Source organism: Adiantum capillus-veneris, chromosome 17, assembly GCF_014529385.1.
Source record: "Adiantum capillus-veneris isolate H3 chromosome 17, ASM1452938v2, whole genome shotgun sequence".
In the NCBI taxonomy this organism is placed as follows: Eukaryota; Viridiplantae; Streptophyta; class Polypodiopsida; order Polypodiales; family Pteridaceae; genus Adiantum; species Adiantum capillus-veneris.
In genome coordinates, this window is record NC_140947.1 from 29,767,850 (window position 1) to 29,912,028 (window position 144,179).

Here is a 144,179-nt window from a genome sequence, read left to right on the forward strand (position 1 = left end):
TGGTCGTCGCTATGCGCGTCGCTATACGCATCGCTAATAGCGACTGGTTTCACAGCGACGCGTATAGCGACGCTCATAGCGACGGGCAGCGTCGATATATGCGTCGATAACACCTTCTTTTGTTGTAGTGCTTGCAACATCCTCAACATCGCCTACATCCTCAGAACCAGGACGTACATCAATGCCCTGCACAATGTTCCAGACACCCTTTGACACAAGAACATGTTGCATCATATAATCCCACATAGGGTAGTTGTCCCCATCCAACCTGTCCTCAACAACAAACATCTTGAACACATCTGTGTTGTTGTTGTCAGCCATGGTAAATGCTGCAGCTGATGTGAAAACTGCCCGAAAATAGGAGAAACGGAGCGGGAACAACATGTGCTATATAGCACAAACCGTAGAAGACTATAAGGCACCTGCTATGCACAAAACGGCACTGACAGAAATTCTGCACAAAATGACGAAATAGCCTGTGCAGTACTGCCTGTAGTGGAAACGGAGGCCGAAATGAGCCCAAATCAAAAATGTGAGCAGACTGAAATACGCTCACCAAAGCTCACTGAAATCGGAGAAAGTGAGCAGGCGTGAACTGGAGCAGCTGGCGACTAAGCTTGGGAGGACGCAACCTGCTCTGATACCAATTGTTGGAATTAGGGTGGCAGAGAAACGCACACAGCTTGGAGAAGACGAAGGAAGCTCAAGGCACACAATAGAGAGTGTGTTACTTAGTGTGCAATGGAAAGATGGATAGCCCTAGAGTGATGGGCGTATATACAATGCACGGGGGAAAAAACCTCCTAAAGAGGGGAAAAAATGCCCCGGCGGTCCTAGTGTGTTCACACACATCACTACCACATGTATATGGTAACATTCCTTGACAAAACTCATTGGTGCAATGAAGATGGAAGCTTCATGCACCAATTTATGTTTGAAAATCACACCTAGTGTCCCTAGCCTCAATCCCAAGACCTCACACACCTTCAAAAATGGTGAGAGCTAGCAAGGAATGAGGATAGATTGAGAGGAAGAAGAGATATCTTACAAGAAAGAAGTATTATCCTCACATAATCACTCTAATAGAATAGCTTAGCTTAGTAATTAGCATGGTAGAGGAGATGAACATGCCATTGAAGCTTGGCTCTTGGTTGGATTTGCATTCCATAGCCAAGAGTTGTTTGGAGAAGGAGATGGGGTTCTTCTTGCATACATGAGTTGTGTGTGTGTGTGTGTGTGTGTGTGTGTGTGTGTGTGTGTGTGTGTGTGTGTGTGTGTGTGTGTGTGTGTGTGTGTGTGTGTGTGTGTGTGTGTGTGTGTGTGTGTCTGTGTGTCTGTGTGTGTGTGTAGCATTGTGTTAGAGTAAAACGAAGCCCCCTTCTCTCATCTTGGTCGACCCCTCTTGCTAAATGCTCATGTTTGCCTCTCACTGGCTCCTGTAAAGCTTAGCCAATCACAAATTAGAAACATAGTTGATAGCCTTTTGACAAGTGTCCCCCTTTCCCCTTTTGGGAGAGCTTTAGGTATTAAAATAATTCATCTAAACTGTCACTCGACCTTTTTGTCTTCTGGCCAATAGGAATCAGGCAACCATTGGGTTACTGGATGCTCATTGGAGCCCTTGGTAGACTGTCCTAATCTTCTAGGGAGCTTAATTTCAATTGGTTCTTTTATCAAGAATTTTTAAATTCATTCAACTAAATTTACTCTAGCCTAAATCTCATTGGTCCACCTCTATGGCCATCCAATAGGATTTGAGGGGAGGTTGGGGGCAACTGGCCTAGGAGCTTGACATGTGTCCAGTATTCCCTTTGTGTAAAGGGGGAGACTTAGAATGTGTGTGTGTGTGTGTGTGTGTGTGTGTGTGTGTGTGTGTGTGTGTGTGTGTTTCTCTCTCATCCCTTATGATATGGGCTCGCCCCCTCCTTCCTAGGGATGTGGGAAGACTTTTTATTCTTCCCATGACCATCCAAATTTTCCCTTGCTTTGTCGCATTGGATAAAAGATTTAATTTTTAGAACCTTAGCCTATGGAAGTCTTCATTAGGAATAGGATGCGGTGTAGGAGGGCTTCTTTATTTGCGATGAGCTTATGGAGGTTATTAACATTTTGACGAATAGGTGTATGCCATGTGTGCAAGAATGGTGGGTGTGTAAGAGATGTGTAAGAGTGGTCAAAGGATACAACTTTTCCCTCCCAAAAGGAGGTGGACAATTTCATCATTTTCGGCCTTTCATAAGTCCCATTTATGATCTCTGATTTGAGTGGAGATCATAGATCTGCAATCTACGCGCCGAGCTCTTTCCATAGATATGCTTTATGATATGGTTTTACCCACTAGATTTTAAATTCCATTTTGGGGGGAAAGTTTGAACTGAAATAAACTAGCCCTTTTGCCTGTTTGAATTCAAAAGCTATCCTTTGATTACTTTCTTAATACTAAAGGTTTGACTTCCTTAAACTGCCAAATAAAGAGGCCCTCCTAGACCCCATTCTCTTCCTAATGTCATGGAGCTGAACCTTAGGCCTTTTTAAACCCCATTGAAGCACATTGCTCTTTTGCAAGCTCTCCTATTGGTGTTCGGGAGACGTCGTCTCCACAAACATGATCCTAGGCATGCATACTTATTAAAATTTGTGCACAATAAATAAAAAGAGAGTCTTATAAGACAAAAACGTTTTTCATTCATACATTTTTACATTTGCTTACTCTAGGGTATCATTGTAAGCATTTGAAAAGGTCTAGGTTATCCTTTAATTGTATGCCTTGCATCCATCTAGCATCTTCAAAAGGATAATTTTTAAACTTGATAAGATATCATTGGATAGTCTTACCGCCTCGTAATACCTTGTCTTTGTGTCGGAGAATGGACTCGAGCTGTAGCACCTCTTCTTGGTCCTCGATCTCCAGCAGGTCTTCAATAATTGCTTTTTGAGGTGGATCTCCTTTGTAAGGCTTTAGTAGGCTCACGTGAAAAGCATTGTGTATGAGCCAGTGTGGCTGGACAACTTGAGTTGATAGGCCATGTCATTGATTGGTCTAAGAATCTGGAAGGGACCATAGTACCTTTTTGCTATCTTAGCATAGTACTTTTGGTATCCTGTAGGATTCTTGCCCGTTGTGTGCCGTAATCAAACCTTGGGAAACTTAAGCAAGACCCAATCATTTTGTTTAAAGGCTATGGATCTTCTATGCTTATCAGCGGCAGCCTTTTGCCTTTGTTGAGAGATGGATATAGCATCCTTAATCTTCTGGAAAGGTTCTTGCAGGTCTCGGCTATGTTCATCTCCAGCAAAGATCTTCCCATGCACCTTGAGTAGAAAGGAACCTTTTTATCTTCCCTCTATCACCTCAAAAGGTGCTTTTCCCGTGGAAGTATGTACATTGTTATTGTAAGCATCCTCTACTAAGGGTAAGTACTTCTCCCATTGGGACTTTTGATCTACTTTTGTGACATAAGCTTAGATCAAGAATGTTTAGGTTAGCTATTTCACTTTGGCCATCCGTTTGGGGATGATAGGCCGAAGAGAAGTTTAGCCTTGTACCTAAATTCTCAAATAGTCCCTTCCAAACAAAACTAGTCATTCTAGGATCTCTATCTACCGACACTATGGACATTGGCAAGCCGTGGTACTTGAAGATTTGTGATATAAAGAGGGTTGCCATTTGATGGGCTTTGATAGTCTTTTTGACAGGTATGAAATGTGCTTGTTTGCTAAACCTATCTACTATCATCCATATTCCTGTATTCCCATGGATAGACTTGGGTAATCAAAAGATAAAATCCATGGATATGCTCTCCCACGGTGAATTAGAGAAAGGCAAAGGTTGAAGCAATCCAGTTTGTGTCCCTCTATCAAACTTTGTCTTTTGGCATACCACACATTTTGAAACATACTCTCGTATGTTTGCTTTCATGGCAGGCCAATAGAAATATGTTTCTATCCCTTTTAGGGTAGACTGAATCCCTCTATGCCTCGCATAAGGAGGAGATGAGATTCATACATTACTTTCTTACGTAGTGAGTTAGTAGCGCATAGTCTACTACCATAAAGAAGATAACCATCTTGTAGGGTAAATGGTCTTCTTTCTTCCATAGTGCAAGGGCTGAAATCACATCTCTAAAATTGGGATCAATAGCGTACTCATCTATCATAGAAGATAGATCGTTGTGAATTGCTATGGAGACCGTATTCACTCTCGGTCGTCTTGAGTGTGCATTGGCTACTTGATTATGCTTGCTAGCAACGTGAGCAATATGAAAATGAAATTTCAAAAGAAAATTTTTCCACCTCATTTGTTTGTCGGAGAGCTTGGTCTGTGTCATGAAGTACTTAAGGCTTTGGTGATCCATCCGCAGAATGAAAGGAGTCCCCAATAAATAGTGCTTTGACAAGTCTAGAGCATGTAGAATTGCTAAGAGTTAGTTCTCATATATGCCTAGAGCTTGCTCAACAGGGTCGAGCCTTCAACTTTCATAGGCTATGGCATGCTCTTCTTAGAGAAAAACAACTCCAAGGAAATCACCACAAGTGTCGCATTGGACCTCAAATGGCTTTGCGAGATCTAGCAATGTAAGCACAGGTTGAGAGATAAGCTTCTCTTTAAGCTTTTTGAAAGCATTGTTCTCCTTGGTGGACCATGTATACCTAACATTTTTCTTTGTTAGGACATGTAATGGTCCCGCGATTTGTGAGAACTTTTGTATGAAGCATCTATCGTATGCACATACCTATAAAGCTTCTTAGTTCATGTAGATTCCTTGGATTATGCCATCCTTTTATTACCTCTAGTTTTGATGGATCCATTTGGATGCCATCTTGAGAGATAATGTGACCTAAATACCGAATCTCTTGTAAGAAAAATTCACTTTTCTTTCGATTAATATAAAGTTTATTCTCTCAAGCAGTTAAATGTGGCTAGTGCATTGGTCAAGCCAAAAGGCATACAATGTACTCGTAAAGACCAAACATAGTGCGAAATACGGTCTTTACAATGTCTTGATCAACTATCCTTATTTGATGGTAGCCACTTTTTAGGTCAAACCTACTGAAGTAGGTCGACCCTTGTAGCTTATCGAATAGGTCTTCTACCCGTGAAACGGGAAACCTATTCTTGATAGTGATCCTATTCAGTGCTCTATAGTCGACACATATACGATATGTGTCGTCTCTCTTTTGCACTAATAACGTGGGTGAACAAAATGGAGATGAGCTAGGCCTAACCATGCTTTTCTCAACTAACTCATGCACTTGCCACATAATCTCTTCTTGTTCAGCTTGGGAAACTCTATAAGGAGGTTTATTAGGCGGTGAACTTCCTAGAAGAAGTTCAATTGCATGGTCGGCATTGCTTCGTTTGGAAGGTAGTTCACAAGGAAATATATCATCAATAAAAACATCTTGGAACCCCTTGAGTAAATTGGATAACTTTTATTCTTTTTTATTATTTATATTTTCTTTTGCTAAATCATTAGGCTCATTTTGAGAATCTTTAACAAAACCATGTACACGGAAATAGATCTCTTTATTGACTTATCGAAAGCTTGCTTATGTTATGGTACTACCCAACTCCTTAGCATCTATGTACATATATTTTTCCCTGAACCTAAAGTAGATTTTCCTTTCAGGGAATTTAACATTGGCAGCAATGTGATCAAACCATGGTGCCCCTAGGATTACATCCTCATGCTTGAGAGGAGATATAAAGAAATCCTCCTTGTCCACATAGCTTTGGACATGAAGCCTCAATTTCCCAATTATGGGAGTGACTAAGGCTTCTTGCCCCTTGAAAGCACCATCAGCAGGTAGGACATCTCCCATCTCATAGGCATGGATGCCTAGCTTGGTAGCCAACTCTACGGATATGAAATTGTGAGTACTCTTTGGGAGACTCTTGGACATTGTCCTTCCCCTTAGGCTCGTTACGATCCTTGTTTTCTATGGGCTTAAGATTTTGCTTAGCCACTTGTTGGAAATTGATTTGTGAAGCCACCATATTATGATGTATGACCGCAAAGATGGTGCATGGAAAAATCATTGTTTTTGCTCTCCAAAATCCATCTTTTTGAAGATAGTGGCTTTGAGATGTAAATCCCAAAACTTGTCTACATATTTGTGAATAGATTCGTAGGGAGAGAGCTTCAAGCTTCGCCATTCGGTGAGTACTTTGTCTTTGGCATCGGTAGGAAAAATTTTCTTCATGATGGAAGCTCTTAAAGCTTTCCACGTTTGTGGAGCTTCACCGTTTGCTCATAGGCTAGACCATGATTGCCTAGCGGACTTTTGAAAATGCATAGCTTTCCTCCCTATTTGAACTTTTTGAGCTTGGACGACCTCTTCCATGCGGCATGGGATTTCTATGACCTCTTCTTTTAGGTGGTTCAAGAGATGCACCATCACTTTCTTCAGAAGAGGAAGAGTATGAGGAGGATGGAGAAGAGGGTGACCTCTTTCTCGCCTTTTTCTTCCCTTGTTCCTCCTTGTCTGCACCATCACTTTCTTCAGAAGAGGAAGAGGGTGAAGAAGATGGAGAACAAGGTGAACTCTTTCTCGTCTTTTTCTTCTCTTGTTTTCTCTCATCCCTCTTTGAATTATGGTGTAGAGAAGTATGTGATGGTCTTCTCCGTTTAGGGGGTGTTGGAAAGAATTTTGCTCGCCATCTTCATGGACCCATCTCCGTCGAGATGGCACAAGACTCACTTCTTTCTCATTCTTTCGGTGGGGGTTCTACCATTGAAACTTGGGTTCTCCTTTGGGAAGGATATGCATCATCGAGTAGTAGATTTTTGAGCCCTTCATATGGATCCTCTTCTTCTTTCCTTATAGGAGAGAGTCCTCTTTTGGAAGTCTCACTACGAGGCTTCCTAGGTACTCTCTCTTCTTGGTGGGGAGTTTGGAGAATACCATGGGTGCACAATTACTATAGCACTTCACCTTGAGGGATGGGTTGCCCAAGGCTTGTTGTAGCTTAGAAACAAGATAGTTTACAAGCATAGGGGCATCATTAGTTTCTCTTTCATGAGCAAAATCAAAGATATCAACATTCATTTCGATCTCTTTTCGTTTGTCATCCATACTAGCAAATTTTAGGTGTAAACTTTTACTTGTACTTTGGTACTTCAAGCCCTAGTTGATACTCCTCTTTACCTTCAAAGATAATCACTCAAGCATCTATACATGTGGCTCAAATATTATTAATTGCAAGGAATAGAAGAGAGGATTCAACAGAGCGAAGAGAGCACCGGTTCCTGTCAAGATTCTAATAGCTCAATAATGGTTAAGCCATAAGCAAGCCCCGTAGGACTCCATTATTAAGACCATAGCTCTCGACGGTGTCCCCGTTAACTGCATCAAGCAGGCGTGCTTGAAGGATGAAAAATCCCTATTCTACTTACTCTTTTTCGATTACTAACACCAACCATTTGTAGCAAGCTTGAGGACCTCTCTTCTTGAGCAAGAAAAGAGAAACCAATAGCTTTAATACCAATGTAACATTTAATGCACTAATAACTTGTGTGTAGCGGAATTGAAAACATAGTGAGCATTTTATTAAGAACAAGTTCCTAATGAGCATAGAGAGAGTACTTAATTGAGAAAGTAACATAGCAGTTTACACCTAGCTAATTTGGCATTGACAATACTTGAAAAGAGAGAGAAATAGAACAATTGACAATAGTTGAGGTCTGGATTTCCATGGAGCCGGTCCCCCCTCCATAAAGGCTTTGTATTATAGCTTCTCCCATCAAAAGAGACTTTTGTACAATACAATTCTTGTGTTCCTTGAGAAAACTCATCAGTGCAATGAAGATGGAAGCTTCATGCATCAAATTATGTTTAAAAATCACACCTAGTGTCCCTAGCCTCAATCCCAAGACCTCACACACCTTCAAAAATGGTGAGAGCTAGCAGGGAACGAGGATAGGTTGAGAGGAAGAAGAGATATCTTACGAGAAAGAAGTATTATCCTCACAAAATCACTCTAATAGAATAGCTTAGCTTAGTAATTAGCATAGTAGAGGAGATGAACATGCCATTGAAGCTTGGCTCTTGGTTGGATTTGCATTCCATAGCCAAGAGTTGTTGGTGTAGGTCTCTTCTTCTCAATGCTTGGAGAAGGAGATGGGGTTCTTCTTACACACATGAGTTGTGTGTGTGTGTGTGTGTGTGTGTGTGTGTGTGTGTGTGTGTGTGTGTGTCCCCCTTCTCTCATCTGGGTTGACCCCTCTTGCTAAATGCTCATGGTGGTCTCCAATTGGCTCCTGTAAAGTTTAGCCAATCATAAATTAGAAGCATAGTGGATAGCCTTTTGACAAGTGTCCCCCTTTTCCCTTTTGTGAAAGCTTTAGGTATTAAAATAATTCATATAAACTCTCATTGGACCTTTTTGTCTTCTAGCCAATAGCAATCAGGCAAGCCATTGGGCTGCTAGATGCTCATTGGACCCCTTGGTAGACTGTCCATTAATCTTCTAGGGAGCTTAATTTCTATTGGTTCTTTTATCAAGCATTTTTAAATTAATTAGACTAAATTTACTCTAGCCTTGTACTCATTGGTCCACCTCTATGGCCATCCAATAGGATTTGAGGGGAGGTTGGGGGCAACTAGCCTAGGAGCTTGACATGTGTCTAGTATTCCCTTTGTGTAAAGGGGGATCCTTGGAGTGTGTGTGTGTGTGTGTGTGTGTGTGTGTGTGTGTGTGTGTGTGTGTGTGTGTTTTCTCTCTCATCCGCTACAATATGGGCTCTCGTCCTCCTTCCTAGGGGTGTAGAAAGACTTTTTAGTCTTCCCATGACCATCCAATTTCTCCTTGCTTTGGCCATAATTTTTGGAACCTTAGCCTATGGAAGTCTTCATGGAGTTGATCCTTAGGTCTTTTTAAGCCACATTGAAGCACATTGCTCTTTTGCAGGCTGTCCCCCTTTGGATCCCTATTTTCCCTCCTTTGGATTCCTGACAGAGACTAGTCTGCCAGCCTTACCAATATTCTAGCTTTTACTCCCCTGGTACTTCCCCATATTAAATGATCAATTTAACATGAGAAAATCATTTGGGACTATTAGATATTAGTTTTTATGACACAGAATATAGGTTGAAGCTTGTTGACACTATGTATGATGCAGGACATGATGTAGTAGCCATGTAGTAAGCGTTGTATAAAGTCTGACCCCATTCCAATGTCATTTGGATGACTGCTCATTTTGAATTCTTTGCACGCTCTCTTTGCCTTCACACACAATCTCACAACGCTCTCTCTATCTCCCTCTATCTTGAGCTTGTGCTATCTTCTCTCTCTCTCTCTCCCCTTCTGAGCTTCAAATGCTCGGTGAAGCTCACATTTTTCAAAACTTTCGCTTGGTAACGTTATTTCTTCAAAACTACTGACTTTCCAGGGTGGCCTTCTTCGTAGCATAGAAAATTAATGCTACTTGCTTCTCCACTGGAATTAACTAGATGTGCTACTTGCAGGTTATAAGATCCAACAATGCAATTTTTTGTTTCCTAGTTGCTTTAATTCATCGGTTTGCGATGCTAAGGTTCTTTCCACTTCCCTCATACCTACAGATCTCTATAAACTTTGATTTCCCAAATCTACAAACCTCAGTTTGGTCCAAAACTTGTACATGTGCGTTGGGAGGGGGTCGAAACTCTCATACCATTTGTGAGGCAGCATGCGTAGTGCTAGTACACATGCGGGGAAGCAAGAGAGCATAGCTTTGGGTGGAGCACAATGAGTATAATACACTATCTCCCTATTATATTAACCAAAAAAGTATAAGGTTAGGGTGAGTGATGGGTTAGTAGTAGGCGTCTGGCTAGTTGAGTTGTACCACCACACACGTGGTAGATCTCCATATGATATATATTGACTCAAGTAAAGTAATCAAAGGGAACTTTCCACGGTATAATGTCTTGAAAAGAGGAAACCACAAAGTATGTGCAATCCACATATCAAAATATCTACAAAATTGGAAGAGATCTTTGTTAGCGGGCCTAGGCTAACAAAGACAAGAAGAGCACAACAATAGTGAGAAGCAATCACCTTTTACCCTGTTCAAAGGAAAAAACCTCAATCAAGTATTGCTAACAAAGACAAAAGAGCACAATAATAATCAAAAGAAACCACTTTTTACTATGTTCAAAGAACAAAACGTCAATCAAATATTTCTTTAAATGATGCACTAAATAGCTATCAAAAAGAAAACATCAAGTATCAAATATCATATACTAACATTCAAAGGGCAAACCTCACTATCAAATTACCACTAAATTAATTGTCAAAGGGAAATCTCAAGTATAGAATATGACATTCATCAGCCAGAGGACAAATCCAAAGTAAAGAATAAAACCTTTCAACTTTTAGAAGTTTGATATGCTTTAAAGATACTAGAATAAGAGCAAAAAATGTCTCTAACATCCACTTAGTACTTTCAAGGCCATGATTCTTAAACAAATATCTACGATGCAACATACCATTACATACCAAAGTGTCTTGATGGTCTATGATTGTCTCAAGTACAAGGATTACAAAATCTTCAGCTAAAAATGATGGATCATCAATAATAGGGTGATGGTAGAGAATCTTTGAAAGGGCGAAGAAGACTTATGTAAAATATGTGATGAATTTTTCAATAATCAAGGAGAGATAATAAAAAATAATTAGTATTACTACAACTAGTCCCTCTTTGAATTACGTGGGTTGACTCTTTTTATTTGTTTGTTTCATGTATGAATGTTGTGCATTTTGAATTTCTTGTTTTGCTTCCTCCAAGATTTGGACGTCGAGTAATTTCATCAATATGTGGTACTTCATAAGAAATGTGAGACAGAAGAGGAGGCATTGAGTACCCACATATAAATTTAAAAGGTGTTTTTTTGGAGGATGAATGAGAATTGTTGTTGTATGTAAATTGAAGCAAGTGAATGTATGTGTTCCAAGTTCTTGGCCTCTCGCGATTGCATGCTCTTAAAAGATCTAGAATGGTGATATTGGTTGCTTCTGTTTGTCCATTGGATTCTAGATAAAATGCAAAAGTGAAGTCTATTTGAATGCCCAAATTTATGAAAGTGTCACCAAAAAATCATTGCAAATTATCTATCTTGATTAGATATGATAGATTGACGCATTCCATGTTGCACAACCAAAATACGTTTAAGAAACAATAGAGCCGCTTGCTTAGATCAGAGGGTCTTCTTACAAGGTAGAAAGTAATCCTATTTCGTAAATCTATATGCGATGGTCCAAATCATATCACTATGTGCACATAGTGAATGTCAATCGAATGATAAAATCCATAGAATTGTGTTGCCAAAAGAGAGTCAAGAATAGGTTAAGGCATCAACAAACCATACCATGATGACGTCGGATTCGTTGACAAACAAAACATTATGCAACATATGTAACAATACTCTTTTAAAGGTAAGACCAATAAAATTAAGATTTTACTATGTGAATAGTTGTGACAACATAGCACTTTTCAAGAAAAAGTTGACAAAATACAATGATTATGCATAATCGATTTTCAAATAACAAAAGTATGGTTATAAAAGTAAGCATAAATATGAGCAAAGTCAGAGTGGTTAGCATAAGTATGAACCATTTTTGAAAAGGTTTCAACAAACACAATAGAAATGTTATTAATTGATAGCAGGTGACTTAGTGCATTTACAACCTTATTTTCATGCCCTGGTTGATATTAAATGAGTGGATGAAAACTTTGAATAAATGATACCTACTGTAAACGACAACCAGAGATAGTTGATTGTGATTAGCTTAATCAAAAATTCAAATCCCACCAAGTAATGGTTCCACAATTTCAAAGCATTAATAATAACTAGCAATTCCTTGTCATAAAATCTATAACTGATTTCATTGGGTTTCAACTTTCTACTTTCAATGATTATCTTGCATTAATACAACATCAACACCACACACATTAGCATCAATCATAACCAAAAAGAAGAGTCTTTTGATCATCTTTGTTGATCAGCTTAATCAAAAATTCAAATCCCATCAACTAATGGTTCCACAATTTCAAAGCATTAATAATAACTAGCAATTCCTTGTCATAAAATCTATAACTGATTTCATTGGGTTTCAGCTTTCTACTTTCAATGATTATCTTGCATTAATACAACATCAACACCACACACGTTAGCATCAATCATAACCAAAAAGAAGAGTCTTTTGATATTAAGAATTTGTAAGATAGAGGCATATGTGCGTGCATATGAGATTTCAAAAGATTTTTCATGTTCATCATTTCAAGAGAAAGATGTTACCATATATGTGGTAGTGATGTGTGTGAACACACTTGGGATCAACGGGGTATCTTTCTCCTCACTAAGAGATTTTTTTCTTCATTGTATATATACCCGTCATTCTAGGGCTAACTTATCTTTCTATTGTGCACTCAGCAATACACTCTCTATTTTGTGCCATGAGCTTCTTCATCTTCTCTAAGATGTGTGTGTTTCTCTGCAACATTTGGTATCAAAGCAGATTGCCTCTTGCAAGGCATAGTCGCCACCATTTCCAGCACCCGCCTGCTCACCTTCTCCGATTTGGTGAGCTTTGGTGAGCGTCAATAGATTGATAAATACTTTTGGCAAGCTCAAAGAGCTTAATTTTCTCGAAATCTTGATTCGGGCTCACTTTCGCCTCCATTTCCACTACAAGCAGTACTAGGTAGGCAATTTTGTCAGTGCTATTTTTTGCAAAACAAAACTCTTACAATCGTCTTTGGGTTGTGCTATATAGCACATGTTGGTCCTACTTAGGTTTTCCTCTTTTCGAACTGTTTTCACATAAAGTACAGTCATCCCCATGGCTGACAACCAACACACATGTTTTCAAGATGTTTACTCCTGAGGATAAATTGGATGGGGACAACTACCCAATGTGGGCTTATATGATAACACATGTTATTGTGTCAAAGGGCATTTGAAATGTTGTGCAGGGCATTGATGTGTGTCTGCCTTCTATGGATACAGGCTCTAGCAAGGATGTTGCAGCTTCTGGTGGCAAGTCTCTTGCTGCTAAAGTTGTTTTTCCTACGGTTGAGCGATCTCGTTGGGATGTTAAAGATGCGAAGCTCATGCATTGATTGCATTTTCTGTGAAGCGCACTATTACTCCTCACATTTGCTCAACTAAATCAACAAAATAGACTTGGGAATTATGGCTGGTCTTTATGCAAGTCGCAATGAGGCTAAAATTGCATTACTGCGTAAACAGTTGAAGTCAAAGATTATGCATCCAGAAGATGACATGGACACTTTCCTTATCGATATCAAGGATATCAATCAGAAACTCGTTTCTGTAGGCAAAGTCATTTTTGATAGTAGTTCACTTGTGCAAACTGTCCTTCAGGCATTATCAGATTCTTGCCAGACTTTTGCTAATACTTGGAGACTTATGACCCAAGGAAACCCTCAAGCTATCAAGTTTGATGCATTATGCACATTGTCGTTGCAAGAGTCATTTTGAAGAAAGAACGAGGCTAAATAGCATGCAGTTGAACAGGCTTTTGTTGCTGCTCAAAGAAAAGGTGGTAACAATAATGTAGCCACTTCTCATGGTTCTGCGGTGAGTAGAAAATCACATGTTCTTAAAGCTGTTTCTGGGAGCACCTTGTTTGGAAATCTGGTGAAAAAGGAAAAAAGAAGATATATTGCCATTATGATCACTTGACAAAGCAATGTCCTAAATTGAAGTCAAAGGAGGCCAAGAAGAAAGAGGATGGTTCCACTACAAGTGTAGCTATTGTAGAATCTTCTATGAAAATGTGATATTGATGTAGATACAGAGTGTGGATTCCCACCCCCCAACTACTTTCATGATCTTTGTCCAAAGAGATGAAGATGCCATACCTCAAACTCCTAGAAATAGTATAGAAGCCCCTATTCTTTCATCTCAAACTCAGAGCTTGACTTGTGGTGAGTTTAATCAATGCATTCTTTCGTACTTCCTATGAGGATTATGCCATCTACATGTGACAGACATATCAATTTCATTTTTATTCACCACATTAAAATCTGCATCATAAGCACTCTCTTTGACAACACATCTTCTCGTTCATCTGCTATTGTGCTCAAGTTTGATTAAAGATATTTCAAGCAAAGTTCAGAATCGTTTCAAAATTCTTTTAAAAGATGGTTTGAATTTCAAAGCAACCAAGAAAATGAATGAAGTCTATTATAAGCTTGAACTTCCTAGCCTAGATAATTTCACATGTAAGCTTATCAAAGGCTTACATGGGATCGGTACTTGGTTGTTGCGTAGCCTATTCAGAAGAACCTCCAAAAGTAAAAACAAAAAGCTAACCGTTGAGCAAGAATATATTTTGTGTTATAAGGTCCATGCTACAAGAATTGGCTGTGACACAAATTTACTCTTGAATTTCAAACACTTACCCCATTCCCAATGCAAAAAAGTTTTAAGTAATGTAAAATCTTTAACAAATGAATAAATTTTTCTTTGTAACCGTCCGGTGAGGACCAAAGTCAAAAAGATACTTAACAATATGATCTTCAATAAGGTCTAAGGTCTCACCCATAATGGTACTCAACCTTAGTGTGCTTCTTGCATGCATGAAAGACAAGGTTTTTTACTACACCCATTCGACTTTGGTTGTTACAAGTGCCATCAAATTCTCTTGAGTTAAAGGACGTCACAAGCTACCAGACAAGCAGCTTTATACATCGTCTTTCTTCAAGAAAGAACCACAAAACTAAGCAAGAGACATAGCCAAACTTTACAAGTTTGAATTACCATTGCAGACCCAAGTTGAGTCATGATACCAACACAAAGTAATAATCCTTTGCCATAGCAAATGCCTTAGTCTAAATCAACTTTGATTAGCTTTAGCTAGAGAGCCTATTGAGTTTTCTGTAGAACTTTCTCAATGAACCGATTGCAAAAGAAATATCACGTCTAATATTTCTTGAACATTCAACAGCTTCTACACTTCTTCATGTTGACTATGGATAAAGAATTTTTAAAAGAACTTCAACAATCATCTCTCTAGGAATGCTATTAGGTTTACAATCCATTATCCCAAATGCATTCGCAATCTTTTGTTTGGTCCCTTAAAAGCAGACAGTTGGCATTTGTGTGTTAACGATGCTTGCCTTACTTGCAGACTAGCATGCTTGAGCATGCTTCTTGTCTGTCCCGCGGGGTACATGAAAGAGGAGGCTCGCAGGTTGGGTGAGTTTGATCAACGGAGTGTGTGCACGCAGGTGGAGTGCAGAGAGGCAAAAAGAGGTAGCGCTAGTTGCAGAGAAGAGGCTACGTAAGTCTTGGAAGTCCAACAACTCAAGTGATGAGGTTTTCAGGACTCTTCTATTAAAATGTGCCATTTGGCCACTTGGACAATGTGAAACCTTTAAAAATAGTTCGAGTGACCCAGAGGCCGATAGATAAAGTATAATGCTTATACATGCCTAAAATGGTGGGCTAAAAAAATACAAAAAATATATATGTGAAGCTCTTGAGCAAAGCTACGCACTAAAAACGGCCTGGAGGAGATTAAGAGTGACCTCTGGGCATTTATCCCCAACAACCTGCGACTTAAAGGCCCAGAGAGTCGCCTTTAAGCTATGTAACTCCCACCATCTATAGACAATGCTCATGTTGTGCCTTGACAATTTTTTGGTAAGAGCATTTGCAGGGTTTTCATGCGTGCTGATTTTGATCAATGAGACCAAACCATCATCAAGAATGATAAAATGGTACCGCACATCAATGTGTTTGGTACGCGCATACAACATGGCATTTTTAGCCAAACAGACTGCACTCTGGCTATCACATCCAAAGACATGTGTGTCATCATGCAATCCAAGCTCACTAACCAGGCAAGCTAACCATATGGCTTCCTTGGAAGCCTCAGTGATTGACTAAAAAATATTCAGCCTCAATAATAGACAGTGCAACTATCCTCTTGAGTCTAAAGCACCATGAAATAGCACCACATGCCAACGTATAAATGTAAAACTAATTCACTTGCGGGTATCAACATCACCTGCCATGCCAGAATCACAATATCCCTATAGTTTTCATGGACTCTTTTCATAACACAAGCACTTGCTTTTGGTCCCTTTCAAGTACCTCATTATTGACATAACAACATCCCAATGTGCTCCGTCAGGATTAGACATAAACATGCTCACTACTCCCAACTAAATACGCAATGCCAAGTCTAGTGGCAACCAAGCGTACATGAGAGAGACGCAAGCTAAAGTATAAGGTACTCCCCTCATAGCATTGGTTGCAGTAGTTTAAAAAGATTTTAATTTAAAAGCAATAAACCCAAAAGCACTGCTAAAAATCAGCCAGTGAATTCAGCCAGTGCACAAAGCAATCTCCGTAATTTACGGAGATCCGTACGCTGCCATGTCAGCGTGTTTTGCATCGCTTTTTTGGGATTTCCATACCAAACTGTCACGTGTCACTGTCCGGGCAGTGTGTGTCCCGAGGTCTGCTGCCATGTCACCCATTTGTGACATAGCCCCCTCTTGAAAGCATTGTAATCGCCCTCGATTACGCATGCAAAACACACAGAGGCCATAAATTGTCTTAGCAAACACCGATTGTTAGTACTGACGCACTAGGCACAACACATCTAGCACATGTACCAATCGACAGTCACATCACAGGACATTACAAGACATCACTTGACATCACAGAACATCACATGACAAATCACATTCAAAATCATTCCAAATCTCAGATCATGATTAATCAACAACGTACATAGCAATCGCATTTAGATCCAGTCGGGACTCACAAATGCCCGATTAACTAACCCATATTGCAATCATGTCTATAGAGATTCATAAGACCGAAATGTTGCATTCATTTCTTCTATCAATTCCTGCACTCAAACAAGTCAAGTACAAATCAATCAGTATCATATTCATTTTTGGGAATTCCAGTTCATAAAGTCATACAGCAGAATATTGTCAGCTCAACAGAACCCCTGAAACTCAAAGGGACATCAGTGACTCTATATCAAATCAAAAATTCGGGGCAATCTGTCGGCAAAGGAGCGGAGTGACTCCCCTCTTGTGCAAACCCGCTGCACTAGCTTCGCACATGCTGAAATCGAGGTTCTATCGGAGTAGACTATGCTAAACCAAGTGCTTCAAGGTAAAGTTTCACAAATCTGAGGAGTATGTGCTAGGTCCTCCTCATCCATCCACTTCGCATCCAATGTAGAATAGTTTTTTGAATTTAACCAAGAACCCCTAATCACTTTACCTTTAATCTTTCTATCTTTATCTCTTCTGGAATGAGTATCTCCTCGCTTTCCTCCCCTTCGGGTTGCTCATCTGGCTCCCCATCATCCACCACATCGCCTTTAAAAGGCTTCAAGAGACTCACATGAAAAGCATTGTGAATTCTCCAAGTATCAAGCAGCTTCAGTCTAAAGGAGACATCATTTATCTTTTCTTTTATCTAGAAAGGTCCATAGTATCTCATGCTAAGCTTTGGAAAGAGCCGCTCCTTTCCCTTTTTCTTTCTCACACGTGTCTTCTCAAATCCTAAGAGCACCCAATCATCTTCCATTAATTTCAAATCGTGACGGTGTCGATTTGTTGCCTTCTTGTGTCTCTCGGACCTTGGCAAAAGCAATGTCAAAGTCCCTCGTGTACTGGTCGGCTTCAAAAATCTTATCTTTCGTGCTTAGGAAGGGTGGAACCTTCCTAGCACCTTCAATAATCTCAAATGGCGCCTTCCCCCTCGAAGAGTGGATCGTGTTATAGTAGGCGAATTCCACCAAGGGCAAAAACTTTTCCCATTGAGTCTTCCGATCAGAAATGTAAGACTTCAATAAATCCAATACAACGGAATTTGCAATCTCAAATTGCCCATCTGTTTGCGGGTGGAGAGATGACGAGAACTGCAACCGAGTGCCAATGTTCTCCCAAATAGCCTTCCAAAACAAACTCGTGAATGGGGAATCTCTGTCAGAGACTATTGTCTTAGGCATGCCATGTAATCTGAATACCTGGGCAATGAACAGTCTCGCTAAATGATCCGACTTGATTGTTTTCTTCACTGGAATGAAATGAGCTTGCTTGCTAAATCTATCAATAACAGTTAAGATACCATCGCGTCCACTCTGTGTCTTCGGGAGATCAAAAATGAAATCCATAGCAATATTTTCCCAAGGGCGGGTGGGAATGGGTAAATGCTATAACAATCCCTATGCTTTATGCCTGTCAAACTTGACCTTCTGGCATACCAAGCAACTGCGTACCAAAATTGTCCACATCCTTCTTGAGTCTCGTCCAAAAGAAGTATCGCTGCACACCTTTCAAGGTGGTGTCAATGCCGCGGTGACCCATAAACGATGGACAGTGAAATTCGGTTAGAACCTTTTTCCACGACGAATGTGTAACGCACAACATCGTTTTCTTCATTAAGTAGCCATCGCGTATAGAATATCCCGCTACTCCCTCCCCATTGTCTATTCGACTAAATACATCTGAGAAAAATCTGGATATGTGGCGTACTGATCGACCATGTCCTCAAAGCTTCTATGATGAATCGCGAAAATCGCCAAGACTAACGGCTTCCGGGACAAAGCACCTGCCATCAAGTTCTTTCGTCCCTGCACATGGACAATCTGGAAGTGAAACTGTGACAAAATGTTAGCCCATCGCATCTGCTTTTCCGATAGCTACTTATGTGACGAGAAGTAGCGTAAACTCTGATGATCAGTGAAGACCGTAAAATCAGCTCCAAGTAGGTAATGTCACCACTGAATAAGAGCATGGATAACCGCCAAAAGCTCTTTCTCATAAATCTGTGTTGTCAATAACGGCCTTGAAAACAATCCGCTCTCATAGGCAATGGCATGGCCTTCTTGCATTAAGAGTGCACCCAGACTACAATCACAATCATCACAATATACTTTGAATGACTTTTGCAAATCCGGCAAAGTCAAAACTGGTCCTATAGTCAATTTCTCTTTCAAAGTCTGAAAGGCAGTCACCTCTGTGGGTCCCCACGAGAAAGGGACTCCTTTCTGTGTCAAGATATGCAAAGGGGAAGCAACCTATGCAAACTTTCTGATGAACCTCTAGTAGTAAGAACATAAGCCCGAGAAGTTTCTAACTTCATGGACATTCTTCAAATCGGGCCAATCACATATAGTCTCAATCTTGGCCGGGTCCATCTGTACTCCTGCTGTTGAGACGATGTGTCCCAACATTAGGAAGAGGATGGGGTGTAGGAGAGTCTCTTTATTTGCCATGAGCTTATGGAGGTGATTAACATTTTGACAAATAGGTGTACACCATGTGTTCAAGAATGGTGGGTGTGTAAGAGATATGTAAGAGTGGTCAAAGGATGCACTTCCCCCCCCCCCCCCAAAAAGGAGGTGGATAATTTTATGATTTTCGGTCTTCCATAACTCACACATATGATCTCCAATTTGAGTGGAGATCATAGATTTGCAATCTATGCGTCAAGCTCTTTCCACAGATATGCTACATGATATGGTTTTACTCGCTAGATTTAAAATTCTTTTAGGGGGGGAAACTTTGAATTCAAATAAACTAGCCGTTTTGCATGTTTGAATTCAAAAGTTGTCCTTTGATTACTTTCTTAACACTAAAGGTTTGACTTCCTTAAATTGCCAAATAAAGAGGCCCTCCTAAACCCATTCTCTTCCTAATGAAAAGTGTATCTCCGGTAAGAAAAATTCACTCTTCTTGGCATTGATCACCAACTTGTGATCTCGCAATGCCTGAAAGACATGTAGCAAATGTCGTCTATGTTCTGCCTCATCCTCGGAGAAGACTATAATGTCATCAAAGAAAGTCCCAACAAAAGCTCTGTACTCTCTAAAAATCATGTCCATCATTCGGTTAAAAGCCACTGGAGCATTGGTAAGGCCAAAAGGCATCACCAAAAATTTATATAAACGAAGCTCGTCCGAAAAGCTATCTACAGACATCTCCAAGCGTAATTCGGATCTGATGATATCCGCTCTTCAAATCGATCCTGTTGAAACAAGAGGATCCCTGCAGTTGGTCAAGAATATCACCGATTCTCAAAATCAAAACTCTGTTCTGGATGGTGATTTTATTGAGAGCTCTATAATATTCTCCAAGATCCATCTTTCTTCAAAATCAACAACACCGGAGAGCAGTAAGGTGAAGTACTCGGCTCGATAAGACCCTTTTCCAAGAGGTATTTCATTATTCATAATCTCTTCATTCTAAGCTCGGCTCACATTGTAACAAACTTGGACACTCCAAGTCAAAATTCTACTGCGACACGGCATACATTCACTTCAAATAATTCACAATTCACACTTGATTCAACACGGCCCCAAAGACTGGCGCCCCTTTCGATATTTCTTTTTGTATTAATCTGTGTTCAAAGAACAAGAGAGTGGGTAGGTGTTCACTCTTAGACTCTGCATCCAAATGCTCTGAGAAGTGAGGCCTAGCCCACTTATTTATTGGTACAAGGGATGCTCAAAAGCAGAGCCCCAAAAGCAGTAGTTTAAAAAGATTTTAATTTAAAAGCAATAAACCCAAAAGCACTGCTAAAAAACAGCCAACGAATTCAACCAGCACAAAAAGCAGCCTTCGTAATTTGCAAAGATCCGCACGCTGCCATGTCAGCCTGTCAGCTCGTTTTGCGCCGCTTTTTCCAAGATTTTCGTACCAGCCTGCCAGGTGTCACTAACCAGGCAGTGTGTCTCGGGGTCTGCTGCCACATCACCCATTTGTGACATCAAATCTTTGGATCAGTCTCCTCACCCTGCTAGATCTCCACACCCAATTATCTAACATAGGTTCTAGATCAAGAGGGACGACAACATCATCATTTATGGGCTATTATACATCAATTTTAGCTCTATTTCCAACATGTCCTCTTGGCTACAAATCGCCCTCAAGTGCATGCAATGGCTATCCAACATCTTCTCGCTCAATAACCACTGGCTAATTGAGAGTTTCAGACCTTTGTGGTTCATCATGAGGCTCAATTTCAAAACTAACATGTGGTTGTACATGTTGAAATTTTACCTTTTTAGAGCCCACATCAAACACAACATTGTTTTGAGCAACTTTAACATCTCAGTTGCGTATAACCCTTTGAAGTTGAGGTAGCCATACTCTGTAGCCCATTTCTCCTTCATCTCCATACCCCATAAAGATTCATTTCATGAACTTAACATCAAGCTTAGTCCTCAACTCAAGCCTTACATGCACAAATGTCTTGTAACCGAAACTGTGCAAGTGGTCATATGAAGCGGGTTTGTCAAACCAAACCTCTTTAGGATGTCAGCTTTCACCGTAGTATTAGGTGAACGATTGCAAATATGAACTGCAATTTTAAGTGCCTCTCCCCAAAACCTTGAGGGAGATTAACGGTGGACAATATGTATCGAGCCCTCTCACACATCCTGTCATATCTCTTAGCCACGCCATTAGATGAGGGACTATAAGAGGTTGTTAGCTCCCTCTTGATACTAATCTCTTGGCAAAATTTCACAAATTTAGCAGATGTGAACTCACCCCATTCTCTGTACTCAAGCATTTCAACTTCCTACCTATTTGGATAGTCAAAGATGTATCTAAATCTTTCAAAGAAGTAAACGTATCATTTTTATTCTTGAGCAAATAAAGCCAAATTTTCCTAGAGAAATCATCAACAAAGGAAAGAAAATACACAACATCACCCATACTCTTTACATGCATGCTACACACATCAAAATGTACAAGATCAAGATGATCAAACTTGCGAGAGACACCAAACTTAATAAGAATTTCTCACTTGCTTTCCATATTGCCATTCATTACCAAAATCAAGCTTTAAGCCCTTAGTATCAACACAAGAGGAAGAATATTAAATCCTTTCTGGCCCATATGGCCTAATCTTTTGTGCCAAAGCTCCAGTGACACTCAATCTCTGTTATAGCAACAAACTTGCATGGCAGGCTTTGCAATGCAAGAAGTGAAGTATCCCCTTCTTTGTGCCCTTAACAATTTGCATAGCACCTTTTGTGAGCTTCCATGTGCCACCACTGAAAATGATGCTATAATCGTGCATATCAAGCTGTCTAACAGAGCGCAGGATCCAAGTGCAAATGGTTCACCGCCATCTTGTTTTCATAAGTGGCCTTGAGCTTTTCCCACACACCATAGGCAATGTCAATACCCTTAAGGTCTACCAAAATTTCATCCGCAATAGTCATTTTTACATACGTCATATCCTTTTTGTTAAATTAAGCCACGTCTCATCTATCATAGCTGCAGACTTTACATCTTTCAGTGCACCATCGAAATCTTTTAAGAAGAGAATGTTATACATTCTCCCTTTCCACAAATCGAATACAGTGCCTTAGAATCTCTTGATTTCGAAGAGATTCTTCATGTCCAAAGTGGAGGATACAAAAAAATCAAAAAACTGAATTTCTATGAAAAAATTCAAAAATTAGTAATTTGCTGAAATTTCACTGATTATTGCAAAATTTCTACAAAACAAGTGCCACAAAGATAATACAACACTTCTAGAAGCTCCCCTTTGAATTTCTTAATATTCTCAAAAATATTCAAGAATTTATTAGTTTCTGAAATTTCTTGCAAAAAGTTAAAGCACGCTAAATTTTCAATTTTCTCACCCAAAAATTTGAGGATTTTCACAATTTCAAGGCACAAACCACAAATTGATACATAGAGGAACGATGTGCATCTAAACGCCAAGTTTTCACTCTTGAAATTGGTCTGTAAATGTCAAAATTTGTCCAAAATGGACAAAAAGCACCCACTATTCACAAATTTCCTTGCCGAAGAGACTTCCCGTGATGAAAAGTTCCTAAAAAGAGAAAGCTTCTCAAGATTGTAGGGCTGAAATACTTAGTTGTTCATAACAAACTCCTCGCAACGACTTTGCACGAGGCTCTAATACAAGTTGAAAGAGGAAGTTCACGAACCCAGATTGTGTGAGTTTAAGTAGCATAGTGTGCGGGCAGGTGGAGTGCAGAGGCAAAAAGAGATAGCGCTAGTTGCAGAGAGAGAAGAGGTTATGTAAGTTTTAGAAGTTCAAAAACTCAAGTGATGAGGTTTTTGAGACTCTTTCATTAAAATGTGTCATTTGACCACTTGGACAATATAAAATCTTCAAAATAGTTAAGTGGCCCAAAGGCCAATAAATAAAATATAATACCTGTACGTGCCAAAAATGGTGGGCTAAAAATATACAAAAAATATATATGTGAAGCTCTCGAGCAGAACTATGCACTGAAACGGTCCAAAGGAGATCGAGAGTGACCTCTTACCCCCAAGAGTACACACACAAACACTGCAAAGAATATTACAACTTGAAAAAAGGTTGATTGCCATTGAGAAAGCTAGTAGCAACACTCGTGTGTTGCTACACACTGGTGTGTGGAGCACAAATAGAAGAGGGGAAGCAAGCGACATCGAGAACACAGTGAGAAGAGAAGTGCAAGTTCTACAACAAAGAGGGGCAATCCCCTGCAGGTAGCAAAGTCGAGAGGCAGCCTATATAATTTGTGCGCATCCATGTCGAAGAAGAAAGTCCAATTGGCCAACAACTTGCCACAATGCACGTAATCAATGTAGACGAGGAGCTCGCTGTATTAGTAGGTAATGAACTCCACTTGCACACTCTTCTCAATAGTACTGGAAGCGTAACTAGGAGGCCTCTTTCCTTTCAAACACAAGCCATGAAACATGGTAAAACGAAGGCCATAAGTCGACGATGCAAAAGCGTAGAGCAATCAAGACAATACGAGAGAGAGAGAGAGAGAGAGAGAGAGAGAGAGAGTTGAACCGACCAACAAGGCAATGAATTGCTGATTATACAATGGGGACAATGTGGTGCTTATATACTAGCCTAGGGACACTTAAGTACCCCCCTTAATAAATTGCCTTACCTAAGACTCTGAAAAATAAGAAAGATAAATGCCTAATGCCAAAATAAATATTGGGATCACATTGGGCTATTCACTTGAGATGCTATAATAAAATTAACACCCTCTCTGCAACTCATGGTCCGACATATGTAGGAAAACCAAGTCAATGAAGAAGCTACCCTGTAGTTATCACAAAGTGATGATGTGGCATACCCAACTAGAAAGAACTAGGCCAAGGGAACAAGAGGAACTGAAACCAAAAGAAGTGGCCGAGAGGCCTAAGGGGTAAGGCTTTTAAAAAGCTAACCCTCTGACAACTTAAAGAACTAACATAGCACTAACCGAGAGGCTTGAACCCTAAAATACAAAAGCTTGACGTTTGGATGCAGATTGCGTTAACATACTAACATGGTAGGCTATACGAATTTCCATGATTTGCATTGGCTGTTTTTGGCAGCTTTTGGTGTCAGATTGTGGGTGTAGATGCTTTTGGATTTAAGTGCTTTTAGAATTGAAGCTTTTGGGGCTTTGCTTTTGCACATCCCTTGTTTTTCCTGTCTTCAAAGAGTCCCGTCAGTTTGTCATCCTTTAGTTCCAAAGAGGATGAGAAAAAGCAAAAGAAGTGGAGAAAAAGCAAGAAAAGAAGATTTATAAAAAAGTTTAGAAGGCAAAGGGAGCCATCTAGCAGTTCAGAGGAGGAGACTCCGCCCTTTGTTGTCAGTTTACACATTAAACAAACGAACAAGAAGACCAAGGAGTTCAAGAATGGAGGTAAAGGGATCAAGTTTGACACGTTTTTAGGCTATCAGGACACCCATCGAGACCTTGAATTCATACAACAGTTTGAATCGCCTTCTCGAGATGTTGTATCTCGAAACGCTCCAAGATCTTAAGGGCAGCATCTTACTTGAAAGGAAATGCACAGACATGGTGGTATACGTTGTTGTTACGCATAGAAGCACCTAAGAAGTGGGTAGAACTTTCACTTCTGCATAAATAACGAAAGAATATGAAGAAGATGTCATCACCCCTCCTTTTGAAAGTACGCGTGCATCTGTAAGACCGAGCGTTCCATACCACCCAGCCCCACCTCCTCGAGGTGACCTCGGGCACTCCTAGCCTCACGGGCTAGCCATTGGCACTCTGCCAGTGGAGGTTGATAACTACAAATGAGGCCTTGGCCTCCCTTTTATAAAAGTGGCCGGCCACACTGGTCGGGTTCATACTACATCCGCCCGGACACCGGACGCCCATCCCAACGGTGTCTTAGACCGAATCCCCTCTCCTGTAAAGTGGGACATAACAGATTACAATACTTTCAAGAGAGGATATGTCACAATGTGATGACATGGCATACCCAACTGGAAAGAACAAGGCAAAGAGGACAAGAGGAACTTAACCCAGAAAAAGTGACCGAAAGGACTAAGGTGTTAGGATTTAAAAGCCTAACCCCCTGACAACTTGAAGAACTTACAAAGCAATAGCCGAGGGGCCTAAACCCTAAAATACAAACGCTTTACGTCTGAGCTGGTTTTTCGTAAATTGCGTTGACATGCTGATGTGGCAGGCTGAACGGATTTTTGCTTTTTACGCTGGCTGTTTTCGGCAGTTTTTGGGGGCAGATGCTTTTGGATTTAAATGCTTTTAGAACTGGACCTTTCGGGGCTCTGCTTTTGGGCATCCCTTGAAAGCTTATAAGTGCCGAGAGGGCCACTCCTCCGGAGAGTATCTAGACACGGTCTCAAAGAAAGTTGGAACCTCGAATGTTATACCTTTGCAAAGTGATAATAAAGAAATATAGAAAGAGGCGCCAATCTTTGGGGCCAGTGCATCTTGCCTCAGACTTCACCGTCCCGTGTCGACTCTCCTCTCTCTCTCTTCAAGTTCAGTTCACTTATTTGCAGTTTCTATTCATGTGTTGCTATTGATTTCTAGCTTGGAGTGTCCAAACCTATAATAGTAATAGGTCTAGTACCGGATACACCTCAGTAATACAATTTCCAACTTTTTACCTTAGAAGAATGCCATCTTGAGCACTGTTTGCCTCAGTGAAAATTGAGTTGTAAACCATACTACGTCCAAGAATCCACGTTTGTGGATTGTGAACACAGCATGTTCAAACATTCCTAGACAATGAACTTTGAAACACATCCTCTTCATAATCCGGCCAACAACGATGGATTGCCTGCAGCACATCCATATAGTGGTGTTGGTTCCTTGCCGGATGCATGTGCCTTGAACTCCGATCCACAGGTTCAAACACCAATAACTTGATTTCCCAACGCATGGATCTAACTCATTTATAGGGAGCTTTCTCTACCCCCCTCTGGCGCTCACAAGCCTCCCCCTGGCTGAAGCTAGTTGTGGCAACCGCCACCTGACTAGAAATCTTGCATCGTGGCCACTGTGGTCGCGACCACGTGTGCCATGCCGATCGCCTTTGTCAAATCTTTATCACATTTATCTGTATCAGGCTTCCCTTTGCCTTTGTCCTCTTGTGAGTTCCTACTTCTGCCTATGGCTTCGTATTCTCGAGCCAAACAAAGCTCTTCTCGCATTTATAACAACGGCTCTTGGGCCTCGTGGCTACGGGGGCAGTTAACTGAGCACTAGTCTTATTATCCTCATCAAGCGTGCCCCCTTGGACTTTGTTCTTTTGCGAGATTGGAACCTTGCCTTGAGCGTTACAATTCCGAGGCAAATGGGTTGCCAAATCGCTTGAGAACTTAGTAAGTGTCGAGGCTGCAACCGTGTACTAGCCTTGCCGCCCTTGTCAAGCTTGCCTTTGCTTCTGTCCTCATGTGAGCTCTTGCATTTGCCTTTGGCTTCAGACTCCCGAGCCAAACAAAGCATCTTTATCTCCCTTGAGGACTTCAATCGTGCATAGACTCCCGACTGAGTGCTGGTCATCTTTGCCGATGGGTCCAGGTATGTACCTCCTAAGTACTTGGGGTTTCCCTCAAGAGTTCGAATTTCTCAACTGACGACCACCGTTGCCTAGCTGCACCTCCCCCCTTGGTTAGCATTTCAAAATGCTGCCCTAGAGGGTAGCACAAAGAGGCCACAATTTAAAACTTATCGAAATGCAACTCCACGGTATGAAACGATCCCACAGGGGAGCTATTTGCACACTGCGTTTCAGAACGTTGTCAGGCCAATGCCCCCCAAAAATTCCTCCTCTACCTGCGACGTCTCAAAACGCTGTCGAACCACCTGACGCCGTCGGGGAGAGCTATGGATTGTGTATCAAAACGCAATGGCAATGAAGAAAAAACTGACAACAAGAACCTCCACCTCCTAGGGCTTCAAACGCCATAGAAAACGCAGATCTGCCCAACTACTTCAGGAGCTTTTGCCTTTTTGGAACGCCACTGCCCAGAGCCCTCAATGCTTCCTTTGCCTGCGTTTTGGAAAGCCGTTGCCCACAGCTGCTTCTTCGTCATGTGCTAGTTCTCCCCGTTAAGGCTCAAATATCATGTCAAAGTCGACGATGCGCAATCATAGAGCAATGGGGAGAATATAAGAGAGAGAGAGAGAGAGAGAGAGAGAGAGAGAGAGAGAGAGAGAGAGACTGTTGAACCAACCAACTACCCACCTTGGGCAATAAATTTGAGATTATACAATGGGGGCAAGATGGTGCATATATACTAGCCTGGGGGGCCTTAAGTACCCCCCTTAGTAAATTGCCCTACCCAAGACTTGACAAATAAGTAAAATAAATACCTAAAGCCAAAATAAATATTGGGATCACATTGAGCTATTCACTTGAGATGCTACAACTTTAACACATATATCATCAAGTAAGAGCCACCTATAGGTAGCTCCCATGGACATAACTGATGGCCCCTGCAATTAGGATGGCCAGGAGATGACTTACCTAAGAAGAGGAAAGCTTTACTTAAGATCCTGCTGTGACATCACAAGCACAACATATGAGCACTGGTGTCACTACTTGATCTATTCAAGGAGTTGAATCGTCTACAAAGTAACTAGCCTGATTAACTAAGTCTCCTCCTCTAAGCCTGTGATCCCTCATGTCTATTTTGATCAAGCACCTTCTACTGTCGCAAGGGGACGCAAGATGATTTGCCTTGCTGATGGCCGTTCTTTTTACAGTTACTGGCCAGAGCCGGTAACCAACCAAGAGATCAACGATAAAGATTTGATCTTTTTCTACAATCGTCTGCGAAAAGACCCACTCTATTCCTTGATAGATAATATAGTTGTTTCACAGCATATCAAATCAAAATAAGTTCATCGTTTGGAATTCACTCATGCAACTGAGGCCATGTAATGAACTCAATTCAGGAGCTTTTGCAAATTCACTGGAGCGACGTAACTTCAAACTCTTTTCCAATGTATAAGCTGCAAAATGACCAAGGAACACATCTATTATACATGAAAACTCTTTAGATAAACACCCTGATGATATTAGAAATGTCTGAACGTAGAAACTAATAGGAGGCACTGGCACTAACGATAAAATCCAGAGAGAGGAAAAGAGGGACATTGAATTGAGTAAACCACTGATGTGAATTTTACTTAATACATATATATATATATATATATATATATAGATGTTCTATGTACATAACAAACGAAAACTCAGCCCAACAATAAAAGACATTAGGACTTGCTCTGATGAAAATTCACGTAAGCCTTCTGCAAAGTCTCCCAGGATAGTGTTGATTGCTGTGTCTATTACTTTCTTTTACGATTTTGGCTTCAGAATAAGTGAGGCACTGCATCATCAACAAAAAAATACAGGATTGAGTCAATATTTTAATACCAGTTATGAAGCAAAAGTCACAATTTTGTTTGTGTGTCAATGTGTGCATGCATCTGTCAACATTGTAGAAAAGTGTGTGCGCCTCTTTATAGCGTGGGTAGGAGGAGAAACCCCCACGCACGGGCGGGGAAGGAAGGGGGGGGGGGGGGGGATGAAATGATATATACTCGCACCTTTGAAATGCCTAATCACCTATAAGACCAAAAAATTACATCATAAGTTGGTAGCCCATCTCCCAAAGCCTCATCTCCTAAGTATCACCACAAAATCTCGTAGGGACCGCTTATCATGGCATCAATCTCCTCCTATGTGATGAACCTCGCAGCAGCTGCTTCATGTAAGAGGGGTGAAACGAACGCTCGGAGAGGATCTCCCGGCTACAGAGACCGCCTACAAACACACGTCAGACAAACCACCCAACCATAGCCACCATTCGGCAACACCCCCGTGTTGGGGCTAGTGTCCGAGGACGTAGGCGTGCACCTATAAGACCGAGCATCCCATACCATCCAGCCTCACCTCCTCGAGGTGACCTCGCGCAGTCCTAGCTTCACGGGCTAGGAGTGCATCCCATACCACCCGACCTCACCTCCTCGAGGTGACCTCACGCACTCCTAGCCTCACGGGTGAGGCTAACCATTGGCACTATGCCAATGGGGGTCGATAACTACAAATGAGTCCTTGTCCTCCCTTTTATAAAAGTGGCCGGCCACACTGGCCCGGTTCACACTACGTTTGCTCGGACACTGAACGCCCATGTCGACAATGTCTTAGACTAGATCCCCTCTCTTGTAAGCAGGAAAAAACATACTTCCCCCTTAAGAACCATTGATGTCCTCATCAATGAAGGGGGATATTGAGCTTTCAAAGCTCCAACTGACTCCCAAGTAGCAAATCTTTCAGATTTGGTTCTTCAGAAATATACTTAGTTTGCATATCTTGCCATACATTTTCCTCGATAGGCACAACAATGTCAGATTTGCCTAATTTTTCTTCAAGGCGACATACATGAAACACTGGATGTATGCTAACATCCGAAGGAAGAGCCATTTTATAGACAACTTGGCCAATTTTCTTTGTGATCAAGAATGGACGACAATATCTAGTTGAAAGCTTATAATGTTTTCCACTTCGCATGGTCCTGGAATCCTTGGGTATCTTCAGATAGACCCATTGTCCCACCTCCACAGTCCTTGGAGATCTCTTTTGATTAGCATAAGTAGTAACTCGATCACGAGCTGTCCTTATACTATCCTCAGCCAATTCGAGCATTTCTTGCATATCATACAAGAAATTACGAGCTTGACTTTCTCTAAGTCAATATCAATAGGGGATTTAAGCTCAAATCCATACATCAGCATGAAAGGACTGAATTCAATAGCAGAATGCTCGCCACTATTGTAGGCGAACTCCAAAAGGTGCTGCAATTTTCAGCAGGAGAGACCTTAAGAGTGGGTACAATCAGATTCGTATAAGGCCAAAGGATATGCACAAGACTGCGTTTAGAACGACATTTGGCCTTTGAGTTTCTAGTGATGCCGTTTGGGCTAACAAATGCTCCTGCCACGTTCAACAAAATGATGGACCGGATTTTCCGCTCGCATCAACAATTTGTTGGGACATTCTTCAATGACATGATAGTCTATTCGAAGAATGAAGAGGAGCATAGGCGTCACTTGACCATTGTGTTCGAAAGTTGCGCAGTCACAAGCTACTTGTCAATCCTACGAAAAATGAATTCTTCCTGGAAGAGATCCACTTTCATAGTCTCAAAGGATGATGTCAATTGGATCCCGCAAAGGTCAAAGCTATTAAGACATGGCCACGCTTGAAGACTGTGCACGATGTCAGAAGCTTCTTGGGATTGTGTTCCTACCATAGAAGGTTTATCAAGAATTTTGCAGAGATAGCATCACCTCTTCACGCTTTGCAAAAGAAAGTGGTCACTTTCAGATGGACCCAAAAAGAGATTTCAGCTTTTAGTCTCTTAAAGAAAAAGTTGACTTCAGATCCAGTAATTGTTTTACCAGATTTCAGGAAGTCAACTGTGGTCCACTGTGACGTGTGTGGCAATAGCATCGGAGCAGTGCTAATGCAAGACGCACGGGTAGTAGCTTATGAAAGCCGAATTTTGCAAGGGCCAAAGAAGACTATGCAAGTCTATGAGAAAGAGCTCTTGGCCGTGATTCATGCGCTTTCTAGTTAGAAGCACTACCTCTTAGGCGCTGATTTTGTTGTCCAAACAGACCATTAAACCTTGCGATACTTCTTGACACAATCAAAGTTATCCGAAAAGCATATGGGATGGGCAAACATTCTTTCTATGTTCCACTTCCAGATTATGCATGTCGAAGGCAAGAAGAATGTTGTGGCTGATGCGTTATTAAGGAAGCCACAAATTTCAACTGTGTCAATTCCTTATCATCATGAGCTGGATGACATGAAGGAACAGTATGCTACTGATGAAGATTTTTCAAGGATCTTTGAACAGTTGCAAGAGGGGCAACATCATGAGCACTACCTCCTCAGAGATGATTTTATGATGATGCATGGCAGACTTCGTGTCACTAGGCCATTGCGACATAAGGTCATGGAAGAGAGTCATGTCCCACCGTATGCAGGGCATCATGGTATTCATGCGACAGTTAAAGCGGTAGAGACATTCTTCTATTGGCCTACCTTGAGGAGAGATGTGGATGCCTCTGCGCAAGCATATGCATGATTTGCCAAAAGGTCAATTTTGACAGGTAAAAGGCACCAGGGTTGTTACAACCACTACCAATTCCATGGATAAGCCATGGAAAAGCATTGTTATGGATTTTATCTTTGATCTTCCAAGAACCCCAACAAGGAATGATGGTATATGGATCATTATCTGCATGTTCAGCAAGCAGGCCCGTTTTATCCCTGTTAGAAAGAAGATAAAATCTGATCAGATAGCACGTTTATTCATGTATAGTGTGTTCAAGTACCATGGTATGCCAGAATCAATTGTCAGTGATCGTGATCCTCGCATGACAAGTTTGTTTTTTTTTCCCCAAGAAAAAGATCCTTCTATTAGTTACTGAAACTGTCCATAGGGCTGCAACCACCTCTTCAAGAGAGGGCTACAACAACCATGGTGGGAGACTCTCCCAATGAAAAATCCAGCATATGTACAATGGGGCTAAATCAAGAAATGGGGGGAGGGAAAAGCCACACAGGTGGTCGGTAGTGCCATCGAAGAACACCCTTGACCATGGTGTAGAAAGGCCCAAGACACCAGAGTCGAAGGAAAGCCTCTCTACGCTCCCGCATGCGGTCGAAGCTGCCCTGTAGTCCCTCGAGCTGTCCTCTGAGAGTGTGGATCAGCTCTAGCCAAAAATCGCGAACAGTCTCTGCTGGTGGCACAAGGCGAGCCTCAAAGATGCGGAAGCAACGGGCCCGCCAGATGAACTAGAGTGTCAGGCCACTGATGAGCTCCCAACACTCCTCTCTCACTGCACCACTCCTGTGGAGTAAGCTCTGCAACAGGCGGGAGTGTAGGTCGCCCCTCCTGCATCACTATCATCCTGCTGGTGGAAGATAGCCCAAACTGAAGTGTCGGGCCCGTGAGGGTGGACCAAGCCGCTACTCCCCAAGTGTACTGTCGAGCCGTGGAGAGAGTAGGCATCAGCCGAAGAACTCGAAGCCACACCTGCCGGGCCGAAGGACAGTCCCAAAGACAGTGACGCTGACTCTCCACAAGATGGTCACAAGCTACACATGCGGCCGAGAGACCACTATGCACTAGCCAGCTCCCAACTGCTGTAGCTCTGTGTGCGACCAGCCACTAAAACAAGGTGACTCGCCTCAGCTATTTGGAGTCCCACAACCTCTCCCAGAAGGCTGCCAAGAACTCAGCTGTGAGACCCTCCTCCTGCCAATGAGGTGCTGCAGTGGGGCGGGCCTCTCTCTGTGCTGCTAGTATATGACATCCCAATCGAACAGTGTACTGAAAGAACGGGACACCTGGGTGGTCTACAAAAGAGAAAGGATCCCTCCAGAGCCACTCACCAGGATCCCACTGGACTCGTGCCAGTGGACAGCACTCCCAAGCCCACAGCCTCCAGTGTCCAGTCTCAAGAGCTGCTAGGTCAGGATCGATGACACAAGTCCTCCCATAGATGCCCACTACTCGAATCCTCTGAAAACAACACTCTGCCACCTGCGAGGCCTCTACTGCAACTCGTTGTAAGCGTCCCCCACCCTAAAGCTCGAAGAAAAGGGATGGAACAATCTCTGAGCAGGCCCTGATTGAGATGAGAACCTCCAGTCGTGTGAAGGCTCCCATCCACCTGGCTGCTACTGGCTCGAGAGGCGTGAGCCACTCAGTTGGAACTGCCTCCGAGATGTCCTGGCACATGCTCTGCACCCCTCTCATGCCCTATAGAGCTGGAAACTCTGCACCTCCTCTGACAAGCCTGTGAACTCTAATCAGTCACCTAAAGAGCGCGTTGGACCCGCTGCCATGGGACCCCAGGAAACATGAGGCCAACTACCAACCAAGTGGCCTCTCTGAGTGCTAACCATGGGGTTCCAGACAAGGGACTGCCGTAGGCGCTCCTCCGTGCAAGTAGGTTGTCTCTGCTCCAAGCCTCGCCGTAAGAGCTCCCAAGATCGAAGCAAGCTCACAGCGAAGCGATCCTCCAGTCTCCTGCTCAAACCAACTCTGCACATCTCTGTGAAGATCCATCTGGTCGAAGGTCGCCAGGAGCCTCCCGCTTGAGGCACCCTAGCACGAAGCCGCTGTAGCAAGAACTCCTTCCAAGGCTCCTCACCGGGAAGAAGTCCTCTGACTATGAACTTCCCTAGAAGGGCTCTGCTCTGCTGTGTTGGGTCAATGATCCCAAGCCCTCCCTCTAAACAAGGAAGAGTGATGACCTGCCAAGCCACTTTGGCTCGGGCTATCTGAGTGTCACGTCCTGACCAAAGGAAGTTCTTGATCAGCCTCTCTACCTGGCTGATACAAGAACTCGAGAAGATCCAGCAAGAAGTGATGTACCACATAGTCGCTAACAACACCTGGTTGGCCACTACTACTCTGCAAGCCAAAGAAAGTCGTGCTGAGCTCCAATGTAACAACTTCCTCCTTATAGACAGGAGGAGGGGAGCAATCTGCTACTCGGGAGACAAGTCCAAACCAACCTGACAGCCCAAGTACCGCAGTCCCTGGGGGAATCCACCTAAAACCCTCTCCTGGCATCCAATTGGGCATAGGAGCACTACCAACCGAGAAAGCCACTGTCTTTCTCCGGCTTATCAATGCGCCCAATGCACAAAAGAAGGTCTCCAGAGTCTGCTCACACCTGTGAAGGTTGGCCTCCAGGCCATCTAAGTACAAGGTTGAGTTGTCAGCAAACTCAACGTCTAGTAGCTCATCTCCCCGAATAGGGAGTGCTAAGCCCCGTAGACCACCCTGCTGCGACACCAAAAACCTACTCATCGCCTCCGCATAGAACAAAAAGAGGAAGGGGGCAAGAGGACAGCCTTGTCTGACCGAACGTGTGAGCATGAAGCGATCACCTCTACCTCCTGCCAAAAGTACCTAACTGTGAGCCTGTCTGTACAAAGCTGACACCCCTCTGATCCAAGCATCTGAGAAGCCCATCCTACGTAGAGTGCCCTCTAGAAAGTCCCAGTCAACTCTGACGTATGCCTTCTCAAAATCGAGAAGAAGAATCACTAGGTCTTCACCACGGAGCCGTGCTAGGGCAGAAGCCTCCCAAAAGGTAAAGATGTTGTCAAGGATACTGTGTTCCTTGACAAAACCTGTCTGAGTCCCATGTATAAGGCTCTCTAGAAGTGGCTGAATCCTCAAACTCAGAGCCTTGGCAAGAATTTCGTAGGCTGAGTTGAGGATGGTGATAGGGCGCCATTGTCAATCATCCAAGGAGCCACCCTCCTTAGGAATGAGGTAGATCAAGCCCTCACTCATGCTGTCAGGCATCACTCCTGTGTGCAAAATGTACTGAAAAGCACTGCAGAGATCTGGGCCAAGTAGGTCCCAGCACTCCAAGAAAAAACTGGGAGTCGGCTCATCCTCACCTGGACAACTACCACGGGGGAGGACCCTAAGAGCCGTGTGCAGCTCCTCAAGCTGAAGTGGCAACTCAAGCCTCTGACACATCTCCTCAGTCACGAGACAAGGCATTTGTGCCCAAACCTACTCCCTGCATGCATCCTGACGCTCTGACTGGGGCTCTGCAGACAGTAGCTCGCGGTAAAAGTCAGTAGCAACAGCACGCATATCCTCGGGCTCAGAAGCAATTGACCCGTCGGGCCTCCTCAACTGACTGACCTTGGCATGCGAATGCTGAGGTCCCACTGCCTCAAAGAAAGCACCAGTCACTCTGTCGCCCACCTGTGTCCACCAAGATGCCTGTCGGTGGAAAGCAAACTCATGTCGCCTCTCCTTTGCGCAAACAAGCTCCTGTCGAGCCTACTGTAGCTGCTCCTCCAACCAAGGACTGTCTCGATGTTTCTCCTGCATCCTCTGTAACGAAGCAATGCCCCGTCTCAGACGCTGCTCCTCCTCTCTCGCTGCAGCCCGGCGAGCCAAAGACTCCTGGAGAAAGAAACGGCTAATCTGAGCTAGTCCTGAGGCCACTCTGTCAGCAGGAGAATCCTGCCTGTCCAAGCTCTTTGTCTAGAGAGCCTCTACTCGCTCTCTGAGTGCAGAGTCCAACAAGACCCTCTCTCGAATGCGAAGCATCATGCTTTCTCTCCTCTATCTATCTACCACTCTGAGGATCACTGGTGCATGGTCCGAGAAGGAGGTCCCTGCCAGAATGCCAACTATCCCTCCCAAGTCAATGAAATGGTCACTAGTGTAGAAGCAATCTATCCGCGATAGATTCACTCCTCCCACTCTGTGGTCCGAACAAGAAAAGATAAGGCTGTTTGGGGGCCTCACAAAACTAGAGTGCTGCCAAACATCCGAGACCCTCAGTCATACAAAACCTCTCCCAAGCTGCCAGCTCAACTCCATGCACAGTAGCATGGCTACCACCAATCCTGTCACAGAAGGGTCCTCCAACGTGTTGTGAAGTCCCCTCCTATGCACCAATGTTCTGCCTGCGGCAGCGACTCAACTATCTATGACCAAAACTCTGCTCGAGCACTCGCCACATTGGGCGCATAGATGTTCAGGAAGCCCACTAGGCAACCCTGAACCTGCATAGTAATCCACTGAGCCTTGCCTAGCACAATAATCCCTCTGCCCACAATGGCCTGCTGCAAAGAGTCCACAATAGTCATACATACCCCACCCTGGATGCCTCCAGGTCCAAAAGCAACTGACCAAAAAGTATCATATCGTCCACGCAAGATTTGACCACAACGTCTAATGAGGCTCTCACACAGATGGTGCTCCTAAAGGATAGGGAGATCAATCTCTCCTGCCACAAGGCAACGCTGAAGCTCCTGACGCAGTCGGCCCGCTGATGCTAAAATTGGGGCCCACCTAGTCCCTGCACGTTCCATGAGACGATCATCATGCTGCTGCAGCAGCTAGATGGGCTATCTTCGAGGCTGGCTTGGATGGAGAGTAATCCGCATCCGAGCGTCCTCTAGATAGGCGTGACTGCAACGAGTGCCTGGCCCAAGCCCAAGCAAAGCGAGCCGTGCGTAAAGCAACCTCCTCTGTCCAGGAGTCCTCATGAATCTGTATATAGCATGGCAAGCACTGTGTATCGGCAAAGAAGTAAACCACAATGTGTCTACATCGTGCTGTATCTGGAGGTGTCACCGCAAACTTGGCCAATGGCCACAAAGTCTAAAGCATGTCTGTAACTCCTAGTTCTCCCATGTGGTGAGAGAACTCTAGGACCTGTGTGTGCAACCATCCCAACACTGAGTCGAGAGTCCACTCAGTCTGGTCCCTCCTGCAAAGGGGAAAGGAGAAGCCAACTTAGCAAGGAAAGGAGAAGCCAACTGTTGAGTCCAAGCCCTCTGTCCCCCTAGCTGCAAGGAACAGAACATGGACCCTGAAGCAGGCTGCCTCATGGTCTGTTGAGGGTCGCCGAGAAAACGAGTAAAGTCGTAGTCGAAGAAGTCCCATCGGCGCCAGATGTCGATGCTCGTCAGACCACGAGGAATAGTTGCAAGGAGAGACGTCTGTACCTGTAGAGGGGGTCGCAAGAAAAGCTGTCCCTCTCTCGCCAAGCGACTCGTGGCAAAGGCGCTGCCAAGAGATCTCCTAGCAGCTAGAGAAGGCCCTGCCCTCTGGGTCGACTGTGGAACTGGAGCGGGAGGGGAGTAGGAGCAGGGGGGAGCGGTCGAGAAGAGGGGCGGGGGGGAGCGGTAGAGGTAGAGGGGCGGGGGGGAAGAGGCGGCGGGAGCAGGAGGCGGGGGGAGGATGATGAGGAGGGGGGGAACTCCGAGGGGGGAGGGACTGTCGAGGGTGAAGCTGGGGTGGGGGCGGGAGCAGGGATCTCATCCTGCTCAAGAGGACCAAACCAATTCCCCGTGGGAACCCACTACTGCTGAGTAGGTGCCTGAGGACCACTCTGAGTGCCAGGCTGTCGTTGTGGCCCCTGTCATCGTCGACCACGGACCTGCTGCCATCCCTCCTCCGCCGCTGGAGCCCCAGGCTCAGAGAGTGGCTGTGCATGTGTGTGATGTGTCTCTGTCTGTGGCTGCTGGCCAGCCCTTGCAGGCTGGGGCTGAGTCTGTGGTGTAGATCGAGGCTGGGGCTAAGTCTGAGTGCCAAGCTGTCGTTGTGGCCCCTGTCGTCGTCAGCCACGGACCTGCTGCCATCCCTCCTCTGCTGCTGGAGCCCCACGCTCAGAGAGTGGCTCTGCATGTGTGTGATGTGTCTCTGTCTGTGGCTGCTGGCCAGCCCTTGCAAGCTGGGGCTGAGTCCGTGGTGTAGATCGAGGCCTCTTCCGTGGACAGGCCTTCGCAAGATGGCCCATCTATCGACAAATGAAGCACTGGTTCGGGAGGCCTGAATACTCCACACTCTGTCTAAACCACCCCCCACTCACCCGAGGCAAAAGAATGACCTTCGAGAGCGTGTGAGTATCTCTGACCAAAACGCAAACTGAGAGAATGTCAACCGCCTTGGCAACTACTGAGGCTGCCGTGCGAGGTGTCTCCAGGACAGTCCCAATGGCTGAGAGCCTATCCTGGACAAAAGTGGTAAGTACCCCCTCCGCAAACCCGGAAAGCAGACAGAGATGGGATGTCTCTCTGCTCTACTAGAACATCCGAAGTAGGGTCGAGACCATGCCTCCACTGTCGAAAGTGGGCTCGTGCTGCCCGGATGGTCAATGGACTCATGGCGATGACCATGGACGCCATCTCGGAGGTCTCAAGCTCGATTTGATAGTAACCTCGTCCGAGTATCTGTACGTCCAAGATCTTACCCACCTCTACGAGAAGGCGAGTCTGGAGAAGGTCACGCAGCTCTCCTCTGCTAGGTCGGGTGCCAAGAATCTTGCAGATGACAGAAGTCGTCTGCAAACGCTCTACCCCTGCTGCTAGGCTCGCTTGCTTTGTCGGTGAAAGAGCAAGTCGAATGGTGGGCTCAGCAAGGTCGGGCGAGGGGGTTTCTGACGAGTCCCTCTGTGGCGGAGCTGGAGCCTCATCTCTGTCTACTGCTGTGGCGAAGAAGCAGACGGAGAAAGGACTTTGTAGCCGAGCGCGCCGAGCACTGTCCAAAGAACAATGCCCCAGAGCCAATTGCAGGGTGACTTCGGGAAAGAGGAGGGCGGGGGGGGAGGCTCAAGAGGCAGCGGGCGGGGGGGAGGGGGATGGCAGCGCGAGAGGGCAGCAGGCGGGGGTGGGGCGGCGCGAGAGGGGGCAGCGGGCGGGAAAGAAACGCGTAGCAAGGGGGGCGGGCTGGGCTGACACACGCAAGGACAGGCGGGGGCTGGGGGCAGCGTGGAGGGGGCAACGATGGCGCAGCAACCGGGGGGGGGGGGGGGGGGTTGTGTGTGAAGGCAGCAGCGAGCACACGTTTGCTGCTTCGTTTCCTTCATGACAAGTTTGTTTAGGAGAAGATTGTTTGAGAACATGGGCACTACGCTCAAGTTCTTGTCTTCGTTTCATCCACAAATTGATGGACAGTCAAAAGAGGCTAATTCTACTGTCTTGGATCTGCTGAAATGCTATGTGTCAGATAATAAGGGCAAGTGGGAACAATATTTGCCTATGCTTGAGTATGCGTACAATAATACGGTGCACTCGTCGACTGGCAAGGTACCTTTTGAGATTGTTGAAGGCGGCAAAAAAGTTCCTCCCATTTTGCTTACAAAGGACAAGATCTTTGAGGCAAATCGATCTGTTGAGAACATGGATGAAATGTACAAGACAATTAAAGTTGCCTTGGAGAAGACTCAAACAAAGAAAAAAAAGACTGTTGATCGTCACCGTCGTGAATTGTTGTTATCACCTGGTGATTGGGTTCCGTTAAGGTTCAAAAGCGCAAGGTTAAAGAAGATGAAGGGCAAGGAATGGCTGTTTCCTAAGCTCAGCATGCGTTACTATGGATCTTTTCAAGTGCTTGACAAGATCAGCGATGTGGCTTACAAGCTAAAATTGCCTGATGAGGTGAAGATCAACCAGAAGTTGAGGAACTTGATGAGATTCTGGTACCTGAGCAAGTTTTAGCACATAAAGACAGAAAAGTTGAAAGGACATGTTGCAAGACGCTATTTGGTGAAGTTCAAGAATTATCCACCTATGGATGCAAAGTGGATGGAAGAGCATGAACTGTCAGAGTCACCAAATGTATTGCAACTTTACCTTGAAGCCTTTGGGTTACAGCCTACCTATGCCCCAACCCAACATGTGCAAAGGAGGGGTAATGATAGAGCTAGCACATCAAATGTACATATGAATGCAGTGTGATAGATGGAAATGACAAAAGTATGAAGGTCTCATTAAGTCATTTGTATCTATGTGTTACGACCTTTCTTGCGGATACATGCGCGATGATAAAAGAGTGCTAACAACACAAGATCATCAGTTGTCATGTATTTATGGTATGCAATCGAGGATGTTTGCGATTTCAAGAGGGGGGTATGTCACAAGGACGTGGCAATTGTTAACTATGTCACGAGGACATGGCAACTGCTAACTTTAGTTGTTGGTTTCTTTCCATTGATTTTTGTTTAATTTTTGAGACCCTCTTGTTTCAAGTTGCAAATGGTCGAACATTGTATGGCCAATGTGAACGGTAGTTTCACCCGCAGACGGGAAGTTGGTCAGCACTGGAATTTGTATAGTAAGAGAATGTCTAAGCTGAGTTCAAAATCATGTAGGTCCCCCCCGTCGTACTTAGCAAGTTGGTGGATACTAGCAAGTGAACTCAATGAAGGCATAGTACCAAGGTGGGGTCACCGAGGGAAAGTACCCAACAGTTGGGCCACATTGCATTTTTGGATGCGGTCAATGGGGATAGATGGTAAGATGACCAGTGGGAGTCCAACGGAAGCATCCCCTAAAATTTAGGGAACTGCTATTTTGGGCCACGAAATCTGTTCACGTCATTACCTCCGGAATGACAAGGGGAACATTTTAGGACTCTACTGCAAAGTCAACTGGGCAACCAGTCGGGAGATTTTTGAGCGGTAACCCCGAAACAGGAAATTGCTTGTAAACATGCCAAGTGGCACATTTTGATGCACTTTCCTCTTGCAAAAGAAGGTAGCGCTGAATTTTAAGCTGAGGGAGCTCATTTGAGAGATTTTGTCACAGGTTAAGAGCTATTGACTGCAATCTTTCCCACTCATGTACAGTGTGGTGCAAGAAGTCATGTCCTGCACACCTCACACGCTCTCTCTCTTCCCTACTTGCAGTAATGTGATGCTCCACAAGAGGGCTCTTCATTTGACTCATGTACAGCTGTGTGGTTACATGCGTTTTTGATGAGGCAAGAGCCTCTCTGAGCAGGAACAGGAGTAGCTAACTGCTACTTCAAAAGTAGAAACCGGTGAGGGTGATAACCTCACCGTACAGATGCATTTTCAGCGCTGGTTATGCGCTGAATTTTGACTGGTTTTCAGCCGTACGAACGCCAAAACCATTGGGAACAGTGCCCCACTATTAGAGGACAGTTTAGGGACAGTTTAGGGCTGAAAACAGGGCAAAAACCAGTAAATACAGCGTGCTGAATTTACTGTTTTTGGGCAGAAATCAGAGGGTTTATGTCAATGGAAGTGAGTTCTAGCAGGGGAATTGGTTTCGGGCAAGTTTTGGGGCTGTTATACTGCCACAATTTTGCTAGAACAGATGGTATCTAGCTGGATACAGGTAAAGAATTCCCAGGACTCTTCTTGTAACTTACCCTCTTAAAGTATAAAGAAATACCGAAAGGGGCGCCAATTTTGGGGCCTACAGGTTGTCAGCGTCTTTTCGGAGCATTCTAGCTTCCGAGCCGTGTGTGTCCTTTAAGTATTAATTCCCGTCGCAGGTTACCTTTCCAAAGTGTGTGTGTCTAAAGTAAAGAATTTTGGGTGAAAGCCAAAGCCTACCGCCCCACGGGCCGGTTTCACATGACAAATCACATTCAAATTCATTTCAAATCTCAGACCATGATTAATCAACAACATATTTAGTAATCGCATCTAGATCTAGTCGAGACCTCACAAATGCCCGATTAACTAAACCTTATTACAATCATGTCTATAGAGATTTATCAGACTGAAATGCTACCAATTCCTGCACTCAAACAAGTCAAGTGCAAATCAATCAATTTCCTTTTCGGGAATTCCAGTTCATAAAGTCACATAGTAGAATACTGTCAGCCCAGCAGTATCCCTGAAACCCAAAGTGACATCAATGACTCTATATAAAAATCGGGGTAATCTGTTGACAAAGGAGCGGACTCCCCTCTTGTGCAAGCCCGCTGCACTAGATTCCCCATGCTGAGATCGGGGTTCTATCAAAGTAGACTATGCTAAACCGAATGCTTCAAGGTAAAGTTCCAAAATTTGAGGAGTATCTGCTAGGTCCTCCTCCTCCATCCACTTTGCATCCAATGCAGGATAGTTCTTGAATTTAACCAAGAACCGCCTAATCACTTTACCTTTAATCTTCTATCTTTATGTGTCAATATCTGTTCTGGAACGAGTATCTCCTCGCTTTCCTCCACTTCGGATTGCTCACTTGGCTCCCCATCATCGGGCACATCACCTTTAAAAGGCTTCAAGAGACTCACATGAAAAGCATTGTGAATCCTCCAAGTATCGGGCAGCTTCAATCTAAAGGAGACATCATTTATCTTTTCTTTTATCTGGAAAGGTCCATAGTATCTCATGTTAAGCTTAGGAAAAAACCGCTCCTTTCTCTTTTTCTTGCTTAGGCGTGCCTTCTCAAAACGTAAGAGCACCCAATCGTCTTCCTTTAATTTCAAATCGCGACCGTGTCAATCTACTGCCTTCTTGTGTCTTTCCTGAGACTTCGCTAAAGCCTCCCAGACCTTGGCAAAAGCAGTGTCCAAGTCCCTCGTACACTGGTCGGCTTCAAAAATCTTATCTTTTGGGCTAAGGAAGGGTGGAACCTACGTAGCACCTTCAATAATCTCAAATGGCGCCTTCCCCGTCGAAGAGTGGATCGTGTTATTGTAGGCAAATTCCACCAAGGGCAAACAATTTCCCATTGAGTCTTCTGATTAGAAATGTAAGACTTTAATAAATCCAGTACGACTGAATTTGCAATCTGAGATTGCCCATCTGTCTGCGGGTGGAAAGATGATGAGAACTACAACCGTGTCTCAATGTTCTCCCATATAGCCTTCCAAAACAAACTTGTAAATCAGAAATCTCTGTCAGAGACTATTGTCACATGCATGCCATGTAATCTGAAAATCTGTGAAATGAACAGTCTCGCTAAATGATCCGGTTTGACTGTTTTCTTCACTGGAACGAAGTGAGCTTGCTTGCTAAATCTGTTAATGACACTCCAAATGCCATCATACCCACTTTGTGTCTTCGGGAGATCAAAAATGAAATCCATAGCAATACTTTCCCAGGGGCTGGTGGAAATGGGTAAAGGCTATAACAATCCCTATGCTTGACCTTCTGGCATACCAAGCAACTGCGTACAAAGTCGTCCACATCCTTCTTGAGTCTCGGCCAGAAGAAGTAGCGCTCCACACCTTTCAAGGTGGTGTCAATGCCACGGTGACCCGTAAAAAGTGGACAATGGCATTGAGTTAGAACCTTTTTCCTCAACGGCTATGTAACTGTAACAAACTTGGACACTCCAAGTCAAGATTCGACCGCGACACAACAGACATTCGCTTCAAAACAGTTCAGAGTTCACAATTGATTTGACACTCGCCCGGGCGGAGTTCCATGCCTAGAGATGTTGGTCCCAAAGATTGGCGCCCCTTTCGGTATTTCTTTTTGTATTAATTTGTTGCACAAAGTACACTAAGTGGTTGGGACTCACTCTCAGACTCTATGTCCAAATGCTCTGATAAATGAGAGGCCAACAACACTTATAAAGAGATTACAAGGGATGCCAAAAGCAGAGCCTCAAAAGCTGTCCCAAAAGCTTTCAAAATTAAAGCATGGCTCTCTCTCACCAGCTCTCTTAAGTAAGTAAAGCAAAGCTTTAAAAAAAAGTAAAGCTCTCTATCTCTCAAGCATTGCGTGGACAAAAGTAGGCCTGAAAGCTGCCAAAAATTCCGTACGCAAATATGCCAAGCCAGCAGCCCGAAAATTCCGCCGGAAATGGCGGGGATCCGTACGACAGTGCCACGTCAGCATGCAACACAAATTCTGGTGCTGTATTTTAGCCAGACTGCATTCCCCGGGCTTGTCTATGCCAGCATGTTGTACACATAGGCAGCCCGTCACCAGTTTGTGACATACCCCCCTCTTGAAAGCATTGTATCGCCCTCGATTATGCCTACAAAACAGACAGAGGCCATAAACTGTCTTAGCAGACACTGACTGTTAGTAACGACGCACCAGGAACACACATCTAGCACATGTACCAATCGACAGTCACATCACACATCACAGGACATCACTAGACATCACAGGACATCACATGACAAATTACATTCAACATTCATTCGGATCTCAAACCATGACTTATCCGCAATGCAATTAGCAATCGCATCTAGATCCACTCAGGTGTGGGGGAGCAGGAGAGAGAGCCCACTTGCTGTCCTATGCAATGAGAGTGAAGGAGGAGAGGAGATTGGCGCAGAAAGAGCACACGCAGAGAAGAACGTGAGAGAGAGAGAGAGGGCTCGTTGAAATCTGGGAAAAAACCACGCTATTGTACTTTTGGGATTCATATTTGAGTATATGAGTAAGTGACTAGGGGGCCATTCACACTTGGGCCCCCTCACTTATAAGTCTTTTTAACTTATAAGTTATAAGTACAAGGCACTTAGGCCTTTATTCCCTAACAACCTCCCACCTAAAGGCAATGTACCTTAGGAGATCAAAGAATCAGCTAACTATGATACAACAGCTGATCATGCACTTACTCATCCAACACCCATCATCTGACGGCAATATGCAAACCGCTCTGCTGGAAGACTCTTGGTCAAAAGATCTGCAGGATTGTCATCTGTGTGCACCTTGACAAGTGTAATGCTCTTGTCATCAAGCACACTCCTGATAAAATGATACTTCACCTCTATGTGCTTTGTCTTGGCATGAAAAACAGGATTCCTTGCAAGCATAATAGCACTCTGACTATCACAGTGTAGCACAGGAACCGGTGACTTAATGCCAAGCTCTTCTACCAAACGCATGAGCCACAAAGCTTCTTTGCATGCCTCAGTGGCAGCCACATACTCAGCCTCAGTGGTAGACAAAGCAACACATTTTTGCAGTCTAGAAATCCAAGAAACTGCACCTCCTGTGAATGTAAACACATATCCAGAGGTAGACTTCCTGCAATCTGGATGTCCAGCATAATCTGCATCTGTAAAGCCATGCACAGATGTCTCACTCTTCCCAAAACAAATGCACAAGTCTTTAGTGCCTTTCAAGTATCTCAAGATACACTTCACTGCTTCCCAATGCTTTTTGCTAGGATTGCTCATGTACCTGCTTACCACTCCCACCGCAAATGCAATGTCCGGACGTGTAGCAACCATAGCATACATCAAACTGCCAACGGCTGATGCATAAGGAATCTTGGCCATTTCAGCCCGCATATCATCTGTGTTTGGGCAGTCATGTGCAGTCAGTTTTACATATGGAGGCAGCGGAGTACCAAGTGCCTTTCCCCCATCCATATGAAAACGATGTAGCACCTTATTAACATAATCTCGTTGAGATAGATACAGACGCCTGTTGAGTCTATCTCGAGAGATACGCATGCCCAAAATATGATTAGCATGACCAAGATCCTTCATGTCAAAGCGATTCTTTAAGCTTTGCTGTAGTGCATCCAACTCCGTGACATTGTTACCCGCAATAAGCATGTCATCAACATACAAAATCAGCAATAGAAGAGATCCATCACTTGCCGTTTTGATATACAAACAGTGATCAGAATTACTTCTTTTGTATCCTTGAGACCTCATGAATGTATCAAACTTGTGATACCATGCACGGGGAGACTGTTTCAAACCATACAAGCTCTTCAAGAGTCTACATACTTTCTTCTCTTGCCCCTTTGACACAAAACCTTCTGGCTGCATCATATAGATCATCTCAAGCAAATCGCCATGCAAAAACGCTGTTTTGACATCCATTTGCTTTAACTCCATATCTTCAGAAGCAACCAGGCCTAAAACAAGACGTAATGTGGCCAGCTTTACAACAGGAGAAAAAATCTCATCAAAATCAACACCATGCTTTTGCTTGTACCCTTTAGCAACCAAACGTGCTTTGTACTTAGAAGAAGCATCAGATGTGACCTTGGTCTTGTAAACCCATTTACATGGCAGAGCCTTATGCCCTTTAGGCAAATCAACCAAGTCCCATGTATGGTTTTTCTCCAAAGACTGCATTTCCGAAACCATTGCTTTGAACCATTTCTTACTGTCTTCCCGTTGCATAGCCTCTTTATAACAAGACGGCTCACCACAATCAGTAAGCATGACATAGTCCAAAGACGGTTCATATCTATCGGGGAGCCTTGTCACCCGAGTAGACCTACGCACCCAATGATCCATAACAGGTGGATTTTCAGCCTGTAAACCATCAAAAACAGCAGGCTGTTCAGCCGGTTGCATCGCAACAACGGGCGGTCTAGGAGCATCAACCTGTTCCCCTACCTGTGGTGAACTTGTTGGGGCTGATTTTCAGCAGCTAATGGCTGATTTTCAGCACCATTTTCAGCATGTAAAGGCTGCTGAACATTGGGCCTTCTTGGCTGTCCATATGTAACATCTTCACAAAAAACAACCCGGCGCACTTCCTCGACCTTTGTGGGCTGTTTGTGCATGCAATTCTCATTGAAGATGACATCATTGCTGCGTATGATTTTCCGTAATGCGGGATCCCATAATCTATACCCCATTTCACCATCCTCACCATATCCTAGGAAAATGCATTTATGAGACTTTGGTTCTAGTTTGGTGCGCAGTTCACTCCGGATGTGAACATAGGCCTCACAACCAAACACTCTTAAATGTGCATATGAGGGTGGCTTGCCAGACCACACCTCCTCAGGCACCTTTCCACCCAAAGCCTTGCTAGGTGAGCGATTAATCAAGTGAATAGCTGTTTGCACAGCTTCTGCCCAAAAACCATGAGGTAATGTAGCATGTGACAGCATACTCCGAACTTTCTCTTGGATAGTCCGGTTCAATCTCTCTGCAACTCCATTCTGAGAGGGATTAAAAGGATCCGTGAGCTCTCTTTTAATACCTTTAGTAGCACAAAAGTCAATAAATGCTTTTCATACATACTCCCCCCCATTGTCTGAGCGCAAAGACCTAAGCTTCTTGTCAATTTGATTCTCAACAAACGCAAGAAACTTCTTGAAAGTATCCAAAACATCGCTTTTAGCACGTATTGGATACACCCACACCTTACGTGTAGCATCATCGATAAACGAGACAAAATATTTCTTTCCCCCTAAGGACAACTGTGGCATTTCACATACATCGGAATGCACTAAGTCTAACCTGTCAAACTTCAAAGAAAGTGACCTTTTGTGCGGTGTTTGACTGAGCTTACCATAAATACAGTGCTCACAATGAGAAAAATCAGCATACCTCAAACACGGCAAATAACCACAACGAGACAGAGTTTCCATTCCTCTTTTACTCATGTGTCCCAACCGGCCATGCCACAAAGAAACACTTGGCTGCTCGATTACGGCGACAACATGGTCACGCACACTAGATACATGCAAAGGATACAAAGTGTCCGATTTACAACCCTTGGCTATAATCCGGACCCCTTTACAAATTTTCCACTTGTTATCACCAAAAGTGGTGTGATAGCCTGCATCATCTAGCTGCCCTGTACTAATCAAACTCTTCTTGAGTTGTGGCACATGGCGCACTTTGTGCAAAACAAAAGTCATACCATCAGCAAAGGAAAACTGGACACTGCCAATACCTGCAATGTCACATGCATAGTTATCTCCCAAATAAACAGTGCCCTGCACCTCACCTGAGTACTGTGTAAACCAATCCCTATGAGGTGTTACATGAAAGGAGGCACCTGAATCAAGAATCCAAGTATGCATGTCCACATCAGAACCCATAGCAAGGGTATGTGCATCCACAGAAGAGGCATTGAGTACATCAGTGCTACTGTCACTGTCACAACTACTAGCAACATTGATTTCCTCAATCAACACAGTACTCTTCTTGGCATTTCCCTTGTCCTTTGCATCAGTTTCAGCACCCTTGTTCTTCTCTTTCTTCCACTCATAGCATTCCCGTTTATGATGCCCTTTCTTTCCACAATGATGACACACAACATCTTTCCTACGAGATTTGCTGCGTGCCCTGTCCTTACTGTCAGATTTCTCCCTCTGTTGAGACCTGCCCCTCAAGTGCAATGCATTAGAAGACCCACCTGTGGTGTTCTTCCTGTTCATCTCTTCCATCAAGAGAGAACTCTCTACATCTGCATACTTAAGTGACGCACTTGAGTTACTAAGAGCTGTCCGGAATACATCCCAACTCTCGGGCAATGTGCATAGCAGAAAAGTAGCTTTGAACTCCTCATCAATCGTGAATTTCAGCTCTGTCAGTTGGCTGAAAATAGAATTGAATTCATTGAGGTGCACCGACATGTGCGTGCCCTCCTTCATGCGGAGATCCATAAGCTTCTTAAGCCAATACACTTTACTGGCAGCACTCTGCTGTGCATACAACTCGTCTAAACGCTTCCACATGCCCCATGCTGTCTGCTCATTCTCTACATTGAAGAGTAAATTGTCAGACACCGAAAGCATGATCGTGGAGCAAGCCAACTCGTCCACTTCTTCCCATTCTTCAACCTCCATATCAACCGGTTTCACACCCTGTAACTTAATAGGTTTCGCCTGTTTCTTCTGCAACATCACATTATAACATTGCTTCTTCCATATAGCAAAGTTATGGGCACCTTCAAGCTTGCGAATGTGCAACAAATTGCCACTTTCACTGCTAGAAGCCATTCTGAGTGATTGCAAACACTGAAACCCTGTTTTGCCGACCTAAACACGCCCAAATGTGCGCAATCGGGCAAAAAACAGCTTGCTGTTACAGAAAAACAGCGAGCAAATTTCACGCGAAATCACCCCAAAACGGCGTACATTCACTGCCACACCCTTACCAAAGGTTTCCACAAGGTGTATACATCATTTGCTTGCTGAAATTCCCTGTTTTAGGGCAAAAATCAGACCTGTAAACACCTGTTTTGCTGAATTTTCAGAACCTCGTTGGTGGAAACACCTGTAAGATTGACCTGTGAGACTTGCCCTAATGAAATTGCATCAAATTGACCCCGAAATTGGTCAATTTCAGCAGAAATAGGCTGCTGTTCGCCAGTTTTTGAAACCCTAATTTTGGGGAAACTGTCACCGGAGGTCGATTCTACACGGTGAGAGGATCCCTTCGCGACAGAGTTGATCGAAAACGGTTGAATATCCTTCCCGCAGCGAGCAAAAACAGAATTCTGATCTGTGTTGCGAAGATGGCTCTCTTGGAAACCCTAAAGCTCTGATACCATGTGTGGGGGAGCAGGAGAGAGAGAGCCCACTTGCTGTCCTATGCAATGAGAGTGAAGGAGGAGAGGAGATTGGCGCAGAAAGAGCACACGCAGAGAAGAACGTGAGAGAGAGAGAGAGGGCTCGTTGAAATCTGGGAAAAAACCACGCTATTGTACTTTTGGGATTCATATTTGAGTATATGAGTAAGTGACTAGGGGGCCATTCACACTTGGGCCCCCTCACTTATAAGTCTTTTTAACTTATAAGTTATAAGTACAAGGCACTTAGGCCTTTATTCCCTAACATCAGGACCTTATAGATACCTGATTGACTAATCCCTATTGCAACCATGTCTATCGTGATCATTCAAACCAAAATGCTGCAGTCATTTCGTCTATTAGTTCCTGCACTTAAACAAGTCAAGAACAAATCAGTATCATATTATCGGGAATTCCGGTTCATTAAGTCATTACAACAGAATACTGTCAGTTCACAGTGTCCTTGAAACTCAAAGAGACATCAGTGACTTTAATATCAAAAATCGAGGCAATCTGTTGACAAAGGAACGGGGCAACTCTTCTCTTGTGCATACCCGCTGCACCAGATTCGCCCAAGCTGAGTTCGGTGTTGCATTAAGATAGACTATGCTAATCCAAATGCTTCAAGGCAAAGATTCACAATCTGAGGAGTATCTGCTAGGTCCTCCTCCTCCATCCACTTCGCTTCCAATGGAGGATAGTTCTTGAATTTAACCAAGAACCGCCTTCTCTCTTTACCCTTAATCTTTTTGTCTTTATGTGACAATATCTGATCTGGAACAAAGATCTCCTCGTTTTCTTCCACTTCGGGTTGCTGATCAGGCTCCCCATCTTCGGGCACATCGCCTTTAAAAGGCTTCAGGAGACTCATATGAAAGCATTGTGAATCCTCCAAGTGTCGGGCCGCTTCAATCGGAAGGAGACATCATTTATCTTTTCAGAGATCTGGAAAGGTCCGTAGTATCGCATACTAAACTTTGGAAAAAGCCTCTCCTTTCCCTTTTTCTTTCTCAGGCGTGCCTTCTCAAAACGTAAGAGAACCCAATCGTTCTCCTTCAATTTCAAATCACGACAATGGCGATCTGTTGCCTTTTTTTGTCTTTCTTAAGATTTCTGCAAAGCCTCGCGGACCTTGGCAAAAGCCGTGTCCAAGTCACACATGTACTCATCAGCTTCAAAAAACTTATCTTTCGTGCTTAGAAAGGGTGGAACTTTCGTAGCACCTTCAATAATCTCAAATGGCGCCTTCCCTACCGAAGAGTGTATCATGTTATTGTAGGCAAATTCCAACAAAGATAAATACTTTTCCCATTGAGTCTTCTAATCCGAGATGTAAGACTTCAAGAAATCTAGTACCACTGAATTGGCAATTTCAAATTGCCCGTCAGTCTGCGCCAATGTTCTCTCAAATAGCCTTCCAAAACAAACTCGTAAATCTGGGGTCCTGTCAGAGACAATCGTCTCGGGCATGCCATGTAATCTGAAGTTCTGGGCCACAAACAATCTCGCTAAGTGATCCGGCTTGACTGTCTTCTTCACTGGAATGAAATGAGCTTGCTTGCTAAACCCGTCAATAACAGTCCAGATATCATCGTGACCACTCTGTGTTCTCGGGAGATCAAAAATGAAATCCATTGCAATACTTTCGCAGGGGCGGGTGGGTATGGGTAAAGGCTCTAACAATCCCTGTGGTTTATGCCTGTCAAACTTAACCTTCTGGCATACCAAGCAACTACGTACAAAATCGTCCACATCCTTCTTGAGTCTCGACCAAAAGAAGTATCTCTCTACCCCTTTCAAGGTGGTAGCAATGCCACGGTGCCCCGTTAAAGGTGGACAGTGGCATTCGGTCATAACCTTTTCCCTCAACGGCTATGTAATGCACAACATGGTTTTCCTCATCAAGTAGCCATCCCGAATGGAATATCCCGCTACTATCACCTCATTCCGGATCCGAGTGAAAATATCTGCAAAATCTGTATCTGTGGCATACCGATCGACAATACCCTTGAAGCTCCTATGATGTATCGCGGAAATAGCCAGAACCAACGGCTTCCGAGACAAAGCATCCGCCACCAAATTCTTTTGTCCCTGCACGTGGACAATCTGGAAGTGAAACTGTGACAAGATGTTCGCCCACCGCCTCTGCTTTTCCGATAGCTGCTTCTGTGACAAGAAGTAGCATAAATGTAGAGACAGTAAAATCCGCTCTGAGTAGGTAATGCCGCCACTGAGTAAGAGCATGGATAGCCGCCAAAAGCTCTTTCTCATAAATCTATGCTATCAATTCCGGCCTTGAGAACAATCGGCTCTCGTAGGCAATGACATGGCCTTCTTGCATTAAGACCGCACCTAGTCTACGATCACAAGCATCACAATATACTTCAAATGACTTCTACAAGTCCGACAAAGTCAAAACTGGTCATGTAAATTTCTCTTTCAATGTCTGAAAGGCAATCACCTCTGTGGGTCAAAATATGCAAAAGGGGAAGCAACCTCTACAAACTTTCTAATGAACCGCCTATAGTACGAACACAAGCCCAAGAAGCTTCTAACTTCATGGACATTCTTCAAATCTTGCCAATCACAGATAGTCTCTATCTTGGCCGGGTCCATCCGCACTCCTGTTGTTGACACAATGTGTTCTAAAAAGTGTATCTCTGGTAGGAAAACTTCACTTTTCTTCGCATTAATCACCAACTTGTGATCTCATAATGCCTGAAAGACCTGTAGCAGATGTTCTCTATGTTCTACCTCATCCTTGGAGAAACAATGATGTCGTCAAAGGAAGTGCCAACAAATAGTCTATACTCTCGAAAAATCATATCCATCGTCCGGTTAAATGTCGAAGGAGCATTGTTTAGGCCAAAAGGCGTCACCAAAAACTCAAATGACCCAAAAGTTGTTCGAAAAGTTGTCTTGTAGACATCTCTCGGTGCGATTCTGATCTGATGATATCCACTCTTCAAATCGACCCTCTAAAACACGAGGATCCCTGTAGTCGGTCTAGAATATCATCAATTCTAGAATCGGAAATCTGTTCTTGATGGTGATTTTGTTGAGAGCTCTATAATCAATGCACATTCTCCAAGATCCGTCTTTCTTCAAAACCAACAACACTGGAGAGCAATACGGTGAAGTACTAGGCTGGACAAGACCCTTTTCCAAGAGGTCTTTCACTTGGTTCATAATTTCTTTGTTTTGGGCTCGGCTCACACGGTAAGGTGGCCTGTTCAGTGGTGTGCTTCCAGGTATTAGATCAATGGTATGATCCTCAGAACGAGCGGATGGTAACTCGCCTGGCAGGCCCTCTGAAAAGCAATCAACATGAGTGTGGAGAAAATCCTGGCGTTCTTTATCAAGTTCAAACATATTTGTCCTATTCCCATCATTCAACTCTCTCAAAAAGATCGAGTAAACAAACGACTGGATTTCATTAATTTTGAAACGGCCGAAGCCGATAGAATAGGGACAGACTCGCACTTAAGTTTCACTGCCCTTCTCTATAGTCAAAGTCGCTTTTCTCACCCGATAGTCGACGACGGCGTTGTTCTTATGGTACCAGGGAATTTCCAAGAGGATATCACAACCTTCCAAGGGCATTATGTAGAAGTCATCAAGGCCCAATTACCCCTGACAATGCAGCAGAAGTTTGCCAATGACAGGTGTAATGGCCACGTCCCTACCGGGTGCCGCTAGAACTGCCTCTGCTAGTGGTCCCATCCGATCGGGTGGGATCTTGAGCCACGCCGCCAATTCAAGTGAAATGAAGTTAGCCTTGGCTCCTCCATCAAAGAACATCAGGGCTTCTTGGTCTTTCACTTTGCCCCAAGCTCGGCAAAGTTTTCTACTCTCATCGATCGTGCTTGGGTCAGTATCCATGCAATCTGGAACCAATCCTGCTTTCATCTTAACTTTTCGTCCACGTTCCTTAGCTGCTTTCGAACCCTCAGGCCTGCCGTCATCCTTGTTGTTTTGTTCTTTCGTGCCGTTTTAGGGCACTTTGCGGAGATATGCCCAGTTTCCCTGCATCCAAAGCACTTCCCCCCTTTGATGTAGGGAGCTCTCTCCCGAAGGGTAAGCTTGGGTCATGCATCCTTTTCTTTCTTTTCTGGGTTGCTCTTCTTCTTTCTACTTTCATTGTTCGAAGTTTGTTCGGTCCTTTGCATCATGATTTCATTTGTGAGGTAGGTCAAACTACCTGCGTGAATGGCAAAACCCCGTTTTGCATGACTCATCAATTCATGAATGGAATCTTACTTTTGCTCTAAGCAGTGATCTCCGATCTCTGTAGGAAGTCCCAAGGTAAACCGCTCAATCTGTTCTTTGAACGAGATCTTCTTAAATGAAGAGGCAGGTAGAAAAGAGCTCCAGAATCTTTCGCAATATGCGTCCAAAGAATCCGAAGATGGTTCCAAGCAGTTCGTATGTCACGTTCGTACTACCGAGTCAACCAGAAAGAAATAAAAAGCCTTTTAAATTTCAGCCATCTAACCAGCGCTTTCTTGTTCAATAGAAGCGTGGACCAACAAGTTTGAGCATTTCCCTTGAAGTAAGAGGTAGCCCTCCGATTCCCGAATCTTGGAGTGCTATGAGTAACGCCCTCTAGAGGAAGTGTAACCGGCCTGTTAACTTCAAAAAGAGCGGTAGACTTTACTTCAAACCTTGATTTAGCTTTCACCCATTATTAGTAGTCTATTCTACCTGTGCTATAATGTCACAAGAGAGGGGAATGGGATACAGATGCTACAATGCATCTGTATGCGAGTCAGACACTAGATTGGCCCCTAAATAGGCGTCCCTTTCGATATTTCTTTATTCTTTTACAGTTAAGAGGAAGTACAAAGAGTGCTTATAGCACTAGACCTGTATCCCGCAGTTTCTATCCTGTTTGGAGGAATTTGGGCAACATAACAGCGCAGAACCCTGCCCAAAACAATCTGCAAGTAGGGAATCCTAAGGAGACAATTGTCCTTGTCCCGATTCCACCTTTAATTGACCAAAATAGAGCATAACCAGCCTCTGTAATTTCTGGTTATTGACTGGTTTTTCTCTGTTTTCAACTCCCTGTAGCCCCTGCACTGTTCCCTGCACCTTGGGCTAGTTGCCCCTTGAATCTAGAAGGATTTAGGGCATTGAAACAGCCCCAAATCTACAAAAATCAAAGTTCCGGGAATCCTAATCTGTATCCAGCAATACAACACCTGTTTTGGCTAAATTTTGGCAACACAACGGATCCAAAATTGACCCGCAATTCTTTACTTTAGAGACACACACAGAGCACTTTGCAAAGGAAACCTGCGACGGGAATAAATGTCACAAAGTGATGACGTGGCGGACAGTAGAAACCCTAATTTCTGCCAAAAACCCTAAAATTTTTGCAAACCCTAATTTCTTGAAATCGCGGAGGCTGAAAAAAAAACAAATTTTTTTTTTTAATGACGAGCGACACGAATCTTGCTTTTTCTCTACGCCATGAGAAAGAGAGAGAACTTGCTTCTTTTTTTTTTTTAAAAGAGACTCTCTAAGAGAAAGAGAGAGAACTGATGCTTTTTATTTTTAAAAGCTTTTGGGGCTCTGCTTTTGGGCATCCCTTGTAACCTTTAAATTAGTGGTGAGGGCCTCACTTCTCAAAGCATATGGACGCAGAGTCTGAGAGTGAAACCCTAGCCACTCTCTTGTACTTTGATTTGATTAATATAAAAAGAAATACCGAAAGGGGCGCCAATCTTTGGGGCCAATATCTCTAGGCACGGAACTCCGCCGGGCCAATGCAAATCTATTGTGATCTGTGAATTGTTTTGAAGTGGTTATTTGATGCTATCGCGGTTGATTCTTGACTTGGAATGTCCAAGTCTGTTACAATTAACACTTAAATACACACACGGCTCGGAAGCTAGAATGCCCCGAGTAGACGCAGACAACCTGTAGGCCCCAAAATTGGCGCCCCTTTCGGTATTTCTTTATACTTTGAGAGGGTAAATTATACAAAGTAGAGTCCTGGGAATCCTTTGTCTATATCCAACTAGATACCACTTGATTTGGCCAAACTTGGGTAGCATAACAGCCCCAAAACTTGCACGAAACCAATTCCCCGGCTGGAACTCACTTCCACTGGCATAAACCCTCTGATTCCAACTCAAAAAGAGCAATTACAGCTTTTGGAATTTCTGATTTTTCACTTGTTTTCAGCCCCAACACTTCTGACTGACAATTGGGCACTGTTCCCAATGCATCTGGCATCCGTACAGCTGCAAAACAGTAGATTTCAGACCGCTGTATTTTCTGGTTAGGACCTGTTTTTGACCTAATTTCAGCTGTCAATTGTCCTTGCACTGTTCCCAATGCCTTGGACTACGTGCCCCTTGATTCTAGCATGATTCCGAGCACAAAACAGTCCCAAAACAACCCAAAATCGGCAATAAAACAATGCTGATTTTTGTGTGTTTACTTGAGAGGTTATCACCCTCTCGTTTCCCTGCTTTGGAGTAGCAGTTAGCTACTCCTGTTCCTGTTCAGAGAGGCTCTTGCCTCAGCAATAGAGCATCAAACCACAAGACTGAACATGGTCAATCTGATGAGCCCACTAGAGGGGCATAACCATAAAGAATAGGAGAGAGAGAGAGCAGTGAGAGGTGTGCAGGTCATGACATCCTGCACCTCACTGTACATAGAGGGTAAGCCAGCACTCCATTGAAGCTCTCCCACCTGTGCCAACACTCAAAAACGAGCTCACACCTGAAATCACGTTTTTGCCTTCGCTTTAAGTAGTAAACTGGCCTCAGAGTGCCAAGTGTCACTCATTTATTCATTTTCCCGCTTTAGACCCTCGGGTCTAAAAATATCTCGCCTGCAGCCTCTGTTGACTTGGCCACAGAGTAACAAAATGATCCCCATGTCAAACTGCACGTAATGACGCGAAGACATTTTGCCGTCCAAAAATAGCAGTCCCTAAAATTTAGGAGTTTCTGCCATTACATTCTTCTAGGTCATCTGACCCTCTTTGTACACTGCAGCCACACCCACAACTGAAATGTAGCCTATGTAACCGCACACGCTTCTTCTACTTTCTTGTCGAGGCAAAAGTAGATTGACGACCCCACTAACCCAAGAAGTCAGTTCCTTTGATCTACTTTTTGTCATGCTTTTCAGTTTTGTTCTGCGCGTCAAAAAGCTGAGAAATCCGTGCATCAACCACCTCTTCTAATTCTTGCTCAGTAAACATCCTTGAAGTAGAAGGTTTCTTGAGTACCGATTTGGGGGGTGGTTCTGTGGTTTGCTGCCACTGTGCATACACCTCGTCGAAGGAAGTCTGGGTCATAAATTTTGCAAATTTCGGGTCTTTCACAAAATTTAAGATCATCTTTCCTCCAGCGTCGATCAGTCGTCGACGCTCCATCTCTTTAAGCTCCGCCGGAGTAGACCGAGGCGGGCCGTACTCCTCGCATGAATCTTCTTCGTGATCTCTTACCACATCTCTAGATGCAGAGGAAGTCGATTGATCTCTGTTTGAATCCATAAGTGCCGCGTTAAAAAAAAGGATCGGATTTCTCGGTAGAAGAGAAATTGGCCGCGCTTTGATACCACTATAACAAACTTGGAGACTCCAAGCCAAGATTCTACCGCGACACAGCAGAGATTCACTTCAAAATAGTTCACACTTTACAATTGATTCGACACTGGCCCGGCGGAGTTCCGTGCCTAGAGATGTTGGCCCCAAAGACTGGCGCCCCTTTCGGTATTCCTTTTTATATTAATCTGTTGCACAAAGTACACTGAGTGGTTGGGACTCACTCTCAGACTCTACATCCAAATGCTCTAATAAGTGAGAGCCCAACAACACTTATAAAGAGATTACAACGAATGAAAAAGCAAAGTCCCAAAAGCTGTCCCAAAAGCTTTCAAACATAAAGCATGGCTCTCTCTCACCAGCTCTCTTGAGTAAATAAAGCAAATCTTTAAGAAAAAGTAAAGCTCTCTCTCTCAAGCATTGCGTAGACAAAAGCAGGCCCAAGAGCTGCCAAAAATTCCGTACGCAAATCTGCCACGTCAGCAATCCGAAAATTTCGCCGGAAATTGCGGGGATCGTATGGCAGTGCCACATCAGCATGCAGCGCAAATTCCAGTGCCGTATTTCAGCCAGACTGCATTCCCCGGGCTTGTCCGTGCGAGTGTGTGTGTGTGTGTGTACACATGGGTAGCCACGTCACCAATTTGTGACAGTAATGCACAACATCGTTTTCTTCATCAAGTAGCCATCCTGTATGGAATATCCCGCTACTACCTCCCCATTCTGTATTCGAGTGAATACATCAGAAAAATCTGGATCTGTGGCGTACCGATCGACCATGTCCTCGAAGCTTCTATGATAAATCGCGGAAATAGACAAGACTAACCGCTTCCGGATCAAAGCATCTGCCACCAAGTTCTTATGTCCCTATACATGAACAATCTTGAAGTGAAACTGTAACAAGATGTTAGCCCACCGCATCTGCTTTTTCAAAAGTTGCTTCTGTGACAAGAAGTAGCGTAAACTCTGATGATCAGTGAAGACCATAAAATCGGCTCCGAGTAGGTAATGTCGCCACTGAGTAAGAGCATGGATAACCGCCAAAAGCTCTCTCTCATAAATCTGTGTTGTCAATTCCGGCCTTGAAAACAATCGGCTCTCATAGGCAATGACATGGCCTTCTTGCATTAAGACCGCACCCAGACTACAACCACAAGCATCACGATATACTTCGAATGACTTTTGCAAACCCGGCAAAGTCAATACTAGTCCCATAGTCAATTTCTCTTTCAAAGTCTGAAAGGCAGCACCTCTGTGGGTCCCCACTAGACAGGGACTCCTTTCTGTGTTAGAATGTGCAAAGGGGAAGCAACCTCTGCAAACTTTCTAATGAGCTGCCGGCAATAAGAACATAAGCCCAAAAAGCTTCTAACTTCATGAACATTCTTCAAATCGGGCCAATCACGTATAGTGTCAATCTTGGCCGGGTCCATCTGTACTCTTGCTGCTGAGACGATGTGTCCCAAAAAGTGTATCTCTGGCAGGAAACATTTACTCTTCTTGATATTCATAACTAACTTGTGATCTCGCAATGCCTGAAAGACCTGAAGAAGATGATGTCTATGTTCTCCCTCATCCTTGGAGAAGACTATAATCTCATCAAAGAAAGTGCCAACAAAAGATCTGTACTCTCTGACAATCCTATCCATCATTCGGTTGAAAGTCGTTGGGAGCATTGGTAAGGCCAAAAGGCATCACCAAAAATTCATATAAAACGAAGCTCGTTCGAAAGGCTGTCTTGTAGACATCTCCCGGCGTGATTCAGATATGATGATATCCGCTTTTCAAATCGATCATGTTGAAATAAGAGGATCCCTGTGTCGTTCAAGAATATCATCGATCCTCGGAATCGGAAATCTGTTCTTGATGGTGATTTTATTAAAAGCTCTGTAATCAATGTACATTCTCCAAAATCCGTCTTTCTTTAAAACCAACAACACCGGAGAGTAGTAGGGTGAAGTACTCGGCTGGATAAGACCCTTTTCCAAGAGGTCTTTCACTTGGTTCATAATCTCTTCATTCTGGGGTCGGCTAACACGGTAAGGTGGCCGGTTCGGTGGTGTGCTTCTAGGTATCAGATCAATGGTATGATCCTCAAGACGAGATGGTGGCAACTCGCCTGGCAAGCCCTCAGAAAAGCAATCGGCATGAGTGTGGAGAAAATCTCAGCGTTCTTTATAAAGTTCAAACATATTCGTTTTGTATTCATCATTTACCTCTTTCAAATAAATCGAGTACACAAACAAACTGGATTCATTAATTTAACAGCCGAAGCCGATACAATAGGGACAGACTCACCCTTTACTTTCACATCAAGTACAATTTTTCGGCCCTTATCATTTGTCAAAGTCGCTTTCTTCGCCCGATAATCGACCACGGCGTGGTTCTTATGGTACCAAGGGACTCCTAGGAGGATGTCACAACCTCCCAAGGACATTATGCAAGTCCTCGTGCCCCAAATACCCCTGACAATGCAATCGAAGTTTGCCAATGACAAGCATAATGGCTATGTCCAGTCCGGGTGCCGCTAGAATTGCCTCTATTGGAGGTCCCATCCGATCGGGTGTAATCTCGAGCTGCGCCGCCGATTCAGGTGAAATGAAGTTTGCCTTGGCTCTTCCTGCTTTCATCTTGCCTTTTTTGCCACGTTCCTCAGTTGCTCTCCAACTCTCTGGCCTGTCTTCCTGTTGTTCTTGCTGTCCCTTTTTGGGGCACTTCGCTGAGACATACCCATGTTCCCTGCATCCAAAACACTTCCCTTCTTTGATGTAACTGGCCTTCTCTCGAAGAGTGAGCCGGGGTCGTGTATCCTTGTCTTTCTTTTCTTGGGAACACTTTCTCTTTCTACTTTCATTGTTAGAAGATCCTTCTCTAGCATGACACAGTCTCTGAAAGAGCACAGGAAGGATTGAGCATCAAGTCGGCGTTTTCCATTGTGATCTGCCACAGTTGATTGATTTAGATCAAAAAGTGTAACAGACTTGGACACTCCAAGTCGAGAATCGACCGCGACAGCACCAAATAACCACTTCAAAACAATTCACAGATCACAATAGATTTGCACTGGCCCGACGAAGTTCCGTGCCTGGAGATATTGGCCCCAAAGACTGGCGCCCCTTTCGGTATTTCTTTTTATATTAATCAGATCAAAGTACAAGAGAGTGGTTAGGGTTTCACTCTCAGACTCTGCGTCCAAATGCTCTGAGAAGTGAAGCCCTCACCACTTATTTAAAGATACAAGGAATGCCCAAAAGCAGAGCCCCAAACGCTTTTAAAATAAAAAGCATCAGTTCTCTCTCTCTCTTAGAGAGTCTTTTCTCTTTTTTTTTTATTATGGGCCAGGTTGAGGAGTTATTAGAGAAGGGACTGATTCAGCCTAGTTCTTCACCCTTTTGCTCCCCAGTGCTCCTAGTGCAGAAGAAGGATGGCTCATGGCGCATGTGTATTGATTACCGTGCGTTGAATAAGAATACCATCAAGAATAGGTTTCCTATTCCTCGCATTGATGATATTCTCGATCGTTTAGAGGGTGCTGCAATTTTCAGCAGGATAGACCTGAAGAGTGGGTACCATCAGATTCGTATAAGCCCAGAGGATGTGCACAAGACTGCGTTTAGAACGACATTTGGTCTTTATGAGTTTCTAGTGATGCCGTTTGGGCTAACAAATGCTCCTGCCACGTTCAACAGAATGATGGACCGGATTTTCCGCTTGCATCAACAGTTTGTTGGAACGTTCTTCGATGACATGATAGTGTATTCGAAGAATGAAGAGGAGCATAGGCGTCACTTGACCATTGTGTTCGAAGAGCTGCGCAGTCACAGGTTACTTGTCAATCCTAAGAAAAGTGAATTCTTCCTGGAAGAGATCCACTTTCTGGGCCACATAGTCTCAAAGGATGGTGTTAGAATGGATCCCGCAAAGGTCGAAGCTATCAAGACAAGGCCAGGCTTGAAGACTGTGCACGATGTCAGAAGCTTCTTGGGATTGTGTTCCTACTATAGAAGGTTTATCAGAAATTTTGCCGAGATAGCATCGCCTCTTCACGCATTGCAAAAGAAAGAGGTCACTTTCAGATGGACCCAAAAAGAGATTTCAGCTTTTGATCTCTTAAAGGAAAAGTTGACTTCAGATCCAGTTATTGTTTTGCCAGATCTCAGGAAGTCATTTGTGGTCCAGTGTGACGCGTGTGGCAGTAGCATCGGAGCAGTGCTAATGCAAGATGGACGGGTAGTAGCCTATGAAAGCCGAATTTTGCAAGGGCCAGAGAGGACTATGCAAGTCTATGAGAAAGAACTCTTGGCCGTTATTCATGCGCTTTCTAGCTGGAAGCACTACCTCTTAGGTGCTGATTTTGTTGTCCAAACAGATCATCAGACCTTGCGATACTTCTTGACACAGTCAAAGTTATCCAAAAAGCATATGCGATGGGCAAACATTCTTTCCATGTTCCACTTCCAGATTATGCATGTGGAAGGCAAGAAGAATGTTGTGGCTGATGCGTTATCAAGAAAGCCACAAATTTCAGCTGTGTCAATTCCTTATCATCATGAGTTAGATGACATGAAGGAACAGTATACTGCTGATGAAGATTTTGCAAGGATCTTCGAACACTTACAAGAGGGGCAACATCACGAGCACTACCTCCTCAGAGACGGTTTTATGATGATGCATGGCAGACTTTGTGTCACTAGGCCATTGCGACATAAGGTCATGGAAGAGAGTCATGTCCCACCGTATGCAGGGCATCGTGGCATTGATGCAACAGTTAAAGCGGTAGAGACGTTCTTCTATTGGCCTACCTTGAGGAGAGATGTGGATGCCTTTGTGCGAGCATGCATAGTTTGCCAAAAGGTCAAGTTTGACAGGCAAAAGGCACCAGGGTTGTTACAACCACTGCCGATTCCGGATAAGCCATGGGAAAGCATTGCTATGGACTTTATCTTTGATCTTCCAAGGACGCCAACAGGGAATGATGGTATATGGACCATTATCTGCAGGTTCAGCAAGCAGGCCCATTTTATCCCTGTCAAGAAGAAGATAAAATCTGATCAGATGGCACGCTTGTTCATGTACAATGTGTTTAAGTACCATGGTATGCCACAATCGATTATCAGTGATCGTGATCCTCGCATGACCAGTTTGTTCTGGAGAGGATTGTTTGAGAACATGGGTACTACGCTCAAGTTCTCGTCTTCGTTTCATCCACAAACTGATGGACAGTCAGAAGAGGCCAATTCTACTGTCTTAGATCTGCTGAAATGCTGTGTGTCAGATAATAAGGGCAAATGGGAACAGTATTTGCCTATGCTTGAGTATGCGTACAATAATACGGTGCATTCGTCTACTGGCAAAGCACCTTTTGAAATTGTTGAAGGCGGCAAAAAGGTTCCTCCCATTTTGCATACAAAGGACAAGATCTTTGAGGCAGATCGATATGTTGAGAACATGGATGAGATGTATAAGAAGATTAAAGTTGCCTTGGAGAAAACTCAGGCAAAACAGAAAAAGGCTGCTGATCGTCACCGTCATGAATTGCTACTATCACCTGGTGATTGGGTTCTCTTAAGGTTCGAAAAGGCAAGGTTAAAGAAGATGAAGGGCAAGCAACGCCTGTTTCCTAAGCTCAGCATGCGTTACTATGGGCCTTTTCAAGTGCTTGACAAGATCAGCGATGTGGCTTACAGGCTGAAATTGCCTGATGCATGGAAGATTCATAATGCGTTTCACGTGAGTCTTCTAAGACCCTTCGTGGGTGATGTGCCAGAAGATATGCCAGTTGAGGATCAGCCAGAAGTTGAGGAACTTGATGAGATCCTGGTACCTGAGCAAGTTTTGGCACATAAGGACAGAAAAGTTAAAGGACAAGTTGCAAGACGTTATTTGGTGAAGTTCAAGAACTATCCGCCTATGGATGCAAAGTGGATGGAAGAGCATGAACTGTCAGAGTCACCAAATGTATTGCAGCTTTACCTTGAAGCCTTTGGGTTACAGCCTACTTATGCCCCAACCCAACGTGTGCAAAGGAGGGGTAATGATAGAGCTAGTACATCGAATGTACATATGAATTCAGTGCCATAGATAGAAATGGCCTCATTAAGTCATTTGTATCTATGTATGTTACGACCTTTCTTGCGGATACATGCGATGATAAAAGAGTGTTGATAGCACAAGATCATCAGTGGCATGTATTTATGGTATGCAATCGAGGACGTTTGCGATTTCAAGAGGGGGGTATGTCACGAGGACGTGGCAGTTATTAATCATGTCACAGAGATGTGGCAACTGCTAACCTTGGTTGTTGGTTTCTTTCCAATGGGGTTTATTTTATTTGTTTAAGACCCTCTTCTTGAAGTAGCAAACGGTCGGACATTGTATGGCCAATGTGAACGGTAGATTCACCCGCAGACGGGAAGTGGTCGGCACTGGAATTCGTATGGTAAGAGGATGTCTAGGCTCAGAGCAAGATCATATAGGTCCCCCCGTCGCACTTATCAAGTTGGTGGATACTAGGAAGTGAACTCAATTAAGGCGTAAAGTCAAGGTGGGACTACCAACAAAAAGTATCCGACAGTTGGGCCACATTGCATTTTTGGATGCGGTCCCAATGAGGATAGATGGTCAGAAGACCAGTGGGAGCCCAACGGAAGCATCTCCTAAAATTTAGGGAACTGCTATTTTGGGCCACGAAATGTGTTCGCGTCATTACCTTCGGTATGACTAGGGGAACACTTTACAACTCTGCCGCGAAGTCAACTGACGCACCAGTTGAGATATTTTTAGCAGGGAAAGCCCAAACTCGGAAACTGGGCGACTTGTCAGCTTGTGAGCGATTCTGCCACTCTGGGAGGCAAAAACGAGCTGCATATCAACAAAGGGGGCGCCATTTTCAGCGACAGGCGGATTGCAACAGGTACAGAAGCTATGGAATGCTTACCTTGCCCTCTATGTACAGTATGGTGACGGGAGTGATGCCCCGCACGCTACATACTGCTCTCTTTCTCCCCTACGTGCAGTTATGTGATGCCCCACAAGAGGGCTACTCATTTGACTGATGTACAGTTGTGTGGGTTCATGCTTTTGTGCTGAGGCAAGAGCCTCCTTGAGCAGGAACAGGGGTAGCTAACTGCTGCTCCAAAGCAGGCACTGGTGAGGGTCATAACCTCACCGTACAGGTGCAAAATCAGCGCTGTGTATGCGCTGTAAATTCACTGTTTTTCAGCCATATGGACGCCAGGATCATTGGGAATCGTGCCCCACTGGCAAAGGACAGTTAGGGGACTGTTTGGGGCTGAAAACAGGGCAAAAACCAGTAAATACAGCGTGCTGAATTTACTGTTTTTGGACAGGAATCAGAGGGTATACGACAGTGCAAGCGAGTTCCAGCAGGGGAATTGGTTTCGCGCAAGTTTTGGGGCTGTTATGCTGCCGAAATTTGGCCAAATCAAATGGTATCTAGGTGGATACACGTGAAGGATTCCCGGGACCTTCCCTTGTAATTTACCCTCCTAAAGAATAAAGAAATACCGAAAGGGGCGCCAATTTTGGGGCCTACAGGTTGTCGGCGTCTGCTCGGAGCATTCTAGCTTCCGAGCCGTGTGTGTGTTCAAGTGTTAACTCCCGTCGCAGGTTCTCTTTGCAAAGTGCTCTGTGTGTGTGTATAAAGTAAAGAATTTCGGGTGAAAGCCAACGCCTACCGCCCTACGGGCCGGTTTCAAAAGCATTGTAATCGACCGCGATTACGCCTGCAAAACCGACAAAAGCCATAAACCGTCTTAGCAGACACTGACTGTTAGTACCTACGTACTAGGAACACACATCTAGCACATGTACAAAATCGACAGTCACATCACAAGACATCACCAGACATCACAGGACATCACATGGCATTCAAGATTCATTCGGATCATAGTGCATGATTTATCGGCAATGTAGCTAGCAATCACATCTAGGCCCAATCGGGACCTCATCGATGTCCAATTGACTAACCCCTATTGCAACCATGTCTATTCGAGATCAATCAGACCAAAATGCTGCAGTCATTTCGTCTATCAGTTCCTGCACTCACAAGAAGTCAAGAACAAATCAGTATCATTATCAGGAATTCCATTTCATAAAGTCATCCAGCAGAATACTGTCAGCTCTCAGTATCCCTGAAGCTCAAAGAGACATCAGTGACTTTAGTATCAAAATCAAGGCATCTGTTGACAAGGGAGCGGAGTTACTCCCCTCTTGTGCATCCCACTCCACCAGATCTCTGGCCAAGCTGAATTCTGGGTTCCGTTTGGAGTAGACTATGCTAAACCAAGACATCGAGGTAAAGTTTCACAATCCGAGTATCTGCTAGGTCCTCCTCCTCCATCCACTTCGCATCAAATGCAGGAAAGTTCTTGAACTTAACCAAGAACCCGCCTTCGGACATTACCTTTCTTCGTATCGTTATGTGCCAAAATTTATTCAGGAACAAGGACTTCCTCATTTTCTTCCACTTCGGGTTGCTCATCAGGCTCCCCATCATCAGGCACATCACCCTTAACAGGGTTCAAGAGACTCACATGCAATGCATTATGAATCCTCCAAGTATCTGGCACCGAGACAAAGCATCTGCCACCACATTCTTCTGTCCCTGCACATGGACAATCTCGAAGTGGAACTCTGACAAGATGTTCACCCACCGCATCTGCTTTTCCGAAAGCTGCTTCTGTGACAAGAAGTAGCGCAAACTCTAATGGTCTGTAAAGACAGTAAAATCCGCTCCGAGTAGGTAATGCCGCCACTGAGTAAGAGCATGGATAACCGCCAATAGCTCTTTCTCATAAATCTGTGCTGTCATCTCTGGCTTAGAGAACAAACGGCTCTCGTAAGCTATGACATGGCCTTCTTGCATCAAGACCGTACCCAGACTACGACCACAAGCATCACAATACACTTCAAATGACTTCTGCAAGTCAGGCAAAGTCAAAACAGGTCATGTAGTCAATTTCTCTTTCAATGTCTGAAAGGCAGTCACCTCTGTGGGTCCCCACGAGAAAAATACTCCTTTTTGTGTCAAGATATGCAAAGGGGAAGCAACCTCAACAAACTTTCGTATGAACCGCCTGTAGTACGAACACAGTCCCAAGAAGCTTCTAACTTCATGGACATTCCTCAAATCGGGCCAATCACGGATAGTCTCTATCTTGGCCGGGTCCATTTGCACTCCTGCTGCTGACACAATGTGTCCCAAAAAGTGTATCTCTGGTAGGAAAAATTCACTTTTCTTTGCATTAATCACTAACGTGTGATCTCGTAATGCCTGAAAGACTTGAAGCAGATGATCTCTGTGTTCTGTCTCATTCTTGGAGAAAACAATGATGTCGTCAAAGAAAGTGCCAACAAATAGCCTATTGAAATCGGCCTCTTCAATCCAAAAAGGGCGGTAGACTTTACTTCAAACTTTGATTTAGCTTTCACCCATTATTAGTCGTCTATTTTACCTGTACTTTCAAGACACAACAAAGGGGAGAGGGATACAGGCTGCTAGATTGCACCTGTATGAGTAGACCGACACCAGATTGGCCCCTAACTTAGGCGCCCCTTTCAGTATTTCTTTATTGTTCAAAAGAGGGAATAAACGTTGTGGATCCCTACACGCTGCCCCGCACAAACTCGGCTGAATTTCCACTGCTCCAGCCCGATTTCGGCAGCATAACTCTACTAGAACCCTTCACAATCAGTATTCCCACGCATTGACTGACTTTCCCGACGCATACGGGCACTTTGCAAAACCTGGCGAGAATCTGCAGCACGCTCAATTCTCTGTTTTCAGCCCCGAAAATGCACAAGATCACCTGTACAACGGTCCCCTCGCGTCCCCAAACCTCCTGGGGGTATTAGGGTCCGTTTAGGGCCAAAACCCTAAACCTACAAAAATACACAGCAGGCTGTAATTTACTGATCCGGCTCCGTTTCGTGTGCCGGTCGCATCCGTAGCAAGTCCTCGAGCTCCCGCACCTGTAGGGCTACTTGCCCTTTGAATCGAACGAGATTTCTAGCGTGAAACCTCTCCGAATTCACCTGTACCTGTGGGGGAATTAGCCGCTAGCTAATCCAGTACCTGTGCAAGAGGCTCTTGCCTCGGCAATCGCGCATGAACCCACACAACTGTACATTGGTCAAATGAAGAGCCCACTAGTGGGGCATAACATACTGCCAAAGCGGAGAGAGAGGGCAGTGCGTAGCGTGCAGGGCATCACTCCTGGCACCACACTGTACATAGGAGGGAAAGCAAGCACTCCATAGCTCTTAACCTGTGACAGAGACTTCCAAAATGAGCCTCCCAGCTATAAATCACGTTTTTGCCTTCTCTATAAGTAGTAAACTGGCCTCAGAGTGCCAAGTGTCACTCATTTGTGCATTTTCCCGCTTTAGACCCTCGGGTCTAAAAATATCTCACCTGCAGCCTCTGTTGACTTGGCCACAGGGTAACAAAATGATCCCCATGTCAAACTGCACGTAATGACGCGAAGACATTTTCAGGTCCCAAAATAGCAGTTCCCTAAATTTTAGGAGATGCTGCCATTATATCTTTCTAGGTCATCCGACCCTCTTTGTACACTGCGGCCACATCCAGAACTGAAATGTAGCCTCTGTAGCAAAGGATTCCACTTTGGCTAGTCAATGACCCCACTTTGGCTAACCATAGTCTTTGTCCAACCTTAGTGCTCTCTTGCCCTCAGGCCTGGACTCCCTCTGGACAGTTCCACACTAGCTATGCAATGCAGGGCAGTTAGATTTCCCGAGGGGTGTTTCCAAAAAGTGAAAGTAAATAGATAATAGGAAAGAAATCAACAAAAAGGATAGATAGTAGTCACAAGCTGGTGACATACCCCCCTCTTGAAATCTCAAACGTTCTCGTTTGCATCTATGTCGTACATGCTTACAGTGAACATTGATGCATTCAACACCTGTCGACACATGTACGACACATACATGCCTATTGTCAACCCTAGTGTATTCAACACCTTGTCGACACATGTATTGCCTGCGTGTGAATCCTGTCCCAATGACATAGTGGTAGCTTCGCACTCTGCCATTGCTTTGAGTCACTAACTTTCCAATGACAAAATGGTAGCCACACATTTTGCCACTCTCTTATAGTACACGTTGGATCCCGTAACACTCTCGAGCATACCCAAACCGACAGTTTAAGAATGCAGTTACACATGTACTCTTTAATAGAAGCAATTACTGTATCCTTGTCAAACTAACAAGAAATACTCACTTCTATAGCACTAGCCAAACTTTTGGACATTCCATAAGAGCAATTGCCAAACTGACAATCTGTACAGCTAACAGGTATTTCATTTGAGCTCACTTTCAATACCATGTAGATCATTTGTTTCAAAGGCCATTGTCACACTGACAATCCATGTAGCTCTGAAACTCAAGGGGTCAAGGTAGGTTGCAAATCGAAGGCTTCAAGGTAAAGTGATAACACAGTTGGTGACTCTGCAAGTTCACCTTCTTCCATCCACTTAGCATCCATTGGTGGATAGTTTCTGAACTTTACCAAATAACGCCTAGCAACCTTGCCTTTCACTTTCCTTTCCTTATGTGCCAAAATCTCTTCAGGGACCAAGATCTCGTCAAGTTCCTCGACATCCGGCTGATCTTCAGCTGGCATATCTTCTGGCACATCACCCACATAGGGTCTGAGAAGACTCACATAAAACGCATTGTGAATCTTCCAACTGTCAGGCAATTTCAGCCTATATGCAACATCACTGATTATGTCGCACACTTGAAAAGGCCCATAGTAACGCATGCTGAGCTTTGGAAACAATCTTTCCTTGCCCTTCATCTTCTTTAACCTTGCCTTTTCAAAGCGTAAAAGCACCCAATCACCAAGTGAATATACCACTTCACGACGGTGACGATCAACTGCTTTCTTTTGCTTTGCTTGAGTCTTTTCTAAGGCCACTTTGACCGTCTTGTACATTTCATCCATGTCCTGAACATACTTATCTGCTTCAAATATCTTGTCCTTTGTATGCAGTATGGGAGGAACTTTCTTGCCACCTTCAACTATCTCAAAGGGTGCCTTGCCAGTTGATGAATGCACTGTATTATTGTATGCATACTCCACCAATGGCAAATACTGCTCCCACTTTCTTTTATGCTCCGACATCTTGCATTAACACTGCACCAATGCTACTACCACAGGCGTCACACTGGACCACAAATGACTTCGTAAGATCTGGCAACACAATGATTGGATCCGAAGTCATCTTTTCCTTTAAGAGATTAAAAGCTGAAATCTCTTTCTGTGTCCATCTAAAGGTGACTGCCTTCTTTTGAAGAGCATGTAAAGGTGAAGCAATCTAAGCGAAATTTCCGATAAACCTTCTGTAATACGAGCATAGTCCCAAGAAACTTCGGACATCGTGCACCATCTTCAAATCTGCCCATGACTTGATCGCTTCAACTTTTGCAGGATCCATTCTGACACCATCCTTTGAGACAATGTGTCCCAGAAAGTGAATCTCTTCCAGAAAAAACTCACTTTTCTTTGCATTGATGAGCAACCTATGACTGCGTAGGTCTTCGAACACAATGGCCAAGTGATGCCTATGCTCCTCTTCATTCTTTGAGTAGACTATCATGTCATCAAAGAATGTACCAACAAACTGCTGGTATGGACGGAAAATTCTGTCCATCATCCTATTGAACGTAGCAGGAGAATTTGTGAGACCAAAGGGCATCACTAAAAATTCGTAAAGGCCAAACGTTGTTCTAAAAGAAGTCTTGTGCACATCCTCTGATCTAATGCGGATCTGATGGTACCCACTCTTTAGATATATCCTGCTAAACATAGCTGCTCCTTCTAATTTGTCCATAATATCATCAATTCTAGGTATAGGGAACCTATTCTTGATGGTATTCTTGTTCAGTGCACGGTAGTCGATGCACATACGCCATGAGCCATCCTTTTTCTGCACCAACAACACTGGAGAACAGAATGGAGATGAACTGGGCTGAATCAGCCCCTTTTCTAACAGCTCCTGTACTTGGCCCATTATCTCTTTCTGCTGAGCCGCACTAACCCTGTACGGAGGCTTATTTGGTGGGCTATTGCCTGGCACCAAATCTATCGCATGGTCCTCGGGTCTCTCTGGCGGTAATTGAGACGGTAATGAATCGGAAAAACAGTCACTATACTGTTGTAAAAACATTGACCTTTCTTTATCTAACACAGATAAATTTGATTCATCACAATTTGACACTTCACGTGCAAAAACCAAGTACGCAGAAAGATGCTTTTTCATTACAGAAGTAATAGCAGAAGCTGATACAGTGGGAATAGACTCCCCTTTAAGCTTTACATCCAGAATGTGAGTCTTTCCCCTGCTCTGTACAGTGATCTTTTTGTTATAGGCATCCATGATTCCCTGTACACGAAACAACCAAGGAATACCTAGGAACACATCACATCCGTCCAGTGGCATGATGTAAAATTCTTCAGCATCTACATAGGACTGGATATGTAGACGCAACTTTCCAATGATGGGTGTCACAGCCTCTGTATGGCCAGGACATGCCAAACCTGCCTCTGCTGTATACCCCATCTCTTCAGGTCTGATTCCCAACTTTGAAGCCAATTCTGGGGAAATGAAGTTGGCTTTGGCACCTGGATCAAAGAAGATAAGCACTATTTGATCCCTAACCTTTCCCCATGCTCTGCAAAGCTCACTTGCATCTGAATTTGGCTTGTCGCCCACCATATCTGGCACTAGACCAGCCATGGGCTTCTTTCCTTTCCTGTCCTCCTTGTCTTCAGAATCAGCTGGCCTTTTCTTTGTAGGACAATTGCAAGCAATGTGGCTAGGCTACTCACAAATAAAGCATTTGTTCTATGACCTCAGCACCTTCTTTTGCTCTTCAGACTTGCGAGGAAAACGTCTTTTCCATTTCTTCGTTGGTCCCTTTTCTGATTCAGCCGAAGCTTTGCCTTTCCCTGCGTTGGCTGACTCCTGAGTCCCTTTAGGAGCCTCATTGGGAACGTGCTTCTTGGCCGAATTTTTCTTGCCTGATCCTGCCTTGACGCCAGTGTTAAATTCACAATGTTCTCCCTTGAGCAAACCATTGCCAGTGTTTGCTACCTCGATGAGCTGCGTCAAAGTAGTGACTTTTGTCTTCGTACAGTACTTTCTTAATCCTTTAGGTAGGCCACAACAGTATTTTTCAATATGTTCTGTCAATGGCACAAACCTATAGGAAGTTACTGGAAGTAGAGCTTTCCAAAACTTCCGATTGTAATCATCCAGATTTCTGCAAGTGGAAGCATTAAGCTGGTGCCATTCTGTCATGACATCTGCTTCAAAGTCATCAGATAACCATGTTGCTGCAAAAATCTGCTTGAAGTAAATCCATGTGGACGGAGCTTGCCCTTGAAGCAATAAGTTGTCCACCATTGTCCCGCATTCCCTGTCAAGAAAGTGGCTGCCTTGCGGACCTTTGAAGCCTCTGTAAAGTTTCCCCCTGCATAGGCCTTGTCAAACTGCTGGAGGAATGAGAGAGCCTTCTTCATGTCATCAAACCCTGTAAAGGTCGTGAATGACACACCTTTGCCACCTTCTTTGTACGGAGTTGGCCTCTCCAGCGGCGTTAAATTGACATATGGAAGTGACTGAAACATGGGAACACTATTAGGGTTCATCTGTGTTCCTTGGCCGCTATTAACTTGACCTGGAAATGCCATATTTGGCTGCTGATTTGTAATTCCAGCCATACCAAAATTTGCCTGTGGCATCCCAAATTGGCCCTAAGTGCTCTGAAACCCTGGTAGCATGCCCATGACACCATACATGGGGTTAGGCATCATCGTTTGAGCACTCCCGAACACTGTTCCTAACGTGTAAAACTGATGTAATGGAATTTGCCTATTCAATTTGAGAATAGCGGAATTTAATGAGAGTACTTTCAAGAAATGATTTTGTGAGCATAGCGGGTAGACATAATTGAAGATAGCAACATAATCATAGCAATTAGTTAACTTGGCATAGACAATACTTTTGCAAGAGAGAGAGTTTAGAGAACATGACAACAATTGAGGACCGGATTTATGTGGAGCCGGTCCCCCCTCCAATAGGCATTTGTATTATGATTTCTCCCATAAAGAGAGACTTGTTACAATACAGTCTTTGTGTTCCTTGTGACCTAGGTGATGCCATGAAGATGGAAGGCTTCATGCACCACAAACATAACATAAACTTGAAGAAAGCTTTAACTATCCCAAGCCTCAGTCCCAAGACCTCAAACACCTTCGAAGGTGGAGAGAGCTAGCAGGGAATGAGGGTAGGGAAGAGGAAGAAGAAACATTTCGTAGGAGAAAGAATTAGTTCCTCACTTATCATACTCTTGTTGCTAGCATACATAATAGCATAGTAATGAAGAAGAAGGATATGGCAAGCTTAAGCATTGAAGCATGGCTCTTGGTTGGATTTGCACTCCATAGCCAAGAGTGTTGGTGTAGGCTCTCAACCTCTACTTGCTTGGAGAGGGAGCTCTTGCACTTTGCATATCACACAATGAGAGTGCTTGTGAGTGTGTGTGGGTGAGTATACCCCCTAGGCACCCCCCTAGCTTGCTTGGGTCGACCCCCCCTTGTAGCTCATGCCTCAAGCTCATTGGACCCTTCCAGGCCTAGCCAATCACAAGCAAGAGCCATTACAAGCAACATGGGTAGCCTTGGGACAAGTGTCCCCCTTTCCCCTTTGAGAGAGAGGACTTGATAAATGCTAAAACAATTAGATAATTCATGTAATTTATCATTGGACCCCTTTGAAGCCTAGCCAATAGGCTTCAGGCAACACATGAAGGTAACGTGGGTAGGGGCCTGACATGTGTCCTTGCTGCCTCTTCAAGTTGGGCTTCCCTTGTGTGTGTGAGTGGGTGTTCTCTCTCTAGCCCCTAGGAAAAGGGCTCGCCCCCCCTCTTGTAGGAATGCTTTTGACTTTTAGGTGATCAAGCACCTTACTCACCAAGCATGACAAAGCACTTGAACTAGGGGGTGTTCCCACAAGCATCTCAGGCAAGCTTCTCAAGGCACCTCAAGTACTTTAATCATGCAGCAAGTCAAGCACCTCAAGCATGGAGCCAGTCAAGCACCTCAAGCATCTTAATCAAGCACCTCAAGCATGAAAAACACCTCAAGCATGACAAGCACCTCAAGCATGACAAGCACCTCGAGCTTGGGCCGGGTTCCCACCTCAAGCTCAGCCCTAGCTTACTTAAGGTCAAAGGACTTTTACACACATTTATTGGAGGTCTTCAATGAAGCTAACCCTAAGGTCTTATGCTCCATTGGTTAGCCTTGCTCTTTGATAGACCATCTCCCTTTTGGGCCCCTTTACCATTGGCCCCGTGTTGAGATAGATCTATAAGCACATACCTATATCTTAACACTTGTTTCCGTTTATTCTCCCACATTAAGTGATCAATTTAATATGAGAAAATCATTTGGGTTAGTTAGATATTAGATTTTATGACAACTGATTTCCAGGTGCATGACCAACCATGCTCTGGAATACCGATCCACGTCCAAAATAGCCAGGGTGTACTGAAGGTGGTGGGAAGACCTGTTGCATAGCCTGTAGGTTGCTTCCTTGCCCATTAGAACCAACTATAGGCTGCTGAAAGGTGGCGGGCTGAACTGGTATAGCTTGAAATACTGGCATCTCAGCCACTTGTTCTTGCACCTTAGGCACAGGTTGTGGAGACTGCATGTTCTCCGTCAAGTGTACAGGTGTTTCCATTGACTGTGCAGTATGAATCACCTGTGCTCGAGCCTTAACAGGCTTTTGAATATGATCCAGTGACCCAACTTGCTGAGACGGAAGAGGAGGTTACAGAAAGGCTAAACCTCGGGTTCTGCATTACTTGTGTGAACATAGCCACAGCGGTAGCTAATTGGGTCCTGAATATATCATCATCCGTCTGTGGTGGTCTTGAAGACTCACCCACTTCATGTGTCTATTGACCCTATGAAGAAGAAACCTCTTCAGTCACATCATCTGGTCTGTCAGCCATAATTGCTATTTCCTGTGTCTGGTCTATGATCCCCGGTGTCTTCAAGCCCAATCTGACCAAGGCTCACTTCTATGGGAAAAAGTGATTTAATCCCGTCGATGGAACCATGAAACCGGCCTGTTCAATCGAAAAAGGGCGGTAGACTTTACTTCAAACCTTGATTTAGCTTTCACCCATTATTAGTCGTCTATTTTACCTGTACTTTCAAGACACAACAAAGGGGAGAGGGATACAGGCTACTAGATTGCACCTGTATGAGTAGACCGACACCAGATTGGCCCCTAACTTAGGCGCCCCTTTCGGTATTTCTTTATTGTTCAAAAGAGGGAATAAACGCTGTGGATCCCTACACGCTGCCCCGCACAAACTCGGCTGAATTTCCACTGTTCCAGCCCGATTTCGGCAGCATAACTGTACTAGAACCCTCACAATCAGTATTCCCACGCATTGACTTACTTTCCCGACGCATACGGGCACTTTGCAAAACCTGGCGAGAATCTGCAGCACGCTGAATTCTCTGTTTTCAGCCTCGAAAGTGCGCCAGATCACCTGTACAACGGTCCCCTCGCGTCCCCAAACCTCCTGGGGGTATTAGGGTCCGTTTAGGGCCAAAACCCTAAACCTGCAAAAATACACAGCAGGCTGTAATTTACTGATCCGGCTCCGTTTCGCGTGCCGGTCGCATCCATAGCAAGTCCTCGAGTTCCCGCACCTGTAGGGCTACTTGCCCTTTGAATCGAACGAGATTTCTGGCGTGAAACCTCTCCGAATTCACCTGTACCTGCGGGGGAATTAGCCGCTAGCTAATCCAGTACCTGTGCAAGAGGCTCTTGCCTCGGCAATCGCGCATGAACCCACACAACTGTACATTGGTCAAATGAAGAGCCCACTAGTGGGGCATAACATACTGCCAAAGGGGAGAGAGAGGGCAGTGCGTAGCGTGCAGGGCATCACTCCTAGCACCGCACTATACATAGGAGGGAAAGCAAGCACTCCATAGCTCTTAACCTGTGACAGAGACTTCCAAAATGAGCCTCCCAGCTATAAATCACGTTTTTGCCTTCTCTATAAGTAGTAAACTGGCCTCAGAGTGCCAAGTGTCACTCATTTGTGCATTTTCCCGCTTTAGACCCTCGGGTCTAAAAATATCTCACCTGCAGCCTCTGTTGACTTGGCCACAGAGTAACAAAATGATCCCCATGTCAAACTGCACATAATGACGCGAAGACATTTTCAGGTCCCAAAATAGCAGTTCCCTAAATTTTAGGAGATGCTGCCATTGTATCTTTCTAGGTCATCCGACCCTCTTTGTACACTGCGGCCACATCCAGAACTGAAATGTAGCCTCTGTAGCAAAGGATTCCACTTTGGCTAGTCAATGACCCCACTTTGGCTAACCATAGTCTTTGTCCAACCTTAGTGCTCTCTTGCCCTCAGGCCTGGACTCCCTCTGGACAGTTCCACACTAGCTATGCAATGCAGGGCAATTAGATTTCCCGAGGGGTGTTTCCAAAAAGTGAAAGTAAATAGATAATAAGAAAGAAATCAACAAAAAGGATAAATAGTAGTCACACGCTGGTGACATACCCCCCTCTCGAAAAATCCTGTCCATCATCCGGTAAAATGTCGCAGGAGCATTGGTTAAGCGAAAAGGCATCACCAAAAGCTCAAATAACCCAAAAGTCGTCCGAAAAGCTGTCTTGTAGACGTCTCCCGACACTATCTTGATCTGATGATATCCACTCTTTAAGTCAATCGTACTAAAGCACGAGGATCCCTGTAACTTGTCGAGTATATCATCGATCATAAGAATCGGAAATCTGTTCTTGATGGTGATTTCGTTGAGAGTACTATAATCGATGCACATTCTCCAAGATCCGTCTTTCTTCAAAACCAACAACATTGGAGAGCAATACGGTGAAGTACTAGGCTGGACAAGACCCTTTTCCAAGAGGTCTTTCACTTGGTTCATAATCTTTTGATTCTGTACTCGGCTCACGGGATAAGGTGGCCAATTCGGTGGCGTGCTTCCAGGTATCAGATCAATGGTTTGATCTTCAGGCCCTCTCAAAAGCAATCGGCATGAGCATGGAGAAAAAATCTTGGCGTTCTTTTCTTCAGGTCAAAACATATTCAACCTTTATCCATCGTTCAGTTCTCCCAAAAGAATGAGTAAGAAAACTGAAGTTCATCAAGTACAATCTCTAAGCCCTTCATTTATCAAAGTCGCTTTCTCGGCCCGGTAGTCAACCACGGCGTAGTTCTTGCGGTACCAAGGGATCCCGAGTAGAACGTCACTCGCGTGCCCTGAACACCCCTGTCATTGCAAACGAAGTTTGCCAATGCTCGGTGTAATGGCAACATCCCATCCGGGTGCCAGTCGAACTACCTCCGCCTGTGGCGTCAAGTCTGTCAGGCGTAGTTCCAAATCGAGCCGCCAATTCCAAGTGAAAAGAAGTTGGCCTTGGCTCCTTCAAAAGGGCTTCCTGATCCTTCACTTTGCCCCAAAAGCGGCAAAGTTTGTACTTTCATTCATTAGATTCGGTGCAAGTCCCACGCCATGAGGTACCAGTTCTGCTTTTCTGTCTGCCTTTTCTACCACATTCCTCAGCTGCTCTCGAACTCTCAGACCTGTCGTCGTCTTTATCATTCTGTTCTTTCTATGCCTTTTTAGGGCACTTCGCGGAGATATGTCCATGTTCCCCGCATCCAAAGCACTTCCCCTCTCTGATGAAGCGAGCTCTCTTCTCAGGAGTAAGCTTGGGTTGTGCATCCTTTTTCTCTGGGTTGCTCTTTTTCTTTCTACTTTCATTCCCAGAAGTCTGTTCGGCTCGTTGTGTCATGGCCTTATCTGTGGGGTAGGTCAAACTGCCAGAGTGAATGGCAAAGCCCCGCTTCGCATGACTCATCAACTCCTGAATAGAAGCTGACTTTTGTTCCAAGTAGTGATCTCGGATCTCTGTAGGTAGACCCAAGGTAAACCGCTCAATCTGTTCTCTGAACGAGATCTTCTTGAATGAAGAGGCGAGTAGAAAAGAGCTCCAGAATCTTTCACAATAAGCATTGATTGTGTCTTTCTTGGTCATCCGAAGATGGTTCCAAGCAGCTCGTATATCTCGTTCAAACTCTTGCGTCAACCAAGAAGAAATAAAAAGCTTTTCAAATTTCAGCCATTCAACTGGCACACTCTTGTTTAAAAGAAGCGTGGACCACCAAGTACGAGCATTCCCCTTAAGGTAAGAGGTAGCTCTCCGAATCTTGGAGTGCTCTGAATAGCGTCCTCCCACGAAAGCGATGTCAAACTGTTGTATAAAAGACAAAGCCGTCGAAGCATCTGAGTATCCTGAAAAGTATCAAACTTGATCGAGTGGCCACCTTCCTTAAACTCTCGGACTTTCTTGCTTTCATCTTCGAGAAAGTCATACTGGTTGGCTTTGTAAAATTCTTCTTGTTCACATAAAAGTTTCCATGATCAAAATCTGAGCTGTCTGTAGACAAGTCCTCAGTAGAACTGTCAGTCTCTGGGCGAGATGTAGCCTTCTTTCCCTTTTTCTTGCCCTTTCCGAAGCTTTGTTTCTTGCTTCGCTTTTTGCTTTTTTTTTCTGTCTTCTTGGCTCGAGTCTGAAGAGCTAGAAGAACTGTCAGAAGAAGAAGAAGAAGAACTCGGTAGGTCTTCAAACTTGACGCGCTTCTTCAATTTCTTTGCCTTGTCAACTGTCGAGCGACAACCCAAAAATCCCGAGAAGTCAGTGCTTTTCTTCTGCTTTTTGCCGTGCTTTTTGGCTTTCTTTTGCGCGTCAAAAAGCTGAGCAATCCGTGCATCAACCACGTTCTCCAATTCCTTCTCCGTATATTTCTTGGAGGCAGAAGGTTTCTTGAGAGCGGGTTTCGGGAGTGGTGTTGTGGTTCTCTGCCACTCCATCTGTACCTCTTCCAAAGAGGTCTGGTTCATATATTTTGCCATCTTTGGGTCCTTGGCAAAATTGAGCATCATCTTTGTTGCATCGCCAATCAATTGACGACGCTCCATCTCTCTTTGCTCCGCCTGAGTAGGCCGAGGCGGTCCATACTCTCTGTCTGAATCTTCGTTGTGATCCCAGCCCGCATCTCCAAATGCAAAGGGAGTCGACTGATCATTGCCTGAAGCCATAGGTGCCGTGGAAAAAAAAAAATCGGGGATCGGATTTCTCGTAGAAGAGAAATCGGCCGTGCTCTGATACCACTGTAACAGACTTGGACACTCCAAGTCAAGAATCGACCGCGACAGCACCAAATAACCACTTCAAAACAATTCACAGATCACAATAGATTTGCACTGGCCCGGCGGAGTTCCGTGCCTAGAGATATTGGCCCCAAAGACTGGCGCCCCTTTCGGTATTTCTTTTTATATTAATCAAATCAAGGTACAAGAGAGTGGTTAGGGTTTCACTCTCAGACTCTGCGTCCAGATGCTCTGAGAAGTGAAGCCCTCACCACTTATTTAAAGATACAAGGGATGCCCAAAAGCAGAGCCCCAAAAGCTTTTAAAATAAAAAGCATCAGTTCTCTCTCTCTCTTAGAGAGTCTTTTCTCTTTTTTTATATAAAAAAATAAAAACAAAAGCAAAATTCGCGTCGTTCATCATTTTCCAAAAATAAAAAATTCCAGCCTCCGCGATTTCTGAAAATTAGGGTTTTTGGCAGAAATTAGGGTTTCTGTTGTCCGCCACGTCATCACTTTGTGACAAAAAGACAAGTTGCGATTCCATTGTTTGCGTGTGGTTGATGAACGGTTTGGCACCCCGTCTCTATGTTCATCTATATTGCATGCACAGTCTTTAAAGACTAGAATTTTTTTTCAATCACTTTACATGGAATGGGTATGTTGAACCTTAACACTCAAGACTCTCAAGAACCTCAAGACTCAAGACACTCAAGAACCCAAGAAACCAAGCCCCACAAGAACCCAAGACTTCAGTGTATGGTCAACACCGGAAGCAAAATGGATACTTCGCATGGAGGTGATGAGCATGGAAGAGGCGAAGAAGAAATTTCCCCACCAAGAGGTTTTTCTGACCCTCCCCCTTCCCCATTTACGCTAAGGATTGCACCCATGCAAGTCATCATGCTTGTGAATAATCACATCTTGATGATGCAAATCATCATGCTTATCATTATCATGCAAATCATGAGTGTCGTGCTTTGGAGAAGAAAAGACTGAGAGAGTCTCCTTCTCCTGATTCTCTTCAATCTACGCCTACACATTAGAGAATAGTAGGATAAACTCTTGTATGCGTTGCACATTAGAGAATAGTAGGACAAACTCTTGCATGCGTTGGTCTGTCTGCGCTTCACGCTCTAACCGTCTTTCTTTGCGCTCACGATCCAATTTGGCTATTCTTTCTTCGTGCTCGCGATCCAATTCTGCGTTTCTTTGTGTGGCCGCCAAGCGCACTTGCTCACACTCACGCTCTATGACTGCCATTTCTTCATGCCACACTTCTCATTGTCTACTTTGTCGTACCATCATGTCCATCATCGACTTGACCAAAGCCATCAAGATGTGATTATTCACAATCAACAAGAAAAAGATGTGATTGTTCACGAGGATGATGGTTTAGTTGATACTTTGTCTAGTGAAGCTAACCTCATTATAGATTCGATCAATCACGAAGGACCGATCTTGGCTCTTGAGTCGAGGTCCAAAGAACCCCCACAGAAAGTATTATGTGTTCGAATGATTAGTCAACACGCAATGTTAAGAGTGTTTCATTCATGATGCTTTCCTGTATTTCAATCACTGTGTTTATGTGATCCCTTTTCATAGGCATGACATATTGCACGATGAACACGATTCACTCATGAATGAACACGGATGTATGCGGATTATTCATGAAAAGATGAAATGTTTGCACCCAAGGAAATCGCATGCCATGTCTCTTCCTTGGCATGACATAGTCTCTGAAAGAGCACAAGAAGGATTGAGCATCAAGCATCGGCATTTCCATTGTGATTTACCATCCTTGATTGATTTAGATCAGAAAGACAAGTTGCGATTCCATAGTTTGCGTGTGTTTGATGAACGGTTTGGCACTCCGTCTATATGTTCATCTATATTGCATGCACATTCTTTAAAGAAGACTAGAATTTTTCCAGTCACTTTACATGGAATGGGTATGTTCATGTTTTTTGTTGGAAGCGGTTTCAAGAATTTTCATCCCCAGAGATTCTTGAAGAAGGTAGCCACATGACTATACCCGAAGTTGAAGCATTGAAGGAGCCACAGATGACTGTGTCGCTTTTGGCGCGGCCCAAAGAAGCAAGCACTGCAGACCTTTATGAAGTTCAAGTATCGCACGACCCACACATCAGTGTGGGCCGGCGAAGAGTCCTTTGCAGGATTCCAGACATTGTTGGCGATATCCCTTGACGCCATACAGTTTGGTACCAATACCTCACTTTGAAAAGGAGGGGATGTTACCTGCACATCTAACCCAATGTGTACGTGGACAAGCTACTTCATGACATGGGTTCAGTTCAGTCCAATCCAGTTAGCTTAGAAAGTGTTATGGCACTTTTGTGAGTCTGTTCGCAGACCATGTATGTCCAGACACTTAGAGTAGATGCATATCCTCTGGTTGCACACAGCATGACCATCGGATTACAGTTAGAACCCATCAGGAGCATTTTTACAGTGCATAAACCTATTTTCCCTATTTTAGTCATTTTTCACTTAGGGATAATAGGTTTATGCACTGTAAAAATGCTCCTGATGGATTCTGCCTGTAATCTGACTGTAATCTGATGGTCATGCTGTGTGCAACCAGAGGATATGCATCTACTCTAAGTGTCTGGACATGCACGGTCTGCGAACAGACTCACAAAAGTGCCACAACACTTCCTAAGCTAACTAGACTGGACTGAACTCAACCCATGTCATGAAGTAGCTTGTCCACGTACACATAGGGTTAGATATGCACGTGACACTCTCTTTCTACTTTCATTGTTAGAAGTTTGTTGGGTTCTTTGAGTCAAGATCTTATCAGTGGGGTAAGTCAAATTTCCTAAATATATCGCAAAACCCCGTTTCGTATGACCCATCAATTCTTGAATAGAATTAGACTTTTGTTCCAGGCAGTAATCTTGTATCATTGTAGGAAGTCCGCAGCAAAACCGATCAATCTATTCCTTAAACGAGACCTTCTTTAATGAAAAGGTTGGTAGAAAAGAGTTCCAAAATCTCTCGCAGTAAGCATCCAAAGAATCCCCTTGGTCATCCGAAGATGATTCCAAGGGGTTCGTATATCTCGTTCATATTCCCGAGGCAACCAAGAAGAAATAAAGAGTCTTTTGAATTTCAACCATTTAACTGGAGCTTCCTGCCTCAGAAGAAGAGTCAACCACCATGTTCAAGCATTTCCCTTGAAGAAAGATGTAGCCCTCCTAATCTTGGAGTGCTCTGAGTAATGCCCTCCAAAGAAAGCTATGCCAAACTGCTGAATGAAGGCCAAAGCCCTCGGAGCATCTCGGAATCCAAAAAATGAGTCAAACTTAATTGACTAGTCACCTTCTTTGAATTCTTTTACTTTCTTGCTTTTGTTTTCCTGAAAGACATATTGGTTGGCTGTGTAAAAAAGCTTCTTCTTTGCATAAAACATGTGATCATCTCAGTCCGAACTGTTAGAGGATGACTGCTCTGTAGAACTGTTAGAAACTGGGTGAAATTTGGGCTTCTTTGCCTTTTTCTTGCCCTTTCCGAAGCTTTGCTTTTTACTTAGCTTTTTATCTTTTTTGTCTTCCTCACTCAAGTCAGAAGAGCTAGAAGGACTGTCAGAAGAAGAAGAAGAAAAAGAACTCAGTAGTTCTTCAAATCGTACACGCTGCTTCTACTTTCTTGCCGATGCAAAAGAAGATTGACGACCCAAATAACCTAGGAAGTCCGTCCCTTTCTTATGCTTTTTCTCTTGCTTTTTGGATTTGTTGTTTGCGTCCAAAAGCCGGCTGATCTGTATCTGAACCACCTCTTGTAATTCTTGCTCTGTAAACATCCTCGGAGAAGGAGGTTTCTTGATTGCCGGTTTGATGGGTGGTTTTGTGGCTTTCTTCCACTGGATGTGCACTTCTGCGATGGATTACTGAGACGAAAATTTTGCAAATCTCGGATCTTTCGCAATTTTAATCATCTACTTTGTTGCCTCGTCAACCTGCTGTCGACGTTCCATCTCTTCAAGTTTGAACTGAGTAGGTCGAGGTGGGCCGTACTCTTCCTCTGTTTGATCATGAGAATCTTCTTCGTGATCTCCTCCCACATTCGCAGATGCAGAAGAAGTCGATTGATTCTTGTTGGAATCAGTAAGTGCCGCAAGAAAAGGATCTGATTCCCCGGTAGAAGAGAAACCGGCCACGCTCTGATACCACTGTAACAAACTTGGGCTCGCCAAGTCAAGATTCTACCGTGACACAACAGAGATTCACTTCAAAACACTTCACAAAGACGACACGGCCCGGCGTAGTTTCGTGCCCAGAGGTATCGGTCCCAAAGATTGGCGCCCCTTTCGGTATTTCTTTTTATATTAATATGTGTTCAAAGTACAAAGAGGGCCCGCAGGTCTCACTCTCACACCTGCGTCCAGATGCTTTGAGAAGTGAGCCCCTAAGGCCGCTTATAAAGGTTACATGCGGTTGCTAAAAGCAGAGTCCCCAAAAGCTTCTAAATTAAAAAGCAGTTATCTCCAAAAGCTGGCAGCGTTGAAAACAGTCAGCATAATTCGCGGAATCCATTTTGTCAGGCCACGCAACAATCAGAGCTTTTTGCGGTAGTCCGTGCAGTCAACACAATTTTCAGAAATCGTACGGCAACGACGTTAGCATTTCTTGTGTCCCCGGGGTCCCCTCGTCATTAAGTTGGGACAACTTGTAGGGTTCCCACATCACCAATTTGTGATAGCAAGCCGGTTTCATGGTTCCATAGCTGGGACAGCATCACTTTTTCCTCAAAAAGTGAGCATTGGTCTGTTTTGAACGAAGAAACAACCAAGTATTTGAGATTCTACTATGGCTGACATGACGAATGACACCAGAGAAGAGGGTTCCTCTTTACACGATAGACAGGCTATTCCTCCAAATGTATGAGGTTTGCGAGAGTTCACGGCCACCACTGTTTGTACCTTTCACTGATGTGAACGTGTCACAAGTTCAAGGGATAATGACTAGGCAACTAGACGAAAATGTGCTCAGGACACAGTTGGTAGCTAATGTGAGCAACTTTCTCATACAGTAGAGCTCGTTCAGGCTCAAGCCCAAATCCCTTACAAGTCCGAGCAGGGCAAGAAGCACTCGCATGTTGCGGAGTCAGTTGGGGCACCAAGGCAAACTTTTTCTGTCCACAAACAGGTGGTTAGGATGCCAATTCCACATGCTATACCAATCCAGCTAGCCACTTTTCAGAGCCCAAATGTTGGTCTAAATGGACAAGGAACTACCTTCTAGGCTATGCATCAAATATTTCCACCACCTATGGTACATCCTCAGTATTTTAGGGGTGGATCTGTGTTTCAAAGCATGGGTGGTTATGCACCTCGAAATCAGCAGTACACGCCAAGAACAATGTTTGGCGTATGCAAGGCATGATGCCAAACCCCATGTATGGTAAAATCGGCTTACAGCAAGGGTTTCAGTGTAATCAAGGCCAGTTTGGGGTGCCACAGGGCAATTTTGATATGGCTGGTTTTTCAAATCAGCAGGCAAATATGGCACCAGGAAGCAAAGATCCTAATGGCCAAGAGGCACAGATGATCCCTACCACTGTATCCATGTTGCAGACACTTCAGAGTTACCCGGAACGCGGAACGGGAACGGCGATGGGCCTCACTGCAGAACGGGGGAACGGGAACGGCGCGGAACAGGAGGCTAAAAATATTGTTTTTTTTAGCGTTATGTGTTTGAATACAAGTAGTACTAGAGTCCTTTGACTCTAATACCCACAAAAAACACGATTCAAAGACCATTCAACCTTATTATGACTTGATTGGGATGTGTGGCGCCCAGAGTACATAGCAAATACACAACATTGAGCAAACACAATGCCCATACACAATTGTCAATAACATACATATGTAATTACAGGTTAGAGCTCTCAAATAATTGCAAGAGTAGTAGTCAGAGATGACACTTTTCACTTAATTATGGCTGAAAAGCCCCGCCAAGGCGCTACAAAAAAACCAAAGGTGACATACCATAATGAGAGTCGAGACTAAAGGGGGGCAAACCAGTGACCACAATACCAAAAGACTGAAGGTGACAAATACCATAAAGATGCTAGTAGCTACAAATGTCAAAGAGGGCAAGGCTCAAGCAGCCATACAAAAAGGTAAGGATAATGGAAGTCCTAAGGTCGCAACTCTCAAGCCTCAAGACTCAAGACTCAAGAGCCACTAGCCTGAGAGGCCTCCCAATTCATAGTAGCCGGCTGTAAATCATGCACATCCTCCCATTCCTCATCATCGAGCTCTAGGCCCAGCTCGATCTCAGCCACGGATGAAGTACCTGGTATTGGTGGATGTGCATCTCCACTTGCCTGAAAAGCCTCTTGCTCCATCTCCCACTGTGTAAAAGGATCTGTCTATTTGTTTGTACTCTTGCAAAGCATTTTCAAATTTGCGCTGACAAAGACAAGATCATTAGCCTTCTCCACTCCAAGCCGATTTCTCTTCTTGGAAGCAATGTGGCTAACGATACTACAATTGCTCCAAGCATGAGGTACTGACTGACTGGCAGAGAATACGGATCGCCAATCTCTGAAGCTCAGGGCCATCATAGACATATTCCTCCCACCATAGCACTGAACCTATCTTCCTGCAATCAATCTAAGCATTTGGACTACCAAATGACCCCGCATCTCTCTATACTGTCTCAACTGATCTGTGACAATGCGTCGCCCATCTCTATCTAGAGCCATCTTGTTTAAGATCTCTATAAATTGGTTCATGACTTCTCTATCTGTCTCTTGCCCTGCACCTTGGAACTCTGGATCCACCATGTGCGCTGCCCCATGTAAAGGAGAAGCATATGAATTCCACCTCGAGATGCAAAGCGCATGGATCTCCTCATATCGCTCTACTTTCGGCTCAAACTGTGCAAGCTGCTCGATCATGCGGTCCATTGCCTCATAAATCTTGCCAATGCAAGGATCCATGCCATCCAAAACTCGAAGCAAATGAACCACCGGTTTTACCTGTGCGTCTAGACTCTTGAGCTCCTTTCACAACTCAAGATCCTCTGCCTTATCCTTGCACAAAATCCCTGCAACTGTCTTTGCATAGGGGGAGGTGGTGAACTCATCACTGATAAAGACCTGTCCGACCGCATTTTGACATTCAGACAGCCTACGCACAAGAAGAAAGTTGAATGCGAAGCGGGTGTGAATACTTTAGAAGCACTTTGCCGCCTAACCTCTTGAGGTACTCACTTAGAACCAAGTTGTGATTGTTGATGAAAGTAACAATCTTCACTTCATCAGCAATGAGTGGATTGATCCAGTCTAGCTTGCTGATGTCTTTTAGAAGGTCGTTCAAGCAGTGTGCCATGCAAAAGAACACTGTCACATGCAGATAGTGGCCCTCTATAATAGTTGTTGCTGCCCTGTTTGATGCCTCCCCATATGTGACAAAGGCCACCACGTGTTGCTCACCAATCGATTCTATGGCCGTTGTTCACTCTGTAGAGGACATCGGCGGACTTGCCACTCTCGGTGGCATCATGAGAGTGCACAAAGTACATCTCTCCACTCGAGTATGCGACGAGACCATGGATAGATCTCTTCCTTGAATCGCTCCACCCGTCGGCAATGAGGGAAGCGCCATGTTTTGCCCAAAGACGTAGAATGTTAGGTGTTGCTTGCTCCACGATAGCCATCATGAGAGTGCACAAAGTACATCTCTCCACTCGAGTATGCGACGAGACCATGGATAGATCTCTTCCTTGTATCGCTCCACCCGCCGGCAATGAGGGAAACGCCATGTTTTGCCCAAAGACGCTGAATGTTAGGTGTTGCTTACTCCACGATAGCCTTCTCTCGATCGAGCAAAGTGGTTCGGAGAGCCTCTGAAGATGGCGGCACATAGCCGGTGTCATACTCTCCTATCCGTTGCACCATGACTTTTCAATACTCTGACCTATTTCAATCAAACATAGAAGAACCGTATCAAAAAGGCGGAAACGACGATAACGGAAGAAATGAGAGAGAAGATTGGTAAATCATAAAACATACCTCGCCGCGACAAATGGGATATGGTCGTGATAGAAGAATCGGGCCACGGCCGCATCCACCTCTTCCTTCTTCTTTGGGTCCCAAGAGGTGGCAAGGGTCCTTTGGCGACGAATCGGACCCGCTGAAGATCCACCGGCACCTAAACCGGGTAGAGAGGAAGAAGGAAAAATGAGAGTCTTTGAGTCGATACCTTTGCGTACGGGCTTGGCTTTATGGTTGAATTGCCGATCCTTTTCCTCGAGCTCCTTCCTCTTCTCGATGGTCACGTTGGTGCAAAATTTCACCGCATGTCCCTCGAGAACCTCCCGCCGCGGATAAGGTGCCCTCCGAGGTCACTTCATCCACCCACGACCATTCCTTCGCCTTTTGAGTGTTGCCCACATGAACGGAGGAGGTTGTACAAGAAGAAGAGGCCATGAAGTGATGGATGATGAAGACAAAAGAGAGTCGCGATAGAGAGCTTGAGAGAGAGCGTGAGCCTTGAAACCTTGAAAGTTGTGAGCAAGAGAGAGCTTGAGCCTTGAGAGCCTTGAACGCTTGAAGGCTTGAGGCTTGAGCGCTTGAGAGCAAGAGAGAGCTTGAGAGCCTTGAAGGCTTGAGAGCTTGAGCAATGAGTAGACCGTAGCGCCGAGGGGAGGTTGAAGCTTGAGAGCAAGAGAGAGAGAGAGAGCTAATGAGTGTGCAGCAATGTGTGCAAGTGATAGAGCACGAGAAGATGTGCGACTTGAGCCTTGGAGAGGAGGCGTTGATATGCAGAGATAGAGGCCTGAGAAATCGAAGTAGGAGAGGGAGAGAGAGGCAGCACGTTTCGTAAGGGGAATTGTTGAGAGAGTGAATTTTGGCTCTCATTCCCTTTATTAAAGTATAGGACCATTTTTAAGTTAGTGACCAAGTTCAATGTGAACTTGGCCAAAGGTTAGTACCTTTAATAATATACACAAAAGGGGTCATTTGGGCCTTTAACCCAACAACCTCCCACCTAAAAACATAAATGGCGCCTTAAAGCTGTGTAACTCCCACCATTTGTATGCATAGCTGATGTTGTGCTTTGGGTAAGCACTTAGTGAGAGCATCTGCTGGATTTTGTGATGTATGGACCTTAACCAATGTAATAAGACCATCCTCAAGCACTTCTCGAATGAAGTGATACCGCACATCAATATGCTTTGTGCGTGCATGAAACATGGCATTCTTTGCCAGACATATGGCACTCTGGCTATCACAACCGAGCATAGCTGCCTTGTCAGGCAAACCAAAATCACTACATAGACGTGCTAACCAAATGGATTCTTTGGAAGCCTCAGTGGCTGAAATATATTCAGCCTCTGTAGTAGACAGTGCAACTATCTTTTGCAATCTAGAACACCATGAAACAGCACCTCCTGCAAGAGTAAACACATAACCACTTGTGGATTTCCGTGTATGGCAGAGTCACAAAATCCCTTCAACTCCAATGGTCCTTTACCATAGCAGAGGCATTTGTTTTTAGTCCCTTTCAAGTACCTCATAATGGACTTCACTGCATCCCAATGCAACCTCCTTGGATTAGCCATAATCCGGCTCACAACTCCCACTGCATGGGCTATGTCAGGCCTAGTAGCAACCATAGAATACATAAGTGAACCACAAGCTGAAGCATAAGGCACACTTTGCATGTCATTGGCTTCTTCCTTTGACTTGGGGCAATCATCCGTGGAGATTTTGACATATGGCTGTAATGGCACGCCAAGAGGCTTTGCTTCAGCCATGTTAAATATGTCCAGCACCTTTTCAATGTACTTTATGCGCTGGTCCCTTTGCCTTCTAACCCTCACTCCAAGTATATGTTCAGCTGCCCCAAGGTCTTTCATTGAAAATGCAGATTTCAGCTGCTATTTAAGAGCATCAACAGTGCTTCTTTTCTTTGCATCTATTAACATATCATCAAGATAGAGCACAAGAATGATAGGGCTTCCATCCTCATCACGTTTGATATACAAACAATGGTCTGCATGGCTTCTTTTGTAACCATGTTTGAGCATGAAGCGGTCAAACTTCTTGTACCATTGTCTACATGATTGTTTCAGCCCATACAAGCTTCTATTGAGCATACATACCAAATGTTCCTTGCCAAGAATAACAAAACCCTCGGGGTGCTTCATGTAAAGCTCTTCCTCCACATCACCGTGCAAGAAAGCGGTATGTACATCCATTTGGTCGAGTTCCAAATCAAGGGCAGCCACTATGACAAACAATACACGCGAAGTGGTCATCTTCACTACAGGAGAGAACACTTCCTATGCCCTTGGTTTGAACATATCCTTCTGCAACCAACCTTGCCTTATACTTGGGTTTTGCATCAACTGTCTTGATTTTATACACCCATTTGTTAGGAATAGCCTTCCTTCCTTTGGGCAATTCCACCAAATCCCAAGTATGATTAGCATGCAAAGCTTTAATCTCTTCCTGCATAGCAAGCTCCCACTTGTCGCTGTGCTCATATGTCTTTGCCTCTTTATACGTAAGGGGCTCTCCCTCATCTGTCAACATAATGTAATGCAAAGAGGGATCATATCTACTCACAGTCCATCTTGGACGAGTGATCCACATTATCCGGTAATGGGTCTACATCAGGTGGCATGATAAAATCATCAACAATGGGCTGCTGTACATCATTTTCAGTATCATTTTCAGCATTGTTTTGTGGCTGCAAATGCCCTTCAGGACCTCAATTTACTGCCCAACATCATCTGGCTCAAACACCACTGGATCATCTACATTTTCAGCCATATGTGGTGCATCTTGAGGGTCAAGAATAGGCCTAACAGGTGGCTGGTCATGCTGAAATTTGACCCTTTTATGGTCATGCTTTGAGGCACAATTGTTTTGAAGCAACCTTGCCTCATTAAAAACAACATCCCGGCTGCGCACAACCCTTTTGAGATAAGGTAACCAAATCCTGTAACCCATTTCGCCTTCTTCACCATATATCATGAAAAGGCCTTTAATGGACTTGGCATCTAGTTTGCTTCTCAACTCAGGTCTAATATGCACAAAAGCTTCACAACCAAAAATGTGTAAGTGATCATATGAAGCAGGCTTGCTAGACCAAACCTCTTCAGGGATGTCACCTTTCAAAGACATGTGAGGGGATCGATTGCATATATACACTACAGTTTTCAAAGCTTCTCCCCAAAATCCATGAGAGAGATTAGTTGTGGACAGCATGCATCTCACCCTCTCACAAAGTGTCCTATTGAATCTTTCAACCACACCATTAGAAGAGGGGCTGTATGGCACAGTAAGCTCCCCCTTAATGCCCAAATTTTCACAAAATTTGTTAAATTCAGCACTTGTGAACTCTCCCCCATTGTCTGTACGCAAGCATTCCATCTTTCTACCTGTTTGGGTGGTCACAAAAGCATGAAATTTCTTAAAACGCAGCAAAGGCTTCATTCTTAGATTTAAGCAAATAAACCCAAATTTTCCTAGAATGATCATCAACAAAGGAGACAAAATAGCATGCACCTCCCATAGACTTAGTAGGCATGCTACATACATCAAAATGTACAAGATCAAGCACACAAGATTTACGAGAGACACCGGAGTAATAAGAACACTTTACTTGCTTGCCATATTGACATTCATTACAAAAGTCAAGCTTTGTGCCTTTAGCATCAAGCTTGTTCAAAGTACAAAGCTTAGAAAGGCCCTTTTGGCTCATTTGGCCAAGCCTCTTGTGCCATAACTCCATGTGAGAGTTAATTTCAGCCAACGCAATAAACTTGCCCAACATGGCCTTTCCATGCATGCAGTAAAGTATCCCTTTCTTTGTGCCCTTTACAATCAGCCTTGAGCCTTTAGTCATTTTTCATGATCCTCTCTCAAACAAGATGCTGTAACTATGCATATCCATCTGACCAACAGAAAGCAGACTCTTCTTGATTCCTGTCACATATCTAACATCATGCAAGACAAGCTCATTTGTGCCATCTATGGAGAGATGCACAATGCCAATACCCTCAATGTAACATGCATGATTGTTTCCAAGGTATACATTGCCATGCTTGCCTGCATCAAAAGTAGAGAAACACTCCTTGATAGGAGTCACATGAAATGAAGCACCGGAATCAACTATCCAAGTTTGGAATAATGCATCATTGACAATCAACAAAGCATCAATAAGATCACTCTTGGTGATCACCATGTCCTGTGAATGAACATTAAGAGAGGCATCAAGGTCATAAGCATCATCATCTGACAAAGTGACACACAAGATGTTCTCTACATCTGACAGCTCCTCAATCACAACACTAAAAGCCACATTGGCCTTCTCTTTGTCCTTTGAGCTGTCCTGTGCATCTGTCTTTACTTCCTTCTTCTCTTTCTTTTTGTCTCCGCCATTCTTTTTCCGTTCTAACTCGGCTTTGTAGTATCTGCAATCTGGTTTCTTGTGACCTTTCCTGCACTGCTAGCAAGTCACATCACCCTTGCCTTTGCTGGCATTTCCCCTTTCCTTACTCTTACTCTTACTCCTTTGTGTATAGACATTCTTCTTCTCTGTCCTGCCTCTAACCATGTTGGCAGAGTGCCTCCCTCTCCACCTGCTTTCCTCCTGATTTCCTCATTGTAAACAACGACAAATGCTCTGCAGCGCTCTTAGACTCATCTAGCTACATGCCAATAAGTTTTCGCATCAAATGCACTTGGTTGACAGGCGTTGTATTCTCATACATCACCTTTAACTTCTCCCACACATCAAAAGCATTTGTGAGACCTGCCAAATCAATGACTATCTCATCGGTCATGAACATTTTGATGTATGTAATTGCCTTCCTGTTCAGGCTAACCCATGCTTCATCCGACATATTCTATGGCTTTACCTGTTTAAGTGCCCCTTTATAATCCTTAAGAAATAGGATTCCCTGGATCCTGTCTTTCCAAAGGTCGAAACTTGTTTCATCGAACCTCTTAATCTCAAAAAGATTCTTCACATCCGAAGAAGATGAGGCCATAGATGCACGAATAAGAGGGCTGATACGCTGAATTTTTGGACAAAATGCACCAAAACCAGAGTATAACCTCACAGAAGTGTGCACTACAGCTCCAAATGGTCACGGGAGCAAGTTGGGGCAAAATAGGTCAATTTAAGTACAAAAAACAATTTCTGAAATTTCTGCGCAGGGAATTTCAGCGAGTGAATTTGTGCTCAAAAACAATAATTTTAGTTGTTTTTAGCCTCACAGGTCATACATAAAGCTAATGCACAGCCTTTAGAAGCATGTATGAGCCAAAAACCCAATTTGTAGCATGAAATTGCAGAAAATTGAGCCACAAATGGTCATACATAGCCAAAACTTGTCGAATGTGCATAAATTGCATCAATTTGCACTTTCCTCAATGTAGATGCATCAAAAATGCACTTGCAAAAACCTACGTAAATCTGGAATTTGCTGAAAACACCAGTTTTGGGACCTGTTTTTTAGCAATTTCTTTGTTTTTACGTAGCGGGGACCTAGTAAAGATGTTCCCTCACCGTAATACATGATTTGCAAAACCTGTATTTTCCTATCATAACCTGTAATTTGCTGATTTTGACATAATTTCAACCTGTTTTAGGTCAATTTGACTAGCCGGGAGCCCTCTAGTGTCCGAGGACGAGTCCTTTGGGGATAAAATTGCAAAACCTCGCGTAAAAGTTGCCCTCCTTGGCTGAAAATCAGCGTTTGCAGGTTTGGAAGCAAACCCTAAATTTGCTATGATACGAGTTGATGAGTGCGCAGCAATGTGTGCAAGTGATAGAGCACGAGGAGATGTGCAGGACTTGAGACTTGGAGAGGAGCGCTGATATACAGAGATAGGGGCGTGAGAAATCAAAGTAGGAGAGAGAGAGAGAGAGGCTGCAAGTTTTGTAAGGGGAAGTGTTGAGAGCATAATAACAGGGAATGGCCGTTTTCAGGTCTCCGTTCCCCGTTCCCATTCCAAGTTCCCGTTCCGTGTTTCAAACGTGAGTACCCGTAACAAGGAATGGCATTTTGTTCCGCGTTCCCGTTCCGTTTTCCCGTTCCTGGTAACTATGGTTGAGAGAGTGAATTTTGGCTCTCATTCCCTTTATTTAAGTATAGGACCATTTTTAAGTTAGTGGCCAACTTCAATGTGAACTTGGCCAAAGATTAGTAATATTTAAAAATATACACAAAAGGGGTCATTTGGGCCTTTAACCCAACAAGAGCCTTGAGAAGTTGAGACCTTGAGAGCAAGAGACTTGAGTGAGCTTGAGAGGAAAGGGTGAGGAGGTGGCTAGTTATACAGGAGAGCCTATGAGGCATTTTTATAGCACTTTCAAAAACCTGCCGTTATGATCGTTTTTTCAAAACATGACAGTTTCTGTCCCGTTGCAATCTGCAGGCTGTTCCAGGTCCGTTCCGGCGAACCGTTCCGGTTTTGAGCAGCCTGTCGGAACATGCTATAACAGACTTGGACACTCCAAGTCAAGAATCAACCGCAACAGCACCAAATAACCACTTCAAACAATTCACAGATCACAATAGATTTGTACTGGCCCGGCGGAGTTCCGTGCCTAGAGATCTTGGCCCCTAAGACTGGCGCCCCTTTCGGTATTTCTTTTTGTATTAATCAGTTCAAAGTAAAAGAGAGTGGGTCGGGTTTCACTCTCAGACTCTGCGTCCAGATGCTCTGAGAAGTGAGGCCCTCACCACTAATTTAAAGGTTACAAGGGATGCCAAAAGCAGAGCCCCAAAAGCTTTCAAAATCAAAAGCAAGAGTTCTCTCTCACAAGCTCTCTCTATGTGGCTTTTAATAAAATAAAAGCAAGTAATCCTTCTCTCTCTCTCTCTCTCTTGCCAAGCGTAGAGAAAAAGCAGACTTGCATCGCCCTTGCAGATGCTTTACACCTCCGCAATCTGCACCGCAATTCCCGAAAATCCGTACACTGTTGCCACGTGGCACTGGCACCAAATTTAGGGTTTCTCAGCCACTTAGGGTTTCAGCCAACAGTTAGGGTTTCTGAAAACTAGGGTTTTTGGCAGATTTTAGGGTTTGCAAGAAATCAGGGTTTTCTGGCAGAAATTAGGGTTTCTGCTGCCGGTAGCCATCTCATCACTTTGTGACATACCCCTCTCTTGAAAGCATTGTAATCGACCGCGATTACGCCTACAAAACCGACAAAAACCATAAACCGTTTTAGCAGACACTGATTGTTAGTACCTATGTACTAGGAACACACATCTAGCACATGTACCAAATCGACAGTCACATCACAAGACATCACCAGACATCACAGGACATCACATGGCATTCAAGATTCATTCGGATCATAGTGCATGATTTATCGGCAATGTAGCTAGCAATCACATCTAGGTCCAATCGAGACCTCATTGATGTCCGATTGACTAACCCCTATTGCAACCATGTCTATTCCAGATCAATCAGACCAAAATGCTGCAGTCATTTCGTCTAGCAGTTCCTGCACTTAAAAGAAGTCAAGAACAAATCAGTATCATAATTAGGAATTCCATTTCATTAAAGTCATCCAGCAGAATACTGTCAGCTCTCAGTATCCTTGAAGCTCAAAGAGACATCAGTGACTTTAGTATCAAAATCATGGCATCTGTTGACAAAGGAGCGGAGTAACTCCCCTCTTGTGCATCCCACTGCACCAGATCTTCGGCCAAGCTGAATTTCCGGGTTCCATTTGGAGTAGACTATGCTAAACCAAAACATCGAGGTAAAGTTTCACAATCTGAGGAGTATCTGCTAGGTCCTCCTCCTCCATCCACTTCGCATCAAATGCAAGAAAGTTCTTGAACTTAACCAAGAACCGCCTTCGGACTTTACCTTTAGTCTTCGTATCCTTATGTGCCAAAATCTGTTCAGGAACAAGGATCTCCTCGTTTCTTCCACTTCGGGTTGCTCATCACGCTCCCCATCATCAGGCACATCCTCCTTAAAAGGGTTCAAGAGACTCACATGGAATGCATTGTGAATCCTCCAAGTATCTGGCAGTTTCAATCTGAAGGAGACATCATTTATCTTTTCAGTTATCTGGAAAGGTCCGTAGTATCGCATACTAAGCTTTGGAAAAAGCCTCTCCTTTCCTTTTTCTTTCATAGGCGTGCTTTCTCAAAACGTAAGAGCACCCAATCATCCTCCCTCAATTTCAAGTCGCGACGATGGCGATCCGCTGTCTTTTTCTGTCGTTCTTGAGACTCCTGCAAAGTCTCGCGAACCTTGGCAAAAGCCGTATCCAAATCTTGCGAATATTGATCCGCTTAATCTTTCGTGCTCAGGAAGGATGGAACTTTCAACAATCTCAAATGGCGCCTTCAACGTCGAAGAGTGTAACATGTTATTGTAGGCAAATTCCACCAAAGGTAAGTTCTTTTCCCATTGAGTCTTCTGATCCGAGATACAAGACTTCAATAAATCTAAAACCCCTGAATTGGCAATCTTAGATTGCCCGTCAGTTTGCAAGTGGAACGATAACGAGAACTGCAACGCGTCCCGTTCATTCTTATTATTTATTCATTTTCACTTTTTGGAAACACCCCTCGGGAAATCTAACTGCCCTGCATTGCATAGCTAGTGTGGAACTCTTCAGAGGGAGACCGGACCTGAGGGCAAGAGAGGGCACTAAGGTTGGACAAGGACTATGGTTAGCCAAAGTGGGGTCATTGACTAGCCGAAGTGGAATCCTTTGTTACGGAGGCTACATTTCAGTTATGGGTGTGGATGCACTGTACAAAGGGGTCAGATGACCTAGAAAGATACAATGGCGGTATCTCCTAAAATTTAGGGAACTGCTATTTTGGGACCTGAAAATGTGTTCGCGTCATTACCTCCGGTATGACTAGGGGAACATTTTACAACTCTGCCACGAAGTCAATTGGGCAACCGGTCAGGAGATTTTTAGGCGGCAACCCCGAAACGGGAAATGGCTTGTAAATGTGCCAAGTGGCACATTTCTGTGCAGTTTCCTCATGCAAGAGAAGGGGGCGCTGATTTTAGAGAGGAGAAGGCTCATTTTCATGCTGTCGCAGGTTGAGAGCTTCAATGGAGTGCTTCCTTTCCCTCTTATGTACAGTGCGGTGCCAGGAGTGATGCCCTGCACGCTACGCACTGCTCTCTCTCTCCCCTATGGCAGTATGTTATGCCCCACTAGTGGGATTTTCATTTGACCAATGTACAGTTCTGTGGGTTCATGCGCGATTGCCGAGGCAAGAGCCTCTTGCACAGGTACTGGATTAGCTAGCAGCTAATCCCCCGCAGGTACAGGTGAATTCGGAGAGGTTTCACGTCAAAAATCTCGTCCGATTCAAAGGGCAAGTAGCCCTACAGGTGCGGGAGCTCGAGGGCTTGCTACGCATGTGACCGGCACGCAAAACGGAGCCCGAAACAGTGAATTACAGCCTGCTGTGTATTTTTGCAGGTTTAGGGTTTTGGCCCTAAACGGACCCTAATACCCCCAAGACGTTCGGGGATGTGAGGGGACAGCTGTACAGGTGATCTGGCGCATTTTCGGGGCTGAAAACAGAGAATTCAGCGTGCTGCAGATTCTCGCCAGGTTTTGCAAAGTGGCCGTATGCGTCGGGAAAGTCATTCAATGTGTGGGAATACTGACTGTGAAGGGTCCTAGTACAGTTATGCTGCCGAAATCGGGCCGGAACAGTTAGCCAAGCTTGTGCGGGGCAGCTTGTAGGGAACCATAGCGTTTATTCCCTCTTTTAAACAATAAAGAAATACCGAAAGGGGCGCCTAAGTTAGGGGCCAATCTGGTGTCGGTCTTCTCATACAGGTGCATTCTAGCAGCCTGTATCCCTTTCCCCTTGGTTGCGTCTTGAAAGTACAAGTAAAGTGGGCAACAAATTAAATGGGTGAAAGCAAATAAGGTTTAAGTCTAAGGTCTACCGCCCTTTTTGGATTAAACAGGCCGGTTTCATGGTTCCATCGCCGGGATTAAATCACTTTTTCCTATAGAAGTGAGCCTTGGTCAGTTTGGGCTTGAAGACATAGGGGATCATAGACCAGACACAGGAAATTGCAATTATGGCTAACAGACCAGATGATGTGACTGAAGAGGTTTCCTCTTCGCAGGGTCAACAGACACATAAAGTGGGTGAGTCTTCAAGACCACCACAGACGGATGATGATATATTTAGGACCCAGCTGGCTATTGCTGTGGCTATGTTCACACAAGTAATGCAGAACCCGAGGTTTTTAGCCTTTCTGCAACCTCCTCTTCCGTCTCAGCAAGTTGGGTCACTGGATCATATTCAAAAGCCTGTTAAGGCTCAAGCACAGGTGATTCATACTGCAGAGTCAATGGAAACACCTATACACTTGACGGAGAATATGCAGTCTCCACAACCTGTGCCTAAGGTGCAAGAACAGGTGGCTGAAATGCCAGTCTTTCAAGTTGTGCCAGCCACCTTTCAACAGCCTATAGCTGGTTCTAATGGGTAGGGAAGCAACCTACAGGCTATGCAACAAGTCTTCCCACCACCTTTAGTACACCTTGGCTATTTTGGAGGTGGATCAATATTCCAGAGCATGGCTGGTCATGCACCTGGAAATCAGTTTTACACGCCAGGAACAGTGTTCAGGGGTGCTCAAACGATGATGCCTAACCCCATGTATAGTGTCATGGGTATGCAACCAGGGTTTCAAAGCACTCAGGGCCAATTTGGGATGCCACAGGCAAATTTTGGTATGGCTGGAATTACAAATCAACAGCCAAATATGGCATTTCCAGGTCAACTTAATAGCGGTCAAGGAACACACATGAACCCTAACAATGTTCCCATGTTTCAGTCACTTCCATATGACAACTTAACGCCGCTAGAGAGGCCAACTCCGTACAAAGAAGGTGGCAAAGGTGTGACATTCACAACCTTTACAGGGTTTGATGACAGGAAGAAGGCTCTCTCATTCCTCCAGCAGTTTGACAAGGCCTATGCAGGGGGAAACTTTACAGAGGCTTCAAAGGTCCGCAAGGCAGCCACTTTCTTGACAGGGAATGCGGGACAATGGTGGACAACTTTATTGCTTCAAGGGCAAGCTCCGTCCACATGGATTTACTTCAAGCAGATTTTTGCAGCAGCATAGTTATCTAATGACTTTGAAGCAGATGTCATGACAGAATGGCACCAGCTTAATGCTGCAACTTGCAAGAATCTGGATGACTACAATCGGAAGTTTTGGAAAGCTCTACTTCCAGTAACTTCCTATAGGTTTGTGCCATTGACAGAACAGATTGAAAAATATTGTTGTGGCCTACCCAAAGGATCGAGAAAGTACTGCACGAAGACCAAAGTCACTACTTTGACGCAGCTCATTGAGGTAGCAAACACTGGCAATGGTTTGCTCAAGGGAGAAGATTGTGAATTTAATACTGGTGTCAAGGAAGGATCGGCCAAGAAAAATTCAGCAAAGAAGCACGTTCCCAATGAGGTTCCTAAAGGGACTCAGGAGCCAGCCAACGCATGGAAAGGCAAAGCTACGGCTGAATCGGAAAAGGGACCAGCAAAGAAATGGAAAAGACGTTTTCCCCGCAAGTCGGCAGAGCAAAAGAAGGTGCTGAGGTCAGAGAACAAATGCTATCTGTCAGCAGCCTGGCCACATTGCTTACAATTGTCCTCAAAAGAAAAGGCCAGTTGATTCTGAAGACAAGGAAGACAAGAAAGGAAAGAAGCCCATGGCTGGTCTAGTGCCAGATATGGTTGGCGACAAGCCAAATTCAGATGCAAGTGAGCTTTGCAGAGCATGGGGAAAGGTCAGGGATCAAACAGTTCTTATCTTCTTTGATCCAGGTGCCAAAGCCAACTTCATTTCCCCAGAATTGGCTTCAAATTTGGGAATCAGACCTGAAGAGATGGGGTATACAGCAGAGGCAGGTTTGGCATGTCCTGGCCATACAGAGGCTGTGACACCCATCATCGGAAAGTTGCGCCTACATATCCAGTCCTATGTAGATGCTGAAGAATTTTACATCATGCCACTGGACGGATGTGATGTGTTGTTAGGTATTCCTTGGTTATTTCGTGTACAGGGAATCATAGATGCCTACAACAAAAAGATCACTATACAGAGCAGAGGAAAGACTCACATTCTGGATGTAAAGCTTAAAGGGGAGTCTATTCCCACTGTATCAGCTTCTGCTATTACTTCTGTAATGAAAAAGCATCTTTCTGCGTACTTGGTTTTTGCACGTGAAGTGTCAAATTGTGATGAATCAAATTTATCTGTGTTAGATAAAGAAAGGTCAATGTTTTTACAACAGTATAGTGACTGTTTTTCCGATTCATTACCGTCTCAATTACCGCCAGAGAGACCCGAGGACCATGCGATAGATTTGGTGCCAGGCAGTAGCCCACTAAATAAGCCTCCGTACAGGGTTAGTGCAGCTCAGCAGAAAGAGATAATGAGCCAAGTACAGGAGCTGTTAGAAAAGGGGCTGATTCAGCCCAGTTCATCTCCATTCTATTCTCCAGTGTTGTTGGTGCAGAAAAAGGATGGCTCATGGCGTATGTGCATCGACTACCGTGCACTGAACAAGAATACCATCAAGAATAGGTTCCCTATACCTAGAATTGATGATATTCTTGACAAATTAGGAGCAGCAGCTATGTTTAGCAAGATAGATCTAAAGTGTGGGTACCATCAGATCCGCATTAGATCAGAGGATGTGCACAAGACTGCTTTTAGAACAACGTTTGGCCTTTACGAATTTTTAGTGATGCCCTTTGGTCTCACAAATGCTCCTGCTACGTTCAATAGGATGATGGACAAAATTTTCCGTCCACACCAGCAGTTTGTTGATACATTCTTTGATGACATGATAGTCTACTCAAAGAATGAAGAGGAGCATAGGCATCATTTGGCCATTGTGTTCAAAGAACTACGCAACCATAGGTTGCTCATCAATGCAAAGAAAAGTGAATTTTTTCTGGAAGAGATTCATTTCCTGGGACACATTGTCTCCAAGGATGGTGTCAGAATGGATCCTGCAAAAGTTAAAGCGATCAAGTCATGGCCAGATTTGAAGACCGTGCACGATGTCCGAAGCTTCTTGGGAATATGCTCCTATCCGAAATTTCGCTGAGATTGCCTTCACATGCTCTTCAAAAGAAGGCAGTCACCTTTAGATGGACACAAAAAGAGATTTCAGTTTTTAACCTCTTAAAGGAAAAGATGACTTCAAATCCAATGATTGTGTTGCCAGATCTTAGGAAGTCATTTGTGGTCCAGTGTGACGCCTGTGGTAGTAGCATTGGTGCAGTGCTAATGCAAGATGGCGACTACCCGTGGTCCAGTGTGACGCCTATGGTAGTAGCATTGGTGCAGTGCTAATGCAAGATGGCAGGGTAGTCGCCTATGAGAGTAGAATCTTGCAAGGGCCAGAAAGGACTATGCAAGTCTATGAAAAAGAACTGCAGGCCGTGATTCATGCGCTCTTAAGTTGGAAACACTACCTGCTAGGTGCAGATTTCGTTGTCCAAACAGATCATCAGACCTTGCAATACTTCTTAACACAGGCAAAGTTATCTGAAAAGCATATGCGATGGGCAAATATCTTGTCCATGTTCCATTTTCAGATTGTGCATGTGGAAGGCAAGAAGAACGTTGTGGCTGATGCCTTGTCAAGGAAGCCACAAATTTCAGATGTGTCAATTCCTTATCATGAACTTGATCATATGAGGGAACAATATGCAAATGATGAAGATTTTGCAAGGGTCTTCAAGCAGCTAATGGATGTACAACGTCATGAACACTATCTTCTCAAAGATGGGTTCATGATGATGCATGGCAGATTGTGTGTCACAAAGCCATTGCGACGCAAAGTTATGGAAGAGTCATGTCCCACCGTATGCAGGGCATCGTGGTATCGATGATACAGTTAAAGCGGTTGAGACATTCTTCTACTGGCCTACATTGAGAAGAGATGTGGATGCCTTTGTGCGAGAATGCCTAATTTGCCAGAAGGTCAAGTTTGACAGGCAAAAGGCACCAGGGTTATTGCAACCACTACCTATTCCAGATAAACCATGGGAAAGTATTGCTATGGATTTTATCTTTGATCTTCCGAGAACGCAGACAGGAAACGATGGTATTTGGACCATCATTTGCAGATTCAGCAAGCAGGCTCATTTTATTCATGTCAGGAAGAAGACAAAGCCAGATAAGATGGCACACTTGTTTATGAGCAGTATTTTCAAATATCATGGCATGCCACAGTCGATTGTTAGCGACCGTGATCCACGCATGACAAGTTTGTTCTGGAGAGGCTTGTTTGAGAATATGGACACCACGCTCAAATTCTCTTCGTCATTTCATCCTCAAACAGATGGGCAGTCAGAAGAGGCAAATTCTACTATCCTAGATCTGCTAAAGTGCTACGTGTCAGAGCATAAAGGAAAGTGGGAGCAGTATTTGCCATTGGTGGAGTATGCATACAATAATACAGTGCATTCATCAACTGGCAAGGCACCTTTTGAGATAGTTGAAGGTGGCAAAAAAGTTCCTTCCATACTGCATACAAAGGACAAGATATTTGAAGCAGATAAGTATGTTCAGGACATGGATGAAATGTACAAGAAGGTCAAAGTGGCCTTGGAAAAGACTCAGGCAAAGCAAAAGAAAGCAGCTGATCGTCACCGTCGTGAAGTGGTATTTTCACTTGGTGATTGGGTGCTTCTACGCTTTGAAAAGGCAAGGTTAAAGAAGATGAAGGGCAAGAAAAGACTGTTTCCAAAGCTCAGCATGCGTTACTATGGGCCTTTTCACGTATGCGACATAATCAATGATGTTGCATATAGGCTGAAATTGCCTGAGAGTTGGAAGATTCACAATGCGTTTCATGTGAGTCTTCTCAGACCCTATGTGGGTGATGTGCCAGAGGATATGCCAGCTGAAGATCAGCCGGAAGTTGAGGAACTTGACGAGATCTTGGTCCCGGAACAGATTTTGGCACATAAAGAAAGAAAAGTGAAAGGCAAGGTTGCTAGGCGTTACTTGGTGAAGTTCAGAAACTATCCACCAATGGATGCTAAGTGGATGGAAGAAGGTGAACTTGCAGAGTCACCAACTGTGTTATCACTTTACCTTGAAGCCTTCGATTTGCAACCTACCTTGACCCCTTGAGTTTCAAAGCTACATGGATTGTCAGTGTAACAATGGCTTCTGAAATAAATGATGTACATGGTATTTAAACTGAGCTCAAATCAAATACATGTTACATGAATGTTAGAGCTGTACAGATTGTCAATTTGGCAATTGCTCTTATGGAAAGTCCAAAACTTTGGTTAGTGCTATAGAAGTGAGTATTTCTTGTCAATTTGTCAAGGATACAGTAATTGCTTCTATTTAAGGGTACATGTGTAACTGCATTCTTAAACTGTCGGTTTGGGTATGCTCGAAAGTGTTACTGGATCCAACGTGTACTAAAAGACAGTGGCAAAATGCGTAGCTATACCATTTTGTCATTGGAAAATTAATGACTCAAAGCAATGGCAGAGTGCGAAGCTACCACTATGTCATTGGGACAGGGTTCACACGCAGGCAATACATGTGTCGAGGAGGTGTTGAATACACCAGGGTTGACAATGAGCATGTATGTGTCGTACATGTGTCGACAGATGTTGAATACACCAGTGTTGACTGTCAGCATGTACGACATAGATGCAAACGAGGACGTTTGAGATTTCAAGAGGGGGGTATGTCACCAGCGTGTGACTACTATCTATCCTTTTTGTTGGTTTCTTTCTTATTATTTATTCATTTTCACTTTTTGGAAACACCCCTCGGGAAATCTAACTGCCCTGCATTGCATAGCTAGTGTAGAACTCTTCAGGGGGAGTCCAGGCCTGAGGGCAAGAGAGAGCACTAAGGTTGGACAAGGACTACGGTTAGCCAAAGTGGGATCATTGACTAGCCGAAGTGGAATCCTTTGCTACGGAGGCTACATTTCAGTTCTTGGTGTGGCTGCAGTGTACAAAGGGGGTCAGATGACCTAGAAAGATACAATGGAGGTATCTCCTAAAATTTAGGGAACTGCTATTTTGGGACCTGAAAATGTGTTCGCGTCATTACCTCCGGTATGACTAGGGGAACATTTTACAACTCTGCTGCGAAGTCAATTGGGCAACCGGTCAGGAGATTTTTAGGCGGCAACCCCGAAACGGGAAATGGCTTGTAAATGTGCCAAGTGGCACATTTCTGTGCAGTTTCCTCATGCAAGAGAAGGGGGCGCTGATTTTAGAGAGGAGAAGACTCATTTTCATGCTGTCACAGGTTGAGAGCTTCAATGGAGTGCTTCCTTTCTCTCTTATGTACAGTGGTGCCAGGAGTGATGCCCTGCACGCTACGCACTGCTCTCTCTCTCCCCTATGGCAGTATGTTATGCCCCACTAGTGGGATTTTCATTTGACCAATGTACAGTTCTGTGGGTTCATGCACGATTGCCGAGGCAAGAGCCTCTTGCACACGTACTGGACTAGCTAGCGGCTAATCCCCCGCAGGTACAGGTGAATTCGGAGAGGTTTCACGTCAAAAATCTCGTCCGATTCAAAGGGCAAGTAGCCCTACAGGTGCGGGAGCTCGAGGGCTTGCTACACATGTGACCGGCACGCAAAACGGAGCCCGAAATTGTGTTTTTGGCCCTAAACGGACCCTAATACCCCCAGGAAGTTCGGGGACGCGAGGGGACCGCTGTACAGGTGATCTCGCACATTCTCGGGGCTGAAAACAGAGAATTCAGCGTGCTGCAGATTCTCGCCAGGTTTTGCAAAGTGCCCGTATGCGTCGGGAAAGTCATTCAATGCGTGGGAATACTGACTGTGAAGGGTCCTAGTACAGTTATGCTGCCGAATTCGGGCCGGAACAGTTGAAATTCAGCCAAGCTTGTGCGCGGCAGCTTGTAGGGAACAACAGCGTTTATTCGCTCTTTTAAACAATAAAGAAATACCGAAAGGGGCGCCTAAGTTAAGGGCCAATCTGGTGTCGGTCATCCCATACAAGTGCATTCTAGCAGCCTGTATCCCTTTCCCCTTGGTTGTGTCTTGAAAGTACAGGTAAAGTGGGCGACAAATTAAATGGGTGAAAGCAAATAAGGTTTAAGACTAAGGTCTACCGCCCTTTTTGGATTAAACAGGACCGTTTCACCGTTTGTAGTACGAACACAGTCCAAGAAGCTTTCAACTTCATGGACATTCTTCAAATCGGGCCAATCACGGATAGCGTCTATCTAGGCCAGATCCATTTGCACTCCTGCTGCTGAGACAAAGTGTCCCAAAAAAGTTTATCTCTGAAGCAGATGATCTCTGTGTTCTGCCTCATTCTTGGAGATTACATTCTTGGAGATAACAATGATATCATCAAAGAAAGTGCCAACAAATAGCCTGTACTCCCGAAAAATCCTTTCCATCATCCGGTTAAATGTCGCAGGAGCATTGGTTAAGCCAAAAGGCATCACCAAAAACTCAAATAACCCAAAAGTAGTCCAAAAGGTTGTCTTGTAGACGTCTTCCAGTGCGATTCGAATCTGATGATATCCACTCTTCAGGTCAATCCTGCTGAAGCTAGAGGATCCCTGTAACCTGTCGAGTATATCATCGATCCTAGGAATCGGAAATCTGTTCTTGATGGTGATTTTGTTGAAAGCTCTATAATCGATGCACATTCTCCAAGATCCGTCTTTCTTCAAATCCAACAATAGTGGAGAGCAATACAGTGAAGTACTATGCTGGACAAGACCCTTTTCCAAGAGGTCTTTCACTGGGTTCATAATCTTTTTATTCTGTACTCGGCTCACACGGTAAGGTGGCCGGTTCGGTGGTGTGCTTCCAAGTATCAGATCAATGGTATGATCTTCAGGCCCTCTAAAAAGCAACCGGCATGAGTGTGGAGAAAAATCTTGGCGTTCTTTTGTTCACGTCAAAACATATTCAACCTTTATCCATCGTTCAGGTCTCTCCCATAAGAATGAGTAAAGAAAACTGAAGTTCATCAAGTACAATCTCTGAGCCCTTCATTTGTCAAAGTCGCTTTCTCGGCCCGTTAGTCAACCACGACGTAGTTCTTGTGGTACCAAGGGATCCTGAGTAGAACGTCACTCGCGTGCCCTGAACACCCCTATCATTGCAAACGAAGTTTGCCAATGCTCGGTGTAATGGCAACATCCCGTCTGGGTGCCAGTCGAACTACCTCTGCCTGTGGCTGTCGGGCATAATTCCAAATTGAGCCGCCAATTCCAAGTGAAAAGAAGTTGGCCTTGGCTCCTTCAAAAGAGCTTCCTAATCCTTCACTTTGCCCCAAAAGCGACAAAGTTTGTACTTTCATTCATTAGATTCGGTGCAGATCCCACGCCATGTGGTACCAATTCCGCTTTTCTATTTACCTTTTTTGCCACGTTCCTCAGCTGCTCTCAAACTCTCAGGCCTGTCATCATCTTTATCATTCTGTTCTTTCTGTGCCTTTCTAGGGCACTTCGCTGAGATATGTCCTTGTTCCACGCATCCAAAGCACTTCCCCTCTCTGATGAAGCGAGCTCTCTCCTCATGAGTAAGCTTGGGTCGTGCATCCTTTTTCTTTGGATTGCTCTTTTTCTTTCTACTTTCATTGACGCAAGAATACGAACGAGATATACAAGCTGCTTGGAACCATCTTCGGATGACCAAGAAATATACAATCAATGCTTATTGTGAAAGATTCTGGAGCTCTTTTCTACCCGCCTCTTCATTCAAGAAGATCTCGTTCAGAGAACAGATTCAGCGGTTCACCTTGGGTCTACCTACAGAGATCCGAGATCACTGCTTGGAACAGAAGTCAGCTTCTATTCAGGAGTTGATGAGTCGTGCGAAGCGGGGCTTTGCCATTCACCCTCGTAGTCTGACTTACCCCACAGATGAGAACATGACACAACGAGCCGAAGAGACTTCTGGGAAAAAAAATTTGGGGATCAAATTTTCCGTAGGAAGAGAAATCGGCCATGCTTTGATACCACTATAACAGACTTGGACACTCCAAGTCAAGAATCAACCGCGACAGCACCAAATAACCACTTCAAACAATTCACAAATCACAATAGATTTGCACTGGCCCGGCGGAGTTCCGTGCCTAGAGATATTGGCCCCAAAGACTGGCGCCCCTTACGGTATTTCTTTTTGTATTAATCAGTCCAAAGTACAAGAGAGTGGGTCGGGTTTCACTCTCAGACTCTGCGTCCAGATGCTTTGAGAAGTGAGGCCCTCACCACTAATTTAAAGGTTACAAGGGATGCCAAAAGCACAGCCCCAAAAGCTTTCAAAATCAAAAGCAAGAGTTCTCTCTCACAAGCTCTCTCTGTGTGGCTTTTAATAAAATAAAATCAAGTAATCCTTCTCTCTCTCTCTTGCCAAGCGTAGAGAAAAAGCAGACTTGCTTCGCCCTTACAATGCTTTTCACCTCCGCAATCTGCGCCGCAATTCCCGAAAATCCGTACACTATTGCCACGTGGCACTAGCGCCAAATTTAGGGTTTTTCAGCCACTTAAGGTTTCAGCCAGCAGTTAGGGTTTCTGCAAAAGTAGGGTTTCTGAAAATTAGGGTTTCTGGCAGATTTTAGGGTTTGCAGGAAATCAGGGTTTTCTGGCCAAAATTAGGGTTTCTGCCTGCCGGTAGCCATGTCATCACTTTGTGACACATGCTGCCGTTCCGGAGCGTTCCAACTTTTTCCAACCGGCCGGAACGCTGTTCCGACGTTCCAGGCATGTAAAAATCCGTTCCCCGGTTACTCGGAGACACTTCCCTATAATGATTTGGCACTGTTGGACAAGCCAAAACCATACAAAGAAGGTGGTGCAACTGTGAAGTTTGATACTTTCAGAGGATTTGAAGACAAGACGAAGGCTCTTACCTTTCTTTACTTCAAACAAATGTTTGCATCTGCATGGTTGTCAAATGAATTTGAAGCTGTTGTTATGACAAATTGGCACCAACTCAATGTGGCTATTTGCAAAATCTTGGAGTACAATCGAAAGTTTTGTAAAGCGTAACTTCCTACAGATTTGTGCCATTGACAAAGCAGATAGAGTATTGTTGTGGGCTGCCTAAAGGCCTCAAGAATTATTGTATAAAGAACAGAGTGGCCACCTTGCCAACACTGGCCATGCCTTGTTGAAAGGAGAAAACAGTGGATTCCAAAGCAACGAAAAAGATGGTCAGTCAAAGAAAAATTCAACAAAGAAGCCCTTTGCAAAAGCGACTCCTGAAGCTTCCTAGGGGTCAAGAAAAGCATAGAAAGCTAACGACTCAGCCGAGACATCTAGAGGACAGGCTAAGAAACAGAAGAAGAAGCCTTTTGTGTGCAGGCTTTAATGGTTAAAAATAAATGCTCACCTATAAGACAGTTCAAACAATACGCAATGGATGCAATGGGCCTTCACCAGTACTTGGCAAGTTTGGACCCCCTTCTTGGCAAAGGTAAGAGTATCTACATGCCTCTTACCTTTTACATGGACAGTTTTGCAGCCCTACCAACATTTTTAACTAGTGGTAAGATCCTTTCTCTTTATAAAAAACATAAGCCTACAAAACCATCATCTCCATCATACATTATATCTACAACAAAATTAATTTGATAAATTTTAGGTCTTACATTTATGCCACAACAATATCTTTGGCCAACCCTTGCAACTATAGCTCAGCCAGTACTTTGCAATGGGAAAAAATTTAAGAGGTCACAGCATGCACACGTAAATAGTATAAAATCCTAATGTGATTCAACAGTACATGCTGAGAAACATTTCAGCTGTGTGGTTACACAAAGAGGACCTATTTGCGCTGAAGATGTAATGGGGTATTTGTCCTTTACATAACATGGCACTCATACCAGTCACACGCTACAATGACAATTGGAAAAAAATATACAAGCAGAGCTAGTGACGATTGTTTTCAATAGCAAACTTTTAAAAAAAAACATCTGCAAGTGGTAGAGAGAAACCTGTTGATGCAATAGCGCTTGCCAGTTGGGGGTGGTCCGTCATTAAAGACATGGCCCAAATGAGCATCACATTGTGCACAAAGAACCTCTGTTCGCGGCATGAAAGGAATGGACCAGTCCGTTTCTGACTTCACATTATCTTTGATTGGTTGATAGTAGGAAGGCCAACCCGTGCCACTATCAAATTTTGTTGTTGAGCTGAAATAAGAAAATATCAGCAGCAGCCAGCCTCAGTACTAAGATGTGTGTATATATAGAGACTATAACACCCAACACAAAAAGGGAAAACAAGGTTCAAACATAATCGCTTGTAACACCAGCAACAGCAAGCCCACAATTCCCATTCCCAAAATCATGTGCACGTGTTTATGCAAGAGCACATGCGCACACACACACACAATCTTGAGCTCCCTTTTCTGCGATAATAACAGCTTGGACAAATACACTGTGTCAACTGATGAATCTCCACCAAGAACAGAAAATATTCCCGAGTGTTAATTGAGTACTTACTCAAACAAGGGAGTACCACAGCATCTACAGTCATAAGTTCCAGGAGATTTTGTATTCCAATACTCACTATCAAAACAAGAAGATGTATGTCAGCTTTCATGTAGCAAAGTCTCTGTTGAAATCAAGCCGCCACCTAAGATACAACAAATTCAGTGCACATACCCAGTAAAAGCTCTCTCCGTTCCCTTCTTTCTGGTGATAGTGTACTGTTCAGGGGTAAGGCGCTTCTTCCAATCTTCATCCGTCAAAGCTAATGGAAAAACAAGCCCTGACTAGGAAATCTTTCAGAGACTTGAACTTCATAACAAATTTGAAATTATGCAGGAGAGACTTGCATTTTCAGCAACCTCGTAAGTAGTACTGACCACCATGCCAGGCCAAAAAAAATTTGAAAAGAAGTCAAAGCTCTCACTGAATTTTGCACAAATTATGTCAGCATGGGCAAGAACACTCTCCTTAAACGCAATTTCAAAGTTGCCTAATCCTCTCAACTGCTATTTCAAAGCTTAACTTGGATGTTGCCACCCATAAATGCACTCAGTCACGTTTCAAGCTGATTTCTATAGGTAACCAAGGCATAAAGTTAAAAGTGAGAGGTTGCATGACAGAGAAGACCTTTACGAAGGTTCTAACTATCCACTGCAAGTGCTCAGAATAGTTACTCTTAATAGTTGTTTATCCAAAATGGAGACATGCAGTTTCACAACAATGCCGAAACTCTCTCTCTCTCTCTCTCTCTCTCTCTCTCTCTCTCTCGCGGTGGGAGGGGGAGGAGTTTGCTTACCAGTTAAGGAAGGAGAAGGGGAGCCATCTGAAGAAGCAGTTGCAGAAGCAGAAATACTCGATCCCATGAAGAGGAGAGGAGCGCAGAACGTACGAGAGGAGCGCGAGAACGAACCACGAAAGGTGCAGCCCCAAGACGAAGTTGCCGATGTGAACGCGAAGGCCTTCATAGTCACCGGCTGCTTCTATTCTACTTTGCTCAAATGTGTAATCTATTGGCACATTTTCGTCTTGCCACGTGTCTTTCTGTCCTGGCGCATCCATAGCCATGTATCTTCGGAATGGGTAGTAAAACTCTCCTCTCTATTTGACACGCCACGAATATATATTGAGAGGATCAAGGTTGTAGGTATTTGAGAGGATCAAGATTGGGGGTGCATCTGGCAACCGCAGCCAGGTGCTCATGTGGCAGTTGTAAATTTGGGGCTCCACACTCACGACCTCGATTTCCCCCGGGATTGCTAGATGCAGCCCCACCCTTGATCCCCTCAATATCTGTGGCGACTGGTAAACCTTCAAATTCAATTCAATTGTAATTTTTAGACAAGGTCTCACTTGTGAAATTTCAAACAACGATGTCTGTGTGCAATGGCAATGGGAATAGCAATGGCATTACCCTTTGGAATGAGTCAATACAGCTTGAGCTACCAAAATTCGTAATGAAGTATGCTTACTATATTTTTTTAACATGATAATTTTGTATGTTATATATATTTTCTATTCAATGCATTACTTCATGACATGTAACTACCAAGTAAGAACTTGAAAGATAATCAATTTTGAAAAAACTTACCTCTTGCGAATCATAGTCTATAGACATAGAGAATTCTCGTTGCAAAAGTTGCAAATATGATGTCAATGTTTCTCTAGCTTAAGCATCCCTACAATATTTTTTTAACATGATAATTTTGTATGTTATATATATTTTCTACTCAATGCATTACTTCATGACATGTAACTACCAAGTAAGAACTTGAAAGATAATCAATATTGAAAAAACTTACCTCTTGCGAATCATAGTCTATAGACATAGAGAATTCTCGTTGCAAAAGTTGCAAATATGATGTCCATGTTTCTCTAGCTTAAGCATCCCTACAAGACTATTGTTGAAATATTCTCTTACAATCAATATTTGAATTCTTTTTTTTTTTTTTGGTTTCTCGTTATCAATATTTTGCTTTCCAGTCGTTTTGTACGCTCAAAATTGCTATCTACGTATTCTACTCATGAAATTGTTTTCACGAAATTGTAGGAAATTACTACAAATGTGGTTTCTTATTTCACCTCCATCTAAATGTGCTCACTCTGCCATACTAAGCCGTTCCTAGATGAGAGTCAACAAGTTAATAACCAATTAGCGACAAATTGGGCTACCTTACACCCCAAAAAACACTTAATTAAAGTTTTGTTACCATACATATGTGGAAGTGGTGTGAACACACTTAGGACCACCAGGGCATTTTTTCCCTCACTAGGAGGTTTTTCCCCCGTGCATTGTAAATACGCCCATCACTCTAGGGCTAACTCATATTTTCATTGTACGCTAAGTTATACTACTCTCTGTTGTGTGCCTAGAGCTTCTTCATCTTCTCCAATTTGTGTGTGTTTCCCTAGAACCCTATTTCCAACCAAAGCAAGTTGTGTCCTCCCGGGCATAGTCACCAACACATGCCTGCTCACTTTCTTCGATTTGGGTGAGCTTTGGTCAGCGTCAGCAAATTGACACATATCTTGGGAGAACTCAAAGAGCTTGGTCTGCTCAGATTCTCCATTTGGGTTCATTTCGGCCTTCATTTTCACTACATGCAATTCTATGCAAGCAATTTCGTCCTTTTGTGCATAATTTCTGTTAGTGCCTATCGTTTTTTGCATAACAGGTCCCTTACAGTCTTCTAGGGGTTGTGCTACATAGCACGTGTTGCTCTTGCTTCATTTATCCTCTTTTTGGGCAGTTTTCACATCAGGTGCAGGAACTTGCCATGGCTGACAACAGCACAGATGTGTTCAAGATGGTTGCTACTGAGGATAAATTGGATGGGGACAATTTCCCAATGTGGGCTTACATGATGCAACATGTTCTTATGTCAAAGGGCGTTTGGAATGTTGTGCAGGGCATTGATGTACGCCATGATTCTATGGATACAGAGGTTGAGGATGTTGCAGGTTTTGGTGGCACAGCTGCTGCTGCTAGAGCTCTTTTGCCTAGAGCTGAGCAGGCTTGTTGGGATGCTAGAGATGCAGAGGCGCATGCATTGATTGCATTATCTGTGAAGCGCATTGTTACTCCTCACATTTGCTCATCTAAATTAGCTAAACAGGCTTGGGATGTTCTAGCTCGTCTTTATGCAAGTCACAATGAAGCTAAAATTGCATTGCTGCGTAGACCTGGAATCAAAGATTATGCATGAGGAAGATGACATGGACACTTTCCTTGCTGGTATCAAGGATGTTAATGAGAAACTCATTTCTTTAGGCAAAGTCTTTTTTGACAATTCCCTTGTGCAGACTATCCTTGATGCATCGTCAGATTCTTACCAGACTTTTGCTAGTACTTGGAGACTTATGACCCAAGGAAATCATGATGTTGTCAAGTTTGATGCATTATGCACATTGATGTTGCAAGAGTCACTTGTAAGAAAGAACATGGCTAAAAAGTGTGCAGTTGAGCAAGCTTTCGTTGCTGCTCAAAGAAAAAGTGGTAATAGTAATGTGGCCACTTCTCATGGTTCTTTTGCGAGTGGAAATTCACATGTTTCCAATGCTTCTATTGGCAACACCTCATCTCCGAATTCTGGTGAATAGAAAAAAAAGAAGATGTGTTGCCATTATTGCAAGGCTAATGATCACTTGATCAAGCAGTGTCCTAAATTGAAGGCAAAAGATGCCCAGAAGAAAGAGTCTGGTTCCACTAGAAGTGCAGCTATTGTAGAGTCTACTATGAAAGGAGATTGTGATGTTGTTATAGATGTAGAGTGGGAATTTAGTGCAGAGTGCACTTACAATCCTTTTGTCCATGATGCATGTATGTCAATTGGCTGCACATTCTCATGTGTGGTACTTTGACAGTGGTGCTACAAAGCACATTACCTCTCATCGTGACTCGTTTACCTCCCTTGATGAGGATGTCCCTCATGGGAATACAGTCACTTGTGCCAGCAATGCCTCTTATTTGTTCAAAGGAGTTGAAAATATTGTGATGACTGCTACGAATGGTAGTTCTTTCACACTTGTTGATGCACTTTCTGTACTTGGGATCAAGAAGAACCTCGTGACTATTTCTACACTTGCTAGACTTAGTCTTGTTGTCAAATTTGTGGATGACATATGTACAATCCATGATCTCAATTTTGGTGATGAAATTGTTGCTTCTTGCATTTTGTGTCATGGGCTGTATAAGCTCACTTTGTATGACAAGTGTGGATAGAATTTTGCAAATGTAGTTGTGGACTCAAAGGTTGTTTCAGATGTAAAACTTTGGCATGCACATTTTGGGCATCTGAATTTTGTCGGTTTACTGCGTTTAGGCTATATTTTGGGTAAGATGTAGCGTTTGAAATTTCTAGAGGATGGTTCAGTAAGGGCTACATGCAGGTTACAACTTGTGCGTAGTGATGTTTTTGGGCCTATACAAACTCTGTCCTTGGACAATTACCTTTACTTCGTGACTTTCATAAATGGTTACTCTAGGTATGCGTTGGTGTATCCGCTTAAAGCTAAGTCTGAAGTGTTTATGTGCTCCAAACAATTTCTGGCTATGAATGAAAATGTCTCTAAATGTACTATGGGCACCCTCCATTTAGATCCAGGTGGGGGAGTATATGTCTCATGGGTTTAATGCATTTCTAGCTAGTTGAGGGATAAAACGCCAATGTTTAGTGTCGTACACACCTCAACAAAATGGTGTTGTTGAAAGAAAAAATAGGTCGCTTACAAAAATGGCACGATGTATGCTCAAGAGTCAAGAATTGCCACATTCGTTTTGTCTTGAGACCATCATGTGTGCTACTTATGTACTTAATACGTGTCCTACAAAAGCTTTGAAGTCTATGACTCCTTATGAAGCATGGCATGATAGGAAGCCATCTATTTATCACATATGCATTTTTGGTTCTTTGGCTTATGCTTTGGTGCCACAAACAAAATGTAGAAAATTGGATGATAAGGTTGTTAAATGCATTCTTGTTGGTTATAGTACTGAAAGGAAACGTTACAAGTTGTACCATCCACAAACAGAGCGTATCTTGGTTTCACGAGATGTTGTGTTTGTGGAAGATTATGTTCATCCCTTGTTGTCATGTACTAGAGATAGTAATGTAAGCTCATAGGACAATTATGACAGTTTTTTGCCTCTATTCAGTGGTGGAAATTTGAATGTAAATTTGGATGAGGCAAATACACAGCCTATGGACTTTCAAAGAATGCTACGGATCAGCCTATTATTGATGCAAATGTACATGATGTACTTGATGTGAAAAGGGCTAAGAATGAGCAGACTAGAGGTATGCCAAAATGGCCGGTGCATACATTACATCATAGGAACTTGGATGCAACTTTGTCTACTCGTACTCATTCAGGTTCTCGCCATGCATCTTATACATTAGATTGTTATACTTTGGCTATTTCTAGCTTATGTGATGTAGAGGAACCTCTATCTTTTGATGAAGCACAAAATTCAAAAAATTGGATGGCTGCCATGCAATTAGAATATGATGCACTTATAGAAAATGACACATGGGCTTTATGTGATTTGCATCCTGGCAAAAAGGCCATTGGTACGAAGTGGGTTTACAAAATGAAACTTAAGCTGGATGGTGAGATTGATCGCTATAAGGCTTGACTTGTTGCAAAAGGCTATGCACAACAAAAAGGCATTGATTATGAAGAGACTTTTGTTCCGACTTGTATGACTATTGTGTGTTTTCTATGTGCATTGGCAACTCATTTTGGATGGGATGTACATCAATCAGTATCGTTACTGCTTTCTTGAATGGTGACATATTTGAGGAAGTTTATGCAACGTAGCCTCACGATTTTGTCATTAAAGTGCAGGAAGATAAAGTATGCAAATGTAAGAAAGCTTTGTATGGGTTGAAGCAATCTTCTCGTGCTTGGTATAAGAAAGGTAACACTCATTTGGTTAAATGAGGCTTTTGTACCAGTCCAACAAAAAGCACTTTGTATGTAAAGCACGAGAGTGATGTACTTCTCATCGTCGTTCTTTATGTTGATGATTTGTTGATCAGTGAATCCAATGAGACCCATATTGCTGAATTAAGGCTGATTTGAATGCTACTTTCAAGATGAAAGATTTGGGGTTGTTGCATCATTACTTAGGCATACAATTTAAACCGTGTGATGTTTTGACTTGAAAACTGCAAACCTATTGCTAGTCCCATGGAAAGAGGTTTGAAATTGAGTCTTCATGAGGTTGGTGATCCTGCCAATGTCACTCTTTACCAAACTGTTGTTGGATGCCTTATATATGCATGCAACACGAGGTTTGATATTCATCTTACAGTCTCACAAGTCAACAGATATATGCATAGCCTAGTGTCTAAGCATTGACAGGCTGTCAAAAGGATTTTTGCTACTTGAGTGGGACTTTGCACCTTGTCTTGTTTTATCCCAAGGGGGGATCATTGCCGCCAGATTTACATTCTTTTTTGGACTCAGATTGGGTTGGTTGCTATGACATGAGAGCATCCATGAGTGGCTTTTGTTTCATGCTCAGTAGTTCATGCATATCATGGTTGATCAAGAAGCAGCCTACTGTGGCCACTTCCAATTGTGAGGCTCAGTTGAGTGTGTATGGCTCAGATGCCTTATGGATGATTTGGGTGTTGGATAGGAGACTACCCACATCATCTACACTGACAATCAGTGCGCATTGGCATTTGCGAGGAGCCCCATTTTTCATGCTCACACAAAGCACATTGAAGTGCATTACCACTATGTTAGAGATAGACTCTCAGTAGGAGAGATCAGCTTGGTTTATGTGCTGACACAGGACAACCTTGCAGATCTTTTCACAAAGGCATTGTCTTGTGAGAAGCTCCAAGCTTTCTGCAAAGCTTTGGGCTTACTCCCCTTTGTGGATTGATCATGTCTTCAGGGCATAGCGCTTACCTATACTCTATGTGATAGCTCCTCGTTCACCGCATCACCCCAACAAAGGAGAGGATCCGGGAGCACAGCGGCAGAGGAAGATGAATCGCACATACACCACCATAGCCACACACACATGTTGGAGGGGGAGAGCCAACACACTCTGTGTGCCCCCTTTCTTTCTTCTCTATCTTATGCACTAAGGCACAATACACATTGGACTTAGTGTTAGTGGCTCACACAAGTGTATAGTTGTACACTTTGGGTTAGTAGCATTTAGTGATGGGCGGTCCATCACATGTCATTAAACCTAACATCTCCCACTTGATGGCCAATGTGGGAGACCATAAGAATGGAAGAGAACCACCCTTCACCCAATGCCCATCAACTCATGAAAGTGCTAAAACTGATGGTTGGAGAGACTTTTAGTGAATGCATCCGTTGTGTTCTTTGATATAGGAATCTTCACTAAATCAGGGCTCTTGTTTTCCAGGCATTCACGACTAAAGTGATAATGCACATCAATGTGTTTTGTTTTGGAATGAAACATTGGATTGTTAGCCAAGGCAATAACACTCTAACTGTCACAATGAAGAACTGGTGTACACTGCTCCAATCCAAGATCTTTCATTAGGCGAGCAAGCCAAATAGCTTCTTTGCATGCCTCACTCAGTGCAATATACTCTGTCTCTGTGGTACAAATGGATGTACAATCTTGAAGAACGGATCTCCAAGGAAAAGCAGAACCAACAAATGTGTAAATCCAACCTGTTGTTGATTTACGACTGCCAACATAGCCTGCATAATCATTGTCTACAAATCCCTGAATGGATGACCCTCCACGACCATAGCATAACTATCTATCTACAATGCCACTCAAGTATCTGAGAATCGACTTGACAGCATCCCAATTCTTTTTACTAGGGTTATGCCAGGTCTTGTAGCCACCATGGCATACATGTGACTACCACAAGTTGAAGCATAAGGAACTTTAACCATCGCAGCTTTTTCCTCAAGAGATTTGGGACAGTCGTTCTTGCTAAGTTTCAACGAATATGTAGGCAATGGAGTACTCAAAGCCTTCCCCTTCTGCATGTTGAAATGATCAAGAACCTTGTGCACATACTCTTTTTGAGAAAGGTACAACAACCTCTTCTTACGGTCACGAGTAATGCGCATATCCAAATGTGATTGGCTTCACCCAAATCTTTCATGTCAGATTGACATTTCAGCTTGTTTTTTAAGTCAACAATGTCCTTCTTGGAATGACCAGCAATAAGCATGTCATTTACATAAAGGATAAGCATAATAAAATGTCCATTGGGTTGTCTTTTCACGTAAAGACATGGATCCTCATTATTGCACTTATAGCCTAGGGAACGCATAAATGCATCAAACTTTTGATACCATTGTCTGGATGATTGCTTCAAGCCATAGAGACTTTTTAGAAGCTTACAGACCAAATGTTCCTTGCCCTTTAGCACAAACCCTTCCTGGAAATCACCATGTAAGAAAGCTATAATAAAATCAAGCTCCATATCTTCAGTGGCAACCAAAGCAAGCAACATTTTTAGTGTGGTCATCTTGACCACTGGAGAAAAGATTTCCTGGAAATTGACACCATATTCTTTCTTGAAACCTTTGGCCACTAAACGAGCTCTGTAATTGTCAATCTTCTTCTTGTAAACCCATCTACAAGGCAATGCTTTCCTACCTTTTGGCAATGGAACAAGTTCCCATGTTTTGTTCTTTGCAATACTGGACAGCTCCCTCTTCATAGCATGTTCCCATTGAACCTTATCATTGGCTAGCATAGCCTCTTTATAACAAGAAGGCTCACCACTATATGTCAGCAAAACAAAATCCACACCTGGAACAAAATGTTCTTGCTGATGTGAGACTCTTTGAGATCTCCACGGTTGATCAGAACTCGTACTATCCTTTGTAGTAAGTGGCTCGGGAGATGTCTAGACAGAAGGTGATACATCAAAAAATGTCACTTTTTGGTATTCAACCTCTTTCATTGGCTGTCTATGTATCTTAGTCTCATTAAAGACAACATCATTGCTACGGATCATTGATCGAATTTTTGGATCCCATAAACAATAGTCAAATTGACCATCAATGAAGATACATTTCCTGTACTTACGATCTAGCTTAGCATGCAGCTCCTTGGGTACATGTGCATAAGCTTCACAGCCAAATGTGCGGACTTTTTCATAAGACAATTTATATCTTGACCATAACTCTGAAGGCACACAAAAGTGTAATGAAGCATGTGGTGATTTATTGATCAAGTACACGACTGTGTATAATGCTTCAGCCCAAAACGCTTGCGGTAAATTAGCATGTGATAGCGTAGACATAATCCGCTCTTGGATGGTCCTATTCATTCGTTTTGCAACACCATTTTGTGCAGGGGTATCAGGAGCTGTAAACTCACGCTTAATTCCCCTACTTGAACAGAAGTCTGTAAACTCTTTGGAGACATATTCTCCACCATTGTTTGAGTGCAAAGCTTTCAACTTATGTTCAGACTGAGTTTCAACACTAGATAAGAACTTCTTGAAGCAAGAAAAGGTCTCATCTTTAGACTTCATGGCGTAGACCCAAACATGTCGTGTTGCATCATCAATGAATGTAAAATAATAGGACGCACCACCATGGGATTTAGAAGACATAGGCCCACATAAATCACTATGCACAAGCTCTAAGGATTTTCTTTCTTTGTCAAAAGAATGTGTACGATGTGTCCGTGTTTTCTTTCCATATTGACAATGCTCACAAAAGGGAAAATAAAAAAATGACAAAGACGGTAAATAGCCCAAACAAGAGATTATCTCCATTCCCTTCTTTGACATATGTCCTAACTATTGGGTATGCAAGCCCAGGTTTGTCTAGCTCATGGGCACAGTCTCCTAAAGCATGCAAGATAGTCCAGTTGCAAGTTAAGTTTACATGGCTTTTTTATGGCTTTATATACATTGTAAGGTTTTTTAATTATTAATCATAAATAGCGTGAGTTTTTTTTGCTCTCCAACTGTGTCGAGCTCTCTTCTCTCTCTCTCTCTCTCTCTCTCTCTCTCTCTCTCTCTCTCTCTCTCTCTCTCTCTCTCTCTCTCTCTCTCTCTCGTTTTCTCTGTTGTAGCTGCTCCTAGCTATGGAATGCATCCGGTGGCACCCACCATAGCCATCCCAGACCCAATATATGGTATCAGAGCTTTGGTTCAACCTTGGCGCTCGACACAAGCAACGCGGGATCGGTCGCTAGCAAAGGAGAGAGAGGTGCAGTCGACCTGCAGCAAATCGAACAAACGCGCCATCAACAAGGTCGGCTTGTAGTGCCGGTGAAATTTTGACGAACTCTTGTCTGCAAATTTGGCCTGTACAGCCCGCTCGTGAGCAGGTCTATTACCCTCACCATCCCGCTGGTCTGCGAGCAAAATAAAATCATTTTTCTTTATATTTATGTTCACACTCTTATACATTGGCCACTCAATTAGCTTTGAGAAAAGGTGTATTCACACCCTCAGGTACCTTCACCCCGAATTTGGTGCTCATCAATGCTCAGTCTCTTAGCAAATCAAGAAACTTTGAATTTTCAAATTGTGGAAGGCAAGCTACCTTCGTATTAAAAAAAAAACCGCAGCTATTGGAGACTTTGTTGGTGACAACCAAGAAGTTAAATAAAGCTTTGCAAAAGGGCCTTGTCGACCACAGTGGTTATAAAGAGCTATATGGTACTGGAGAACTAGATCGGATAGAGAATAGCTCGATGGAGATTAATCCAATACTACATGTTGATTTGGAGAAGATGACAAACATCCATAAACCAACAGTTTGCTTTGAGAACCAAGATGTACTTCAACAGATGATGAACATCAAGATCTCCTTTGAGATTGTAGTACAAGTTTTCAAAACCATTTTTTTCACTTTTAGTATCCTAGATTTGTTAGCTTTTGTCTATTGTCAAAACCGTCATAAACTTTCTGTCAAAGCCTCCTTTTACATTATTTGTTGTCAATTATTGTCATGCTTATCAGTTGTCATCATGTCCAAATTGTATGGGTTATAGACACTGCCAAATAAAATGGTAAGACCACCCTTTGTTGTTTGGTCGAGTTCTGGTCTGTCTCACGCTGATGGTTGTTTGAGGGAAGTACACACACACACCTATGCTATAGTCAAGGGGGGGGGACTTCTACTCATGGTTTCAGGTGATTGAGCTCTGCCATGGTATGTCTCGAGTCCATTGTCAATAGTTTGGGCTTGAGGGGGGGTTGTTGGGTATGCAAGCCCAGGTTTTTCTAGCTCGTGGGCACAGTCTCCTAAAGCATGCAAGATAGTCTAGTTGCAAGTTAAGTTTGCATGGATTTTTTATGGCTTTATATACATTGTAAGGCTTTTTAATTATTAATCACAAATAGCATGAGTTTTTTTTGCTCTCCAACTGTGTTGATATCTCTTCTCTATCCTGTTTTCTCTGTTGCAGTTGCTCCTAGCTATGGAATGCATCCGGTGGCACCCACCATAGCTATCCCAGACCCAACACTAACCAGCTATGCCACAAAGCAACGGTTGGAAACTTGGTGACAGAAAGAACATTGTTTTATCAATAAAGTGAACCAACTTTAGAACGATGGGCTATAATAAGATGACCCTTTGCAACACGTCAAGACTGCCGATGAAAAGTGACTTTTATAACCCAAGTCAATAAGACATCCAACCAAAATCAGATTGCGTGTCAAGGATGGAACATGATGCACATTATGGATGATAAACTTCGCCCCATTTGCCATAACCATGGCAATATCACGTACGCCAACAATGTCACCAAGTGTAACAGAGCCAATGGTTTCCTCGTATGTAGTAAACCAATGCCTATGAGGTGTGACATGCAACGAAGCACCTGAATCAAGAATCCATGTATGGGATACTTCATCACTAACAAGGAGTTCAGTTGGAAAGATAGAGTTTCATGTGCATCATAAAAGACATCATTATTTTCAGTCAATATATCAATGTCTTGCGCATCACTGTAATCATGAACTATGTTCATTTCTTCAATCTTAATCGAGCTCTTTGGTTTCTCCTCTTTATCATCATGATCTTTGCTTTGACCTTTGCCCTTCTCTTTGTCACGCTTCCAAGCATAACAATCCTTCTTTATGTGACCAAACTTATCACAATAATGCCATTGAACATTGCAGCGACCACGAGACTTTGATATAACATTTGATGCATCTCTATTGCCCTCTTTCTTGGACTCACGTTGCGAAGAACAACCCTTACGTTGCTTATCATTCCTTTGCACATAATGAGCTTCGCCATGATGCAAGCTGGTCATGGTCTTCCGTCGCATCTCCTCTGATAAAAGTGCACTAGTAACATATCCTACTTTAGCGTAAGAGTAGAGTTACTAACAGCTGTGCAAAAGATATCCCAAGAGGGTGGAACGAACAAAGCAAAAGATTGCTTTCATCTCATCATCAATGGTCATGTGTTATTCATGAATCTGGGCAAAAAGAGAATCAAAATCATTGATATGGCTGGAAAAACTAGTTGACTCCTTCATACGAAGGTTGAAAAGTTTTTACATCAAGAAAACCTTATTGCTAGCCGTATCCTTTTTGTAAGTGTCGCATAATTTCTGCCATAAAGCATGAGCAGTCTCGCATTCTAACATTGAAAAGTACACCAACTCACCAAGGTGCAGTCTAATCATAGACCTGCATAGCTCATCAAGCTCCTCCCACTGAAATTGAGTCATGTGCATCTCTTCAGTTCTAGCCGTATAGGCAATAGGAAACTTGTACTTCTTTTGGACAAGCACATCATGCATTTGGTTCTTCCAAAGCTGAAAATTAGTGCCATCAAACTTCTTTATGTCATAAATGTCACCGTCTTTACTAGTAGACATGGTGACAAAACTACCAAAAGATTCTCGGAAAATCTCGGCAGAGTCTCCTTTGCATTTGGGACTATGTCAACCAAAATACGAGACAAAATGACCAAGTATGTCACTCACAAAGCATAAAAAAAGGCAATGCCTCTCAAAAGCACACTATATAGAGACCATCTGAGGCGCATAAACTATCAAACTAACCATACACGCCAACTCTGCGTCAAAAGCACCTATACGACTCTATATGTGTCCTATGGCGAGGCCTCGTAAGGGATGCTCCAGCTACCTGTATCATCGAAGCTATCTCCACATTTGAGAATACCCCAGTTCAATGAAAACCTCACGCTATCGACCCTCAACAACATAGGTTATGCAGCAAAATGTATAGCCAAGTCTTAGAAATGGCTAATCCGGTCCAAGTCCCAAAAAAGGTCGAGACTTCCGCACTAGCCAAAAGATGGCTCCACAAGAGGAATCCCAACCCTCGAGCGAGTACATAGAATAAAAAATCCAAGTTCAAGACTTCAATAGTTACTCTATAGAGGATAGTGTGGCAAAGTAAATGCAAAAACAAACATAACCCTCCCCATGGGGTTCAACCCAGATGCGATGTATTTTTTGCAACCCCAAAAACATGGTGCGACAACCACGTGCTTAATATCATGTAAGCCATCATTAATGAATTCCACACATCCGCTTGTTTGATTTTGTAGAATCCCAAAACACGTCATCTTACATTGACTTTGTAAACCCATTTTTGCCATCGATGAATGGGTGAGATCGACCAAATTTCTAGCAGCCAAGGCAACAGATGATTGCTTTAATAATCTCTAGGCAAGGACTTGCATACCACGGCCATTGCTCGTCTTTGCCCCTTTCAGGTAGACATTACACTTAACACTCGGAATCATGGCCATTGCTATGTCTGCCGCAACAGCTTCACATAGATAAGCTTGTGGCCATGCTCTGGTCCATAAATGGTTATGTCCCTAGTCATTCTGGAATGCAGGCTTGCTCAAGATGGGTTATTAGGGTTCTAAATCATCTGAAACACTAAAATGCTTTACTGATCCTAAATTTTGAAGATACTAAAATATATAAAAATATAAGCTAATTTTTAAAATGTGAGATTCTTAATTTTGGAGACGCTAAAATATTTCAAAAAATAGAAAAAAAAGTTAAATTATGGGGTAAGAGACGTAGAACAAATTCTCTCTATTTGTTATCATCAGAGAAAAGTTATATTTATCAAGAAGCCATCAAAAATTAAACTAAAAGTGAGCCTAAAGTTGAGACTAGAGTTCTTACACAATTACTTCCCCTGCACCTCTTGACATGTGTTAATCAAAGAGGCAAGTGGCATCACCTGGCACGACTAATGCTATCACAGAGGTTGTAACTCCCCCATTTTGAAAGAGAAACTATATCACCCTTAAACAAGTTCCTGTTTCCACACCAAAATTATGTAGAAATTTGATTAAATAGACTTACGTGCAGACCGATGATCCCTACTATGATTGCCTTTTCGCTGCACAAATGTGACTGAGACGAAAGAGAGTGCTACTGCAAGAACCATGCGGACGACAAACATGTAATCTCCTTAAGTTTGGATTTTGGGTTCCATAACGTTGCATTCTACTCATCCACTCTTTGATGTGACGTTTGCAATGAATTCAATACAGTAGCCACAATTTTCTAATTTTTGCGAGGAGCCAAAGCACGATCTAGGAGCAGATGATAGAATCCAATCCTCTGCATGCACACTAGAAATGATGCTATCTTTGAAAGTGAGTATCAAAGTTGCATGTGAAGTAGGACTGGTATGTTTGAAAGTGAGTATCAACGTTGCATGTTGAAGTAGGACTCTCTCTCTCTCTCTCTCTCTCTCTCTCTCTCTCTCTCTCTCTCTCTCTCTCTCTCTCTCTCTCTCTCTCTCTCTCTCTCTCTCTCTCTCTCTCTCTCTCTCTCTCTCTCTCTCTCATGATGGAGCAATGGCGAGATCCGAGTGAAAGAGCTGAGAGAAAAGGTTGATCGAAGAAGCCCAAATATCACAAGCTCGAGCGAGATCAAGGGGCCGCCTAAAAGCTTTAAAAGGGGCTCACACACACACACACACACACACACACACACACAAATGACGGACGCGTGCACGCTAATTACATAGAGAGACTCGAGAGCGAAGAGGGAGACGATCAAATGTCATTGAAAGTGCACAATGTCAAGAATTCGATGACAATGGACATTCTGTAGAAAAAGAACATGGGAGATAAGCGAGGGGGTGAGCAGGCGGGAGAAGAAGTCTCCATAGATGCTAACCACTGCCCCTAGCTACCCGTAGGACCGGGCGCCAGCGTGCGGTCCTTGCTGTAATAATTTCCATTAAAAAAATCTGACTTAGCTTAATATTGTGGTGTGTGTGGGTGTGTAGCCGGCCATGGCAAATTTAATCTATGAGCCTGGGTAGGGTAGGAATTCCTTGCTCTGTTCTCACCATCAACACGAACTTGTCTGTGTAGCACATCTTGCCAGTGTGCCGACGTTATGTCTCTTGGCAAGATTGTACACAATGACAAAGCTCTGTGCAGGGCCATCCTGATCATTGCCTCCTTGTAGGTGAGTATCATCCAAGATCTTTCCATCCCCACTCTGCTCTTCAGGGACCTTTGTAAGCGGGGCCCGCGACCCATATTCAAGAGAGTCTGCTACCTCCGGGCAACTGGAGAATTCGACCATGTTGTTGAAACAACTACTTTCAAGGACAGAATACTAGAAGGAGATGAAAATTTGACACCGTTCACTTTGTCCCAGGAGGGTGCCGTCTCTATTTGACACGGGCTTGAGCTGGAGGGGATCAATGGCGGGCATGAGATCGACGTTGCTCAGATAATGCAATGCATGCTCTTGTCCTTTGAGGGTAAAGAAAAGAAACCCAAGCTCAACATGGGGGAGAAAAGTTATATACATTGTATCCCCAGCCCAACAGTTGATACTTGCATTATTGTTGCCTATCTGCTTACCTCCTGCTTCACACGAGCCACTAGTGCCATAGTTACGTACGTTTAACATCGATCTACACACACCAATTTATTGTCAGCACACCAATTTATTGGCTTCAACAGCCATAGCTAGATTCTGAGCTCTTGCACCACAGTTCCTCACGTACTTTAATTCTCTTTGACAAGCTGGCTGTGATGCCCCTATGATATTTGCTGCAATCTTTGCGTGTTCATTTGCTGAGGACATCAGCGTGTACCAACACAGTATAAGCTACCATCAGCAGATGTTGTCACCTTGCTATCACAAGCTTTGCCTTGTTTCCATGGCTCTCGCTGAAGCTTCCTTGACTCCTCCGCCTGCACGTACGAAGGTGAAGGGGGGGTGAAGGACACCGCTCCCAAGAAGGCAAAGTCTGCTACACCAAAGAGAAACTCGAAACGTGCTCATCCCAGCTATCTTCATATGCATGAGCTCGGAGGCCATTGCCACACTAAAGGAGAGGATTGTTTCTAGTCAATATCCCTTGCTGGCTATTAATCTGCGGGGTTATGGGTGCTTGGCCGCTCGTACCTTGGGTTGTTCCAATGTTGTGGTGATGGTAACTCCTTGTTTCACACTCAATGCTTGTTCTCAACTCGAGTGAAAGAGGCTGTCCAGGCATCTACAAAAGGAGGTGCTCTCAATAAGATCCCTCAAAGAAATCATTTGGTCTAAAAACAAAGTTCATTAAATTCCCCTCATTTAGTTTTTCTCAGAGTTTTCATCATGTTCCATTTGGCATTTTTCCTTAACTCTTAGCAGTAGTTTGTGATCAATAAAACTCACTGAAACCTTATGGAGATGGATGTATGTCGCAAAAAATATCGTGTGCAGTCCTGAGCTTGTTCTTACTTGTCTTGTCCATCACATTGGGATAGCGACCTAATGTTGCATAAGCAAGATGTATGAGTTCCGTACCCAAATGATGTTTGGCATGATGTCGAGTCTAGCCCCCGAGTTCAGTCACCTAGTCCCTAAGCTCTTGTAAGATCACTCCCCCCACATGAAGCATTGGAGTTAATACAGTCCGGTCACCCCTGTCGAGCCCCTTCTCAATCCAAATTTGTCAAAAAGATGTCCATCTTTTTCTTCCCTAAGGGGGGAGGTGTGGTGTCTGTGGGTGTGTAGCCAGACATGGAGTGGTGTGAACCTCCCATGTATATGCCAAGAAGGTTGTTGTAGTGCTTGTGATATCGATATAAGGAGCTGCTCTCGTATGCAAGGGACACGCTCATTCTGGTTCTATCCTGTGTACTTCACAATATTGTGTCGTTTTCAATTTCAAAATTCTAGGTGAGGAGAAATTCTGTCCCAAACTAGAGGAAAATAGTGTAAAAAAGCAAAAGAAATAACCTAATGCTTTAAAATTTCCTCTTGGCAAGGTCAAGAAAAGGAATTTTGTATGTTTGGGAAAATGGTATTTTTTGAACACTCCATTGGACCGCACGAGTGCTATTGGATCGCACATTGACGTGCGATCCTTGCTGTAGATCTCCCGGGTTTTTTAAAGGCAAGTCCAAAATCTAATTAACGATTAAAAAACATTGGACTCATGAGCAATTTTGTCAAGTTTTGAAAAAAAAATCTCAGCATTGGTGATAGTAGACCGCACACTCGCGTGTGGTCCTTGGTGTAGGAGGTGATTCCGTAAAATACAACCCAAAAGCACACTAGAGCACCCATAGATTTCGAGAGACCCACATTAAAAATGCCACTGTCATGTGCGCTTTATAGAGCTTCCCGATCGCTCTCCTCTTTCCCTCCTTAGCCTATGGCCTACATAGTGCTGCTTGGCGGGCCTATGTTGCAAATTTTCTATACGTCTTCTATTTGGCACTTTGTCTGCGCAAGAGGTAGTAGGCAGCCCTCTTTCCACATGCAATTCCTCTCCCCTCTAGTTTGCATTGCAGGGGTACAACCCCAGTTACCCCACCATTGCAAAGTGTCGGAACTCTCACCCAAAGCCAGTTGTGCACCCAGCTCTCACCCCACCATTTCAAGGACTTCCTTGATCCCTTCAATGAAGCATGCCACACACACTCTTAGTCACCCAACTACACACACCCTCGCATGATGCTACCTGCCTATATCACCACCCAACTATTTACCATGGTCTGCCTTAACATGTAGACCAATTCTTTATGCATATTGGCACACCACAAAAATCTACTAACACACACACACACACACACACACACACACACACACACACACACACACACACACACACACACACACACACACACACACACACACACACTCACTCACTCACTCACCCACTCACTCTTAGGCCCATGTCACACTAGGACATGTGGCCACACCACTTTTTTGAAGGCGGCCAGGCAATGTAGTCACATTGGGTCATTACTTAAACAATGCCCACATTTTTTAATGAATTGGTTGTAACCAGGTAGTAGAGCACTTGCGTTTCATGTTGATGAGCAGAGTTCAAGACTTGTAGTCTTCTTTCGCGCACTCACTTTTTGCAGTTGGCCGCTTCACTCACAAGTTGGCTTGCCTCTCTTGCTCGGGTTTTAGTTCGCTCGAGAAATCTCGCTCGGGCTATGGTAAGACTTGCTCCACAAAAGCATACAATGGCAGTATCCACAAAGATGTACAAGTCTGTCACGACGTTCAAACATGCGCCGAAAGCATGTGCATGCAAAGAAATATCCCTGCGGGGAGTCAAATTGCTCTTAAAAGAGCTCAAACACTGTCAAAAGTGCCAACATATGCATGTATGCATAAAAAATTGCTCCCACTGAAACCATAATATCGCAAGCAATGAAACCTATAGCCTGTGAGTTGATGCTGATGCCGTAGCCAAAGCCGAGATCGAGGTCAAGAAGCACAGAGAAAGCTAACGAAGCCGCTCTATGTACCTGTACCTGTATCTGTAGTCGAAGAAGACAATGCCGTCAAACTCTCACTCTATGTGTGTGTATGAGACCACTCTGAAAGAGGCTACACACTCCCGAATGAGCCATGGGCTCTTGTAGATGGAAGAGACTACAACAATGGTACCTATAATGGGTATGGAAGCTCTGCAACACAAAATACCAAAAGAGGGCTGAAAAATGTAGCTCTTGAACTGTAGCTCGAATGAGGTTTCTGATGGCACAAATGGTTCCGAAAGGGAGGTAAAACGCAGGTCACATGTTTGATGGAAACGCTCTTTGAATGCTGAATTTGCCGATGCCAAAGTCAGAACACTGTTTGCACTCTTGAAAGTGCACGCACGCGATTTTGGGAATGAAGTCGCTCTGATACTAGATGAAGGAGAGGAGCGGGGAGCATAGTGGAAGAGGAAGATGAATTGCACACACACACCACCATAGCGACACACATAGGTTGGAGGGGGAGAGACAACACACACTGTGTGCCCCCTTTCTTTCTTCTCTATCTTATGCACTAAGGCACAATACACATTGTACTTAGTGTTAATGGCTCACACAAGTGTATAGCTATACACTTAGGGTTAGTAGCAGTTAGTGATGGGCGGTCTGCCACATGGCCAATAAACCTAACACCCGAGGGGGTATTTGTCACCATACATAGGTAGTAGTGATGTGTGTGAACGCACTTAGGACCATCGGGGTATTTTTCTCCTCACTAGGAGGTTTTTTCCCGCATGCATTGTATATATGCCATCACTCTAGGACTAACTCATCTTTCCATTGAACACTAAGTTTTACCACTCTCTATTTTGTGCCTTGATCTTCTTCATCTTCTCCAAGATGTGTGTGTTTCCCTGCAACCCTATTTCCAATAAGTTCCACTACAAGTGGTGGACAAATCTAGCACTACTTTCCCCACCCACCGTCGGGGAATTCCAAACTCCGAGCAAAACTTTTCGAGCAATCATAAAACCGAGCAGATCCAAACATGATTTATATTTAAAAAAATCATAAATGTCATTTGCATAGCGAAAGACATACAATAGTTTAGCTTTTCCAAACCAGCAAGGAAGCTTAAGGCTATTGAATTTTCGTGCAGTGCACATCGATTTTTGCCATTCATATCATTAGTAGGAGCTGTGTATGGTTGTCTTCAAGAGCTTTGCTTGCTGCCAATTCGAGGTTTTTTTTTAGTTTTAGAGGTCGCCATCTCTCTCTCTCTCTCTCTCTCTCTCTCTCTCTCTCTCTCTCTCTCTCCCCCCCCCCCCCCCCCCCCCCCCCCCCCCCCCCCCCCCTCCTCCCAATTCAAGGTCGCTACCATACCAAAACTCTCTATCTTTCTCTCTTTGGAAAAAGCATCTCTTGAGTAGTCTTATGTTTACAAGTATGTTGGGAAATGTTTACAAGTATGGATGCACCAAGACAAATCAGTACTACGCAGACCAAGATGGGAGAGAGACGTATATTCAAATCCTTATTTTGGTATGCTCATAACATTATCCGCATAAATATCTTCATCATCATATCCATTTGCAATTTTCGAATCATGCACTGAAATGGTGAAACCCCCATTGCTCGGCACAATGGAGTAGAGAGTGTCTCCTCTCCCAATGTGGTGCCTGGATGGTGTACTTGTGCTTGTAGATAAGTAGCTTCACCATCTTGTAGATGCTCCATGCAATGCCATAGAGAATAGTGACACCTGCCGTCTTTGCCTCCACTCCGTTTTTATTCCCATTCCCGCTTGGCCAAGTTGATTACATGCTCTCGGGTCTCTTTTATGCAGGAGACAGCAAACAACCCCACAAGCACAAGTAGCAATTGGTTGTAGTTGAAAGTCCCCCCCCCCCCCCCCCCCCCCCCCCCCCCCCCCCCCTCTCTTTCTCCAAAAAAATTAAAAAGGAAAATTTATCAAAACACCCCTCTTATTTATGAAAATTCCCATAATAACCCTCAAATTTCAACAAAACCAAAAATACCATTGTATCTATTTTGGTTGGATTGCTCAAAATTTTCTAATCTTTATTTCTTTTTTAGAATCCAGATCCGTGTTTAATTTAATGAAGCAATTCATCTCGGAAGCCTACAGAACCAACTCAAATTCTAGTTTTAACATCTTGTATTGATAGACAATCAATCTGCTTTTGAAAAGCTAATAATTTTTATAACTTTGGAGAAATTCAATCCCTTGGTATTTTGGGAATTTATGACAAAATGTTGGGGGTATTTGGGGGATTTTTTGAAATTTGAAGGGTATTTTGGGAATTTCGACAAATTAAAGGCGTATTTTGGTAATTTCCCCATTAAAAAAAAAACTCTTGAAACAGTCCACGCCGGTGTGGATTGTTTCAAGAGATTTTTTAAATAAATTTTGGACATTTTTGGATTAATTGCTTCAGGTTTGATCTACAGATGTCATCTTTTGGATTACTCCATGCATGCATGTCTGGTCTGCAAATGCTCTTTGTCGCTTGTGACACTGGAGTTCTCTCTCTCTCATCTGATGTCGGAAGCTAGGTTAGAACCCTCTCTGTCAACTCTCTTTCTCTCGCAAAAATTTTAAAAAAACTATTGGAAACAGTATGTCCAGGTGCGGATTATTTCCAGCAGTTTTTATTTTTATCTTTGCTAGAGAAAGAGACTTGAGAGAGAGGCGGGAGCACTTTTGCATACACAACCGTGTACGCTGTTCCCTGTTTTTCTTAATCGGCAGGCTAATGCCACATGAGTGGAAGCACTTGAAAAACATTATTGGCAAAGAAAAGTAAAATTGATTAGAAATTAAAGCTTCACGACTAGATAAACTCTTAGTTGAGATAACTTGATGGCCAATCTCTTTCTATGTTGCATTGAGTTGAGAAAAGTAAAAAAAAACCTACTGCAACCAGTCTGTGCCAGCGCGGACTGGTTGCATTCGTTTTTTTTAAAAACTTTTTGGGGGGGAGAGAGAAGCTGGAATCAGACAGAACGGAGGGGCGAGATGCTTGCATGGCATGGTTTCATTGGGTCGAAGGAAATGGCGTCTCTCTGGGCCCGCGCTGAGATTGGGCGACACTCCCTCGAAAGGCTCTTTGTCAACGCGAGCGCAGGGCGGGAGAGTTGAGCAGGTCTTCCACATAGGTTTTTGTTGTAGCTCTCACTCGATTGGATTTTACAGTTTTTTCCACTCCCGTCTGAACCTAGCCAAAGAGAGAGAGAGAGAGAGAGAGAGAGAGAGAGAGAGAGAGAGAGAGAGAGAGAGAGAGAGAGAGAGAGAGAGAGAGAGAGAGAGAGAGAGAGAGAGAGTTCTATTATCATCCTTGGAGGTCAAATATGACCTATGGGACCAAATGAACATGTCATGTGGTGTGAGTGGAGGTCATAAGTGACTCTTGATGCTCAAAAATGGCTGAAATGAGCGTCGCAATAGACAGTCCACATCGTGGTTGAGAGAGGAAGGTATGTAGGGAGAGCTCATGGCTGAATATATGGGGAAAGGTGGACCTAATGTGGTCAAAAGCTGAGCACTCAAGTAGTGTGTGGTACTCACTCTCTTGCACTTGAGGAGGGCATAAGGCGCAAAGTCGATGAGACTCCTTGCCAGTGCCCCAACGTCCTGTCTCGCAGCGGTAGAGAATGGGAGCTAAGACGAATGGAGGCAATGGTGCGGATTGCACTCAATGGTATGGGCTCAAGGGGGAGAGAGAGAGAGAGAGAGAGAGAGAGAGAGAGAGAGAGAGAGAGAGAGAGAGAGAGAGAGAGAGAGAGAGAGAGAGAGACATTTCTCAACTCATTTGTAGAGTCCAGAAGCGCGAGCGAGCGAGAGAGAGAGTGAGAGAGTGTTTCGACAATAGTGTTTAGGGAAAATCAATTTCACAAACTTACAAAATTCAATTCATTTTATAGTTTTGGAGGTCTCTCTCTTCAATCACTGACACTTGTAATGACCATAGTTTTGGATTGACTACTCTATGCATATTCAATCCCTTCTACAACTATGACTACGCAATGTTTGGTGTGTAAGGATAATTAAATGTGGACTTCTAAATAATTATCTTGCTAGAAGCTTCACTCGGTGCTTTAAGGACTGCTTCCCTAAAATCTAGAAGGGCTGGAATTCTGTTTTCATATTCAGTGTAGATCTCATTATCTCCATGGAAAATGAAGAGCCTCCTTATAACTCGGGTCTGAAAAATTAAACTCTATGTTCTGCAAACTTGTATTATACTTCATGCCATAATGTCCAATCTGTGACACCAAGGATCTGCACCTAACTAGATACAATCAGATAAGCACTGACTATCCATTGTTAATCTAGATAGCACTAAAAAATAATAATTTAGGTTTGTATAGTAGTATGTATGTGCATGTGCGTGTGCATATCTACAACAATGTACGTGTGTGTGTGTGTGTATCATCAACAATGCAAGCTCACTAACTTCAGGCTGGGTTTTTTGTTTTTGAAATATGAGGCAACCACAATCAAGGTGGGTTATTGTTAGTTTCAAATACATAGTATCACCAAATGAGCTTCCATAGTAGCTGATGAGGAGGCAAGGACTATTTCACATAGGTTTTTATTTGTGAAAATTTGCATGTGCACATGCGCACGTGCACACACACACACACACACACACACATGGGGGGAGGGGGAGAGAGAGAGAGAGAGAGAGAGAGAGAGAGAGAGAGAGAGAGAAGAAGAAGAAGAAGAAGAAGAGATTTTTAACGTCGTAGGAAACTATCCCAAGCGACCTTAAAGATGGTGACTGGAAGAGTTGTTGAACTCAAGACCGGTTATTCAAGAGGGAAAAGGCATAACGAATCTACCACACTTGGGTGATTAGAGAGAGAGAGAGAGAGAGAGAGAGAGAGAGAGAGAGAGAGAGAGAGAGAGAGAGAGAGAGAGAGAGAGAGAGAGAGAGAGTGTTTTATGCGACAAAGAATATATTCTCATTAGTTGCATTGGACCTCTATAACCCAAACTTTAGTTGCCCATGTTTTTGGGTCTCGATTATCAAATCCATTGAGAGCTACTCTTTCTTCTGTGCGACCATGGAGTGAACTTTTTGATCGATCCTGTTTAGAAAACCTAGACTCACTAGTTGGGGAGGCAACTATCTATTTTGCACAAATTTGGGATGTTTGTGAGAAAGTCGCTCGGTTTTTTTTTTGCTCGAGATTGGTTGCTCACCGTTTGGTAAGACTCCCACCATTACTACCCAAATCCCAAGCCATTGTCGCTTTCAATCCACTAGGAGTTATCTCTATTCTAGAGTGTCACATATGTTTTGGGAGCATCAACCTTAAGTGCTCCACAAGCTTGATTTTTTCAACCAAACAAAAGCTGCAACTCACAAAAGAATGTGCTCTTGAACATCAAACAACCACTTCAACATCAAAACCTCAACCTTATGAGCTCTTATCACCACATTGGGCACTCAAAAAAACCCAAGTTGTCCAATGGTGGGTGCCCAAATAGATATTGTAATCACACAAATACTATGAAGGGAAAACCCAACTCTCGATGCCCAAAAATGATCCGAGTAATAGATAAGGTTTTTAGGGCCAAATCAAGCCCAAATTTGAATCTAGGGTGCTCAAAGGGAAGTTAATTTTTTAGGGGCATCCTTTTAGGTCAAAAAATGGCTAAGTGACAATAAACCATACGAACCTATAGAGAGCAATAGAGGCCAAATTAAATTATGTTGACCACACTAGTATCCTCAAGAGGTAGGTGCTAAGGTGGAATGATGTCCATAGGGAAAAAAGGAATTTGAGAGCTAAAAGAAAATCTGAGCGAGAGAAAATGATCAATGACACAAGAAAACCATGGGTTTAGGGTTTAGGGTTCTAGGCTCATTTTGGGTCAAACTTTGGTCATAACCTCCACTAGCAAGAATAGAGGACGAATTAGAGAGTCCATTTTGACTCTTGGGGCTCGTACGCTATGTTAACCCTCACGCACATTCCTATCACCTACAACGGACGCTGTATTATTTATTTGGTAGAGTCAGGTACCGTGCTTGGTCGGTCCAATAGGAAAAGGATAAGAGTGATCATTGATGAGAGCGCACTCTAATTGAAACATTCAAGGGATTAGTTGGCTAAGCATGGGTGCCCAAGTGTGAATGGGGCGAGCTCATATAAAAGTCAACTAAACCTAAAATTCACTCATTTTCTCATTTGTGCAATTGAAGAGTGCTCTTGCTCCATCTCCATCTTCTTCTTCTTCATCTCCTTGTGTGTGTGTGTATACGTGTGTGTGTGTGTGAGTGTGTGTGTGTGTGTGTGTGAGAGAGAGAGAGAGAGAGAAAGAGAGAGAGAGAGAGAGAGAGAGAGAGAGAGAGAGTGCGATCGAGCATTGTGGCGGCAAGACGGCGGCGAGGCGGTTGAGAGCGGTGTAGAGGCGTCTCCCTCTTCTTCGCGGCGAGGAATCCTCCATGACAGTAAGCGTAGAGCGGTGAGTGACACACCATCGCCATCTTTGAGCTTACTAGTTTAGGCTTGTTGTGTGCTTGGAGCCATTTGTGGCTCGCACACAGTGTATCGGCAAGTTCCTTGCATTGACACGTGCGACATACGCGTACATTTTTGGCGCCGTTACCGGGGAATGCCATACACTAAGATTGAATGGCACTCTGTGCTTCTTTTGTGGTGCAATTTCAATTGTAGGAAGGGTAGGGAAGGAGATGTGTGTGTTGAGAAGAAGGATTTTGTGTTGCTACTGTGTATTTATTTGTTAATGAAGTTTTGAAAGGTTACTGTGTTTTCTCTGTGTAAGGTGTTAGTATTAAGGTTGTTAGTTCTGTGTAATGCAAAGTACAGTAAGTAGGAAGTAGATCTGTGAGAGCTAATGAAGTGTGTTAGTGTGTAACAGTAGGTGTATTAGTTGTAAGTAGGTAGGTAGAGTGTGTGTGTGCTCGCGCGCAGGCCGCGGCGACCTTCTCCCAAAAAAAAATAAAAAATAAATAAAAAATTTAAAGGTAGGACCGGAATCGGGAATATCTCCCAGACCCAAGCCCAGACCCAAGCCCGAGCTCACGCTTAGGCTCGGGCCTCAGTCGCCCTTTAAAACTATTATTTTAGCTTCACACGTAGCTAAAAATTGACTTTTTTGAGGACCAACGGAGCCTCAGGTGACCGAACGTTGTGCTGTAAAGCACACCGCAACCCTCTGAGTGATACGCTCGTTTCAAGCTATCACGTACTTTAATAAAAAAAACCGATCATTAAAAAACATCAAAAACATAAAAAAACGAGTGAAAACGGACGCTTAAAAAAGTAAGCGGTTAACCTTCGAGGTTATTTGCCGACGCTTGTAGGGTGCCAAAGGCACATGCATCTGCGCTGTGGTCGTGTGCTAGAGACGGAGCAACTAGAGAGAATTTCGACTTACGCGTGTTCTCAATATCCACCTACCTTAGGTTCCGGGCCCTCGACGGGGACCCAAGGTAGTACAAACCAAGACCCGAACATAGCGGCTAGTGACTCTTCCTCTGACTACGATGTCATGGAGGGTTTCCCAATGCCTAATGTTGATAGCTCAAGCCAAGACATGCATGCCATGGATCCACGGTCCGGGCCGAGCGTGCTTAGCCGCTTGAAGGAAACCTTTAGTAGAGCCACTGGCTCTGAACATGGAGCTAATGATGTAAATGAGGGGGGTGGGAAAGTAAATTCTCCATTCATGACCAACGTAGACCCTATGCCCTTAGAGAATGTGGATGTGAATACTCCATTCACTGCACCTCCTAACTCTTTAGAGCTATTCCCCTCTGAGGTCATATTATCCGATGGTAGAATCCTTGCCGAAGTGCAAGAGGTTGAGCGATATATCCTTGCAGCAAGGGAAAAGGAAGTCGAGAGTTTACGCAAGGTGGAGCAACGAAGAGATTTAAAAGCAAAAGCCCCTATGTCAATATCCTTGCTAAGAGAGCAATCGAGTGCTCATGACTTAGCAACCGCTAAGGGCCAACCCCTAGAAAGGAACATTGCATCTAGCTCAAAAGACACCCCTAGCACCTCAATCTTAGATGGAGCATTCTTAAATGAGAACTGGGAGTACGAACTACAAACGAAAACTCTGACCAACCTATACACAGGTCACACCTATCACGTGGGTTGGTTAGATGTCCTACAATCTACAATGGGTGCTACTAGTGTGGAGGATCAACAACAAAGAGTTTGTGAGGTCATCCATAGGGTCATTGAGTTAGAGAGACAGAACAAGGGGATCAACATGCCTTCAACGGGTCTCATGAAATTCTTGGATATAGGGAAGGCTAAACAACCGACCTTATCGCAAATGGAGACTCCCTCGATAAGTCCGATGGATCCCCCATATGTTGTTTCGCCAGGGGTCTCGGTGCAATCTGAGCCCACAAGTGATAGCTTTACCTTTCCAAGTCTAGCTCATCTTTCCCTTGATGACACCACGGCTACCATGCCTACCCCAATGATGGGCATGCCGAGAAACACTCCATGGACCTCATTTGTTAGTAAAGCACCGCTACATGGTAGCTCAATGCCTACAACAATACCTACAAGTGTGTACCAATCGTATGCATCTATGGGTCATCGTACTCATGTAGTCCCTACTCCTCCCATTGTTTCAACTACCTATGCTCCACAACCACAACACCCAATTTCTTATTTCCATGGGACCATACCGGCTAGCGTTAGCATGTCACATCCGACATCTGCTATGCCTAGGGCCACACATATGAACTTTGGGCCACCACATGGCACAACACCGTACCAAACGTGGAACCCAAGGGCTTCCTATGCGCCAAGCCCAATGCCAATACCTACTCCACATGTAGTCTCTGGAGTGCCTTCACCCATGGTGCCTGCTCACTTAGGTGACTTGGCAACATTTTCTCAAGCTATTGGTCGATCTATTGCTGAGAATATACGTAACGCGCCTGATAGAGAGCCTAGAAGTAAGGCAGTACAAATAGACAAGCTCACACAAAAATTTAGTGGAGATGGGGATGTGAGAAAGCATATCGAAGTGTTTGAACAAATACGCGATTCTCTAGGAGAACACAATGACCTACATAAGAGTAATGCTTTAAGCCTAACCTTAAGTGGGAAGGCAGGAGATTGGTATAGAACCCTAAGGATGGAAGAAAAAAATATTCACCCTACTCTTAGGAGACTATTCTTGAAAGAATCCATACGAGAGGGAGTACTTTGGGGTGTAGTCTCTCAACTCCAGAAAGCCCAACGAGAGGAAGGAGAGTCGGTGAGAGACTATATTAGTCGCTTAAAGCACTTGAATTCTCGTTGTAATCCAAATGAACGCTTCAACAATAACCGATTTCTTGATAGATTCCTTAGGGGATTACGACATGAGGATATCTACAATGGCCTAGTCATTAGAGGTATCACAACTTGGGAAGCAGTCACCACCAATGCGATCCAATTGGAGGATAATTTAATGATTCAAGGAAAAAGAGTGTCTGTTGAGCCTAAATCTATTAGCTCACAAGCATCCGGGCATCAGCCAATGACCCTAAAGCCTATTGCTAAGGAGCCAAAAATATATGAGATGACTTTAGCAGATCTCACTAAGACTATTCAAGAGAGTCTTAGAGACAATCGTGCTCCGCAGAACAATCATATGTATCCAAGAAGGGAGCAACAATGATGCTCAGTATGCTATGGACCGCATAGTACCAGTGAATGCCCTACTTTTAGAGTAAAATTCAATGGGAATTGCAATGCATGTGGAAGGTATGGTCATCAAGCTAAGGATTGCATAGTATTTAAGCGTGCGATGGCCAATAGACCAACCTTAGCATGGACAGACACACCTCGAGTGCCTGCATTGATGCCGGCCCCACCTCTTGAATAAACAGCACAACACATGGTCCCTAGGGCCCAAAATGTTGTCCAAACAACACCTTTATCACCTCCAGTGCTAGGACCGCAACCACCACATCCGAGAATCACTTCTGTGAATCAAGTGGGTTGTGAGTCATCTATTTCTTGTTTGGAAGGCTGTGAGGAAGATATAGATCCTAATATTGCCTATGGGATGGATGTGATGGAAGAAAGTCCACAATACGACATGGAGGACTATTTTGGACAAGTCAAACCTGTATATCAAGTAGCTGCTCTTGCGGCAAGAGGCCAAAATATCAATTACACTGCTAAGAGACCACCTCTTCAATGCCATGAGTGTGGAGGTCCACATTGTGTAGCCGAGTGTCCTATCAGGCTACAAAAGAACGCCACACTAATGCAAACCAATCAAGCGAGCACGTCTACAATGCCGATACTCATGTGTCATCGATGTGGCATAGATCATTTGATTGCCCAATGTCCAAATAATCCAAACGCACCAAAGATCACACCATTAAACTTGATTGAAGTTACCAAGGAGCCATCACAAAGTACACGTGTGGTACCAGTAAACGTACTCACACGATCGATGCTCCAAAAACAAAATTATATTCTTGAGGAAAGAGACACGACATCAATTGCCCAATCTCAGAAAAAGAAGAAAACACGAAGGAAGAGATCGCAAAAAGCAGCGAAGTCAGACCCCAGTTCAAAGACCAACATAGGGATTGGTGACGACCCCGTATATATGAACGACGCTGAAGAAGATTCTGATTCAGGTGAAACCATGGAGACCAAAATGACCACTAAGATAAAAACCAACAAGGAGGATCTTTATGAGCCACAATGGCCAGGATCCAAGAAGAAGATAGGAACTTATCCAAACCCTACAGAGGAGATCGAGCGAGTCAAGCAATTAAGGAGTTTGGAAGAAGATACCCAAAGGGATCTAGAACCAGCACCTACGCAGATCCAAATTACAGACACCGTGTTCCCTACACAACAACAACCTCACCAAGTCCATAGACCCTTAGCCATACCTAGTGTCATCCAAGAAGAAAGTGACTTAAAGTCATGGGAAAGTGGGCGTACTCACTTCTTGATGGAAAGAATGTTTACAGAGGGACTACCTGATCCTATCGAAGAAATGGAGATCCCATCTTCGCCACGTCAAGGGACTGAAGTCCAAAAGGTGCTGTTAAACATTGCCAAATTGATGGATTTTATGTCTTCCGAAGTTAGAACCACCATCATGTCCAAAAAAGACCCTGAGCTAGTCTCAGCTCTTCGAGCCTTCCTCAATGGAGAACTAAAGTTTGGGCTACCACAATTTGCACAGATGGATGGAGCTGGGGAGATGCCAATAGAGGAGGAACACTTAGATCCACAACCCAACCTAGATGAGAACCTTGTTATAGAAATAACTGTTAATAAGTTGGGACAATACTTTGAGGGTGATGAATCCAATGCAACCATACCAATCACTACTAAGGGATTAACTGTGAAGGGAATCCTTGATGGTGGCGCGGGGGTTAGCATTGTGACTAAAAATTGCTGGGAAACTATGGGAAGTTCTCACCTTGCGACCACAACCATAGTAGTGAAGATGGCCAGTGAGTCTATTTTTAAACCTATTGGGATGCTAGAAGATCTCAAGATCAGGGTCTTTGGACATAAAATAAGACTTACCTTCATTGTTATGGATTCCTCCAAACACACTATGGCCTTGGAGATGATCTTAGGACGTCCTTTCATGAGGGAAGCAAAAATGGTGCATGATTGGTCTAAAAACCATGTCTACTTGCAGTTCCAAGATTCTGTCATTCGATTGGATCTTGTGACTGGTCGAGCACATCCTCTAGGAAACAGGTTTATAATTGATCATAGATATGACATCACAGTTCACTCGGCCCCATTGTAGTATTGTTACACGTGTAAAGCGGACACTGATGTTGGGGAAGATTCTCCTTATATGGATGTACTACCTGGGATGACCGAGTCGGACAATGTGGATTGGGTCCACCTAGCAACAAAAATAGATACTTGGGGAAACAAGGGGACGACTTGGGTAACACCCGAGGGGGATGAAATACCCGTACCCTTAAATATGCTACAAGCAATGTATATAGTTTCTGACAAGACTCATCTTAATACAACGAAGAAAACATACAAGTGGGTCCCTAAAGATTCTTTAGAAACCATAGCTAGTGCTAAAAAACAGAAGCCTTGTAAGAAACGTCCCACTCACCCCAAGAAATATAAGGAAACATGGCATTGGATTCCTAAATGACTATTGGAAGCCCAAGGCTACTATCAAGGAAATGATCAAATCTGGGTGCCAAAACGTAGATTGTGTTCTTACTTGTCACCTGACCCATGTGAGCTCAATCTTGTGGCTCCAAAACAAATTGAAGATCGTGGAAAGGAAAAAATTACGGAATGCTACACACCTACTCCAGAGCTAGTTTGGGTACTGAAGAAAGAACGATTTGTTCCACCTAGCTCAAGAACAGGAAAGTCAAATAAAGCTTCTTGCTCTTCATGTAATTCCTATACGGAAATAGAAGCTTTGACACAACCTCCACCTACCATTATACATATCCATACAAGCAAGAAAGAGTTTGCACCTCCCGTTGTAAGTTCACCACCTACAACAATGTTGCAAATAAAATCATGGGAGAGTACCTTACCACCCTTGCAACTTGACGAGGCACCTAAGGTAATAGAAAACTAATGGCAAAAATCCTCACCTAATACCAACTGGAACAATTGGTTTCAAAGGGTGACGAACGCATTTCAAACGGTATGATCTACCCATGAAAGGGGGGAGTGTTTGCTGACAGTCATCATTCACTCACTCCCCTCTCAACCTTCCTCCCTGACCTCTCAATCTTCAATCTTAGGGAATGTATATATAAAGCCTTATAGTCACAAAAAAGAAAAAAAATAAAGAGCAAGAGCAATTAGCAAACGAATATGCACAATAAAAGTTAAAACATTGACCCAGACCTACACATTCACATCCGGTACACTGAAACAGAAACCTATGTCATAAAACACCTTTGATCCTCATCACTCAAGTGATGGGGGAGGGTAGGTAGGATTAGCACGATACCAGTGTTTCTATTTTAGAGTTTAGTGATTAGCAAAGTTCTTTCTTCCCACTGATGTGCCTCCTAGAGGTATTCTTTGTGTTTCCTTGTGTGTACAGGAACGTGCTGCTGCGGTTAGGATTTTGGACCTTCATGGAATCTTTCTCTCGTTAACACTTCAAATCAAGGACGACCATCAACACAAACATGTGTTTCTTGTCCATTAGCATTGCCCCTTATCTTTTTGCATCCATGTTTGTCTGCTTTAATTGTGATTGATAGCATAAATTCCAGCACATTTGCTTAGTATCAAACATTTAATTCAATGTAGTTTCTTGTCATAATCACTTGTCTAAGTTTAAAAATCAAGCAGTCCGACTAAGCTAGTTTGACCAAGCTAGGTGTTAGAGATCTTCTCTTAATACCATGGGGAATGCCTTCCTAATAATCAATGGTTACTTAGGTTCTTAATCCGATTTAGGCAGCATTGTGTGAAATGTACTAGGGCTTTCTAGTGGGCTTAGTCCCTATTGACCTTTAGCTTAAGTATTATAAAGGGATTTTACTAGTGTGATGAGTCTGGGGAGGTTTTACTAGTGTGATGAGCCTGGGGAGGTGTAACAGTGTTATATGACCTCCCAAAGTTACAAAATTAAAATGCTGAAAATGAACAAAAAAAAATAATCAAAGTGCCACAATGTAAAATCTTAAGCTGGAAGAGAAACCTCGGCCTGATTTGGTACTTCACTCACATGTATCACCTATGGTACTAGAGCCCTAGAGGTTCCCAGTGTGGGCGCTTTTCCTTGAGAAGCAAAAAACCCAAGGTATACAAAATAAGCACACACATCAAAATTGAAACAATGTGAAAAGACTTTGGGGGGTCAAAAAAAGTAAATAAATCAGGCGATGATTTCATGAGCAATTCCTTTTATCGTAGCTTAACTACAAGGTTTTCTAGGTATAGCCTCTAGTCAGCCCTCGAACATGAAATACTTGGTTCTCGCGATTAAACAACTTAATTGACCAGAGAAAATTAAGAAGCTTACCCATGCTATTAATAGTCGATCTTTAGTGCCTTTCGACCGTTAAATTAGCGACCCCAGACGGGCCCCAGACTTGTTTAATTTTTTATCTTTACAACTGTTTATGCGTTTGATTGTACTACAATTTAATGTTTATCGCTGACAAATGGTTTAAAATTCTGTTACCAATCAGATTGTCTGCCTACTAACGCATATGCTTTTCAATTGTATATGAGAATGCAATTACTGTGCCAATGTTGTTTGATTTTGCAGTGACTGAAGAAGGCTAAGGACATTCATCCCAAATTCTCTTCCACCTCGATGAACGAGCTTCAACTCAATAGCTTCCGAGGACGGAATCTACATCAGGAAGGGGGGCATGTTAACCCTCATGCACATTCCTATCACCTACGACGGACGCTGTATTATTTATTTGGTAGAGTCAGGTAACGGGCTTGTCAGTCCAATAGGAAAAGGGTAAGAGTGATTGCCAATGAGAGCGCACTCTAACTGAAACATTCAAGGGATTAGTTGGCTAAGAATGGGCGCCCAAGTGTGAATGGGGTGAGCTCATATAAAAGTCAACTAAACCTAAAATTCACTCATTCTCTCATTTGTGCAATTGAAGAGTGCTCCTGCTCCATCTCCTTCTTCTTCTTCTTCATCTCCTTGTGTATGTGTGTATACGTGTGTGTGTGTGTGTGTGTGAGAGAGAGAGAGAGAGAGAGAGAGAGAGAGAGAGAGAGAGAGAGAGAGAGAGTGCGATCAAGCATTGCGACGGCACGATGGTGGCGAGGCGGCGCGGCGTAGCGGTGTCTCCCTCTTCTTCGCGGCGAGGAATCCTCCACGATAGCAAGCGTAGAGCGGTGAGTGACACACCATCGCCATCTTTGAGCTTACTAGTTTAGGCTTGTTGTGTGCTTGGAGCCATTTGTGGCTCGCACACAGTGTATCGGCAAGTTCCTTGCATTGACATGTGCGACGTATGCGCACATGCCAGTTTATCAATTTCCACATGGAGTGTATCGATGTGATTCCCGTTTGAGGGGATCAAGAGAAGGTAATAGTGCTCTACCTCCCTTCATGCACCAAGCCTGCATGGCTTCTTCCTTGTATTGGCCATGATGATGTTTTGGTTGTTTTTGGTTGTAGTCTTGCATCAACGGTGTGGCTTGCAAAGATCAACCACGCTCTCCATAAAAATCGCTCGAAGTTGGTTTTCCTACTAAAACTCTCAAAAAGAATTCTCAAAATTCAATGTAGCAACTCTAGACACTATGCCAAGCTCTAGAAGAAAGACCACTTTATCTTGAGTGGAAAAGGGATACGACACAAAGGTATGATGAAGTTAGCCAAGCCCTTGCAACCTTAGAGCGTAAGTAGGTTCCACCTACTCAGATTCATTCAAATCTACTCACAAAGATCCAAGGCCACATTGAGAAACTATAGCATGAAATCTAGAGAAGGTCATGCAAAAGGCTCAGTATCAAGAGCACCACTTTCCATTGTGTAGGAAAGGCACGATTGGCTCACCAAGCCAAGCCATCTTCCTTTGTAGCACAAAGAAAACATTGGTCAAAGCTCAAGGAGGTCACCTACATAGAAATTACCTATCACATGAATTCAATAGAAGGGTATTTAAAATTCTTGAGACTTACAAAAATAATATACATGAGGATACTAATTTTTCCAATTTTTAAAAATTTACAAACTTCAACAGAAAAGGATACATTATATTAGTAGAGAGATTTACACATAAGGGGTTTTACAAAGATTTCTTGAAAGCACGTTATATGGCAGTTTTACACATAGTGAAGCCCCTTAGAGTTAGAGATGCAAAAAACGCCAGCCTCTACCCAACATTTCTACCATCATATCATGACCCCAAAACCCATAGTTGATCCATTTCCTCACCTTAGTTGACACCACTAGCAAAGCACAAAGTATGTGATCAAAGAAGAGATAAAAAGAACATGGGATAGAGCCATGCACAACCACCTCCTCCAACATAAAGTGAAATGGCCTCCAAGGACAGAGTGCCATCTCAGCAACGCGGCATTGTGGGCCCAAAAGTGCACACAATGAGGAAATGAGTTCTAAAATCTTCAAAACATCCGCCTTGGGAGGAAGAAGTAGTGATATTGTCAAATTGAGCATACTTCTCTAATCAATTTAGCAAATTTTTTATGGAAGCATGGAATTTAGAGGCAATTTTCATGCAAGTATACTCCATAGAAAAGTGTTGTGAATGAGCAAAATAGTAGGCACATTGCAAAATTTGCATGGGCAATGATGAATGAGAATAATATGCCTCATTGTTATTGGGCTGAGGTAGTTTCTATTTCCATATACATTATGAACATGAACCCATTACTATCGTACATAACATGACATCTAAGGAGAAATTTATTTAAAGGAAAACCTGATGTGGCACATCTTAAAGTGTTTAAATATATTTTTTGTGTGCATGTGCTAGATGGATTGTGTACGTAATTGGACCCAGAAGCTGAAAATTGTGTGTTTGCTATGTATTCCCTTGAGCAAAAGGGTTAAAAATGTTACAAATCCTATCATGTGTCAAGTGAGGGTGAGTAAAGACAATATTTTTGATGGGTTAAAGAGATGTTATATTGATGTAAAGGATGATTTTGGGGATGGCGTAAAGCAAAACATGGTTGCAAAAAATGCACATGCACAGATTTTGTGTGGACTACAAGGGTTAATTAGCTCAAGTAACTTTGAGAGTCCACTAAGTGGCAGGTTATGTGAAAGACTTAGTCTTACAAATTCATCAAATGTATCAAGGAAAAGAAAAGGTTGATCATGCCCCAAGGATGCCAAATTTGAGTGTAGGTCATGATGATGGTGACTCAAGTGGTGTTGAGCAAAGCCTTGTTTGGTATACATTCTATGAAGACTCCAAGTGAAAACAGGATGTAGGTAGAAAATAGGGCACTTGGCAATTATCCTTGACCTAATAAATAAAAACGTTAGGTATACATGGTCTGCCAAGGAGAACAATGCTTTTGAAAAACTTAAAGAAAAGCTTATCTCTCAACCTGTGCTCACATTACCAGATCTCTCAAAGCCATTTGAGGTCCAATGTGACACTTGTGGTGATTGCCATGGAGCTGTTTTGCTCCAAGAAGGGCATGCCATAGCCTATGAAAGTCGAAGGCTCGACCTCTTGAGCAAGCTCTAGGCATATATGAAAAGGAACTCCTTGCAGTTCTACATGCCTTAGACTCATGGAAGCACTACTTATTGGGGACTCCTTTTATTCTACGAACGGATCACCAAAGTCTTAAGTACTTCATGACGCAAACCAAGAATTAGGGAAGAAAGAGGAACCATTTACTTTACAAGATGATTATCTTCTCTATGGCAATAGACTATGCGTTACTAACTCACGACGTGAGAAAGTAATGTATGAATCTCATGCTCCTCCTTATGCGGGGCATAGAGGGATTCAGTCTACCCTAAAAGGGATTGAAACATAATTCTATTGGCCTACCATGAAAGCAAACATATAAGAGTATGTTTCTAAATGTGTGGTATGCCAAAAGACGAAGTTTGATAGAGGGAAGCAACTTGGATTGCTTCAACCTTTGCCAATCTCTAATTCACCATGGGAGATCATAAGGCATGGATTTTATCTTTGGATTGCCTAAGTCTATCCATGGGAATACGGGAATATGGACGATAGTAGATAGGTTTAGTAAACAAGCTCATTTTATACCTGTGAAAAAGACTATCAAAGCCCATCAAATGGCAACCCTCTTCATTTCACAAATCTTCAAGTACCTTGGCTTGCCAATGTCCATAGTGTCGGATAGAGATCCTAGAATGATCAGTAATTTCTGGAAGGGTCTCTTTGAGAATTTAGGGACAAGGCTAAATTTATCTTTGGCCTATCACCCGCAAACGGATGGCCAAAGTGAAATAGCTAATTTCACAATTCTTGATCTACTCAAAGCCTATGTAATGGAAGTAGATCAAAGGTCCCAATGGGAGAACTACTTACCTTTAGTGGAGTATGCCTACAATAACATTGTACATACTTCGACGGGAAAAGCACCTTTTGAGGTAATTGAGGGAAGATCAAAAAGTTCCCTGCTACTTAAGGTACACAGGAAGATCTTTGCTGCAGATGAGTATAGCTGAGACCTACAAGAATCTTTCCAAAAGATTAAGGATGCTATCTCTAGCTCACAGCAAAGGCAAAAGGCTGCTGTGCTGATAAGCACAAAAGAGACCAAGCCTTTAAAGAAAATGATTGGGTCTTACTCAAATTTCCCAAGGCTCAA

The 144,179-nt window shown here is 43.6% G+C and overlaps 1 protein-coding gene across 3 annotated transcripts; it reads right to left on the bottom strand.

Moving 5' to 3' along the window:
- Positions 1–28,089: 28,089 nt before the first annotated feature.
- LOC147437000 (uncharacterized) lies at positions 28,090–108,176 on the bottom strand. Of its 3 annotated transcripts, none has more exons than XM_086486412.1 (5): positions 107,986–108,176; positions 107,364–107,451; positions 107,202–107,267; positions 106,692–106,889; positions 28,090–28,270 (listed from the first exon to the last, which is right to left on the bottom strand). In XM_086486412.1, the coding sequence occupies exons 1-5, from the start codon at positions 108,152–108,154 to the stop codon at positions 28,228–28,230; spliced, it is 564 nt and encodes a 187-aa protein (XP_086342538.1). In that variant the 5' UTR covers positions 108,155–108,176; the 3' UTR covers positions 28,090–28,227. The 3 variants fall into 3 exon arrangements, with proteins under 3 accessions (XP_086342538.1, XP_086342535.1, XP_086342536.1); XM_086486409.1 differs by having other exon boundaries at positions 107,364–107,469; positions 107,986–108,173; XM_086486410.1 differs by lacking the exon at positions 28,090–28,270 and adding an exon at positions 28,399–28,647 and having other exon boundaries at positions 107,364–107,469; positions 107,986–108,171.
- Positions 108,177–144,179: the final 36,003 nt, after the last annotated feature.

Excerpts from the sequence above, each read along its gene's own strand:
- LOC147437000 (XM_086486409.1), bottom strand. The coding sequence starts at position 108,154 with ATGAAGGCCTTCGCGTTCACATCGGCAACTTCGTCTTGGGGCTGCACC. Across the intron at positions 107,470-107,985 it reads CCCTTCTCCTTCCTTAACTG|GGCTTGTTTTTCCATTAGCT; the intron begins GTAAGCAAACTC and ends TTTCCTAGTCAG. Across the intron at positions 106,890-107,201 it reads TGTGGTACTCCCTTGTTTGA|CTCAACAACAAAATTTGATA; the intron begins GTAAGTACTCAA and ends TTCTTATTTCAG.